The sequence below is a fragment of the Medicago sativa genome, chromosome 3, assembly GCF_051527215.1.
Source record: "Medicago sativa cultivar Bolivia chromosome 3, Bolivia_mono, whole genome shotgun sequence".
NCBI classification, from domain to species: domain Eukaryota; kingdom Viridiplantae; phylum Streptophyta; class Magnoliopsida; order Fabales; family Fabaceae; genus Medicago; species Medicago sativa.
Genome location: NC_140751.1, coordinates 79,735,213 through 79,878,742, shown reverse-complemented (window position 1 = coordinate 79,878,742; position 143,530 = coordinate 79,735,213). Strand labels below are relative to the sequence as shown.

The 143,530-nt window shown below is 32.3% G+C and overlaps 15 protein-coding genes, 1 long non-coding RNA gene and 1 pseudogene across 40 annotated transcripts; 10 read left to right on the top strand and 7 right to left on the bottom strand.

The window, feature by feature from the left end:
- The first annotated feature begins 6,773 nt into the window (after positions 1-6,773).
- On the top strand, positions 6,774-12,488 carry LOC146940659 (uncharacterized; annotated as a pseudogene).
- An 8,105-nt stretch (positions 12,489-20,593) lies between these two features.
- On the bottom strand, positions 20,594-23,405 carry LOC146940658 (uncharacterized). Of its 8 annotated transcripts, XR_015032116.1 has the most exons (4): positions 22,743-23,405; positions 22,576-22,651; positions 22,262-22,437; positions 20,594-21,761 (listed from the first exon to the last, which is right to left on the bottom strand). It is a non-coding gene; the product is annotated as an uncharacterized LOC146940658 (long non-coding RNA). The 8 variants fall into 8 exon arrangements; XR_015032110.1 differs by having other exon boundaries at positions 20,594-21,010; positions 21,217-21,761; positions 22,262-23,405; XR_015032113.1 differs by having other exon boundaries at positions 20,594-21,260; positions 21,343-21,761; positions 22,262-23,405.
- A 7,100-nt stretch (positions 23,406-30,505) lies between these two features.
- Positions 30,506-36,420, bottom strand: LOC146940657 (kinetochore protein). Of its 9 annotated transcripts, none has more exons than XR_015032103.1 (15): positions 36,304-36,420; positions 36,185-36,215; positions 36,053-36,108; positions 35,908-35,965; positions 35,781-35,818; positions 35,381-35,497; positions 34,819-34,935; positions 34,278-34,434; positions 33,031-33,314; positions 32,805-32,942; positions 32,598-32,725; positions 32,402-32,499; positions 32,104-32,228; positions 31,105-31,238; positions 30,506-30,940 (listed from the first exon to the last, which is right to left on the bottom strand). XR_015032103.1 is itself a non-coding variant. In XM_085754372.1 (15 exons), the coding sequence occupies exons 1-15, from the start codon at positions 36,313-36,315 to the stop codon at positions 30,868-30,870; spliced, it is 1,533 nt and encodes a 510-aa protein (XP_085610498.1). In that variant the 5' UTR covers positions 36,316-36,420; the 3' UTR covers positions 30,506-30,867. The 9 variants fall into 9 exon arrangements, 5 of the variants coding, with proteins under 5 accessions (XP_085610498.1, XP_085610499.1, XP_085610500.1 ...); XM_085754372.1 differs by having other exon boundaries at positions 32,104-32,195; XM_085754373.1 differs by having other exon boundaries at positions 32,104-32,195; positions 34,819-34,932.
- Positions 36,421-38,178: 1,758 nt separating this feature from the next.
- On the bottom strand, positions 38,179-43,213 carry LOC146940656 (heavy metal-associated isoprenylated plant protein 16-like). The gene is made up of 3 exons (XM_085754371.1): positions 43,089-43,213; positions 38,714-38,792; positions 38,179-38,619 (listed from the first exon to the last, which is right to left on the bottom strand). Exons 1-3 carry the CDS (start codon positions 43,095-43,097, stop codon positions 38,354-38,356), a joined length of 354 nt encoding a protein of 117 aa, XP_085610497.1. The 5' UTR covers positions 43,098-43,213; the 3' UTR covers positions 38,179-38,353.
- A 155-nt stretch (positions 43,214-43,368) lies between these two features.
- LOC146940655 (uncharacterized) lies at positions 43,369-47,633 on the top strand. 4 transcript variants are annotated; one of them, XR_015032102.1, is made up of 5 exons: positions 43,369-43,963; positions 44,563-44,701; positions 45,431-45,596; positions 47,030-47,186; positions 47,323-47,633. XR_015032102.1 is itself a non-coding variant. In XM_085754369.1 (5 exons), exons 3-5 carry the CDS (start codon positions 45,475-45,477, stop codon positions 47,433-47,435), a joined length of 462 nt encoding a protein of 153 aa, XP_085610495.1. In that variant the 5' UTR covers positions 43,371-43,963; positions 44,567-44,701; positions 45,431-45,474; the 3' UTR covers positions 47,436-47,633. The 4 variants fall into 4 exon arrangements, 2 of the variants coding, with proteins under 2 accessions (XP_085610495.1, XP_085610494.1); XR_015032101.1 differs by having other exon boundaries at positions 45,431-45,725; positions 46,960-47,186; XM_085754369.1 differs by having other exon boundaries at positions 43,371-43,963; positions 44,567-44,701; positions 46,960-47,186.
- Positions 47,634-55,017: 7,384 nt separating this feature from the next.
- Positions 55,018-56,234, top strand: LOC146940654 (heavy metal-associated isoprenylated plant protein 46-like). The gene is made up of 3 exons (XM_085754367.1): positions 55,018-55,133; positions 55,584-55,662; positions 55,732-56,234. The coding sequence occupies exons 1-3, from the start codon at positions 55,125-55,127 to the stop codon at positions 56,010-56,012; spliced, it is 369 nt and encodes a 122-aa protein (XP_085610493.1). The 5' UTR covers positions 55,018-55,124; the 3' UTR covers positions 56,013-56,234.
- Positions 56,235-61,138: 4,904 nt separating this feature from the next.
- On the top strand, positions 61,139-62,448 carry LOC146940653 (heavy metal-associated isoprenylated plant protein 47-like). Its single transcript, XM_085754366.1, has 3 exons — positions 61,139-61,278; positions 61,669-61,747; positions 61,852-62,448. The coding sequence occupies exons 1-3, from the start codon at positions 61,270-61,272 to the stop codon at positions 62,106-62,108; spliced, it is 345 nt and encodes a 114-aa protein (XP_085610492.1). The 5' UTR covers positions 61,139-61,269; the 3' UTR covers positions 62,109-62,448.
- Positions 62,449-65,532: 3,084 nt separating this feature from the next.
- Positions 65,533-74,171, top strand: LOC146940652 (subtilisin-like protease SBT5.3). 2 transcript variants are annotated; one of them, XM_085754364.1, is made up of 6 exons: positions 65,533-66,203; positions 66,380-66,466; positions 66,565-66,801; positions 66,895-67,009; positions 67,101-67,314; positions 70,961-71,408. In XM_085754364.1, exons 4-6 carry the CDS (start codon positions 66,956-66,958, stop codon positions 70,981-70,983), a joined length of 291 nt encoding a protein of 96 aa, XP_085610490.1. In that variant the 5' UTR covers positions 65,533-66,203; positions 66,380-66,466; positions 66,565-66,801; positions 66,895-66,955; the 3' UTR covers positions 70,984-71,408. The 2 variants fall into 2 exon arrangements, with proteins under 2 accessions (XP_085610490.1, XP_085610491.1); XM_085754365.1 differs by lacking the exon at positions 70,961-71,408 and adding an exon at positions 74,061-74,171 and having other exon boundaries at positions 65,533-66,466.
- On the top strand, positions 74,118-83,126 carry LOC146940651 (subtilisin-like protease SBT5.3). The gene is made up of 11 exons (XM_085754362.1): positions 74,118-74,243; positions 74,321-74,433; positions 74,542-74,639; positions 74,730-74,897; positions 77,763-77,871; positions 79,929-80,466; positions 81,088-81,182; positions 81,311-81,556; positions 81,655-81,769; positions 81,863-82,076; positions 82,380-83,126. Exons 1-11 carry the CDS (start codon positions 74,157-74,159, stop codon positions 82,913-82,915), a joined length of 2,319 nt encoding a protein of 772 aa, XP_085610488.1. The 5' UTR covers positions 74,118-74,156; the 3' UTR covers positions 82,916-83,126.
- Positions 83,127-84,662: 1,536 nt separating this feature from the next.
- Positions 84,663-87,631, top strand: LOC146940650 (chromatin-remodeling complex subunit). The gene is made up of 4 exons (XM_085754361.1): positions 84,663-84,801; positions 84,880-85,063; positions 85,708-85,775; positions 87,331-87,631. Exons 2-4 carry the CDS (start codon positions 84,889-84,891, stop codon positions 87,460-87,462), a joined length of 375 nt encoding a protein of 124 aa, XP_085610487.1. The 5' UTR covers positions 84,663-84,801; positions 84,880-84,888; the 3' UTR covers positions 87,463-87,631.
- An 8,508-nt stretch (positions 87,632-96,139) lies between these two features.
- Positions 96,140-100,531, bottom strand: LOC146940649 (vacuolar cation/proton exchanger 3-like). Its single transcript, XM_085754360.1, has 13 exons — positions 100,204-100,531; positions 99,943-100,023; positions 99,418-99,672; positions 99,271-99,338; positions 98,943-98,971; positions 98,491-98,687; positions 98,193-98,405; positions 97,938-98,072; positions 97,628-97,744; positions 97,389-97,442; positions 97,010-97,126; positions 96,633-96,729; positions 96,140-96,514 (listed from the first exon to the last, which is right to left on the bottom strand). The coding sequence occupies exons 2-13, from the start codon at positions 99,958-99,960 to the stop codon at positions 96,486-96,488; spliced, it is 1,329 nt and encodes a 442-aa protein (XP_085610486.1). The 5' UTR covers positions 99,961-100,023; positions 100,204-100,531; the 3' UTR covers positions 96,140-96,485.
- A 768-nt stretch (positions 100,532-101,299) lies between these two features.
- LOC146940648 (uncharacterized) lies at positions 101,300-101,894 on the top strand. Its single transcript, XM_085749888.1, has 2 exons — positions 101,300-101,304; positions 101,408-101,894. The coding sequence occupies exons 1-2, from the start codon at positions 101,300-101,302 to the stop codon at positions 101,892-101,894; spliced, it is 492 nt and encodes a 163-aa protein (XP_085606014.1).
- Positions 101,895-102,984: 1,090 nt separating this feature from the next.
- Positions 102,985-107,162, top strand: LOC146940647 (uncharacterized). 2 transcript variants are annotated; one of them, XM_085754359.1, is made up of 4 exons: positions 102,985-103,887; positions 104,622-104,694; positions 105,228-105,366; positions 106,876-107,162. In XM_085754359.1, exons 1-4 carry the CDS (start codon positions 103,064-103,066, stop codon positions 106,884-106,886), a joined length of 1,047 nt encoding a protein of 348 aa, XP_085610485.1. In that variant the 5' UTR covers positions 102,985-103,063; the 3' UTR covers positions 106,887-107,162. The 2 variants fall into 2 exon arrangements, 1 of the variants encoding a protein (XP_085610485.1); XR_015032100.1 differs by having other exon boundaries at positions 102,986-103,887; positions 104,622-104,905.
- Positions 107,163-108,015: 853 nt separating this feature from the next.
- Positions 108,016-111,747, bottom strand: LOC146940646 (glucose-1-phosphate adenylyltransferase small subunit 2, chloroplastic). Its single transcript, XM_085754358.1, has 9 exons — positions 111,405-111,747; positions 110,217-110,513; positions 109,837-110,106; positions 109,567-109,746; positions 109,352-109,455; positions 109,136-109,247; positions 108,886-108,984; positions 108,661-108,780; positions 108,016-108,448 (listed from the first exon to the last, which is right to left on the bottom strand). Exons 1-9 carry the CDS (start codon positions 111,645-111,647, stop codon positions 108,332-108,334), a joined length of 1,542 nt encoding a protein of 513 aa, XP_085610484.1. The 5' UTR covers positions 111,648-111,747; the 3' UTR covers positions 108,016-108,331.
- Positions 111,748-114,363: 2,616 nt separating this feature from the next.
- LOC146940645 (transmembrane 9 superfamily member 12) lies at positions 114,364-120,612 on the bottom strand. Of its 2 annotated transcripts, none has more exons than XM_085754357.1 (2): positions 120,479-120,612; positions 114,364-116,858 (listed from the first exon to the last, which is right to left on the bottom strand). In XM_085754357.1, exon 2 carries the CDS (start codon positions 116,779-116,781, stop codon positions 114,802-114,804), a length of 1,980 nt encoding a protein of 659 aa, XP_085610483.1. In that variant the 5' UTR covers positions 116,782-116,858; positions 120,479-120,612; the 3' UTR covers positions 114,364-114,801. The 2 variants fall into 2 exon arrangements, with proteins under 2 accessions (XP_085610483.1, XP_085610482.1); XM_085754356.1 differs by lacking the exon at positions 120,479-120,612 and adding an exon at positions 118,531-118,664.
- A 4,569-nt stretch (positions 120,613-125,181) lies between these two features.
- Positions 125,182-128,434, top strand: LOC146940644 (receptor-like protein EIX2). Of its 4 annotated transcripts, none has more exons than XM_085754353.1 (3): positions 125,182-127,394; positions 127,467-127,913; positions 128,198-128,434. In XM_085754353.1, exons 1-2 carry the CDS (start codon positions 125,315-125,317, stop codon positions 127,910-127,912), a joined length of 2,526 nt encoding a protein of 841 aa, XP_085610479.1. In that variant the 5' UTR covers positions 125,182-125,314; the 3' UTR covers position 127,913; positions 128,198-128,434. The 4 variants fall into 4 exon arrangements, with proteins under 4 accessions (XP_085610479.1, XP_085610480.1, XP_085610476.1 ...); XM_085754354.1 differs by having other exon boundaries at positions 127,467-127,917; XM_085754350.1 differs by having other exon boundaries at positions 125,182-127,913.
- On the bottom strand, positions 128,424-130,344 carry LOC146940643 (Leucine-rich repeat (LRR) family protein). The gene has a single exon (XM_085754355.1). It carries the CDS (start codon positions 129,836-129,838, stop codon positions 128,594-128,596), a length of 1,245 nt encoding a protein of 414 aa, XP_085610481.1. The 5' UTR covers positions 129,839-130,344; the 3' UTR covers positions 128,424-128,593.
- Positions 130,345-143,530: the final 13,186 nt, after the last annotated feature.

Here is a 143,530-nt window from a genome sequence, read left to right as displayed (position 1 = left end):
ATTAAAAACACCAAACACCCCATATCTAATATATCATTAGAGAGTAAAAGAAATAAATAGTAAAATGATAGATGAAGAGATATAGAGAAAACAAATGAAATGTTGAATGAGTTTGTGAAAAGCAAATGTGTACAAATATATAATTGCTAGTAAAAAAAAAATATAATAGATCAACAAAGGAACAACAATATTGCTATATAATATGATTCTTGCAATAAGACAAATAACACGATCATTGCGATAGGACAATAATTAATTATTACACCATCACACGCACATAAAGTGAAGACTCATGTTAAACTAACCACAATCATGTACTCGGAATAAAACCTAAACAAATAGTATATCTTAATAAAGCTCTGATATCAGTTAAGGTTAAAACCCAACAGAGGAAAAAAAAACCAGGAACTAGAGAAAAGCTCATCGAATACTCATGACTATAATATAAAAAAAAAATTATGTGAAGTTTGTTAGTTTATATGAGCATACCAAAATATGTGCATTTATTATTATTATTATCTCAACGTTGCTAACTTTTAATAGTCGTAATGCAGTATTTGTCAACTTGAAAAAAAATTTCTTTCATTTTATCTACTATAAAAGAGAAAGATTTTTAGAGTATAGGAAAGAAAGTTGAAATGTTTATAAAACGTAAAAGATGAATAATCCCACAAAGCTAAAAACCAAACATAACAATATACATCAGAGCAAAAAAGAAAGTGTACAAACAAGAAACAACCGAAAACACTGAAAACATAGTACCAAATGAAATTGAAGGAAACTCAACTCATAATATAGTTTTCAGTGTTTGACAACTGAAAACATGTTTCATGTCTCTTTACGAGAATAAACATTACAGTAAAGTTTATACCGAATAACTCGAAAGAAACTGTGGAATAGGGAAAAACTTCACACAGTGAAATACCAACAAATTATAGTAAAGTAGAGAGAGGAAACACTAAATGGGTTTTTTTTTGGGTTAATTATGTTTCTAGTCCCTATAAAATAGCGACCTTGTAAGTTTAGTCCCTACTTAATTTTAATAGCATTTTTAGTCCCTAATTTTGTTTTTCTGCACTGAGTATTAGTCCCTACTCAATTCAAATTTGTTTAATTTATGCTTAAACTCTTAAATTTTTGAACAATTTTTTGCAGACATGTTTAGAACATTACTAAAAGTTCGTCCGAATTTCTACATCCAGATTTTATTACTTTTTATCTTTAACTTTTGTCGTTTTAAAAAATTCATATTTAATTCATTTCATGTCAGAAAATTCTAAATTTTAGTAAACGAACCTTTCATAGTGTTCTAATCTTGTCTCAAAAAATTCGTTCAAAAATTTAAGAGTTTAAGGATAATTAATCAAACTTTGTTTTAGCAAGGACTAAAATTATAAGTAAATTTTTTTTTATAGGGACTAAAAATGCTATTAAAATTAAGTAGGGACTAAACTTACAAGGTCGCTATTTTATAGGGACTAGAAACATAATTAACCCTTTTTTTTTTACAAGAGAAACACTAAATGGGTTGTTACTTACTTATTTGAAAGCAGTGAATATTCCTTTCTCTTAAAAATGTTTATTTTCCAACATAATCAGCAAAAATGGAAGTGTTTATTGGAGTGTGATGTTTGTAAAAATCTAGATTTTCGGCGTTTATATGAAAATGATTGAGTTTCTTTCTTTCTTTTGAATTAAACGAATAATTCTAAATTATTGTTTTGTTTTAATGAAATCCATTGATATTTTGTTTAATTTCTCCGTCGCTTAAGAGCTTCTGCATCACTCGGTCCAAAATAGATGTCATTCTACAATTTTGGTGAAATAAGATTAAGCCACAAAGTTAATTGAGATTCAAGTCTAGTAAAGTTAAAACTCAATGTTCATATTGTCTACCATTTCACTTTCCATATACAAGCTTAACATGAGTTGTCATTCTATTTATTTTTCTATAGAGTGGTGATATTTGAACAACCATGTGTGACAACTTATGTGACAACTTATTTTTTTTTTTCTCTTTTTTCATCGGTCAAAATCAACGGAGAGAGAAAAAGGAAGAGAGAGAATAAGAGTATAATGTGAGTATGAGAGAGAAAGTTGTCAAAAAGTTGTTATAAAGTGGTCGTACAAATATCATTTGTATTTTCTATATCCCTTCTCATCCCCCCCCCCCCCCCCCCCATAACTGCATGATATTCTTCCTTTTCAAAAGCTTCTGCATCACTTGGTCCAAAATAGATGTCATTCTACAATTTTGATGAAATAAAATTAAGTCACAAAGTTAATTGAGATTCAAGTCTAGTAAATATTTTGAAATTCATTCACACTTTGAAACTACTCATCTCATCTATCCACAACATTTGTGCAATCACGGGTGCTATTCTTATCTCTATTTCCAACTTCTTTTCATTGAGTTTTTTTGTTTTTGTTTTGAAGAGGTCTAATCAAAGATCTATCATTATTGAAGTCTCAATCCTCAAATACTTCTAAAAAGATTAATGTAGAAAAAAAACTAATATACGGTGGATAACAAACATTAAAATAAATAATGTGAAAATTAGTGTATGTGACGGTCATTATATGAAGTTATGTTGGGTTTGAAACTACTCATCTCATCTATCCACAACATTTGTTCAACCACGGGTGCTATCCTTATCTCCATTTTCAACTTCTCTTCATTGAGTTTTTTGTTTTGTTTCGAAGATTTCTAATCAAAGGTCTATGATTATTGAAGTCTCAATCCTCAAATACTTCTAAAAAGATTAATGTAGAAAAAAAACTAATATACGGTGGATAACAAACATTAAAATAAATAATGTGAAAATTAGTGTACGTGACAGTCATTATATGAAGTTATGTTGGGTCATTTACATGAGTGGTGTGTTGTGTCTACTGACAAGCATCAACCGTTGGATTGGTTACTTTCTTTTCAATCATTGGATTAACATTTATAAGAAGTTATGTGTTGTATACATAATACTTTTATTCAAAACAAAATTGTACATCCATTAAAGAATAAATTTCACTTATACAGTATATTACTAACTAGTACTTGTTATTATTCCTACAAAAAAGTATTTGTTGTTACAAACTTGGTAATATGAGTCTCTATTCGTGTTTTTCTTTTTAACATAATTAGTTTTAAAATTAAAAACAGTTAATTTTTTTATTGTTGTTGAAAACATCAAACAACCATATCTAATCTATCATTAGAGAGCGAATAAAGAAAGTAGAACGATATATGTAATATATTGATAATATGATAGATGGATAGATATAGAGAAAACAAATAAAATGTTGAATGAGTTTGTGAAAAACAAATGAATACAAATGATTTAAAAAGAAAATGATTTTTATTCAAATGTACCCACTATCATTGAGTGAAAAGTTGTTGGATTGACTTACTGATAAAGGGAGAAGACAATGGTTGATGTGTAAAAACTTTTTGAGAGAGAAGAAAACACTCGTAAACAAGTTGAAATTCAACCCACATCACAACTGAAACTCACAGTAAAAGTATTTCCTTTCATTCTTTTCAAAAAATGTATTGATCTCTCTTATGACCTTGCTACTCACTTTTCTTTTCTTCTCGGTCACCATTGGTTCTTTCAATTTCTTTGAGAGTTTAATACATTACTTTATCTTTTTCTAATTTGACATTTTTTTTATAGAGACGTTCTCTTTGTTCCTATATACTTCATAACATGTACTTTATATCTTTTTTGTTTTATATGTAATATCTATATACTATATATAAAAGGAAATGTCCATTGAATTTACCAATTTGCCCCTATGAGGGGCATTTTGGTAATTCAATTATTGGAGGGTGTTTTTTTTTTTTTTAGGGTTGGCCTGTGAATTTCCATTTTTGCCCCTAACCAATTTTTTTTAATTATTTTCTAATTTTTATATTTTTAATAACTTTTAATTATTTTCCAATTTTTATATTTTTAACTATTCTTCAATTTTTCCTCCCAAATTGAATTGCTTCTACATTGCCGTTGTGGGAGATTAAGGTATCGTTTGACCCGACTTTTTTCAAACTTCTCTACATTTTTAAGGAGAAGTTAAGCCGAATACAATATCAATTAAGTGCTTACTAAAAAAAATACTTTTTTTGAACGCATAAAATTGAATGGAATGAGCTTTGACCATAAGCTGTTGAATGTTACTTTAAAAAACTATTTCTCGACAATTTATTTCACAAACACCTCTTTTCAACTCACGCTGGGAACCTTTTCTTTATTTTTTAATATTATATTTCAATATGTTTTTTTCTTCCATTTAACTTTATTTTTTTTAACCGTTCCATTAATTTTTTAAGGAGATTCCATTTAGTTTTATTACCTTTTTTTCAAAGGAATTTTATTATCTTTTTATCACTTATATATTTAATTTCAATATCGTTTAATCATCACAATCTCACAAATATTTTTATTCACGCTGTCATTTAATGATCCCAAATATTTTTACCATCTATCCTTTCAATGTAATCTTCCAGACTGAATATTACTAAGCATATGTGAAGAGACTGAATATTGCTCAGCTGATATTACTTTTTTGACGTCAAAGAGATTTTTTATTTTTTAACGGTCAAATTATTAATAACCAAGTTCCTTCACAAGACGCTAAAGAGTTTAATGTGTTTCTTTCGTTCATTTTGTGTCATGTAAATATTGGTGTTAATCCCTTTTTGGTAACTCTATGACAGTAGCGCTCACTTTTATAATTTTAACTAATATGTAATTTATGATGTTTTCCTGCTCTTGATAAAGCTTTCATAAATATTTTGATAAAGATTTATAATTTTTGTGCAATATTCATTAATTTGTTCATTTTTCCTTCGGAACAATTTTTTTACAAAATACGTTACTGAACCCCATGCCTTAGACCATGCATCACAAATATTTGGATTATGCGACCTTCATTCTCAAATTTACGAAGAATGGTAATATTCCGTAATTTGAACATCTCTCCTTTAAAACAAGTTTTTTAAAAGTGCGTATAATTCACATGAAAGGACTCGATACTAAATTGCAGTTAATATCTGTCTTTGTTGTAGATCATGTGAAATGATTTATATACGTTGAAACTGAAAGGCAAAATGATATAAATCAAGTAGAGAGGCATTCAACTATCTGTCTGATTCAGAAGTTTGTTCACCTGAATGGACTGGATACTAAATTGCAGTTAATATCTACCTTTGTTGTAGATCATGTGAAAGGATTTATATACGTGGTACTAAATTGCAGTTAATATCTGCCTTTGCTAGGGGTGACAAAAATACACATGCTCACGGGTACCCGTGGGTAAAATCCGTCACGGGTATGGAGCGGGTAGCTAAACGGGTATCCACGGGTATAATAAACGGGTATTTGACTACCCATTATTATATGCACATAGAAACGGATTGGATTGTATCCATACCCACGGGTACCCATACCCGATAATAAATTAAGTAAATTACTAATATATCCTTATATATCATATCTTATTGCTTAAAGTTGGTACCTTATTGAAGAAAATTTTACCGCCCACCTAAAAATCCTCAATAATAACCTATTTTTAATTCATCTTATTAAGTTCACCGTTTCCACTTCATTCACATCATAAAACATATAGATTATATAAGAATCATGAATTTTCTATGAATTATGTATGATTTACGAAATTTTAAGTGGATTATGTATGGATGTTTAAAAGTTGAAGTTTTTTGGGAATTAAAAAACGTTATTATTTGTACCAAAAAATAAATAAATTCAAAACTCCATGGGTACCCATGGATACCTCAATACCCACGGGTACCCGTATAGTGGGTACCCACGAGGATACGGGGCGGGCACGGGTATCATATTTATCCAACGGGGCGGGGACAAGTATCATATTATCCGTACCCATGGGTATCCATTGACATCCCTAGCCTTTGTTGTAGATCATGTGAAAAGATTTATATACATTGAAGCTAAAACACAAAATGATATAAATTAGGTAGAGAGGCTTTCAGCTATCTGTCTGATGCAGAAGTTTGTTCACCTGAAAGAACTGGATACTAAATTGCAGTTAATATCTGCCTTTGCTGTAGATCATGTGAAATGATTTATATATGTTGAAGCTGAAAGTCAAAATGATATAAATCATGTAGCTTTGGTAATAGGGTTTTCATTGGTTAGGATTTGATAAAATAGTTAAAAGTTTTTAAAAATATAAAAATTCGAAAATAGTTAAAAAAATCGGTGAGATAGCCCTCAACCAAGCAACACTAAAAAAAATTATATGCATTCGAGTAACAAAAAAACAGACAAACAGACATAAAATATTACTCTAAACGTCAATGTGTGTGTTTTTTGGCTGAATGAGATAGTATGAGCTAATAATCACGGTTTCTATATATTAAGTGTAGTTGTTGTCAGCCTGTCACCACTCACCGAGCATCTTTCTCGACAGTGATGTCTTAATAATTCTTAACCTTTTTTAAAATGATTTGCATATTCATTATGCATTTTGGTATACACATTGTATCAGACTTTTTCCTTTGAAAAAATATCATATACATATATTATCACAATAGAATTTTTATACTAGCAGTATTTTTGATCTAGCAAGTACTTAATTTTGTAATTGTAACTCTTCATTCCAAGTTTAAACACCATCGTACACTTTCTTGCATATCACTTTTTGCAAGTAAACTATAGCTCAAAATTAAAGCATGTTTTGGAATGGCCAAGCTGCTAATGAAAGACAGAAGTAGAACAAGCACAAATGTTAGAGGGACAATGGGATGTTTGGCACCAGAATGGCTCAAAAATGCACCTATCACTGCAAAAGTGGATATCTACAGCTTTGGTGTCATGTTACTTGAAATCTTATTTTGTAGAAGGCACATTGAATTGCATCAAGTTGAAGATGGAACAGAAGGTGGTGATGACATGATACTTATAGATTGGGTTCTATATTGGGCAAAAGAGGGGAAACTAATAGACATTCTTAGCCATGATGTTGAAGTTGTTAATGATTTCATTAGGTTTGAGAGAATGACTATGGTTGGACTGTGGTGCTTGTGCCCTAATCCAATTATTAGGCCATCTATTGCAAAGGTGTTGCAGATGCCGGAAGGAGATTTTGAAGTTAGTGTTCCACCATTGTTTGATGGAAAAATTTTGTAACCAATTCTTGCTCTTTATTTTGTGTTTAATACAAGACGAATATTTAATCTTATTGATATAGTTATAAGTCACCAAATATATTTTCCGGTTTTTCATGGCTAAGCCTTTTTCTCTTTCTCCTATCAGTTAATTGTAAGCTAAAACTTCTCTAATAACACAACAAACATACTTTGTGGTCCTTAAATATGTGAGAGGTTGTCACAATAGTCTCTGATCGTATGAAAACATACATATATGCATCTTTCGTCAATCGATTTGGTTATCAATGTATCTTTCATCGATTAATTTAATCCTCAAATGTAGCTTTCATTAGTGAAATTAATCCATAAAAGGGTTAAATATACCAACTTTTTATTTTAGTCCCTCTAATTTTCTTCAACTTTTTGAAATTGACTGAAAAAATTGCAACTCACACCAACATGAATTCAATGAGGAACCTCTTTATCACTGGTGTTTCCCTTTTCTAAATTCTATGGTCATTTTGTTCTTTTAATTTCAAACATATTTATTATTCTTTTCATTCATTTTCAACACTTTTAAGAGCTACATGACTTGCACTTAGGGTCCTTGATCCCTTTCCTTATACCACAAAACGATTCATTGTTTTTTTTTAAGAGATGATCATTGCTCTTGGATGCTTCTATTGTTTGGTTGTCCATTTTCCATTTTTCAACTCAAACTCAAGGTGTTCGATCAAGTGGAAACTTATCAAACACCATGGGTTTGTCTCAGATTAGTAAACTGTATTTTGATCAGCAGGGACATGATGTACTATGAGATTCCTAATTGGCTACTTTCTCTTCATCAAAGATTTAGAGCTCCATATGTTTGGTCCTAAATATGAAGCACTGCATTATGTAATAGGGATATGATACTTAGGTTGTCGCAATAAGTGATAGGAGTTTGGAAATTCACTTTTAAACTCAGTAATCAAGGACGGTATCCACAAAATTTCTGCAACACAATGTTGTTGTATTTTGACAATTTATTGTTTTAGTAGCGACTCAGGTTCAAATACTAATAAATTTTAGCAATAAACAAATTTTGGTAAATATTTCTAATGTCTGTGGAATATTCAGTAATTTGCTCATTTTTCCTTCGTAACAAATTTTTTAAAAGATATTTAAGACTATGTGGTACCGCTAACACAATTACAATATGTAAATTATTTTTCATAAATGACCCTGAAACAAATATTACCACATCTATAATCGAAAATGGATGGAAAAGATTTTGCTTATGTAATCGCAACACTCCTGGAACCAGATTGGAATTCAAGTGTGACTCAATCATGGCAAAAAAACATCATTATTATATTCAGATTAACTGGACAACAATAAAAAAATTATTAATGACAACAAAAAAAAATAGTTAGATTAACTAAATGGTTTTCTCTAATAGATAACTATTGGCAGGGAAAATGCCGAGAAACCTTTAGGTGGTGAATGTGCTTACCTTTGGGGTTGAAGATGATGAGGCCGTTTTGGAAATTTAACTTTGTAATCCATTAAACACCACTATTTTAGAATCTATGTTGTATAACTTCTACTTCGGTTTCATTTATGGCAGACCTATCTATTATTTGATATGTTATGGATCATGATTTTTTATATTTATAAGCATGTAATATCTATGTTCACAATCAATTCACTTTTAACCGTTAACAAATGTGATTGCCAACAAAATTATCCGAAAAAAAAGCAATCCACCCCGTGCGAAGCACGGGTTGACAACTAGTGTTATATTCAAATTTAATCCGACTATATTGTTTTTAATCATCACGTTTATTCTTAGATGCTCAATTTAACTATTAAACATATTTTTTTATGCAAACACAATAAATATACATTGTTTTTAATCATTTTAATGCAAACACAATAAATATATATTGATTTTAATCATTTTAATGATCACCTATGGGGTGTCTGGTGTTTTTAAAAAAAATTGTTTTTTGCTATAAAAGATTTGTTTTCAATTTTAAAATTAGTTAAATTAAAAAGAAAAACATGAATAGGAATAATAACAACAAATACTTTTTTTTTTAGGAATAATGGCTAGTACTAGTTAGTAGTATAGAATGTCATGTGTTATTTTTGTGCAAACTGAGTACATCTCCGCATAACTGTAAAAATTAATTCATCGAGTCGGATAAAATTGTAATAGATGACAAAACTCTCTCTCAAAATATTTAACATTGTTGCATTCTCATGTTTTATTCGAACACATGATCTTATAATATCATCATGTATTATTTATTTCCCAGAATAAAATTTACACACCACTCTTCTATTTTTTTTTTATGTTTAAATGGATTGAATAATTTATTCCCAAAATTTTTTTTTGGTAGTGATTGATTGATTTTTGGTAGTGATTTATTCCCAAAAATAAATGACAACAATCCATTTTCTTGAAATAATATTTATTAAAAACATTTGAGCAAATAATATTATCGGGATTATAATTTCTAAAAAAGTTAATCCCGATAATAAAGTTTGAAACAATCGAACAAACATATCCATATGTAGCAAAACATAATAGTCTTTGTAAATAGGTCATCCCCTAAGATACAAATCACTTGGTGGACCAAATACTACATTTTTTTCTCCTAGGATAGATGAGGTTTATGTTCTTTTTTAATCAATTTCTTTTAATTTATAATAAAAGTATTTGATTCTTTTTTTGCATAAAATAATAAGTATACTAATGATTTACAATCTCTTTCTTATCAAAAGCTTTACGTTACAATTAGGGATGTAAATGAATATCCATGGACATAGATAATATGATATAAAGTTGAAATGTTTATAAGGCGTAATAGATGAATAATCGTTGGTATCTCTACCGATAACTAATTAATCTTTGCTAAAAGATCATTGTTGAATATTTTTGTTGAATGTGATGAACATTTTTTTGATTTGAAATGAAATGTATTTATATTATTATGGATGGATGTATTCTAGTAAAACCAAAAATATGAATGCTATGGATTTTTGTTGTTAAATAAATCTTGGTTAATTTTTTTGTAATAGAGATTTGTATTGAAAAGAACTTGTTCAACTTTATAAACGGTAAATACATAATATTTACCTGACGATTGTTGGGAATATGTGGGGTAATACTTTGGTGACATAATGTCACCGTGACATTAAATCTGGGCCACACAAAGGGTTGTGTTGTGTGGCCCAAATGTGTTGTATGGGTGACATTAAATCTGAGCCACACAAAGGTGTGTGTTGTGTGGCCCAGATTTAATGTCACACATTATGTCACCAAAGTGCCACCAGAATATGTGTTATCGAAACTCCTCAACAACAATAACGTCAACAATGGTAATGATTGCTTAGAGACTCTATCCCTTGTATCCAAACAGTTCCTCTCCATCACAAACCATTCTGTGTACTCCTTTGCATTAATCTACAATCCATCACCAATCCATCGCCTCTTCCAAAGGTTCCCAAACCTCACCTCCCTTGATCTCTCCCGCTTCCGCGGTGACCTTAACGCACTTCTCTCTCGTTTTCCCCCTTCTTCTCCCCACCTCACATCCCTCAACCTCTCCAATCACCCCACCTTTCCTGCACTAGGGTTTCCAACTATTCTCAAAAACACCTTGACCTCTCTCACTTGTTCCAATATTGCTTCTCTCAAATTTACTGATATTACTTTCATTGCAGATTCATTCCTCTTCCTTCAACATTTGGATATTAGTTCCCCGGGTGGATTATCCTATGACCAAGCCGACGATTATAACAATGCCCTCAACCTTCTTACTCATAAGCTTTCAAAACTCCTTAAGGTTAATCTCTCTGGTCATTTCTACATTAATGATTCCTCCTTTCTTCAACTTTGTATGAACTGTGAGTTTCTCCAAGAGGTGGTTATCTTCGGATGCCCTCTCATAACACATGCTGGTATTGCTTCTGCTATCCGCCACAGACCCACTTTGAATTCTTTATCCGTTTCGGACTTTAAGGAAGCAAAAGAAATTGAAAACCTTAACTCATACTTTATTGATTCATTCGCCACTTTGAGGCGCTTAACTTGTCTTGATCTGTCCTTCTCCTGTATTACTGATTCCTTGCTTTACTCTCTAGCACGTCAACCTCCTCCTTTGACCAAACTTGTCCTCCAATGTTGTTCCCATTATACTTACACCGGCATCTCTCATCTCTTGTCAAAGTGTCCATCTCTTCAGCATCTAGATCTTCAACGTGCAAAGTTTTTGAATGATCAACTTTTCATTGACCTGTGTGCATTTCTTGGTGATTTAGTGTCTATAAATGTGAGTGGTTGTTTCGAGCTCAGCAATTCAGCCTTCTTTGCACTCCTTAAGAACTGTCCTTTGCTCACTGAGATCAGAATGGAGTCAACAAATATTGGAATTGGTCCCATACCATACCCTCCTCCATGGATTCCGTTCTATACCATCAAGTCAAGTCTCTCTATTTGGCGTTCAATTCACGTTTGCAAGACAAAGACATCAACATTTTTTCTCTCATGTTTCCTAATATGCAACTTCTTGATTTGACCTGTTGCCATTACATATCTCAAGTAGGTGTTGCTATACTTCTAAACAGATGTCGTAAAATCAGGCATTTGTACTTTGCCTTCATCCCACTAGATAAGCCATTTTCAATCAACTTTGAAGCTTCCAGTCTGAAGGTGCTGAACTTGTCACACTCAAGAATCGATGATGAAGTACTGTATGATATCTCAAAGATTTGCCCTCGGCTTCTACAACTGGACCTGGAACGTTGTTACAAAGTCATCGAGAAGGGAGTGAGGCAAGTGGTAGAAAACTGCACACATCTGAGAGAGATTAATTTGCGATGTTGTTATAAAGTGTCTGCTGATATAGTTTCTTGGATGATATTTTCAAGGCCATCTTTGAGAAAAATAATAGCACCGCCTCATTTTCGTCCCCATGACAATGATAGGAAACTCCTCTTTGGGCGATGTCTTGTAAGCTACTATCTCGAAGTGCTGGTGTAAGCTTTTTTTTTTTTTTTTTTTTTTTAATGTTTCAGATGTTACTACTTAGACCTTTTCTTTCTTGTTGAAAATGAAAACTTCCATTTGTATTATTTTGTTACTGATCCGGTTGTGCATTAATAGCTATTATTTTAATAACAATAATAATACATTTCACAGTAAAGTTCATAAAAATGCTCTGGTTTTGTTTCATGGAATGTGAACGTTTCTTTTGACGTGCAAAAATGTTGTAGGATACTCATTCATAATTGGCAGAGTTTTGAAATATATACCGTGGGAGGGATGTAACATCTGATCCCTACGGTAGAAAACCTATTCTGATTTGAAGAGTTATCATAGTGTAAGTATATATATGTCACATGAAGTCATGCTTTCCTTTGCCTTCAAGCTAACTATAATATATGCTTTGCTGTAAATAATAACAACACGTTGTTTGGTCTCAAATCTATGGATGGCAATGTCAGCATTCAAAATAATTGGCCTTGCTAGAGTCAGTGAGTTTCCCTCTGACTTGTGAGCTATTAGGTCATCCATATTTTAAATATGCCTTGCTTAAAAGAGTGCATTTGTACATGTTATATATAGATCAGTAGTATAGCTAAATCTTAATTCGATAGCCTTTACAACTTTCGCAATTATTCCGTCATGGATTGATTGTCTGTTTTCATCACTCTAAACATGTTCCTTCCCCACCCATTCATCCTATAAGCCGTAATAAATTTTCAAATTTTATGCATGTATGCGAGTCAATTTTCTTTAGAGCGTTTCAAAAAGTAAACAGAAGGAAATTTACAATTTTCGTGACTCTACACACGTGTGAAAATAATATTGTAGATATGATCCTTCTAGATATAGAGCATATATGATGCCATGATTCTCATATAAAACAAGTACTTAGTGATCAATATATGTGTTAAGTGCTAAATGTATATACTTAAATCAAATATAGGTTCCACGACTTTACCTAACTATTGCTTCAGTTTGGCAATCTTGCATAACAAATACATAAACACATTCATCCTTTGTAGCAATACCTACCACTAGCATTTTCCATCGCCACATATTGCCAGCTTTTGTTTACATTGTTATTCAAGCATTAAAATAATTGCAAGACTCAATCCCTTATGTTGGAGATTAAAAACTTTGACACTGTCGTTCAACAAGAACCTATTGGAACTGTGTTTAGTAAAAAAGAACAACCCATCTTTTAGATGAAAAGTTGTCATTTAGTAATTAGTAATTGTTTGAGTTGATTCAAAGATTGCAACAACCAGCCCTTTTTTTGTACAATTAATAAAAATGATATCTACTAATTTTCCATATTGGTAAACGTTGTTGTGTATGAATTACAAGCAAATTTAAAGTAGTAGGTTCCACGAGTTTCTTGTGTCAAGCTTCTTTGTAGCTGAAATTGAAATTTTGTTAGTGAGTTCGTAGTACTATGTTATGTTTCAATAGCCAACTCAGTCACTCAAAAGTAATTCCATTGTTATGCATCAGTCCTAATTCAATTTTGTATTGTTCCGATTATCAATCCAAAACAAACTTGCTACTGTCTATCCTTGTTCCAACTGCACCAATCCTCTTGCACGTATCATTTTCGCCTCATTGCTAGTTTGTTTATGTACTACATTCAATCGTTTTGGTTTATATACTGTGAGTACTAATTTTTTTTCCTTTTAATTCATAACTTCAGGTATTAATACTATTGCATTCTATTGTTGATATCAAACTTTGAAAATAATTTGTTATCCAACAATGATAATTTGAGCAACCAAATACCAATGCTGCTAGTGTTCACTTTTATTGTTTTTAGAAGTGTGCTGCTGCTACTGTTGAATAATTCCTTTTTATCCTTCCTTTGTCTTTTCTGCCACAAGGTCAGCAGCATGCACTGAAAAGATAATAACAGTATATAGTATTCAAATGTTTGCATTTCATGAGCTAATTCTAGCATGAATCATCCTAGTATTCAAATGATGATGGAAATTTTGTACTTCTTTTGAAGGCTTATTATACACCATTGCAGCCAGGGAATTGGCCAGGATGGTAGGGATTCTAAAGAAACCAATTGTGCATCATTTCTAGAAATCAAATGCTGGGGCTAACATAAAACGGTGTTTCATTGAAGAGAAAATATTCTTGACCTTTAATTAATGGAAGAAGGTGATCAAAATCAATTCATTAATAGCCATGCTTCCGAATCTTCAACAGTTTCTATTGAAATCAAGGCAGTAGAATATGTAAGATTAGAATCAGATTCCAATAGTTGCTTCTGGTAGAGATCTTAGATATGGTTTTATATCTTTTTATATTCTAGTAGAAAATATGTGTAAAGGGCTTCAGGTTTGGGTGTGCCATTTCATCTAATGAAGATTTGTCTTTGGAGGTGGAGGGCTGAAAACATGTGTAGAGATAACATAATTATCAGCAATTATAACAGCATATTAATGTAGACCATACGCTACAATTTTGATGTATACAATACACTACAATTTTGATTATACAATTATGGTACATACAAGAATGTTAATATATTATCTGATTTCACAAGCTAACTGAGATTTCTCTTTTCAAATTATTTCCATCTCACAATTGGTGATTGTTTCCGTAGTTTCTATACTAGTTTCATTTAAAAGTATTGATGATGTTAGACAATATTTTTGAAGGAGGCAGAACTCAATTGTTTTACACACATGAAGTATTATATATTTAATGTCATAAAGTATTTTATATTTAATGAATGATGAATGAAGTTTTAATCGTTCTGCACATTAGATTGACAGTCTTAATGCATATACACATGCTACCATTAAAACACTATTTTTAGATGTTCAAGTGAGGCATGCCTTTATAACTTTATTATTATCAACAGAAGCCGGTCCTTTAACAATGTTCTAAAGGGACTAAAACGGTCAAAATGTTCAAAAATAGTTATATGTCATTCTCTGGGATATAATAACAGGTAGCATAGAATTTGTAAGTTCAGCATCTAATTAAACTTTTATTGTTATTTTGGATGAGTATCCTAATTGAAAAAGAAAAAACCATTGGTCCACTTTCTGCACATAACCAACAAGTGAAAACCAATAAGAGAATTTGAAGAATTATTATCAACAGCAACAACCAAATTTCCAATTAAGTAGTTTCTATTCTATTCATACTACTATATACTATTATTTCTCTCCAGAAACAAAATTACAGGATTTTCTTCCATTCTTTTTTAAATAAGCAAGTTATGGGAGGAGAAAACTAGCACTAAAGAAGAAAAATTTCATTACAGCTTAAAATTATTGTAAAAGTTCCAAATTATTTTTCATATGAATTTTTTTATAAGTGGAGTATAGTGGGTTTTGAATGTGGTGGTGGTATGGAATGAAGTCACGTGGTACTTTAAAATTTAAATGTTTATAAGAGAAATTTGAAATTACTAAATAGTTTTGACTTTTAGATAAAATTACCCTCTGGTTCACTTTTTTCTTCATTTCAGTATGTGTTGTTACTATCACACTTTTAAGTCACTCAGAATGCTTAAATAATTATTTTGAGTTTTTAAGGTATGTATTTAGTTTTGTCAAAAAAAAAGGTATGTATTTAGTTTTTTTTAATGCTCAACTTTGTGCTCTATGCTTATTAAAATATATATTTTATAGTTTATTTATTTTTGAGCACCCAAACTTTGGGGTTTATATATTGGTGAACACAATGATATGTCATCTTTTTATATTTATTTATTTGAAAATAAAATCAAAATTTGAATGAATTTTGCCTACCATATCAATATCCAATTTACTTTATGCTAAAAAAGATTTTACCTTATATGCTATACTCTAACGGATTGACATAGTAGAAGTACTACTATTGTGTTCTTAATCCTATAGGGGGAAAAGAAAGTGCAGTAAGATAAGGTCAATGATCCTTCCAATCTGAATTTGAAACCGAGTGCTCCCTATGGATTCAATCTTCGATATTTATTGGTCCATTACGTGTAAGAATTTTATATCACGACATTCCTTGTATATTTTCTGCTGATATCTGTTGAGTTTAATATTTGTCACCTTTGCTTATTCAAGGTGTTGAAAAACGACATAAAAAGAAAAATAGTGATATTATTTTAACATAAAAATTTACCACTTTGTCCGACACTAAAAAAATGTCATAAATTTAAGAAAAAAATCATATCTAAACCCTTGTATAAATTCAGTGTTGTTTAAAAGGTGATGTTCACAATACATAACACTTTTAAAAAACAAACAAAAAAAGAACTCTGTTTTCTTTTACAATTAAAATGATGAAATATGGTATATATTGATTTGATTTTCCTAATCAGCATATGAGCATATCATGATGTGTGTAGAGGGAAGTTACTTGCGTAATACAGAACCATCAGCAGCATGATTACGACCAAATGAATAAATTAAAATTTCATCCTCAGTAATGAATATTATAGAACCCAACAAACGTACCGTAGAAGCTCCCATATTTTTTTCCAAATAAAATGTCTTATTTTGTTCAATAAATTGCATAAAATATGAGTTTAGTCACTAGAGCCAAAATGAACTGACAGTCTAATTCAAGTATTCAACTAAAAATACGGAGCTACTATCTCGAGGCCTAGGTTCGAATGAGAAGGGTGCCTTAATTCAGTGATCATATGAAACTCACATAACAAATCTATCTGAATTTGATTTTGCTAAAATTAGAAGACATTGGAGCAAGGACCAAGCTGGAACTTGATGCTTAATTTTTTTTGCAATTGACTTTGGAAATGAAGATTGCAATTTCTTTCACAAAAGAGTCATTCTTTTCAAGTTAGAAAAACCAGTCCGATCACCTGCACAGGTTTATATTGCTGAATTTTACACTTCATGATTTTGGATTGTTGGATAGTGTATTTCGAGTTTTGTAAACTATCTTCGCTATTTTTCAAATTATGATGATTTTCATTTTTTACATATAATATTAAGGCTTAATAGCACTTTTGGTCCCCTATGTTTGCAAAAATTGCGATTAAGGCCCCCTATCTTTGAAAACTACAAAATCGCCCCTTATGTTTCGTTTTCGTTGCAGTTTTGGCCCCCATGGTCATTTTTGACCTGGTCCACGCTGACATAGCACCCACATCACTTATGTGAAGGGCCAAAATCGCAACTTTTGCAAACATAGGGGGCCAAAAGTGCTATTAAGCCTATTTTTTATTTTTTTTTAATTCATTTTCTTTTTTTTCCATTTTTTTTTGTTTTGAAAAAATTAAAAAAAAGAGGGAAAATTAATAAAAATTGAAAATAATGAAAAAAAAACTAAAATTTTTTTAAAAAATAAGAAAAATTAATAAGAACGAAAACAAAAATGTGGAAAAAAAAAATTCGCATAATATGTGTGTATATACATACCACATCATTAAATTATTTTAATAATAAAAAAACATTAAAAACTGAAAATCTTTTAAAAATAACAAAAAATCAGATTATTTTTTTAAAAAAATAAAAGATTGATTTTTTTAAATTTTAAAAATAACAAAAAATCAGATTATTTTTTTCAAAAAATAAAAGAAAAAAGCAGAAAAGACATTTAGATTTTTTTCGAAATTTAAAAAATTAGAAAAAATTTAGGATTTTTTTCGAAATTTAGAAGATATTTAAAAATACTGGAATTTAATTTTCAAAATAAATAAAATGTTTAGATTTTTTTGCGAAATAAAAAAACTGGAAAATATTTAAAATTTTAAAAATTTGGATATATATTTTTTTTAAATCCAATTACAATCGAAAAATTAAATTTTAAAAATATATAATCTGAAGAAAAAAAATTGATTTTAGTTTAATTAAAAATTTAGGAAAAAAATCTGAGAAGCTTGAATTACATAGGAATATTTTTGTAAAAAGAATTACTAATGCGTGTAAAATTTTAAAAAGTGTCTTATTTAAGAGACATTAAAATTTAAAAAGTGAGTACCTCAAGTTGCTCTTCCAATCTCTTTTGAACTAAAATTGATTTTTTTTTCTTCAGATCATATGATTTTCAAAATTTAATTTTCATATTGTAATTGGATTTTAAAAAATATATATCCAGATTTTTAAAATTTTAAATATTTTCCAGTTTTTTATTTCGCAAGAAAATCTAAATTTTTTATTTTGAAAATTAAATTCCATTATTTTTAAATATCTTCTAAATTTCGAAAAAAATCCGAACTTTTTCTAATTTTTTAAATTTCGAAAAAAATAATCTGATTTTTTCTTTTATTTTTCGAAAAAAATAATCTGATTTTTTGTTATTTTTAAAATTTAAAAAAAATGAATCTTTTATTTTTTTAAAAAAATAATCTGATTTTTTGTTATTTTTAAAAGATTTTCAGTTTTTAATGTTTTTTTATTATTAAAATGATTTAATGATGTGGTATGTATATACACACATGTCATGCGAAATTTTTTTCTTATTAATTTTTCCAATTTTTTTAATTTTTTTCAGTATTTTATTCATTATTTTCAATTTTTATTAATTTTCCCTCTTTTTTTAATTTTTTCAAAACAAAAAAAAATGGAAAAAAAGAAAATGAATTAAAAAAATAAAAATAGACTTAATATTACTTTTGGCCCCCTATGTTTGCCAAAGTTGCGATTTTGGCCCCTCACATAAGTGATGTGGGTGCCATGTCAGCGTGGACCAGGTCAAAAATGACCATGGGGGCCAAAACTGCAACGAAAACGAAACATATAATGGATGTCAAAAGTGCTATTAAGCCTAATATTAATGGATGTCTACTTAGTTATAGTATTAGTCAAAGAGTCATAGGGTCATTGGTATTGACACATTTATATGTCACTGTTTTCTCCTATAAATATGACTCCTATGGTCACAAAAATCACACAACTGTTTTAAACCCTATGTTATAAAGTTTGTTTTCTGCTCAGGTGTTATCAAATTTTTTACATACTAGACCATTGACCCGTGCTGACGCACGGGTCATACGAAAGAACAAATATAGCGCAAATATGAAAGTAAACATTTTACTTGAATCGAAAAAATAGTATAGTTCAATTCATAAAATAAATTGCCAGAAACCTTTGTAATGTACCATATTAAACAATTTCCATGACATCGACCCTATTACGGTAACATAACACATAAATTTAATGACATAGTTTATTGAAGAAAAGAAAATCCAACGTCTGTCGACATAAAAATAGTACCAATATTGCTGATAAATAAGAGAACTGCTACAATGGGGTAAAAACAAAATTTAGCTTGTAAACCTTATCATATAGAAGAACTGCTACACATTGTGGTAAAAACAAAATTTGCTGATAAATTTGCTGATCATTGCATATTTATCAAAGCAATTTCTTTCTTATGGTCACCTGAAGAAGTATTAATCCAATTAAGCTTTTGTCTAGCCTTTTCTTTAGAAGTTTTAAAATGTTGTTATTAAATCTCTAAATTAATAGTATACTTTTTGCAATGAAGTTACCAATTCATCACAGTTTGGTTAACTGTTTACTAAAGCCAATTAACAAACGATTGGGCAGGGCATGATGATTTAGAAAACGATTTGCTTACTGATTTTCATTAAAAATAGCTTAATTTGTTATGCACATTGTGTTTACTTCCCTGCATAAAAAATAGGTCATTTTGTTTCCTAAAGATTGACATACTCATAAGCATGGAAAAATAGGACATTCTGTTAACTAAAGATTGACATATTGATAAGGATGAAACACATGACACAAATTAGTAACCACTGAACAATTTTGTTATGTATCACAGAAAATAATAGGAGATTCTGTTTACTAAGGATTGACATCTTGATAAACATGAAAGAAAATAGTAACTATTTAACAATTTCTGTTTATATCGATGAAAAAAAATGACAGCTGAATTTCTTGACAAAAAATATTTCCAATATTATAAATATTATCATTTTTACTTATGCACTTGCATATTAAAAGTTTGGAGAGCAAAAGTTGGTTATGGCTTCTATATTCTAATGCAGAAATATGGGAAGCAGATAAGGTTAAATCAGAAAATAAGCATTAGGGTTAAAATAGTAAATCTAAGCAATAGGGTTTAGGTTAAAATTAGGGGTAAAATAATCACTCGGGTTAACTTTTATATATAAGAAGATATATAAGGAAGCATATAAGGTTAAATCAGAAAATAAGCATTAGGGTTAAAATAGTAAATCTAAGCAATATGGTTTAGGTTAAAATTTGGGCTAAAATAATCACTCGGGTTAACTTTTAATATATAAGAAGATAAGAAGATATATAAGGAAGCAGATAAGGTTAAATCAGAAAATAAGCATTAGGGTTAAAATAGTAAATCTAAGCAATATGGTTTAGGTTAAAATTAGGGCTAAAATAATCACTCGGGTTAACTTTTACTAGACCATCGACCCGTGCTCCACACGGGTCTTATTACCGTAATATACACGAATAAAGTATACCAAAAAAAAACTGATTTAATAATAAATAGTACAATACAATTGTAATAATATTAACATGCTTAATCATAGATTATGAAATACTCATGCACTGGTTTGCAAATGAGGCAGCCAAATAGGTATATATGAACCATCACAAACTCTGATCCAGCTCCATGAATTTGATGTAAAATGAGGCAGTTATCATAACTCGCACTGGTTTGCAAGAAAGAATGCAAAAATGGCGCATTCACTGGTGGGTACCTTGACCTGAAATAGGTGCTTCTAGCTTTGTGATCCATGGTTTTACTTCCTTTGATTCCTTCTTCCGTTGGACTTGGAATCTGAATGATCACTCACTCTTAACAGTATCAGAAATCTCCTTTTGCGTCTCCATGTCAGCACTTCTGGCATTACTCTTCCTGCGTCTTCGATCCTGAAACATCAAACTCTTTATTTGAGAAATAGATCAACTTAAATATCTTAAAATGGAAAAAATGCTTTGTAGTAATGATCATAGATTATTCAGTGACAGTTTCTTTGGACAGGAATTTTGAAGGAAGTTGCAAGAAACCATATGGAAAACAAAAGTGAAAATACGGATATTTAATAATAAAATAAAGACCAAGATTGTATGCTTACCTATGAGTGCCTTCAATGCAAAAACCAAAAAGTCTAACCAAATTCTTGTGCCTCACATGACCAATAGCCATAATTAAAAAACAGATTATATATCATTATTGAATAGCAAATGGAGAAAGCACTTACATAGAAAAAGATGCGTTCCTTTATTACGAAATAAGCTGCTAGAGAATTTGTAAGCTCGTCTGAAGAGGGAGACTTCATTACCAGGTAGACAATTATTCTTAAGCTAAGATCTCAATACTGGAAAGGCTTGGTAAAAGAAAAAGAAAACTTCAGCATCTTCAAACTACATAAATGAAGCAACAAAAAATTATTGAAAAAGGATTCATACTCATCCTGCATAAGTACTTTTATAGTTGTTTATATCTTCTTAAATATCAAGTACCATATTGTGTTAAGTATCCAGACCAAGTATATAGAGTACCATATTGTGTTAAGTATCCATATCAAGTACCATATCGTTGGAACATTTGTTCATCAGCTGGAGTATAAGGAGCTCAAACAGTCACAGAGTTCGCTCATATTGGACTTGCTCTTGATATCTGCAATGAAAGAAAGGTCATGTGATATCTTCAGCATGGCTGCATATAATCTGCAACATTTGCAATGTATTATTATGATTATGATAGGAAACTTAATATTCTAGAGGTTCTTTACTCCAACCCTGTTTGGATAAACAACTTAATCAAGCGCTTACAACATAAGCGCTTATTATAGAAGGGCTATGTATCATATTATTTATATAACAAAAGATAAAATAAAGTCAAACTATTTTCATATAAGCTACAGGTTGTTTTCATAAGCTGAAAACAGCTGATGACACGTCATGCTGTTTCCATAAGCTCCCCCATGAGTCTCATAAATGCTTAAAATAGTAGGTAAGCTTAAATAAGCCAATACAAACAGATACTAACTTATTGTTTGGGGATCATGTTATAACAGATTGCATTGATTGAGCATGCAGTCCTAAAAAAAGGCTGTGTATTTTGAACTTTAAATTTATGAGTATATTAAACAAAGCAACGTAAATAATAAAGTGAACCTGATTCTTTGAACTTGTATCAGTAGTCCATGACCAAGGATGGTTTGAGCCAGATGCCTCGTCGACGTGGCTGATGAAAGTATATGTTCCTCCTGGTTCTTCCTGAATACTATCAATGCCTGGAGGCAGCATTTCTCTAATTATCCATAACAAATAAGCTGACGGCAGAGAAGAACCTAACAATTTAACAAAAAAGTCATTTGCCAATTGCCATGATCAGTAATCAAAATATCAAAGGAACACATTTTGATGAAGGAAATTAGCAGAAGAGATGTAAAGAATGAACTATCAATAATTAAGTAGTAATTAATTACCTATAAATTAATAAATGATCAAGTAAACAAAAGCTTTAATTCCATATATGAACTTTAAATGCAAATGGTAGAAAAGCTGTCAATAGACAGAGAATGAAAACAACATAAGTACAAAAAAACTTACCATTAGTGAAACCAGGAAAAAATAAACTGAAAGGAAACTAAACTTATAGGGATATCTGTGTTCAGAGCTACCAATGCACTTGATGAAAAAGATATGATAGAAATAATTGCTAAACTGATAACCTGCATGCGCAGCAAATCCGTCAAGTATAATCCTTTAATATCGTTTAATATTTATGGACAGGTCCAATTCCTTTAATATAGACAAAAACCATTTCTTGAAATGAACAGGTCTTTTGCTAAGTGATTTTAGAATGAGAAAGGCAAGCCTTTTGTTTCCACCACGCCTATATTTATAGTTAGATAACAGACTTTATTTGATGGTGCATGGGAATATAGATAGAGAATAATTGACAGTAGTGCTTAATTAAATGTTGTGAAGCAGGAAAAAGAAATTCAAATTTTATGGCAGCTGAAAGGTCATATTGAAAAAGGAGGCAAATGGACAGTTAGCAGCTGCATTTATTGCTGTCGTGTGGCTTGTGTGGTAAGCTTGGTAAATCACTTTAGGAGAGAAATGAGGCAAATTCAAATTTCAAAATTTGGAATAAGCATTTAATGAGATACCAAAAGCTTGCAACACACACCAACATTTAATGAGTCCCCATTAGCTTGCAAAGCACTCTTTGGTTAAGTACTTTGGAGGGAAATTAGCAAAGAATTAGGGCTAAGCCAATTGCTTGACCTAATTGGCTTTTAGAGTAAGTAAGATATATAAAAAGATATATAAGGAAGCAGATGAGGTTAAATCAGAAAATAAGCATTAAGGTTAAATCAGAAAATAAGCATTAGGGTTAAAATAGTAAATCTAAGCAATATGGTTTAGGTTAAAATTAGGGCTAAAATAATCACTCGGGTTAACTTTTATATATAAAAAGATATATAAGGAAGCAGATGAGGTTAAATCAGAAAATAAGCATTAAGGTTAAATCAGAAAATAAGCATTAGGGTTAAAATAGTAAATCTAAGCAATAGGGTTTAGGTTAAAATTAGGGCTAAAATAATCACTCGGGTTAACTTTTATATATAAGAATATAAGTTTATCTCTTCTCTCTACTTTTCTTCATCTCTATTCGTGGTTTTGTTCAATTTTTTTTTTTTTTTTTGTGTGTGTCTATTCTTGTTTTGAGGAGTTTCACAACACGTTCAAGGTTACTCCTTTCAATCACATGCCTTGTGTTTTTACGGTATACTAGCGTTGTCACTAGTACTACTTGAAATTAGTAACCAATGTCTGCAGCAGAAAACAAACTTATATAACATGAGGTGTGGTACTCCATTCATCATAAATTATAAGTCGTTTTAAAAAAATAAATTTATTATAAATTATAAGTCGTTTTACAATTAAATTTAAATGTCAATGATAATTAAATTTAAATATTTTGCTATTAAGTTTATAATTTATAGTATAAAATTAACTTTTAAATAACCATAATTTATTGTCTTTAGCAATTTTTCACATATTTTAATTTTATTTTTGGTTGTTTCATATTTTATAATAGGGTTTAAAACTATATATTAATGGAATTGTGAATAAAAAATAGCGAAAAATATGTATTCAAATTTTGATTATATTAAAATAGACCCGCAGTACTATTTTTTTGGAAGTGCGTTAGATTATTATTATTTTGGTAGATTATTGGAAAAAAAACATTGAGGGATTAAAGTGTAGAATTTAACAATAGAGGGGAGGGGAATGTAATTCAAGCATCTCTTAGGGGAGGGGAATGAAATGTTTTCTAATATGTTTTGAATAAGAGGGGAGAGGAGTGTAATTCCGGCATCTTTGAGAGAGGGGTGTGTAATTTACTCTATCTTTTTTTCATATATAATTAAGGGTCTTGCTAACCATTGCCCTCATGGCAATGGTTAAGGTAACCAAAATTAGTAGCTTTACATTGAAAACAACAATTTATAAACTTCTTACATGTTGACTTAACCACTTTTTATCACTTCCCAACACAAAATTTCTATTTTTGTTCCTTTATCCAATGCCCCAAGGGCAATGGTTAGCATTTCCCTATAATTAATTATATTTTTCAATACGTGTGAAATGTCCAAAACATCATATAATTTGGAACGGAGAGAGTATTAACAAACACTCTTTCCGACATTATATTTTTTATTGCTTGAAATTCGTGTGTGAATTCCTCTATTTTAAGAATGAGTACCATATTTAATTAGGTGGAATAAAACCAAATGAATTTAAGTTAAGTCAAATGCTAACGAGTGCTTCCGAGACACTCTTTAAGCACTTAAGTTTTTTATGAAAAGTTGTGCACTTAATGCATTGAAAATTGTAATAGTTGACTTTTTAAAAGAATAATTGTCAAATTTAAGATTCTTAAAAGGTGTCTAGGGACACTCGTTAACAAGACCCTTAAATTAATATCATATGTTGGAATGAACCAAACACTCTAACACGTTTTCTATTGTTGGTTGGTGAATTTTATGTGAGTCTTCCACTTTGAGAACGAGTGGAAGAAAGTGTCACATTATTGATAGCACTTTTGGTAAACAATAGTAATAATATATGTAAGAACTCTAAATAAAATTGATAGCATGAAAAATAAAATTTGATAGCACCATTTTTTTTTTTAAAGAAAATTTGATAACACCTGAGAAGGCATGATTCTTCTCTCACGTATTCATCAAAATGGGAAACCACAAATACAACGTAGGCAAGCCCCGTCTATATTGAGTCCTCCTAAAACAAAATATTCACTCTATAAAATATTTTAAAACTTGAATAGATAGTTAAAAGGACAATTGTGAACTTTAATGACAAGTATTGTAAGTTGATTTAGAACTTGTTTGAATCAATTATAATATGTATTATTATGGATCGATTCATAACTTGCTTGAACAAATTAACAAAGATAATCCCTCAAAAAAAAATTAACAAAGATAAACATTTTTCAGACCTATCAGACGTTGGTGAATGTATGTTTTATTAATAAAAGAAACTATAAAATACAACTAATATCATTGATTTTAATTTAAAATATATATTTAGGATATAATATCAATCACACACAATTGATTTTCTCCGAAAAAAAAAATTGATTTTCTCTCATTATCCATAAATTAAACATGATTTTTAGAATCATGTATTTCAATCACAATTAACAACACCAACTATACAAGTAAACCACCGATATATCTCGCAAAAAATACATATATTTCACATTTCACATTTTTCATGTATTAAATATTACTCTTTGAGTCATGCATATCACATGAGAATAAATATTATATATGTTAAAGTACAAAGTGATTTTAATTTTTAACTCCTGTCGCGCGCGCGCGCACACACACACACACACACACACACACACATATATATATATATATATATATATATATATATAATGTATTTATTATCTATCAAATAACTATTTAAATAATAGCATAAAATTTTCTAACATTCTAATTTTTATAGATAAATTCTAAATAACTTGTATTACCACTTTAAAATTAGACAAACAATTTCAACAAAGTTAATCATTTTTTTTATCTTTCATTTTTCTTCATATGTTATTTTGTTACCATTATAATTATTAACACTAGCGAAAAGACTGGCACTCACGTGCCCGTCTTTCCGCTCTTTTTATTGTGTTAACGTTTGAAAATTATGAACGGTGTTTTTTTTATGAAATTTTAATTTTGGTTAAAACTAAAAATATAAATGTTTGTTGTTTTTAAGTCGTAACAAACAAAACTAACCCTGATTATATATTTTAATGACACCAACAATATAACAAAAAAATATAATCTAAAGACAATCTTTATTATGCAAAAAGTTGTTTAAAAGTATAATTGGGATAGTGAAAAAGTAAATATAAGAATACTCATCTAGTTCGTTACACTTTTTAAATGATAAAGAAAAAAAAACACACACACACACACACATATATATATTCATATCGTGTTTGTAACATTTGTTTTAATATTTAAATTTATTCTTATCTATTTGTTACATGTGTTATTTGTATTGAAAATTGAGGGTATTTTTAAAAATGAAAAATTCAGCCCAAAAGTGTTGAAAGAGGTAATTTTCTTTATATATAGTATAGATATACTTCGATAATGTTTTTTTAGCATTCCTCTTAATATTTATAAATATTATAAAAATTATTAAAAAAAAATTGGTACTCCTTTAAATATGAGATCTTGAGTGAGGGTAATCGCTCATCCCAAGTGCAGTCATGGCCACCACGACTAACAAGTATTATATTATTTCGGAGTCATTAATTTCAACCACAACAGTGACAGATCCATAAATTTTGACTTGCGGGGGCAAAATTTTATATAATAAATATTTATACAAATTTTTAGCAATGCAAAAGTGATAAAATAATAATGGCTATTTACGCCTTTATAAAAAATAACTGTCATTTTTTCCATCCAATCTCTACTCGCACACCCTATTCGTATTATAAAATCTAAAAAAAATGGAGGGTTTATGAGGGTGTTTTAACGTTTTTTTTTGGAGGGTCTTATCGTTGAGGATGGTCTTATCATTGAGAAAAATATTCGAGCTTATAAACACTTTGTCAAAAAAACACTAATACTATTATATATTAAAAAGATTAAAGACTCTTTAACATCTACAAATTAAAATTGTTCTTAACATGTCTTTATATTTATAAAGTATGGTAGATTTTCTCTTTCAACACTAAATTTTCCATCTCTATGTATGTGAAAAAAAATCATTTTAAATTTCATCTCAAATATATTTTCACATTTGATTTTACAAAATTTACGAGAGAATTTTTTTTTTGTGGTATAAATTTTCATTTAACGGGGGCAATCTATTATTTTAGGAGGGAGCAATAATTAAAGAGAAACATTCATTTGGTGATAACTTTTATGATAATTTTCTCTCATACTCATATGACAACATTTTTTACTTTATCTCTCTATTGCTTTGATTTCCGTGCAAATAGTTACTTTTTCTTTGTAAATTATGGTTGTCACATAAGTTGTCAACCAAATTGATTGTTCAAATAACACTTCTCTTAATTAAAATATCAAATAATTAGCAAAATATAATAAGAATAGTGTAGGGGCAGTTGCCCCCAATATACTATGAGTAGATATGTGGTTGACTACCAACAAATGCACGAACCACTAGTATATCTTGCAAACAATATATATATGTTAATTTATTAATATAACTATTTCAGTCATGCATGTCATGTGAGAATAAATATTATATCTGTTAAAAATACAAAGAGATTGTAAATTTTAACCTTTATATTTATGTAATATGTGTCCATATGTAATATGTTTCTATTATTTATCAAATAACTGATTTTTATTTATTAAAAATATTATATATTTTACGGGAAGATTATACATTACATTATTTACCGCTTTAAAATTAGATGAGAAACATCAACGTCATTAATTATTTGTTCATCTATTATTTTCTATTTTCTTTTCTTTATTTCTTCTTTTTGCACAAATGCGTAAAATAAAAGACATTTTACAAACACATAATTATGAAAAATAATAATTAATCCTTAGATTTTAACATATGCAATTATAAAATGAGATATTCTTGCATGAACTCTTACCTAAGAGATTATTCTTACACCCAACCAATAAAAAGATGACACATGTTATTAACTTTAAAAAAAATGTGATATTAATTAAGGAAATGGAAACAAGAAATGGTGGTGGGTGGTTTTTGTTGGTTAAAGAAAGTGGAAAAAGGAGAGAGAAATATTAAAAATAATGAAAAAAATTATGATATTAATTATTTTTATTATTTTAATGAGATGTTTGATTTTAATTGGTTGGGTGTAAGAATGATCTATTAGGTAAGGGTTCATGTAAGAATTTCTCTTATAAAATTAGTGTCATATAGGGCGACCACTATTGTCAAGTCGAACAAGGAAAAGTAAGAATGAATTGAGAAGATTTCCAATTAAATTAAGTAAACTATTTAGTTTACTTGCTTTTAAGTTGAGGTATCGTCGACGTCACCGCTGACAACATTTGTCAATGGCACCGTGCGACACAAAATAATATATTGTAGAGTAATAAAGTTAGCGATAGACAAGAAGTCCTTTTTGAACAAGCCGGACAATAAGTCCTTCCGCCACTACACCTTTCCTACCGCTACTACATCTCCTCCAAGATACCAAGAACCCTGCAATGCCTTCTGCCACTGCACCTTCTCCAAAATATCAAGAATTTCTTTTGTAGGATTGTTATTGTTGAATTCGACAACTTCGTCAAGATTTTTCGTTTTCCTTGTATTAAAATTCCAATTAAAAAAATACTTATTGTTTCCTTCACAAATTTTTCATTTTCCTCATTTTTTTTCTTTTACGATTCTCTTTAATAAAAGGATTCATTTAAAGAAGCGTTGCAGTTATTATATTTCTTGAAACATTTTTCGCTTGATCTAACGTTTTTCGTGAGAAAATTGCTTGAACTAACGATGGTCCCTGTCTACACCCTATTCGTTGATCATCTATTAAAGTTTTGAGAAATCAAATTCCAAAAATTCATCACTAAATGAACAAAGTCAGGATAAGGTGAATTTTTTAATTGTAATACGGAGTTCTTCAATTATGTTTTTTGGGTTCTTAAGTGAGCCTCAACTATAGAATAAAATGCACAACAAGTTTTTTCCTAACAAAATAATTGGGTATGATATTAATTATGTTTCCTTTCACCTCAGTTGTTTTTATATGAGATATAACAATGTTCTCTTTTGTTGGAGTAATCATGTCTTGGTTCTTTTCTCATCTAATCTCGCTGATTTGATACATATTAGAAAGATATTCACATGCATATTTCTATAATATAACAAATTAATTTTACTATGCTTCGTCTAAAAGGTTCACTCTGACTCTATAGTACAACTAAAGAATGTCTTTCACTATCAAAATGATAGGCTAAATTTTAAAATAGTCTTTTTAAATTATGTCATGTCATGATGTAATTGAAGTTGAAGCAACAATTACATAGTTAAGTGAGTGTTCTCCTTCATGTTTGTTTTGATGCTATCTAACATTGTTTTTTAACTAAATATTTTATTGTATTTTTAGTACTGATATAAAACCATTTCACTTGTACACCATAAGTTTCAAGTTCCACCAATTACTTGAAATATAAAAAGAATATTGTTTTTTTATTAACGATTAAATATGTTTTTAGTCCCTAATAAATTACAAGCTTTTAAGTTTAGTCTCTACAATTTTTTTTTTCACTTTTAGTCCCTATTTACATTTTATAGGGACTGTTTTGGAAAACTAAAAATGTCCATTTTTTGTAAAAAGTTTTTAAAATATGGACTATTCTTACGAAAACCAATAAGACAATTTGTAGAATTATTATCATCAGCAACAACCAAATTTCTAGTTTCTTATTCTATTCATACTACTAATCTACTATATACTATTATTTCTTTCCAGAAACAAGATTAAAAGATTTTCTTCCATTCTTTTTTAAATAAGCAAGTTATGTGAGGAGAAAACTACCACCTTGTCCGACACTAAAACAAAAATGTCATTCATAAATGTTGATGTGACTATAAGAGAGAAAATTTAAGGAAAACAAATCATATCTAAACCTTATATTAGTTGATTCGGTGTTGTTTAAAAGGTGATGTTCACAATACATAACACTTCTAAAAAACAAACAAAAAAAGAACTCTGTTTTCTTTTACAATTAAAATGATGAAATATGGTATATATTGATTTGATTTTCCTAATCAGCATATGAGCATATCATGATGATGTGTGTAGAGGGAAGTTACTTGCGTAATACAGAACCATCAGCAGCATGATTACGACCAAATGAATAAATTAAAATTTCATCCTCAGTAACATAGAGGCTTCAAGGACAACTTTGTATACACTAACTTTACATCTTGGTAAAATTGCATTTACCTCCTCTAAGGTCCATTGAAATGCAACCCACGCCCCTTTTTTACTATCGAAATTGCATTTCTTGTTTGAGAGAAGAAAACAAGAAGCACTAAAATTTCCTTTACATCAATTCAAAGGTGTACTTAACTCGTGAGTCAAAGTAAGAAGCTACCGAATTTGCTATTCTATTCACTACAAACAGAGGCTTGCACGTCTTTCTTTGATTTGTAAGAAACAAGAATTAACATTACATGTTCATGATCTGCTCTGACCACATGAATCAAACTGGGGGTGAGATTTCAGAGAAATAAGAACACAGGATCATATCATCATTTCCCACTTGAACTTCCTTCCTGTTCAATAACCAAAACTGAAATAGATCAAGAAACAAGAACACGTGCAATTGACAGCAAGTTGAGAACCCACGACAAAGAGTAGATATTAAAATACCCAAGCTATAGAGCAATTAAACTTGACTCAATTAAATTTTATAAAAATAGTTACATAGCAATCTTACCACGGAGGGTGAATACGGATTAAGCTCCCCACTTCAAGGTCAACATTGTCGCAAACTCTTGGACTAAAGATAATGGTTCTTTGACCATCTTTGCTGCCACCAAACCCCATTCCTTTAGCTTGTACAAGAAAATTCTGCAAAAAGAACAGATCACCTTCCATCAAATCATAATCAAACATTAAATAAGGGTATATCTTAAATGTAGGTGGTTGTTCCATTTCAAGTAAAATTATCATTCTCGCTAGTACAAATCTTTATTGAATACGACAATATTTATATTAAAAATCTTGATGAAATACTATACTTTTTTTTTATCACAAATAATCTTTTAAAATCCCAATCCAATGCACCTCTCTAAATCAAATGGAATAGCAGAAAATACATGAGTTTACAAAAGACTAAGAGACCATCATGAGTCTCCATTCTCCAAGTCTACAACTAACATGTTCTCATTTGTCATAATTCAACAGACAATCATGCTGAATAACCTAACTTTCTTTACTTGCAGGCTGCAGCTTATAATGGTTATTATTATATAATAGAAAACTTAGTCTTGGTGTTATGTGCTTTCCCAACATACAAACTATTAAAAAGAAGAGTAGCTATTGAGCTTGACACTCAAATAGTCATTGAGCTGTTTGTTTTTTATAGATTAAAATTAATAAAAAATAAAGCTGAAAAAGTGTAATTTTTTTTTTTAAATGTACACATATATCTATTGAAATAAGACAAATGCTAATGAGTGCCTTCAAGATATAGTTAAGGAGATATAAAATAGAAACTTTCTATTAGAAAGTGGAGTTTTTTATATTATCAAGGCAATAAATGTTGTACTTTTCAATAAAAACTTTCTAATCATTGACTCCTTACTCAGGACCCTTGAAATCAAGGCCTTGAGGGTGCATTCTAGGATACCCAAGCACTTTCTTAAGTATAAAGCATAAACTTTCAGGGCAATAAGAAGCATTTCGTGCAACCTATGGATTTATAAAACTTCACCTCGGTATACTTGCTAAATGAGCAATGACAAACAATCAGCTTTCCATCCAGGTATCTTGAAATGATGCTTACATCAACACAGCCAAATTCACCTGAATTTTAGTTTCTTTGTAAGTCAAGCACCTCTGTCCATGTGTATTAGAAACAAATGTAAAATCTGCTATATGCAACCTCCCAACCCCAAAAAATGAAAAGAAAAAACAAACTACTAATGAATGATTTTCTGTGCAATAGAGTAAATGGTGTTTTACTTAGACAGCAATGGAAAGGGAAGACAAAGTAAAAGCAAAAGTTTTACCATCTGGTCTAGCTCCAGCTTGCAACTTTTTGGAGAAATCTATGTCTCTTTCCTTTTCTTTTTGCATCGCCTGCTGTAGTTTTTCAAATATTCCAGTTCTGCACAATTTCATAAAATAATCACACACTGAATTCAGAATTACTTCGAATTCAAGTGTTCAATTGCATAAAAATACCAGGAAACCACAATTTTATACCTCAATGAGTTATGTGCTCCAACACTTTCAGCGATAACAGAGGAAGTCCCTAAAGCATTGTGAAATCTATCTGCCATTGTCTGCATTTTCTTTCCCGGGAAAGTAATTCTCATGTGTTGATTGGTTTCCTGTACAAGTAAACAGATTTAAAGCCAGATATGACAATAGACTAATAAGTGTATAAGAGTAACCATAGAACAGTAATACCTCATTGTCACTTGATGATCCGCTATCCACAGGTTCAGGGGAGTCGTCACTGTCAACAACCGTCTCTGGCAAATGGGATATACTACTCTTCTGAAAAAGCTGCACTGTTTTTCCTTTTCTTTGATTATCACGTGGATACTGAAAAATAGAGGTGGAAGGATCATATACATGGAAAAGTAAACAGGTGTCAAAGAATAACGGTAGCATTTCTAAATTTTCCACCCACCAGATCAGTCTTATCCAGGAGGTTGTCAAAAAGATCAGCCATTAGGGGAAGATTAAACTCATGTGGACGAGCTTCAGTTTCAGAAGGCTCGGTGTCTAAATTTAATTCCACTATGTCATCATCTTCGAGATGATTTCCATCTAAACTTGCAGAAGGCCTATGATCAACAGCTTTCATAATTTCAGGCAGCCTATCAATATTAGAGATTGAAGGACCAGTGAGCCCATAGTTATGTGTCACTGATGATGACAATGAAATTCTTGCCTTAGCTTTGTTCCAGATGCCTGCAACAGTTATCAGTTCGATTTAATATTCAGATATTTCCATTCAAACATTGATATAATTATGATTACTATTAAAGTAAATCTAAAGTTTGTACCAAAAAAAAAAAAAAGTAAATCTAAAATAGATCCATCTTTTGTAAAGAAAATATGTTAGAGGGCACAACAATTATGACCAAACTGCACGTACAGCAAGATGCATCTGCAATTCTAGATACTGTGAATGAACTTCTCTTCATGTATCAAAAGGTGAGAAATTGACAATATTTGCAAAAATGGGCGTCTTATTCCATCATTAAAAATGTCACATATTCCAGATCCATAACATCCATTTACTTTTTTGAAGAAACATCCATTTACTAACACTCAAGAGCAAATGAATAAGCATAGAAATATAGTTTCCCATGTGCCTCTCTCTTTATCTAGGAAGGTCAAGTCTTTGAATTTCAAATCCACACAGGGTATATCTAAAATATACACGACAACTAGTAATGCGGAAATAAATATATACTTATTAAAAACTGTTAATCTGTTAGTTATATCCTGGGTTTAACCAATAGGGGAAATAAAAGTCATGTCCGAGATGAAAATATAAAAAATATTTTAGTTGATTCTCTATCTATATGATTGTGTTTGCACATATCCTACAGAACTTAACATCACTTACAGACTAGGAGTTAGAAGAGGCACTCATGAATTGGACTTCTAATTAATCATAGTTCTAAAAGGGAAAGACCTTACTCAATTCAGAGCATAAATTATTTTACAAATCCTGAAATGTAGCATGGAGAACACGTAAAAAAACTGCAGCCAGTATTTAGATGAGACAGACAGGACACTCGAGAAATATAGGAGACTTCAAAGTTCAACAAGAAGCCCCACTAACAAATATTTTCAGTTTCAACAGGGAATTGCAAGTAAATTGTGCTCTAACCCAGAAACTAGCATTTTTCTTGGTGCAGGTACCGGATGAATTTGCTTTTGAGAAGGTCGCATGGGATGAAGCACTTTCTTGAAAACATAGCAATGCTTCTGATTTTCTTTTTGCATCTTTAACTTCATCATTTCTGATAAATTGAGGGCCATATTTTTGGAGGAGTCTGGTCGAGAGGATAGTGCTACCCTTTAAAAATAAAGAAACGATAAAGAGTCAGTAACCAAATTAGCCACCGAAAGATACAGCGTTGGTCATATTAGTTCATAAACAATGGAAATTACGCCCTGAGGCCACTATACATGCATTGTCCTTAAACGTATTCCATCAGACAAGTTAGTCCTCGAATCACAAGGACTAATTTAACTAAACAATCTACATTTAGGACATCAGGCATAATATTTCCATTACTCATTTGCTAACATTACCGAAATTATTTCTTTCAAAAAACTAATCTGACTATTTACTCCAAACATAAAAGATAAAATCACTTAATAACAACCAAACAAAAGGGAAATACCTAAACAAACACATGGTAACAAAAAAACATTGTATGTAAACTTCAGAGAGTACCTCATCTTCAGAAACATTATCTTCGTCGTCCGAATCAGCAACCACCTCTCCCAATTCATTCCGGTTGTCACCCTCATTGAAGTCCGGCATTTCAACCTCCTCATCTTCGAGCAACTTCTGACCACAACAACAATAATAATTGTAATTGTAATTAAATGAGGGTAGCGCTACCCTTTAAGAATAAAGAAAAGATAAAGAGTCAGTAACCAAACTAGCCTCCGAAAGATACAATGTTGGTCATATTAGTTCATAAATAATGGAAATTACGCCCTGAGGCCACAAAACATGCATTGTCCTTAAACGTATTCCATCTGACAAGTTAGTCCTCAAATCACAAGGACTAATTTAACTAAACCAATCTACATTTAAGGACATCAGGCATAATATTTCCATTACTCATATGTTAACATAACCGAAATTATATCTTTCAAAGACTAATCTGACGATTCACTCCAAACATAAAAGATAAAATCATTTAATAACAACCCAAACAAAAGGAAAAAACATAAACAAACACATGGTAACAAAAAAAAAAACATTATATGTAAACTTCAGAGAGCACCTCATTGTCAGAAACAGTATCTTCGTCATCCGAATCAGCAACCACCTCTCCCAATACATCGCGGTTGTCACCCTCGTTGAAGTCCGGCATTTCAACCTCCTCATCTTCGAGTGACTTCTGACCACAACAACAATAATAATTGTAATAACAAACACTTGTGAGACTGTTTGGATTGGCTTATTAGAGCTTATCTACTGACATAAGCACTTGTGAGACTATTTGACAGAACTTACACAAAAAAATTTTATGAGACTGTTTTCAGCTTATTTTCCTAAGCTCTCCAAGATAGCTTATAAGAATAACTTATACATAAGCGCTTATGCTATAAGCTACAAATTAAGCTGTTTGTCCAAACAGTGCCTGAGTAAGAATGAATTAATAATTATGAAAACTTTAATACCTGAAATGAGGAAGACGAATTGTGATTACAGAATCTTTCTGCGAAATATTAACAAAAATTAATGAAAAGTTTATAAGTAATAACAAAGTATAAAATGTAAAACAGTAATTAATTAATATTTAGGAACCTTTTAACAAATCTAATCGCGCCGGAAGAGGTAGTTGTTGTTGTTGTTCTTGTTGTTGCTAAAATAAACAAAAGATAATATTAATTAATTAATGATGATTGCATTTACAAGATAAAGTTAAGTATAAGCTTAAGCGTGAACGAACCTTGTTGGTAGCGTGGTTTTGTAACGAAAGAAGATTAGCGTAATGGTCGTCGTCATCTGGAAATTGATTAATGAAGGTGATTAGATTAAGGAGGTGATGAAGATGTAATTGGAATGAATAAGTAGAAATTACCGGAAATGCTGTCTTCTGAGTGTGGATTAGCCTGTAATGTAAGAGTAAAATGTTTGATTAGGATTGAATTGAAGAAAGGAGATAGAAGTAAGAAAATTGGTTTCAGTAGATTTACGTACGCGGAGGAACATTTTAGTTAGATGCAGAGTTCAGAACATGGATTGAACTTCCTTCACCGGCGGTCAATACATGCCAGCTTTGTGGCACAAGTAAAGCGTGGTAAATGGAGCTGGCATACAAATTTTATTACCTTGCTACTCAATTTAAATCTATAATTAAAAATGGGTAAAATATGTCCATGATCACTCCAAATATGGCAAGTTTAGGTTTTGATCTTCGCAAACAAACAAAAAAATGAAATATACGCAACAAAAAAAAAAATATTATTTTTTAAAAAAGTCCTTAGACCTAATTTCTGAATAATTTTACATCATTTTATCTATTTGGCACTTGATGACTGTGTATGAACAAAACACGTGGCAATTTAAAATTATTATAAAATTTATAAATTAAAATGAAAAAACATAAAATAATTTCTGATTTATTTTATTCAATTAATTAAAACAACAATTAGAAAAGGGGTAAAATTAAGGTTTGTTTTCATTCTTCCACCTATTCTCCTCTTGTCATTCTTTACATTCTTCCACCTCTTCTTTCTTTCTAACACACCAATTCCAACACCGCCATCACAACGTTTTATGGGCTACGCCACAACTCCGGTTTCGACATCAATGTTTCTAGATCGCGAAACCAGAGACCACCATCACCACATTCGCCGTCACCATCAACAATGAAAAGGACCACAACCATCCTCATAACATATAGATTGATCATCATCAGTTCATCACCATTTACACAGTCAGCATCTACGCATATGTGAACTCTCATAAATATTTAGTTGAATGATGCATCTTTAATGTCAAATTTAAGGTTGGTATGACTCCTTTTAAATATTAAGGGTTGGCAATTGGTTGTAATTCTCGTAATTATCGTTTTGGAATCCTGTAGTTGATCATATAAGAGACAAATAGTCTTCTTGAAGATGTCATAATTTATCTATGAGAGGTATCTTTATTCTCTTGAAAGTCGTCTTAATCTCTTTGTCGATTTATCTTTTTTAAAACTTCTTCAGGAATCATCTTTAAAATTCGATATTTATTCACATTTTTTTATGGGGAGAGAGTGAGGAATCTCGTAAAATTCATTAGGGTTCATTGAGATAAAGTGTGTTTACCAAAAAAAAGATATGATTTGCATGTGGGGTGAGGATGGAGTTGGAGAAAAGGTTTATTTGCTTGGGAGGAATATTTAGTTGAGGGTTTGTAAGCTAATTTTTCTTTGCAAGATGATGTGGAGGTTGTTTGGCAATGGGATACTAACCCTAGTGGCTTATACTCAACCAAAGAAGGTTACGACTTAATCGCTAAACACTTTCTTTTATTGTCATGTGTTTTGTAAGTTATCAGATGTTTTGTCATTGCTAGATATTAGTTGTGCTTTGTCGAACAAAAAATCTAGCCATGTTACTCAATTTATAGGTTTGGTTTCCAATGGAAAAAAGGTGAAGGAGTGCATTCATTTGATATGAATAACTTTTTGTTAATTATTTGGAAGCGATGTAATCAAGCTTTTTTTTGGTAATTAGTACAATCTGAAAGGTCGTCTAGTTGATTTGGTGAAGCTTTTGGTTTGATCTTAGGTTGAAAGTAAAACCAAGGGTTTCTCCTACAATTTCTATCAATGGAGGACTCGACCACTTTAATGCTTAGATGTGACTATGTGACTACTCTTATGGTGTGGTTTAGTGAGACAAGAATTTCAGTTTTCGTACATTCCCTTTCCCAAATTTGTCCAATCCTGAGAACATTTTTACAATCAAATACAATACAATTGGAGTTGTCATCGCAAATCCCTCATTTTTTAGCACGTCATTAAAATTGATTTTATAGACTCAAATTTATTACTCAACTCATCATTCTACAAAATTATCAAAATATTAATCACTTGATATTTTATTTATTTTTAATCAAAACCAATCTTACAAAATCAATAAATTCAAAATAAATCTTTGTCACTACAAAATGTACCCTTTAGTATATATGCTTATTTTCCTATATATGTATTCCTCTGTTTTCATTCTTTAGTATGCATGCATATTGTAGATGACAGTCACATGATGGAACAAGAAGGCTCGTTCTTTCTCTCATACACAGGGTAATGAGGAACACTAGAATATACATAAGGCCATGCCACAGTTGCCTCTACTTTCTCTTTATCTTTCTTTTCCTCTGTCTTTCCCACTACTTCAATACTCACAAAATCTGCATAACCGAATTTCTTTCTCAGCAGAGATGCCAGTCTAACTGAGTCTATCTCGTCTCCAGTTACTTCTATTTGATCCTTGTTATCTCCTTTTATAGTTGCACCTTCCACTCCTGAATATTTTTACACATGAATAATTGGTTAATCAAGTAATGGTTTTTTTTTTTTTTTTTTAATATAGGAGAAAACTAGGGCGAATTTTATTACCTGAGACTCCAACTGAAATGGCCATGGCTTTGTTCCTTAACTTTTGGTTGTTCATAGGCACCCTGATCACTATCTTTTGCTGCAAACATTTCATAATCAAACGTATGTAACGCTAATTATTTACTTGATGAAAATACACATATAAATGGAATTTAATTATGATATATATTTAAGGCTTGTCTAATATTCGCAAAAAAAAAAAAGGACTAGCATCGTGCACAAGTGTCGTTTTTACCATTTGATCAATAAATCATATAATATCTAATTAAATTTAAAGGTGAAATTTTTTGATCAAATTGTGAAAACTAACTTATGCATGATAAAAGATTTTTCTCATTTGTGCACCATAAAATTTGTCTATATTGAGTAGCAAATGTAGCTAAATATTTTGAACCATGGAAGTCAATACTCAAAATTATTATTTGAGAAATGATATTTGTACAACCATTTTATGACAACTTTTTGACAACTTTATCTTTCATACTCATAATATATTCTCATTCTCTCTCTTCATTTTTTGCTCTCTCTATTGTTTTTTACCAATAAAAAGAGAGAAAAATAAAGTTGCCACAAAATTATTTCAAATGGTTTTTCAAATATCATTGTTCTTATTCTTTACCTTAGTCATGAAATGATGGCTATGAGAAAGTTCAATATACAAATAAATGGATTATTGTAAAAAGAAAAGGATTAGAAGAGGCTTTGATTTGATCAAGATGGTGCGGGCAGTGGTTTCTCTTGAGATTATAGTGAGAAATTGTTTGAGGAAGTTCTCATGTATGTTACATATTTATATGCATTGTTTTTTTTTTTTTAGCAAAATTTATATGCATTGTTAGCTAATAAATCAAACGTGTGGTCGTTGAAAAGTTTGATTTTGCAGCTGTACTATACTATGATTTTCTTCGTCTTATTATAGTTTTATACACAAATATATGTACAAGATTGGAATATTTTCATTGCGTCAACCGTTTGCTATTTGCTTTGTTGTGGGAAATTGTTTATCTTAATCCAGTCATTTTATATTCATTTTAATTGGAACATATCAATCTTTGAAAATAAACAGCGTCATGGAGGTTAAAATCCACCCAAAAAAAGTTAACTCATGGTTGTTATAAATAGACACATTCCAGAACCTAAACAATCTCCCATTAATTAATCATATTTTGCAAATGTAATCATCATTAATTAACGAATTAAATATGTTATTGATCTTAATAAATATTCTAACTTTTCATTTTAGTCTCTTTAAACAATTTTGTTTTGACTTTTAATCTTCAAAAGTTTTTCATCAACTTTTGGTATTTGCTTTTCAATCAACTCATATGTAACATTTGAAATTTTGAATAAATTTTTACTGAAATATTTATAATATTGTAAGAATCTCTCTAAATAAAATTAATTAATTTTTAACGAAATATGAATTAAATATAAATTTTTTTGGCGTTTAAATATTCAAATTTTAATTTTGTTTGATTAAAAAATTATTTTGTTTTGTGGAGATTCTTATCATATTTTAAACAATCCGTCTCCGTGAACTTAGCTCAGTTGTTAAGGACAATACATAATATATGTAAGGTTCAACGTTCAAACCCGGACATCACAAAAAAAAAAAAATCGAGCAGAAATTCATTTAAAAATTCAAAGGGTACGTATGACTTAACTTGAAAGCGTAGACAAAAAAACGTGGACGAAAATCTTTTAGCCGTTAAAAATTGAAGGAAAATTTTAGAAAGAATAAAACGAAAAGTTGAATCCTTCTTTGTTATTCTCTTGATTCTGTGTATTATTTACATGGATAGAGTAGTATGTAAAGCATGATTCAATCCTCGTTGATCTAGCTGTCACTGATTAAAATTTGTTACGTAATACATGAATTAAATATTTATTTGAAAATAAATATGATAAATTTGTGTCTTGGGAAATTTTGAGAAATGAGATGTTGGTCACTTGTATAGTGAGTTGATGTTCTTAACTTGATCCATATTATTGTGGTCTGACATAACATTGTACAACCAAATTTTAAGAAAATTTTTGATTAATGTGTTCTGTTGTTGTGATTGTGTGTCAATTCTGAGGAAAGAAACTTGGGAGATTAGTTGCTGTGTTTACTTTTAAATTCTTGGCAATTTTATTTGGATTTGGTTTTAAATAATTTCAATTGCAGATGTGGGTTTTTCTTCGCTTAATAAAATAAAATTCTCACGAATTTTAGTTAGAGGAGAAGAGTAATTTGTTATCCATTCAATTGAGAAATTACACCAAATGGATACCTATATATAGTAATGTATCCAAGTATCTATGCTACCTTGCTTTACAAGTAATTAAGCAAAACCAACCCCAATTCTTACTTATGAAGCTTAACAGATAAGCACTAACACCTAACAATCTCTCCCATAAACTGAGCAACATCAGAAACCAGTTTACAAGAGTATGCTAGACTAATCCATCAATAACACCAAGCTTAGTTCTCAAATTGCAGAAGGTTTCAAGCTTGAGTGGCTTTGTCATAATGTTAGCCAATTGATCTTGTGAATTGTAATGCTTCAGCTCCATAACTCCATCTTTGGTCAAATCCCTCAAAAAGTGAAACCTCACATCTATGTGCTTGCATCTTCCATGCATTACTGGATTCTTAGACAGTTTAATTGATGAACTGTTATCGCAATGTATATCACAGTTGCTTCTCTTTAGTCTTCACTCAAATGATTCTTCTTGACAAGAGCATGAAGCTGCTGCAACATACTCAACTTCGGTGGTGAAAAGAGTAACTATATGTTGTTTCTTAGATGACCAAGATATTGCACCATCTCCAATCATAAACACATAACATGAAGTGTTTTTTCTGTCATCAGTGGATGGGTTATAACTGATGTGAAAACCCTAGCGTGTATATATTTATTACAAAATTCACATCAGGTGCTTAATAACCAGATGACGAAAAGCATCTATCACACCCGATGTGAAAAGTTCTAGACATTCAACATCACCTTTAAGGACATCGGCTGGGACCCGATGTAAAAAGTCAATTTCCACCGATGTTAAATGTCATTTCTGTAGTAGTGCATGTTACTCAATTTATAGGTTTGGTTTCTAATGGAAAAAAATCTGAAGGAGTGCCTTCATTTGATATGAATAATTTGTTTGTTAATTATTTGGAAACGGTGTAATCAAGCTATTTTTGGTAATCATGCTGATTTGGTGAAGCTTTTGGTTTGATCTTGGATTGAAAGTAAAACCAAGGGTTTCTCCTACAATTTATATTAATGCTCAACCACTTTAATAATGCTTAGATGTGATTGCTCTTATGTTGTGGTTTAGTGAGACAAGAATTTCAATTTTCTTACTTTCCCCAATTTATCCAATCCTGAGAACAGTTTTACAATCAAATACAATACAATTGGAGTTGTCATGGCAAATCCCTTATTTTTTAGCAGATCAAACACGTCATTAAAATTGATTTTTATAGACTCAAATTTACTACTCAACTCATCATTATACAAAGATATCAAAATATTAATCACTTGATATTTTATTTATTTTTAATCAAAACCAATCTTACCAAATGAATAACTTCAAAATAAATCTTTGTCGATAGAAAATGTACCCTTTTAGTGTATATCCTTATTTTCCTATATATGTATTACTATTACTCCGTTTTCATTCTTTAGTATGAATATTGTAGACGACCTTCACATGATGGAACAAGAAGGTTCGTTCTTTATCTCATACACAGGGTAATGAGGAACACTAGAATATACATAAGGCCATGCCACAGTTTGGTCAATACTATTAAAAGTTTCGTTTTGGTCCCTTAACTTATTTTTTGGTTTCGTTTTGGTCCCTTAACTCTTCTTCCGTCAACCACTTTGGTCCTTTATGTTAGGATGAATGTATTAGAGTTAAGGGACCAAAACGAAACTTTTATTAGTTAAGGGACCAAAAGAAAACCCAAAAATAAGTTAAGGGACCGAAACGAAACTTTTAATAGTTAATAGACTAAAACGAAACCAAAAAATAAATTAAGGGACCAAAAGAGTAATTAAGCCATTTTATTGATCAAATAGTGAAAACTAACTTATGCATGATATAAAGATTTCTCTCATTTGTGCACCATAAAATTTGTCTATATTGAGTAGGAAATGTAGCTAGATATCTTGAACCATTGAAGTCAAAACTCAAAATTATTCTTTGAGAAATGATATTTGTACAACCACTTTATGACAATTTTTTGACAACTTCCTTTCTCATACTCGCGTTATGTTCTTATTCTCTCTCTTCATTTTTCTCTCTCTATTGTTTTTTATCAATAAACAGAGAGAAAAATGAAGTTGTCTCAAATGATTGTTCAAATATCATTGTTGTTATTCTTTACCTTAGTCATGATGGCTATGAGAAAGATCAATATATAAATAAATGGATTATTGTAAAAAGAAAAGGATTAGAAGAGGCTTTGTTTTGATAAAGATGGTGCGGTAATGGTTTCTCTTAAGATTATAGTGAGAAATTGTTTGAGGAAGTTCTCATGTATTAAACATATTTATATGCATTCTTAGCTAATAAATCAAACGTGTGGTCGTTGGAGAGTTTGATTTTGCAGCTGTACTATGCTATGGTTTTCTTCGTCTTATTATGGTTATATATGCAAATATCTTTTATATCTAATCCTAGCTGACATCCAAACCCTAATTCCACTTAACTTAACCTAATTATTTGGAGCCAAAATTTGAATCCCACATTGGAAAACCCTGACAATTATTACACACACTGCTCAATACAGAACTTAAAAACCTGAGCCTCTTTCCCTTCCCTTCTAGCCTGAACTTCCTATCCCCCCCGAACAAAACTTCTTGAATCCACTTTCTCTTCCCGTAAAAAAAAAAACCTTCACTTTCTCTCTCTCTCTGAACATAGCTTCTTCCTCTTCTCCAAACCCATAATTTATCTATCTCTCTCTCATGTGAGCTCTTGATTTCCCCTTCACCATTTTTGCATTTTTTTTACATAGGTTTAATTTGTGGTATATTGGTATGGTTTCTTGAACCCTTCTTCATCTTCCTTTCCTCACCTTCTTCCCTTACCCCCGTATCACCACCATCACCCGCCGTATCACCACCACCATCCATGGCGGCACCAACTTTGGTTGTTTTGTCTCCGCCGCAACCGTCTCTGATTCCGACCCAGCAGTTTCTTCTTGCTCAAATCAGAACTTCTTATCTTCTCTCTCATTTTTGCACGTCTCTAAATCAGGTACTCAATCTATCTCATTCAGTTGTATGTTAAGACCTGCTTCTCTTATGGTATTTAATGGTTTGTTGTGAAATTGAGAGTAGCTGAATCATTTGTTTTTGGTCGGTTTGTTGATTTTACAGTTTATGAATTTTCAAATAAGGGGTTAAGATAAGAGTAATAGTGTTTGTTTCATTTGATTTTTGGTTATTCGTAATCTGGTGAGTGTTTAAATTGTATTGCTTCACTCAATTTATGCATGACCTATATGCATCTTTGAACCACCATAATCTATTTTGTTGATATATATGGTTCAATTTTGGTTATTTTAATTGTATTCCATAATATGCTTAGCTACTGTAATTGTTTTATTTTAATATATTATCTAGCATCTAGCAAATGAAAGGTTTATTTTTCCTTTACTATGATCAAATGTCGCACACACTGAATTTCATCACGGTAGACAACAATTGAGAGGCTGAATTTGTTTTACATGTTAACTGAATGAAAATAACATTGTTCAGGATATCCAAATCTTCTATAATTGGCATATATAATTTGGAATTTCAAAAATATTGTTTAGGCTTGGCTGACATGACTTGGTTTTTTCCTATTCCAAGGCAGATATTTTTTATATGTATGTTTCAATTACAAGGAGTTGAACTTGAGCTCAATGCCAGTCACACAATCGACAGCTTGGCTGCACACCACCCACACTGCGAAAAATGGCCGAGAAAGAGATCAAGGAAGAAAATGAAGGTAGACAATTTTTTGACAAGATATGCCGACTTTATTTGTGTTTATGATACGTGATGTGTGTCAACTGATTTGCTCTGCTATTTTAATTGTACGTTGATGCAATCTTCTTAATTGATTCTTTGTTTCTGTTTTACTCTTCTCATTACCCACTTTCAATGAAGACTAGATTTCAATTATGCATCATTGTTGTGGCTTACAGGTGGAGAAAATAACAGGTGCATATATGTTGATTTGTGATATATTGGCAATTTTGTGAAAAAATTCCTTCTTTCACTTGCGTAAATATGTTCATTGATACAGATTTATGTTGTTGTCGTTGATGCCTGGACTATGATAGAATAAATGAATCAAGACAGGAATTGTAGGTGATAAATCAAATTTCACTATAGTATAATTAACATGGTCATATGCGCGTACATGTTACTGAGAATTATAAACAATTTGATTTATGGATTACCTATAAGTAATAATGTCATAATGGTGCTTGCAAACAAACAAGATTTGGTTAGTCTTTGTTTCCTTCTTAATTTATTTTCTTTCTACAGTATGATTACATGCTTCGGTAAATCATACAATAATTCTTTTGTCCGTAAGTGTGATCTTGAAAAAAAGGTTGTTTTCCATTGTATGTCTATCGACCAATTCCTTTTATTCTTTGCCTTGAATAGATTTTGTATCATCCACACAACTGCTCCTTTAATAATGAGTTTCTGCTCATTGCTCTTGCAGTAAGATACTGGATAGGGTGGTGTCTGTGGAGTATTCTCTGAGGGATGATAGTGATAGGGTCGACAATTATGGTGGCAGTCCCTGAAGAGGAGGGGGTCTTGCTAGACAGGCAGATGAGTCCTGATTATGGCAGGAACAAGAGTCCTGATTATGGCAGATACCGCAGGTATTGGATGTGAAGTCAATTTTACTTTATCTCTTGCAATTACGTTCCTTTTTTGAACTTATTCTGTTGTGTATCTACATTCGTTCATCGGTGCGAAGGTCGAAAACTTAAGTGATGTCTGGTTTGAGGGTAAGTAGCAGGGCTTCAGTGGCACTTTATCACTACTTTCTTGACGTTAGAATAGTGTGTGGTACATTGTTATGTACCACAGAGTACTTTTCAGACTTATGTGGATTGGTCTGGTTTGGTTTGCCTTATTGCTATATAGTATATATTCATTATGCTGTTATAGAAACTGAATTCACGACTATTTAGAGTTGGAATTATTGATTAAAGCTTATTGGATAGACATCATGTTATGTAGATCAAAAGATCCAGTACTGAATTTGCATCATGTTCGTTAAATCTGCATCTCTGTTTGATGATTCCAAAACATCACGTATGCTCCTATGCACAATAAAAATTTCACTAATTGAATTTGCTAGATAATTATCAATTAACTCATGTAGTTTTGCATTTAAAAGGGAAATGTTTTCTCATGGTTTTTTATTTTGTTTTTAGTTTTAATAGTACTATTTATGATTTTTTTTTTGAAGTACCATTTATGATTGATGACAATTGACTATTGTAATGGTCATATATTTTGCTTCATGCTTACATTGAGCAAAGTTCAAAAGTAACTTGGAAACCCATGAAGTATAAGTTCTAAATAATATGCTTTGTGTGTATAATGCAATTTCTGTTAATACTTAATGTCACAACATCTACATACAATTTCATAAAATTACAAACCTATTCTGCTATTGACCTATTATTACAACAGATGTATTGGCATTATGTGTTGGAATTGTATTGAGTTAGTTACCTTGATATTAGTATTGCTATTTTTTTTTTATCTCAATCCAGATGTTTATGGTTTAAAAAAGGTGTAGTTATTCGAATAAAGGCCACTGCACACTTGAAAATCTAACTTCCTACCTGTGATGTTGATCCAAAATTTGATTTTGCATTGTATTGAAAATACGGTTAAACTATGCGGTTTCTTCTTGATTCATATTGTAGCTGCGAATTTTAAGGTGGGGAGATGGTCCATATTCGATATAGAATTCTTTGTTTGGTGTTATATTCCATATAGAACTAACATTGGATGTTTTTTTTTTTTTAAAAAAAAAAAATAATATCATAAAGCATCAACTGGAGAAACTTATTCATTGAGTATTTTTCAGCAAATTAGAGGCAGTTTTTGAACGCTAAAACACACATGGGCTTTATATGGTGCATTGTTTGACTTTAACATCAATCATTATGGTATTATAATTATAGAAGCATTTTGCTGTTTTTATATATATAATGTTTACATCAGTTATAAGGAGGCTTGCTTTGCCTTGGGATTGCTCGACGATGATAAAGAGTTTATCAATGCAATTACTCAGGCATCCCAATGGGGAACTTCAGAGTATCTTCGAAAGTTATTCGTTGCGTTGTTGGTCTCGAATAAATTTTCTAGACCAGAACATGTTTGGACCAAGACATGGGAGCACCTAAGTGATGATATATTGTACCGTCAAAGGCAACTTCTTCGTGTGCAAGGTAGAGTCCTACTTAGACTTCAATTCCATATTTATCTCAAAATCATCCATATTTGTACGTGTATTCATACATTTTAAGCGTCATGTGTTCATATTTATACTTTATCTTACACTATGGAGTTATATTAAAATTGCAGAATTGATGTTAGATAATAATCAATTGAGGAGCTATGCACTGACTGAGATTGAGAAGTTGCTACAACATCATGGTAAAATTATGAAGGACGATTTTCCTGCTATTAAACCTTGAAATTATATGTATGTTAGTATTTGGACAATTAATTGGCATCTTTCTAATCTTACCATGTTGACACAACACTGGTGTTAAAATTCTCATTCCAAGCATGTATTAATTGGCAGCTTTATAATCCAATCATGTTGACACAGACACTGGTGTAATCCTTTATATTCCAAGTATCTATCTATTATATCCGAAATTGCAATCTAACTTACAGAGTCATATATACTCATTTAAAAGCTTATTTATATTAAACAAATTATCATATATATACACACACGTATAACATGAGTTTTTACAGAGCTTATGATATTTCGCAACTATATTTTTTAATACAACTATATTTTTTAATAAAAAGTGCAAGTAATGTTTTGAACTATATATGACCCGTGCGGCAGCACGGGTGAAAAGTCTAGTATGTACAAGAACGGAATGTTCTCTTTTGGTCAATCCAGTCATTTTATATTGAATTTAGTTGGAAAATATCAATCTTTGAAAAGAAACAGTGTCATGGAGGTTAAATCCACCCAAAAAGTTAACTCATGGTTGTTAGAAATAGAAACGTTTCCAGATGAACAATCGCTCATTAATTAATGGGTCAAATATATAATTGATCTTTATATAAATATTACAACTTTTCCTTTTAATCTCTCTAAAAATATTTGCTTTGACTTTTAATCCTCAAAAATTTTTCATCAACTTTTTTGATATTTGCTTTTCCGTCAACTCATGTGTAACATTTGAAATTTTGAATGAATTTTTGCAGAAATATTTATCATATTACAAGAATCTCTCTAACAAAATTATTATTATTTAACAAAACATAATTTGATATGATTTTTCTTTAATATTTTTGACGTTTAAAAATTCATATTTAACCCTTGTTTGTTTAAAAAATTCTAAGTCTTATTTTTTTTTTGTGTGTGTGATTCTTATAACATTTTAAACATTCGAGCAAAAACTCATTTAAAAATTCAATGGTACATATGACTTGACTTAAAGGCATAGACAAAAAATGTGGGCGGAAAACATTTAGGGACTAAAAATCGAAAGAAAATTTTAGGGAGAATAAAATAAATTTAACTCCTTCGTCTGGTGTTGTTAGATATGTTAAAAGGTGCCGAATTTAAACTATAACTATCTCATTCAGTCATTCTGATCTTTGATTTTGTTGATCTTAAAAAGTGTGTGGGGCATTTGTTAACATTTCTCTTATTTAACTAATGTTTTGCATTTTGCAGCTAGTCATTAGTTATAAGCTATAACCTTCTATATTAACTTCTGCTAATACTACCCAGGAAGATCCGGTAATCACAATTCGAACTTTTGAACCTCTATTGGAATTGCACATCATATTCAATTTGCAGTCATGAGATTTAATGGGTTTGAACGCGGATCATATATGGTTTGTTTAATCACTCTATTTCAATTTTTTATTGCTTGGTCAACAAATTTAAAACTATAATTGGTTTGTTCTCCTTTATTGCATTGAAAGGAAAAAGATATGTTTCAGAAATTGAGTCTCGAGTACAAATTGTATTGAACAATATTATTGTTGGAAAAAGGGGGTCTATATCAGCATCATGGTTGCTGGCTGGCTACCATGACTTTTTGTGTGTGTGGATGGACTCTTCCAACCATGACAATATGTTCCTTTTCAAGTATGATATTAGATTGAATATTAAATGACGGGATTGTGCTATGCAATTTCCTGCAAATAAAACAAATAGCAAACTGTTGACCCAAAGAAAATATTACGTTCTGTATTGTACATATATTTGAATAAATAACTATAGTAAGAAGACTTGTGATCAATGAAAAAATAACTATAATAAGTGTGTGTTTGGTATGGCGGTGACGAGAATTGATTCTAATAGAATTGAGTTTGAGAGAATTGATTTTGGTTAAAAGTGAGTTTGAGGTGAATTGATTTATGTTTGGATAAACTTATTTAAAAGTGATTCTTATGAGTTAATGTTGTTTGGATAATTTGAATCAAAATTGATTTTGAATGTAAAATGACCAAATTATCCTTTTAATTATATTTTTCTAAAGCATCCTTTTAATTTTATTTAAAACTAAATATCTCATTTTTATTGCTTCAAAAATTATTTTTAAAATCCCATAAAAAAAGAAGTTATAATTAATATATTTTCAGCACCAATTAAAATAACATTAATATATTTTCAAAAAATTTGACAAAAACAATTATCAACAAAAGATACATTTCAGTTTCTTTTCTAATCAACCCCATTCCACGGCTGCCACTCCATAGCTCACAGCTCCTTCCATCTCTCTAAAAAAACAAGATCTCCATTTTATAGATCCTTCAATTTCTTGTATGTATCTTTAATTTCTACCAAATCGATTTCCTTCCCCATATCTCTCAATATTCTTTTCCCATCTCAATATTCTGTGACAGTCTCAAGGTTACCAAGGGGAAGATAGATTTGCATCGCTGTGAATTCCAGAGAGAAAGGGCAACATGCAAATGGAAATTTGGGTGAAGTGAAGAATAATTTTATGTGAACATGGGTAATTAGGTAAATTACACTTTCGGAGAAAAACGTGATTGTTGAATCTGCCGCAGAAGCTCCGAATCTCAGCTTCAGGAAAACTGCGTTTTGGAGCAAAAACCACGTTTCCCAAACTTGCTTTTTCATTCATCCAAACAACATGAAAATGGGCGAAATGGCTTTTGGCAAAAGTAAACCACGTTTGGAGCCTAAAAACATGTTGCCAAACACACACTAAGACGAAGATGGAAGCCATAGGTACACACGCCTAATCAAACTCTTAAAAAACCACGTGTTTGATTTATTAACAAAGAATTACTATAAATGTTAAGGGTAGTTTTAACTTGTGCCCTTAGGGCACATGTTAAGATATCCAAAAAAAGAAATATTCTCTTAAACTTTGTGCATTCAATTCATTAAAACATTAAAATTCAATTTAATGCACGCATTCCAATACATTATTTCCACATTAGGCTTCTAAACTTGTGCCTTAAGAGCACAATTTAACATTTCCCATATGTTAAATACATGAGTACTTCCTCAAACACTTTCCTACTCTATCTACTCTCATCGAGATAAACCAATCCAACACCATCTTTATCCAAACAAAGCCTCTTCTAATCCTTTTCTTTTTACAGTACCCCATTTATTGATCTTTCTCATAGCCAGCACGACTAAGGTAAGGAATAATTTTGACTTTATTGATTCAAAATATCTAGTTACCTTTGCTACTCATGTATACACTTAGTAAGGGGAGGAAAAGGGGATTAGTGCTTATATATGGTTGATATTTTTGTTTTGAATTATTATCAATAGAGAAAAATGGTTTAAGATAATTTAAGATCATCCCCAATGGGGGATGTCTTACCCATTAAGCATTGCTGCCTAATAGATACTTCATTGGAGAGAAAATTTAGTTGATGCTTATATAGCAAGAGTACTCAATTAAGCACTCTCTCTTTCCATGGGTCCCACATCATTTTAATATTCAAATATTGATATATAACAATATAAAGTTATTGATAAATGATATAAAGTTATATATGAATCTCATTTAGAGCTGTTTTTAGAAATGCTAGATTGGAGTGATTTTTTTTTTTGAAACGGTTGGATTGAAGTGATTGAATGCTTATTAAATATTATTATATAGTATTAAAAAAATATAAATAAGTGATATGTGGAGTGACTCGCTTAAGTACCAAAAATTAACAAATCCACCAAATTACTTGTATACAATGATCTTTATGTACTTCTCTTTCATTCGTTATTAAAAAAAAAGAATTTTGCTCTCTACCCAGCACGTTTTGCTCCCACCCTGCAGCCGTTCCATATTTACCCTTGCGCATGTTAACTAACGCAAGTGTAAATGTATGCGTTAGTTAACATGCGTTGCGCAACTTAAGTAAGGCAAGTGTTAAACACTGCGTGAGTTAACTTGCGTACACATTAAGCACTACGTGAGTTAACTCACGCACAGTCTGTGCATACAACCAGCAGAGTTGGAAACCTCTTTTCTCCCTGTTTTTCCAATCACTCTTTCATACATTCATTCAAGAACAGAATTTTCATCATTCATTCAATAATACATTCAATCAACATCAACTCATAATTATATTACGAAAAATAACGGGATAAAATAAGCGAATAACATAACGGATAATGTCATAAAAACGCTAAAAAACGTAAGTGTAATCGGAGCACAACGAAATCCAACAAAATGTCAAACAAAAAATAAAACTACACAAGTCATAAAACATAAAAGCCAAGTCATGCTGGTCCATCCCGTGGACTCCTACTCCTCATCCGCGGTGTCGGCATCTGCTCCAGCATGCTCCACTCAGACTGTATGCCCTGTATGATGCGAAGAACCTCTGGATTACCAAACACATCTGGATGCCCAAGTGCACTGTCCACTCTAGCCCTGATGTTACTGATGATCTGGTATGGGTCCGGAGGATGTCTGGCCCACTGCTGCTCAACAAGAACCTCCTCGTAAGCAGGGACAGGACAAGGAGGGGCATCAGCTGTGTAGTCAGGAATGGCCGCAGGGGGGTTCACAATAGGATGTGATACTCTAACGAACCATTTCATGTACCCCATAGTATGAGCCCATGGCTGGTTATCCGGAACCGGATGACCCCTCTGTTGATGGCTGAGGACATGTAGAGCAAACTCAGTGAAGGCATGGGCCACATCATCCGCCGCAAGATCCTCTATGTCTGTAGGAGGCCTGGGAATTCTCTGGACATACCCGTACTGCCTAAGAACCCGCTCTGGCAAGTGACAGACCATCCTGTCTTTGCCGGCCATGATCCATCCTAAGTACCAGCATATATCCTGAAAGGGCGTGAGGTGTCGTCGTCTCTGGTACGGCATCCAGGTGACATGAGAAAGGTCCATCGAATCAATGGCAGCTCGGTAGTGTCCCGGATCAATAAAGCCCCTGGGAGGTTTCCATTTACTCACAAGCGGGGAAACAGTAGGGTCGTAGGCATCATCATCAATCCTCGGAATGATGTTCGAGAAATGCGCCAAAGTCCATCCCTGCAAACACAAAGAAACAAATATTTATATTACCGCAAGAATTATACAAACAACTAAACATTTACGATCCAATAAGTAAAAAGAAGAAAAACAATTATTACCACAAACAATGTCATGTAACCGCCAATGGAGGCCACAGATGAGTCGGAGGTAAGAGATAACTGGTCATATAGGAAAGCAAGTCCCATCCCACCCCATGACCGGTTGTCCAACTCGTCCATATCTTGCAGCGCAAGCAGCCAAAGCAGATTAATGTTTTTGCTGTTCTTGGCGGAAAAAATGGTCCAGCCAAGCAAGAGCAACAGAAACGCCTTAACGCAAGCTAATCTAACTACAGCTCGCTCGTTCTCCTCCTCCACTGTGTCAACCTCAAGAAGCTGATTACACCTATTCAAGAGCTCCTCATATCGCCTCTTCAGTACACCAAAACTGATGTGAGAACCACCCTGTTTTATCAGCTCCTTAGCGGCATCCTCCTCTGTAAACAGTAGGTCTGTATGCATCATCTCTAACCCCTCCTCACGGGTTAACTCTCTATCAGGAAGGAGTCTCCCAGTGATGGGAATGCCTAGGAGACACACCACATCATCTAGTGTGATGGTCATCTCTCCAACAGGTAGATGGAAGCTGCTGGTCTCCTCATGCCATCTCTCTGTCATCGCACAGACAAACCCGTGAGATATGTTCTCATACCCACTTGTCAGGAGGGGAGTCAGACCGGACATATTCACTTCACTCCAAAACCACTCATTTTGTTCCCCCGGAATAGGCAATGCCAAATTTTTAATGCTCAGCTTCTTCCCGTGGGAGATACCTTTCACCCTATGTTTTCTTCGAAACTGAAATACAAAAACAAAACACAACAAACAATAAGTCGTTAAATAAATAATAAGTAAAACAAACATTAAATATATGCTAACATAAATGTTAATTCTAACATTAAATAAGTAAAATAATAATTAGAATAAGTTGTATAAATAGTAAAAGAAGTAAAATAAACACTAAGAAGTAAAATAAACAACATTAATTATTTTAATTGAATTTTAAAACAAAAAATAAGTAAAATAAACATTAAATTATACTTACATCGGCATCAACCCATATCTTACATGCCACATGTCCACCAAAGTTAGGTAAAAGCGAGAGTTAACATATGGGAATGTTAATGAAATACCTTGTGTAAAATTTCTAATCCAACGGTTTATCAAGAATTTTTCACATCTTGAGTGATATAGAGAGATTGGATTTGAAATATGGTTTTTGAAATATAAATATGAGATGACGTTTTTGGCATTTAATTTTTTTTAATTAGTGTTGGAGGGTGTAACCAGAAATAAAGGATGTAAATAGCACAAATGAGAATATATTTTATGTTCAGACTTCAGACGGTTTCATGTATCCTTAAAAAAAAAATTAAAATTGCTTTTCTCCCATACAAAATTGTTCAAGTTCTGAATACCAACCTAAGTCACGTTGGTAAGAAGTGACAATTCAAAACAGATTTGGCAAGCATCTTGGGTGCAGGGTCAGAGGAAATGAAGAGAGAGGGGTCCATGTTCTTATCAATTTGTTATGATTGTAGTGATTGTGTTTTATCTCTCGTGTCTATCTACAATTTGGTATGCCAATTGTAAATAGAGGCTATATGTGATTGTGAAATGACTACTGTTCAAAAAACACAAGCGTGAAGAGCAATTTTAACAAATGATTGAGACTATATTTTATTCCTTCTTTCTTGTACATGATTGAGACTATAACCTTAATTTGCACAAATAATTAAAAAAAAACGTTAACGAGTGCATTTAAACACCTAAAGTGACAAAATTTTATGAAAATTTATGCATTTATTTTATTGAAAAATGAAGTTTTTATCCTTTATGAGGAATAATATTTTCAATAGAAATGCTTAAAAAGTAGTTTAGGAACACTAGTTAACCGGACCCATAAATAAACTTCAATTCCCCTTCATCTTTTTCAAGCCACCGTGTAATTTCTTTGAAAAAAAATGTTATTTTCTTCAAGACAATGATTCGGCTTGAATAAATGACGGTATTGAGCTAAGCAATTTCCCGCAACTAATTAAACAAACTGCAATCATTGACTAAAATAAACATTAACTTCTTGTGCATAAATTTTCACATACATATCCGTCCCTAATTATAAGACCCTTTTGAGAATTTTTTTTGTCCCTTTTTATAAGATCCCTTTGCTATTTCCAACTACATTAATTATTTCTTTACATACATGCCCCTATTTATTATACATATTTTTCTTCAATCAACAATAAATAACATGTTGAAAACATAAACCAACCCTCTCTCTTAAGGGATAAAATTGTAAAAACAATAGTAATTACAAACATATTTAATACAAATATCCACTATTTTAATTCCCGTTATTTTTTCAAAAGGGCCCTATAATTAGGGACGGAGGTAGTACAAAATACAAGAGGAAGAATTCAGACTCGTCTACCACGCGTTTGATTTTTTCCACAAAGAACTAATGCTATAAATACGTAAAATGCATGAGTACTTACTCAAACATTTTCCCCCTTTTTTTTTTTTTTTGAGCAACTCAAGCATTTTCCTACAACAAAGCTTCTTCTAATCCATTTATTTATATCTCATAAGTATTAAGTATTATGGCTAAGGTAATGAATAATTTTAACTCCTGCTAACAAAAAAAGTAGTGTGATCTCCTTTATTCAAATTAAAATATATAGTTAGTACATTTGTTACTCATATATAATATAAATTCAACTGACGTTCTTTCAATTATATATCCTTTGCTTGGAAATTGAGAGGGAAAATGTAGGGAAAGAGGGAGAAGAATGCTTATGATTGATATTTTGGTTTTTGTTTGAATCATTATAATAATTAAGTGAAGAATGATTTGAAAAACTTAACAAAGTCCACCAAAAATTTCAAAAAAGGATTTTAGTATATTAATTTTTTTATTAGTTCACATGATATGTTAGTTTCTATGACTATTAGCTAGAGAGTTGGTGATGATTTTCAAAACTATATATATTATAAGTGAATATGTGTATTTTCATAAAAAAATATATTAATTATATATCTTGATTGTGAAATGCTTGCAGCAAAAGATAGTGATCAAGGTGACAATGAACAACCAAAAATTAAGGTCCAAAGCTATGACGATTGCAGTTGGAGTTTCAGGTAATTAATTATTTTCAATTCAAAACCATAGCTTAATTATCCAAACTAATCATGTACAAAAATATTAAGGAGTGGAAAGTGCAGCTATAAAAGGAGACAGCAAGGATCAAATAGAGGTAACTGGAGAACAAATAGACGCAGCTAGACTCACATGTCTGCTAAGAAAGAAATTCTGTCATGCAGAATTGGTGAGTGTTGGTGAAGTGAAAAAGAAAGAGGAAAAGAAAGAAGAAAAGAAAGAAGAGCCAATTATGGCATGGCCTTGCGTAGCTAGTTTTCCTCATTACCCTGTCCCTGTGTGTGAGATAAGGAACCTGTGTCAATGTGACGAACCTTGTTCCATAATGTAAATGTCATCATGAATTAAAGGTTTCAAAAGAAGAAAACATAAAGTATATGGACTTTTTTTCTTCAAAGTCAAAGTCATAAGATAAATTAATGGGAAAAAGTAGTTATTATTTTGAGCATGTATGGTGTGAGACAAAGTTTGATGTTTTTTTGGTTTCATGTACTACCACCAACACTTTTTTCATTCAAATCAAAACAATATATATGAGTATTTTTTTTGTTCATTTAGACGTTTCTAACAAGCTAGTCATTTAAGTTTCTTTTTTTGTTATAAATTGATTTTTAAATCATAAAATATATGCACCATTATTATATTTTCATCAAACTCAGTTAAAAAGTGTTTACATGGACATTTAATCTTAAGTTGGTATGCCCAAATTCATCGCTATTAAAACTAGATAGAGTTCAAAGATGCAATATGAGTTTTGATTTGAAACAAAATTGACCGATTACTTAATTTATAATATTATTGATGAAATAATTAAATGTAAAATTAGACTTGAATTCAAAATCTACAAGAATAAAATACTATATGTAAGTAATGATGTTTGATAAAATTGGAAAATGATTGGTAGACCACTTATATTTTCATACCATCCATACACCCCAGCTGACATTTGTTTTTAATTTTATATTTTATTTCATCCAAAAAAACCAAAAAAACTCAGTACTCTCTTCTCTCTCCACGACCCTTCTTCTCTCTTTCATATTCTCCTCTTCTCTCCACCCTCCTTCTGCCCTTCATAATCTTCTCCACCCTTTCCTTCCTGTTCTCTCTCTGTCACCTATGTAATATTTTTCTCTTCTCCGACAACGCCCTTGCCGGTAAGATCTCGGGTGGAACACGCTGGATCTAAACCACCACCACCACTACGCCGGATCTCCAGCGGAACAGTTACAAAAAATTTGGACGGGAAGGTCGTGGTTAGAGAATATGAGGTGGGGTGGTGAGGATGGAAGGATTTGAGTAGATCCGGTGGTGGGGTGAACGGCGGTGGTGAAGAGGAGGATGGGTGATGGTGGTGTTAGATCCGGTGGTGGTGTGACCGAAGAGGAGACATGGTGGCCGGAGAAGAGGGCAACGGTGGGGTGGGGAGATTTGAGGGTGAGGTTGGTGGTGGAGGCCAGAGATGGGGAAGGAAGAGGGGGAAAAGATGAGAGGAGGGAGACGGAGGAGAGATGGATGAGAGGGAAGAGAGACAAAGTGTTTGTGGGGTCTAGGCCACATGTCACATATTTGTGTGAAAGTTTAAATGTGTATGCCACCTATGGGTGTGCATGTATCACCACTCGATAAAATTAGACCAACGACCTTAATGTTAAATGATTCATAAACAATTTTTAATGAAGTTGGTTAAAAAAAATTGGTAACAATGAATTTTTTTATGACTTAAAAAGGACTAATTTGTAACGACAAAACTTAAACATCATATTGTAACCAAAAAAACTTAAGATTTAATTTGTGATAAACGTTTAACTTAAATGACCGTCGAAGGCATTTGAACTATTTTTTTTCCCATCAAATAGTGTGCGGTAGCAACGTGAATAAATGTGGATACTTTTTAGATTTCACAAATTTTTGAATCATGTCTCTTGAATTCTTTCAATAGCCAAAATTTTCTCATACCCAGATTTTTTCACAAAATTTTCACATACGCTCTCTCTCTCTCTCTTTCTCTCTCTCTTGATGACTTGCTGTTTTTCTAGTACAGTTTTAGTCTTTTAGAAGTTAAGTTACAACTTTGCAATTGATTCTAGTTAGAGATGGCCAATAGTATAAATAGTTGAGTCAACGCATAAATAGTAGAGGCAATGTACTGTACTCCCTCCAGTCACTATTATAAGCAAAATTTCACTTTTTAGATACATTGAATAATAAATGTATCTAGTCTATAATAAAGACTAGATACATTAATTACTCAATGTATCTAAAAAGTGAAATTTTGCTTATAACAGTGACCGGAGGGAGTAAGTCTTAGATTTACAAAATCATTTTTTAATTCTTTGATTGCAATATATATGAAAAGCTTCTCTACTCTCTCTTATGGAGTTCAACTTATGCTAATGATAGACGTGTAATAAAAACTTTAGTATTGTTATTTTCAATAAATAGTACACTATGTAGCATAAATAGTACACTATATAACGACAAAAATATTGAAAGATTTTCTCATTTTCAATATAAAAACCATGTAGAGAATATTTATTCATAGTGAAGAAGACTATGTCATGGGATGTCATTATAGTCTTTTTGAATGTATTAAAACTACAAACACATCTCTTATGTGTTTTTTGTTAATTATTTTATGGACTAAATTGACAAACAAAAACCTTGTTTGAAAACTAAATTAGCTAACTAAAAACACATTTAAAATCCAATACCACTAACAAAAGATACTTTAAATAAATTTTGTAGATTTAATACAGGTTTAAATGTGTCATTGGTCCCTGCACATTCATCAGATTTTGGCATTGGTCCCTGCACTTTTTTTTGTCTGGCATTGGTCCTTGCACTTTGTAAAAATATTGGTATTGGTCCCTCTGTTAACTTTCTGTTAAAAAAAAACACAAAACTAACAGAGTGTCACGTGGCCCAATCATTTCAAGCCACGTGGCACCAATACCAATATTTTTGCAAAGTGCAGGGACCAATACCAATATTTTTACAAAGTGCAGGGACCAATACCAATAGTTTTGTGCTTTTTTTAACAGAAAGTTAACAGAGGGACCAATACCAATATTTTTACAAAGTGCAGGGACCAATTCCAAACAAAAAAAAGTGCAGGGGCCAATGCCAAAATCTGATGAAAGTGCAGGGACTAAAGACATATTTAAGCCTTTAATACATTTACCGCATCGTGGCATCTCCTCAAACATTTATAGGAAAAATTAATATAAAAAATATGGTAGGGCACTTGGCTACACACCCTATAAAGTCTATATGTCCATGTCTGTGGCAGTGCAACATCATTATTAAAAGAAGGTTGGGCATTTGAGATGAAAACTTTCATTTTCGCTCACGTACAAAAGTGAAAAACAAGAAAGGAACCCTTTATTAGGGAGGGTTCCTTGCTTCTTTTTGAACGGAAACCCTTTATTAGTGTCGTACACTCCATTCACAGGCCAATTAACCTCCCAAGCCCATGGTTGGAACAGTGACCAATCTAAATCAACCCATCACAGTGGAACGGTTGTTGATGGTGCTAAATCGTATTACCTCCGTCTTGGTTGCAGAGCTAATGTTTTTTCTAAACTTGATGAATCAACCCATCGTGTTTAAGAGGTTCACTGTGTTGACGATGGTGAGAAATGCACTCCGCATAGGTGGACACAAGAGAAAGGGAGAAGTTTGAGAATGAGGTTTTCAATTTAACAAGAAAGAGAAATTGTCCCTTATTATTGTTTTGTGTTGTGGAGTTAATGTGGAAAACATTAGGGAAGGTAAATTTGCACCATTGATATGATCAGATGGTTATGTTGTTTAACCGTGTGATTGCTTCATTTTTCTTACTGTAGTGAATCACAATCCATTGCAAACAAGGAATTTGATGAGCGATTTGAGATGGGCACCAGGTGGTTGCAACATAGATCAGAGAAGACATACTTTTGTTGAAGAGGGAGAAAAAGATTGTGTTTCACTTTGAGGACATGTGGCAAAATATAATAGAATATTGGATAAACCAAATGGTTGTTATTTCTTTGACTACCGTGGCCATATGAAATTTCAACTGCAATGAATCTAAATATGATTTTCACCAATTACGTGAATGAGTAATGATAAGTAAACACAAAATATTTGACACAAATACAACACCATGGGTGGTTTGGGTATTTCAACCATTAAAAAGGAGGCAATTTTGTCAAATCTCCATAAACCCATCTTCTTCCCAATCCCACGTTCTCTGCATTCTCTCTATTCCTCACCACACTGCCATTCTCCTAACCACCGCCACCTCGCCATCGTCAGCCTCACCACTGCACTAGTCTCACAACCATCATCTTCCTCATCAGTGGCAACCACCATCGCCCTCGCCAATATCAATCCGTTCAGATCTGGACACGCCGACTTCTCCCTCTCTTCGCCGGAGTCCGGTTCAGATCACCACCGTCATCACCACCACATTCGACATCAGATCTGTTTTGTTGAAGACAGTGACGACCGTGGTCGCCGGTGATTGAGAGAAACCGCGTGAGGGAGAGAGAGAACAACAAGCACCCAAGGAACAACACACAGAGCACATGAGAGTGGTGGAGGTTGCGGCGGCGGTCAAGAGAAGAGAGCAAGCCGAGAAAAACACTCCAGGTGCAAGAAAGAGAGAAATGCAGCAAAGCAAAGAGAGAGACGGTTGCAGACAAGACAAGAGGGAATGGAATAGTAAAAAAAAATATGGTATAAGTGAACAGTTGTATATGGTGTTGTATTTGTGTCTAAAATTTTGTGTTTGTTTATCATTTCTGATTCACATATGCATAAAACTACACTAAAAATCAGTCAACAATTCACTTACCTATGAAATGGAATGTTAATGAAAAACCTTGTGCAAAATTCCTAATTCAACGATTTTTCAAGATTTTTTCACATCTTGAGAGGTAGAGAGAGATATTGAATTACAAAAATGGTTTTTGAAAAATAAATATGAGATGGGGTTTTTGGTATTTATATTGGAGGGTGTAACCAGAAATAAAGGATATACATAGCACAAATGAGAATATATTTTGCATTCAGACGGTTTCATGTACAATAAATCCTTCCTTCAAAAAAGTACAATAAATCCTTAAAAAAAATGATTGAGACTATCTTTCTTTTTTCTTCCTTGTCACATGATTGAGACTAACCTTAATTTGCATAAATAAATAAATATATTCCAATTCCCCTTTTTCTTTTTCTAACCACCAGTATAATTTCTTTAAAAAAATGTTATTTTCTTCAAGACAATGGCTTGATTTGAATAAATGACGGTATTGAATATTGAGTGACAGTATTGAGCTAACCAATTTCCTACAACTAATTAAACAACTTGCAACCATGCATTGACTCAAAGAAACATTAACTTCTTCTTGTTCATAAATTTACGTACAAAATACAAGAGGAAGAAGTCACACTCGTCTAACACGCATTTGATTTATTCCACAAAGAACTAATGCCTATAAATACGTAAAATGCATGAGTGTACTCAAGCATTTTCCTACAACTTTAATAATACACCATTCCGGAAACAAAGCTTCTTCTAATCCATTTATTTATATCTCATAAGTATTATGGCTAAGGTAATGAATAATTTAACTCCTGCTAAAAAAAAGTAGTGTGACCTGACCTCCTTTATTCAATATATATACTATAGTTAGTACATTTGTTACATATATAATATAAATTCATTTCACGTACTTTCAATTATATATCCTTTGCTTGAAATTGAGAGGGAAAGAGGGAGAAGAATGCTTATGAGTTATGATTTGATATTTTTGTTTTTGTTTGTATCATTATTATAAGTGAAGAATGATTTGAAAAACTTAACAAAGTCCACCAAAAATTTCAAAAAAGGATTAGTATATTAATTTTTTTTTATTAGTTCACATGATATATGTTAGTTTCTATGAATGTGTGTATTTCATTAAAAAAGTGTTAATTATATATGTTTGATTGTGAAATGTTTGCAGCAAAAGATAGTGATCAAGGTGTCAATGCACAGCCAAAAATCAAGGTCCAAAGCCATGAAGATTGCAGTTGGAGTTTCAGGTAATAAAATTCACTGATTTTGTCACCATTAATCATTTTTAATTCAAAATTTGTTCATAACCATAGCTTAATTATCCAAACTAATCATGTCCAAAAATATTCAGGAGTGGAAAGTGCAGCAATACAAGGAGATAGCAAGGATCAACTAGAAGTAATCGGCGAACAAATAGACTCCGTTAGACTCACAAAACTGCTAAGAAAGAAATTCTGTCATGCAGAATTGGTGAGTGTTGGTGAAGTGAAAAAGAAAGAGGAAAAGAAAGAAGAACCAATTATGGCATGGCCTTGTGTAACTGGTTATCCTCATTACCCTGTCCCTGTGTGTGAGATAAGGGACGACTCTTCTTGTTCCATCATGTGAATGTCATCAATAATTTAAGGTTTCTTTGAGCATGTATGGTGTGAGCATGAGTGAGTCAAAGTTTGATGTTTGCATTTTTTCTCCTTATGTTATTAGCAAGTAGGTAGTACTTCAAAAAAGGCAGTACACATGAGTACAAAATTGAGAAAGGCAATTCTTTGCTTTTTGAAACCGTTGGTGGTTGGTTATGTTAGATTTCAGTTCTGAAATCTTAATTATTGTAAGAGTGTTTGCTATATCCGGTGAAAGGTTTTATCACGAAGGTGTAACGAAACATTTGTTACCGTTGGATCTCATGCTTAGTGAAAAACATGGGTGAGGTAGAAGTAAATATAATAATGGTTCGCTAGTTATCACATGTCATTCGCGAACCAAAAAGCGACCAAATGAAAACGGATGAATCCATACATGGAAAATAAACATATTAAAAAGTAGATTTTGTGTTCACAAAAGTTTATTTCACTTTCGTAGAATCTATTTTGATTTAAAAAATAAACTAAATATAAAGTGATTTATATTTAGATCATTTAAATAAAAATAAGTTGAACGATAAATTAATGTTAAAATATTAATTCTAGATGCAAAAACTTCTAATCATATTTTAGTTAAACAATCTTATCGACAAAATCAATTACCCACAAACCCAAAACGTCAAAGCCAATCTAAAATTTATAATCACTTTTGTTTGTTCCAAAATTAAATCTAAGCACGCACTTAGTGTATGGTTGTTATTATGGTATGCATACATCAAACAAAAGACTATATAAAAAGAGAAATGATTTTCAAATAGCATTGCATACCTACACGACCTGTGGAGAAACGTACGAGTCTAGATTTTTCCAATATATAAACAACTATGATGTTTCGTCAACCCTAATTTTTTAGTGAGAGAAACTTCGACTTCTCTCTAAGTTCTCTTTATCTTTCACTTATCGAGGAGAGGTGGTTTTAGCCTTTTTAGGTTATTTTTTGACCTAGAATCACCTCTCTGCATCTTTTTTTCCCCTTTCTTTTGATCTAAATAAGTGATTTAATTCCTACATATACTAAGTTTTTTATTATGTTTTTTCGTGATTTCTTCGTCTGAGTGCGGCATTGCACTGTTCGTCGTCTTGTGCGTCGTTGTTTAATTTCGCGTCTTGTTCTGGTGTTCGTTTGGTTCATATTGAAATATCAGCTTTCGTCAATCACATATTAACTTGGACATTGTGAATTTGTTCGCAGATTCACCCTTTACATTTTTATCGATTTTGATTATGTTATTATATCTGATGTATTATATCAATATGAATGAACGAATATTGCTTTCTTTTCGATACCTTTACACAAAAAATCTGCATATTATTATAAATAACCAATCAAAAGTCTTTTTAGATAATCCCTCAGAAAGAAAAAGAAAAAAAAACTTTGTTAGATAAAGCGTGGGTGGATAGAATTAGAAATCATCGCACGTTTTCTACTACTACTATTTTGTTTGCTTTGAAAGCTTTAACCCATCCTACAGGTTTGTTAATTCTTGTCAATTAATTGTCTTTAGCTCCCCTACAGGTTTGTTAATTCTTGTCAACTAATTGTCTTTAGCTCCCCTATTAATCAATTAGATTTGTGGTTTGGTAGAACATTCCATGCATCGATCACAACAAGTTACCTAGCTAACTAGAACACATATGTGGAGGAAGACTACTAGACTAGTATACTAATTTCCAAAACTTAATTTGAAAATTATTCGACGACTTGACTTGACCCCTTGTTAAACAAAGACCTTTCACTTTCATCCATTGCCTCAGTTTCCGGTCATCTTAATCTTCTTACTAGTAAGCAGTGGTTCGTTGTTGCTATTTGTAAAGAACTTTCCCTTTACGCAACATATTAAGCATGAGAAAAATAATATTCTTACAACAATTATAACAACTATTTCTATCTCTCACACACTTATACCACGTTCTTACCCTCTCTATTTTCATCTTCCTCTTTCTATTGTTTTTATCCTAAGGGTGTGTTTGGTTTGGAAGAGAAGTTGTGAAGAGAGAAATAGGTGAGAGAGAGATTGAGATGAGAGACATATGTGAGAAATAGAGTAGATTTGAGGGGTTGTTTGGTAGAAGAGAAAGATAAGAGAGATAGAAGAGAGAGAATAATATAATTGCTTTTAAAAGACAATAATACCCTTAAACAAAATAAAAAGAAACTATATAATTGTTTGGAGTAGAAAAACATAATTTATGTTCCCTTTTGCCAAATAAATAATTTATGTTACCTGCGATACATTTTTTTATCAACGTTAATTAAAAATGAATAATTTTGATTAATTAACTATGTTAATTAATAAACAGTTCAATTATAGTACCTAAGAAACTAGGTTAATTTTTTATAGGGAAGTGTGGTTCATATTATTTTTATTGCTAAGTTAATTTTTTTTTTAGGAAACTTTATTATGAAATTAATTAAAAGTGCAATAACATTCACATACAATCTAGCATAACCATTTATATTTACGTTTTTGTCTTTTTTTAAGTAATGGAGGGGCATAAATGGAAAATAACAAATACAACAACTCTCTCCCGTGATGAGAAGACTAAAAAAACAGTAGGTCCCACATGTTTTAACTCTCTCTTCTCTCTTTCTCACCACAACCAAACAGGAAAAGGGTAGGACTTCTCTCCTATTTCTCTCTCTTCAACTTCTCTCTCTCCTTTTTCTCCTCTACCAAACACAGCGTAAAAGAAGAGGGATGGAATAATTATCCTAAAAGTTGTTTAAAAATATCATTTATCAAATTTTAAATGAGTCTCGACTTGGCCACACGTTTTTTCCAGCCAAACCTGCGTTTACTTTCTCAAACGTGGTTTCAACATTTTTTGTCTTGTTTGGATGAATGAAAACTGATTCCAGGAAACGCAGTTTAGGACTCAAAACTCCAGTTCCGTTGAAGCTGGTATTCCTAGCTTCTGCGGCAAAGAAAACGTGGTTTTGGCTTTAATTTCTCAAGTGGCAGGTGCTTTACCAAAATACCCATATTATCTTCCCCATTTTCCTACATAAGGATTGCAGATCTGTTTCAGATTTGCAGGAGAAATAGAGAGAAGAGGGGAACAACATGATAAATTAAACTCGAAACAAAGAAAATAAATCAAAAGTTTTGATTTTGTTTGATTTATGTTCTTACTCGGTGCTTTTATGGCCGTTCAAAAAAAAAAAAACTTGGTGCTTTTATGGAGTTGTTTGTATTATACAATGAGTAAGCTTTTCCCTTGGTTTGAGAAGGCAAAGGATAACGAGTAATGGATAAACGGAAATTTTACCCTATACCCCAACATATATACATTGACCCCTACAAAACATCAAAAATTCCAATTTTACCCTCTTTATCATATGACTCCCACCCCCACCACAAAATAAAAATTTTCCGGGAAAAATTAAAATTGAGATACCTACCAAATGGATAACATAAAAATTCAAGTGAGCATGTCTCCTCAATTCCTCAATCCCACAAATCTCATTCTTGATCAATTTTTTTAATTCAATCTTCTATTATTTTTTTCAACCCAGAAAAGCTCAGTTCATGGCAAAATTTGATAATTTTGGATATAGAAGGAAAAAGGGGTTAGTTTTTCAATTAAAAATTGGACCTTTTAGTTTTCAATTAAAAATGGATTAGGTAATGTTTTCATCTTCTTTTTTAACACCCCAATTGGCTTTCTGTTCTTCCTTTTTTCTCTTACATATTGTTATTCCCAATCACATTGGTTGATAGAAACCAAATTTTTTAGTAATGAATAAAAAAATTGTTGGTTATTTGGAAATTGGTTTTGGAATTGGTTGTTGGAGATGAAGGAGAATTCGAAAAGAGAAGAATGAAAAGGTTTCTCATATGAGTTTTAGAAATGCATTTTGTTAGAATTTCTGGAAATCATTTCATAAATATTCCGGTTTACAAATATTGTTGTTGTTGTTGTTGCTTGCTCTGCTGGCAATGATGGACCAAATGAGGCTACTGCATCAAATCTAGCTCCTTGGTATATCACAGTTGGTGCCAGCACAATGGATAGAGAGTTCACTAGTTATGTTCTTCTTGGCAACGGTTTAAGCTTCAAGGTTTGTCTCTTTATCTAGTTATGTCCAACTTCTTTTGATGATATATTAAATATATACAAGTTACTGTAATTTCTATCAATAGGATGAAATTAAGATATTTTCAATTTTTGTTTCTTGCAATTACATGAATATAATGACTCTCAATTATCTTGTTTGGTTCAATCAACGGGGGAAAGCTTATCGACTGCAAGATTCCCACAAAAATTCTACCCAATTATTAAAGCAACAGATGCTAAATTGGCAAGTGCAACAAATGAAAATGCGTATGTACCAAAAAATATAATATCATTAGTCATTATAGTTTAATAGTGAATAAAATTTATGTCAAGCCAATGTAACTTGATCTAATTGAACAATGCAGCGAGCTTTGCCAGAATGGGACTCTGGATCACAAGAAGGTGAAGGGTAAAATAGTAGTGTGCCTGAATGGAGGAGTGGATAAGGGAGAACAGGCTCTTATAGCTGGTGCTGTAGGAGTGGTCCTTGCCAATGATAACAATAGTGGAAATGACATTGAAGCTGAACCTCATGTTCTTCCTGCTTCTAACATAAATTTCTCTGATGGTGTAGAAGTCTTTCATTATATCAACTCTTCAAAGTAAGAAATCTAGCAGTCTAGTTTGGTGTGGTCTTTAATTAGAGCAAAAAATATATAACACTTAAAACTTGATCGTTTGGACTTAACTTTTAGGTCTCCAGTGGCTTATATTACACATCCAACAACAAAATTGCATACTAAACCAGCCCCCATCATGGCAATATTTTCATCCAAAGGGCCAAATACCATTGTACCCGAGATTCTAAAGGTGTTAATCATTACATACACAAACTGTGTTTTTCCTCTTGTAATCTATTGTTATGTGTCTGATATCTAACAACTATTGTTTACATTTTCAGCCTGATATCACAGCACCAGGTGTGTCGGTTATAGCAGCCTTCACTGAAGCTGAAGAGCCAACTAATGAAGAGATCGACAATCGCCGAATTCAATTTGTCTTACTCACCGGCACATCCATGTCAAGCCCTCACATTTCGGGAATTGCAGGCCTTTTGAGAACCTTGTATCCTTCTTGGAGTCCGGCTGCTATTAAATCTGCTATCATGACCACAGGTAAGAAGAAACTCTTGAAGTTTCTCATACTTCATGTCATTTCTTGAATCCCAAGAAATCTCAACTTCAGACTCAAAGAGAAGTTGATCAAATGGAGTCTTACCTTCCACTTTTCAAACTATTCTAATTTACGATTATAAAAGTTGCTTGTTAACATAAACTAATGCATAAACTGTAATGGAACTTTCAGATTAAAAAACTGAGTCAACCAGATATCTTTCACATAATCAACAAACATGTTACAATAAAACATGTTTGCTGAAACTTTTGCACTCTCAACAATATGATCATCGGCTCTTGTATATCCTTCACGTATTGAAATGGTGCGGCCCTAAAAGGGTCAACCCAATTACCCTTTGGATCGTCCAACAACAAATCCCATTAAAAATTTGGCATGAAAGACGAATAAGCGAGCTAGTACACAGTTTACTAACGTGACCACCTCGTCTCATAGCATGGTGCACATTGTTGTCAAAATCCCGACTTAAATCCTAAAATCCAGGATTTTGTGACTTTCTTCACCTTCAACGACTTAAATCCATAGTAGAATCCCAAAATAAGCAAAATCTATCGCTTTTGATTGCGATTCTACGATTTCTTATAAACTAAGTCATTTATGACTATATACCATTTATAACATATATTTAGTATTATTATTTTTTTGGTAAAATCCATCGATTTTGATTACGATTTTACAATTTCTTATATCGATTCTACAAAAGTCCTTGAGTAAAATCCTTCGATTTTGATTGCGATTTTACGAGTCCCGATTTTGCTATTCCCTTTCGACCTGAAGTAAAGTCCCGATTTTAACAACCTTGATGGTGCAACACAAGATCGTACCTTTTACTCCACCTCAAGAGACATCACATTCAGATCGACGTGCAACTCAAGGCAACAACCTTCTACGACATCTTAGGAATCACCTCATCCCTACCTTAGAAATAAATAAAGCATCAACGCGCTCCACCACCTTAAATATAATCAATTTATGAATAACTATCAGGTTGTTTCTATTTTTCATGGACCTTATACTTGAATCGGATAGAATCCTGCTCTTTACCCAAATGATTTCGCTCATTCCCAAAGTAAAAGACCAAATTACCCCTACGCAACTTAACATGCACAGCGTGACTTAAGTCACGTAGCGTGAGTTAAGTCACGCAAAGTGGCGTTTTTAGTTCAAAACTCAGCATGCAAGCCCAAAACACCATTTTTCTTTCCCTCCACCTCCAAAAACCCTAAAAGTGCGAATTTTTGGGTCATAATCTCAACTCCAAATCATTGCAAATCGTCAGGAAACAAGTTTCTACGCTCATCAAACATCAAAAAACAGGTAATGTATCCCCAAAACTCATCCTATTTTCCTGGTTTTTGTGCCTGTCACGTCATGTTTTTCAGTAGGGGGTAGGGCTCAGCGTGAGTTAACTCACGCTAGTTGTAAGTGTTGCGCAAGTTAACTTGCGTGGGAAGATAACACTAGCGTGAGTTAACTCACGCTAATGTGTTGCCCAGATTTTGAAATTTTTCACCTCTTAATTTTTCTTGCTTTGCTTGCCGCACAAGTCATTTATTTATTTTTTCTTTGTTTTTTTTTTATTGAGTGGCATGGTTGAAAATGTGGCGGAGGATGGCGTTGAGCCAGAACCGGGCAAAAACAAAGCTTCCGGTGAAGGTTCCGGCGTAGGCAAACCAACCAATGAAGTGAAGTTTAAAGTGAAAATTCCTTTTCAAGTTGAAGCTCACATACTTCACAATCAAGCAACACCGGTACCTACCGGAAACTTTGAAGAGAAGCCTAAACCGGTACCTACCGGTATTCGTGTTATTCAAGAAAACACCGGTTCATTTTTTACAACAAACGAGAGATGGAAAGATCGAGAAGAATTGCTTGGTTGGGTTCGTCGACAAGCGGCTAAGGCGGGATTTACTATTTCTATAGATAAATCTAGTACAATAGCGCCATACATGACGATGCAATGTGAGAGGAGTGGTGAATACAAGCCACCTAAGACGAGGAAGAAACCGAAGCTTGAAGGCACGAGATCAAGGAAGTGCAATTGTCCGTTTAGGTTGAAATGCTTCTTTGAAAAAAAAAACACAAGAATGGTGGATTGCAATGCTTTGTGGAGTTCACAACCATGAGTTGGTGCCAAAGTTATCCGGCCACCTTCTTGCGGGTCGACTAAAAGGGGAGGAGAAGCAAAGAGTTATCGACATGACAAAGAGCTTGGCAAAGCCTAGGAATATTCTCACGGATTTGAAGGAAAGAAACAAAGAAAGTTTGACAGTCATCAAGCAAGTGTATAATGCACGAACTAGATGGCGCAAGGGGCAAAGAGAGGACAAGACCGAGTTGCAATACTTGATTACAAAGTTGGAGAAGCATCGGGATGTCTATTTCACAAGAGCAAATAGCGAGGAAACCACTCTTGAAGATTTATTCTTTGTTCATCCGTATTCAATTGATATGCTCAACACTTTTCCCACCGTTTTGGTCATGGACTCCACCTACAAAACCAATACATACTGAATGCCATTATTTGAGATTGTTGGTGTCACCTCTACCAAAATGACCTATTCGGTTGCGTTTCCCTTTCTTTCCTTTGAAAGAGAGAATAACTTCATATGGACACTTGAGATGTTGGTTGGTCTTTTGACCTCAAAACACAACATGCCTAAGGTGATTGTAACCGATAGGGACCCCGCTTTGATCAAAGTCGTTGCCGAATTTATGAAATTTGGACCGTTTGTATGTGATTACGTGATTGTGATAAAAACGATGTTTTTAAGTAATTTTGATCAATTATGTCGTATTATCCAATAAACTTCTTAAACTGACATAATTTGGTTAAGTTATGAATGTGGCGTGATTACGGGTCTTTCTAGACTTATCACAAGTCTGTTCTGTTACTGCATGCATTTAATGCAGTTTCTGTTTCTGCTATGAACGTGAGTTAACTCACGCCAGTGCAAATGGCAACGTGAGTTAACTCTCGCACTGCATTACACTAACGCATGTTAACATGCGTGTTTTTTTTTACAAATAACTCAAACGCATGTTAACATGCGCAATGTCTTTCAACAAATAACATTAACGCATGTTAACATGTGCAATGTCTTTCAACAAATAACACTAACGCATGTTAACATACGTAACGTAACTTAACATACGTTAATAATTGTACTAGCGTAACTTAACATGCATAGGGGTAGTTTGATATTTTACTTTGGGAGTGAGCAAACCTGTTTGGGTAAAGAGCAGGATTCAATCGGATAGGCGCCATATGTTAGCACCTTTATGTATTGGGATAGACTTTGATTTGGAAAAAAGAAGGGGGCAACTATTAGCACCCTGAGTTTTTCATCTAACAAGCTCTCAACTTTTTGAAAATTTCATATAAGTTTTTTGTTTGGTTAAACTACTTTCGGTCTTTTCTTTATTTTTAAATGATATTGGTCTCTTATTTTATAAAAGGTATACTATCTCGACTCTTTTCGTATAAGTTGTGTTAATAGTTGTTACTTTATCTATGAAAGTTATATTTTTATTTTTCACTGACACATGTTATTATGTTAGTAATTGTTATGTTAATACTTTTTTCCTTTATATTATATCAAGGATTTTTATTTTTTTTTGAAACAGCAAATATTATTCTCGTCGAGTAAATGCAAGAAGCATAAACACTCGCGGATAAAACATATCAAGGATTTCTTAAGTTCAGGACTTTCTCATTGACCATGTCATGAAATGATCCCTAATCTGTATGTTGTCCATTGGTGGATGATTGTCTAGTTATTTTTATTTGTTTTAATTTGGGTACAAATTATAAGAGTAAATTATGTTTTAATCATGTTAGGCTATATACTTTGCGGAAAAATGCATATATCATGTACAAAAGACATACTAGTGTCTTGAATGAAAGTTTTCACCATATACCTGATATAGAGCCATAGAGAGCTAGGATCTTATTGGAATATTTTGTTTATATGTTATTCCAATGGCATCTGGTATCATGGTCCAGTCCAGAGCACTTCTCTAGTTTCCTTTGTTGTGAAGCAATAGTAAGTAATAATAATGCATTTAGACTATATATGAACATCTTTACAATTTATTGAACTTAATTCTATTTGTGTTTTTAGACTTTTAGATGAGCCACGCTTGTAGTCTTCTGGGGACGGTTGTTGTCCCTTGTCAATTTTGTTTGTGTCCACAAAGGATACCAAAAGAAATGCTATCCACTTTTTAATATATCCTTTATATTACAATAATATTCTTTGTTAATAAATTGATAATGTCCTTTACGTCATATACTTTTAGAAATTATACCGTATATATTAAATTATTAAAAGTTTATATGAAATTATTTTATCTCATGTCTCTCCTTCATGAATCTGAGGACCACAGTACCATATGCTTAAAATGCATCAAATTTTTCAAGATAAGAAAAACAACATATATTTTCCTCGAAAAATACCAAGCAGATTTATAATATTTTGTTTTTTGATAGAAAAGGGAAGAAAAAAACAACAACAAATTGTATAACCAATCGGGACAGACAACTGGCCATAGCATCTTGTCTTGTAACAAAACAAAAGTAAGGAGAATCTTTGTTGACTTTGGTCCAAGATCAGAAATTTATTTCTGACAAAAATTATTCTGCACTTTGTATTTGGTTCTGAATATGTATGGGTTACAATGATTCTCCGATTGGATGAAGCTAAATAATATCATGCAAATGCAGTTGAAAGAAACACGTCTTATATTTATGTTGAATGAACTTGCATCTCATTTTTAAAAATTAGTCCATAAGACGAAGTTGTCCAACAGCGTAAATATAATCAAATAGTTTAGAAATCTTAGTTACGTGGAAAACTCAAAGAGACGACTCAACTTGAAGACCTGTCTTATTATGGCTCTGTCATTTAAAATATGATCTGATATCAAAATAACTTATGAGTTTGAATTAGAAGAATCTTAGAGTAATAAAAAATAAAAGGGATTTAATATCTGAGAGAAAAGTCATTTGTTTTCTTTGACTTTCGATAGAAAAAGTGAGAGAAACGAGAGCATGTAGATCAAGAAATAATTTTACAGAATTATAATATTGATAGAAGAGAATTTCAATATTATAAAATAATTTGATAGAATTGACTTATCAAGAGGACTTTTTTTTTTTTTTTTTTTTTAGGATTATCAAGAGGACTTATGTCATATGTTGTTAATTGATAGAGTATAATATTAAATTCAAATTATAGTAGTTATGTTATCTTCTTTATTAAAATAATATGTTAAATTAATTTATCAAAACACAATAATTTAATATTGTGTTCATATATTGTTGATGAATAATTTGCAAGTATCTCTTTCAACACTATGAGCACTAAAATCTGTTGGATCCTTGTGCGCCCCGACTCAACAAGTAATGAGCATACATACTGTTATTAATAAAAGAAGGAAAATGATAACATATGTCTTCGGATCACTTGTTTAGAAGTCAAAATAAAGATTATTTTTTTTGTAATTGTGTATTTAACACATTGAAACTTTAAAAAAGAATTTTTTTCTACATAAAATTTGTAAATCATTTTCTCTTTTAAATTCTTAACAAGTTCCTTGGAGCACTTATTAACATAATCCATAAAAGAATAATCGGCCAGGTTTAACAAAAAAATGACCTGTAACTAACTTGGAGATTTTAGGCAGTAGGGGCCTTTGCCAGAAATATAGCATTGTATTATTGTGTTAGAGTAGTCCTAACAGTGACAATATGCTTTCATTTTTGTTGGTTGGTTAAAATTGGTGTTCAAACAAAATTGCAGCACATATCCAATATTTACACGATGTTGTGTTAATGAAAAATAATTGATTTTAACTTGACATCTCAACTTGATTAATAAGGTTGAGATACCTATTGCCAACCCTCTACATCCAAACAAACACGAACTTTGTATCTTTCACAAGCACGTAACAATTGTCCAAAAATGGAATTTCCAAATTCAAGTGTGTGGTCGGCTTAACAAAGCTACTAGATGAAAGTTTGAAATAGAATGAGGCCAACCTATAAAGAGAATGAGTAATGACATTTGTACAACTATTTAATGATAATTTTATTTTTCTCTCTTCCTATTAGTCAATAACAATAGAAAGAGAAAAGGGAAGAAAAAGAGTAAACACATGATATGAGTATGAGAGAGAGATAATTATTCAAAAGTTATTATAAAATGGTTGTACAAATATCATTTCTCAAACATAAACTATGTTAGTATAATTATTTTTAATTGGAATAACTATTTAATACTCACACTATTCTTATTCTTTCTCTCTCTCTCTCTTTTTTTTCTCTATTGTTTTCGTCCAAAAAAAATGTTTCAAAAGTTGTTTAAAAAATAGTTGTACAAATATCATTACATACAATCAAGTATCTATAGATTGTTTACTACACTCTGTTTATAATTTTTATATTTGAAGTTTTGAACTATGTTAGTATCATTTTAAAATTATTAAATAGTGTTCACCTTATTATTTTTATATTTTAAAATTATTAGCGGCTAGGTTGGCAAGCTTCACCAATCAATAGAAAATAAATCATATCTAAACATGTATTAATAATTATTTAAAACACTTTAATATCGATTTTGATACTTTTACTACTTGTTTTAATATGTTTTAAACGATTCTATCCGGTATACACTATCTAATTCATACCAAAAAAAATCTTTAATACAAAAATCGTTCTTTTCAGAAGCAGGGTAATATTCATACTGTTCCTTTATAAAACCCAAGGTTTTGCTTCTATTGCATTGGAAAACAAAGCAAAAGAGTTGAATTTCTCAAAGCAATGGGGTTACCAACTCCTACCCTTCATTTTCTCCTTCAAATTCTTCTTGTCTCTCTGCTTCACACGCCAACCTTTGCAGAGATAAAGGTGAGACATTACTTCAATTTTCTATTTGCACCAGTCTTGGAAAATCTCTACTAATCTCTAGTCCATTTTTGTTGTAGTCATATGTGGTATACTTAGGAAGCCATTCACATGATTCAGAAGAATTGTCTTCACTTGACTTCAATCGTGTAACGGATTCTCACTATGAGTTTCTAGGATCTTTCTTGGGAAGGTATTCTAATTCAAAACCATATGTTATATATATATAATTAAGTAACACATGATCAACTCAAAATCCAAATTATTATTTTTTATTATGATTGAATTTTCTTTCATGTAGTTCTAAAACAGCAAAAGAATCAATATTTTACTCGTACACAAGGCACATAAATGGTTTTGCAGCAACATTGGAAGAAGAAGTAGCAGCTGAGATATCAAGTTAGAGCTCAGAACATAACATTCTATTCTATTTTCTCTGTCTGGTTGTTTTTTTCTCTGATACTCTTTTGTGAAAATTACTTGTTGTAGAACATCCAAAAGTATTGTCAGTGTTTGAGAACAAAGGAAGGAAACTACACACGACTCATTCATGGGGGTTCATGGGGTTGGAAGATAGTTATGGAGTGATACCGTCCAGCTCAATATGGAACAAAGCCAGATTTGGTGAAGGTGTCATTATAGCAAATCTTGATACAGGTCACTTTCCTTATTTGTTTCTTAGCTTTGAAATTTAATAAATTTTTTATATGTTCAAAATTAACGGCAATAACATATTTTTTATAATAATAATAATGTTATTGATGTAAATTATCCACCAATTTTGTCTACAATTAACCTCTAACAAAAACCCCAAACAATTTTTAATTTACAAAACTCGAATTCGAGACCTTACTAATATTATTATTATTATTTCTAGATCGTTGACTCACACACACATGTGACATGCATGGATTGGTGAGGATAGACAAAGTTATCATTATATATATATCTGTATGTATCCCCCTGCCCCACGCATAAATAACGACCGATCAGAGTTTGAATATTATTTTATTTGGTTGAAAAGGTTGATTTCATAAGATTAGTATATTATTTGTTTGAATCTGGCCGTCATTGGGTTATAAAGTGTCGAGACAAATGATTTTCTACTCACAACGTATGGTTTATGAACTTTCACGTCTGATCTTTAGAAAAATTGAAATACCTTTTTGTGGTTGGAAGAAAATTCATAGAATAAGGTTTTGTGACACACGATGGTGTGGCTGAAATTCAGTTGTTTGACCTCAATAAGTCATAAACACCTTTGAAAATGTGAAAATGTGATAATGACCATTCAATCAACGTATGATTTTGGAGGAACACGTTTCTCATGTTCCAAGACAATGAGAAACACTTGTGTAGACCAAAAGACCAAGAATTTTGGTTTGGTCACACACACAAGATTTTCTCCTTCTCTCTCTTCTCTTCTCTCTTCTACATTTTCTCTCTCTTCTCTCTTCTCTCTTCTCTCTTCTCTCTTTGTGTGTGACCAAACCAAAATTCTTGATCCTGGTCCACACAAGATTTTCTCCTAAGGCAATATCATCGGACCAACCTAAATGAATTTTCAAAAAGAAAAAAATTACAACATGCCAACTTGCAAGTACATGATAGTTTATTCAAAACAATTAAAATGTAAGATTGTATATACCCGGATTATAAAATTTAGCCCCATTCCCTCAAAAAAAAAAAATTTAGCCCCATGACTTGTTCAAAAAAAAAAAAAATTAGCCCCATGACTATATAATATAATATTGGGTTAATACCCCTTTTAGTCCCTGTAATATGAGCGAATTCCGGTTTTAGTCCCTGTAAAAAAAAAGTTTAGATTCTGTCCCTAACATTTGAGATTCTTCCACTTTTAGTCCCTCACCTGAACCAGTCAGCAGAATCTACTGACGTGTCATGCTGACTGTGTAATTATTTTTATTTTTTATTTTTTTTATTGTGCACACGTGGCATTTGTGATTTTTTTAATAAAAAATTCTTAAAAAAATAAAAAAACGAAAAAAAATAAAAAAAAATCTAGAAAAATTTATAAAAATTAAAAATTATGAAAAAAATCTTAAAATATTGGAAAATTAATTTTCAGAAATAAAAAAATTCTAAAAAATTGGAAAATTAATTTTCAAAAATAAAAAAAAATTCTAAAAAATTTGAAAAAAATTCAGGATTTTTTTTTAAAATCTGGAAATGTTTTTTACGGATTTAGCCAAATTTTTTAAACAGGAATTTTTTTAAAATCCAAAAAATCCCAAAAAAATAAAATCCTAATCTTTAATAATTAATTCTAATCTTTAATCACCAAACAACCTCCCTCTAAAACCCAACTGCTACCAGCGTGAGCTCACAGGAGGGAAAAAAATTGCAACTTAAAACAAAAAGCTGAAGCATCATCCTCTAGAACCCACATCAGCAGCATAGCCCTTTCTTCTTTCCTTCATTTCTTTCTTTTCTCTTCTCTCTCCTCACTTCTCCTTCTCTCTCTCGTTCTTCATCTTTTTCTTTTCTTTCTTTTCTTTTTTTTTTTTTCAAACAAAAATTACAATTCCCCTTCTTCTTTCTCTCTCCCGTTAATTCTTCTTCTTCTCCATTTCTTTCTTTTTTTTCTTTTTTTTCTTTTCTCTTCTTCTCTTTTTTTGTTTTTTCCCTTTTTTATATATACAAACAACAACAAAAATAAAAAATAGCTGTTGATTGGTGGCTTTTTTATATATACAATTTACTTTTCTAGTTGATTGGTGGCTTATTTTTTTAAGATTTTTTTAATAATTTTTAATTTTTATAAATTTTTCTAGATTTTTTTTTTAATATTTTTTCGTTTTTTTATTTTTTTAAGAATTTTTTATTAAAAAAATCACAAATGCCACGTGTGCACAATAAAAAAAATTGCACAGTCAACTGACACGTCAGTAGATTCTGCTGACTGGTTCAGGTGAGGGACTAAAAGTGGAAGAATCTCAAATGTTAGGGACAGAATCTAAACTTTTTTTTTTTACAGGGACTAAAACCGGAATTTGCTCATATTACAGGGACTAAAAGGGGTATTAACCCTATAATATTGTAACGTATATGGATCTGATTAATAATTAAATTCTTGATTCAAACCAAAGTAAATATTTATTATAATAACTTCGAGTTCATGATTATAACATAACATGAACATACAAAATTGGGTGTTTTGATATCCTGAGAGAGGTGGGATTGTGAGTATGCCAAGGTGGGGTTAGTCCTATCCAATCAAGACAAGAAAATTGTTATGTTTCAATTGTTCATACATCAGCTTAATAAAAAAAAAAATATTACATATTCAAAATTCTCCCCAAGTGGTGTAACCGTGAAATTAAAGTGAGTGGGCAATGAGGCTGAAATAGGACCATATAGGTAGCTTTTAGCCAATGGTAATGTGGATATGAGAATAGGGTGAGTAGAATTTTCCAATTTTGCTATATGCTTCCTAGTGGTTATCTTACTTTGTCCACACTGCTACTTACTTTTGTCCCACTGATCCATCTGATCCTCTAGGCGTTTGGCCTGAATCAAAGAGCTTTAGTGATGAAGGGTTTGGACCAATTCCATCAAAGTGGAGAGGAATATGTGATAAGGGGAGTGATCCTAGTTTTCACTGCAACAGGTACTATGCATATTCTATTAATTCATTTATTTATTTATTCATTTTCTCCTTATCAATTCCAAAGAAGGTATAAATATGTTTTTGATACATGTAAATGTACTACTTTATATATTTAGTTCCTATAGAAATATGTTTGTTTTGTACTAGAAAAGAAATATTTTGTTTTAAGTTTTTATAAATACGCCACTTTTTGCTTAAATGAGTTTGCCTTAGATTTTATTTAGACAAATTCACTCATGAAAACTAATGAATGTACACAATTTTTAAGTAATCAAATCATGGTTATTAAGTTGTTTAACAGAATTATGGGGTAGTGTCCAATTATTTCTATTGCTATGCATTTTTCATTATCATTTCATGGAATACATAGGTTTTTTTTAGAGGATGGAACACACAGGATTGTTAGCATTGAAAATATGGAATAAACTGCCTTCATCAATTTATTCAAAAAAAAAAAAAATGCAAAGTGAGTAGGAAGACAGTTACCAAAACCTTCTCGAACTAAGAGAATCTAAATGATGGATGACCTAACATATTACGAGTAAAGTCTTCTCAAATCTCTAAAAGAAACAAATCCTACCAAACATTGAAATTATTCAACCCTAACTGGCAAGTTTGTATGCACATCAATTATATTCGCTATAAATATGAGAAACTACGAAGTTCTTATTCTTAGTTAGACACAAACAATTAAACCATCTATTCTTCAATTGTGGACAAAGAAAGGTGACTTGACAGAGTAAGCATATTAGACTAAGAAGTTCATATAATCATTAATCATATATTCTTAAAAGAGTGAGAATATGTTTTTAACCGATCATTGCTGCAAAATATTTATGATGTTGTCGATGATTAATCTTGGTAAAAAAATCTAGTTAACTATTTTTAGTATGGTCTCTTATCCTAACCAAATTTTTAATCTACAATGTTCGAATCAAAGATACAAATAAAGAGTGTGCGCATCTTCTTGTTGAAAAACGGATGCTTATTGACAAAAAAAAAAATTGTGTTTTTTTATTCAAAATAAAACATTGTTGACTTATTTTGTTCAAAAAACACATAGTTGACTTATAAATTATAATTGCAATATGTTTTCTCTTCTTTTGGGACAAAAACAATAGTTAGAGTGTATATAAATTAGAGTATAAGAGAGAATTGTCCCATAAATTGTCTCAAAATGGTTTTATAAATATCTTTTCTCTTTTCTTATTACGAAAATGATGTTTTTCACCTTTATATTCCGTTCATATTACTTTATAAAGTTTTTTTTAGGGAGGTGTTTATGCTATTTTTCTTATACCAAAAAAAAATAGTTTATGTTTTTCTTTTTATGACATGATCATATCTTAAAGGAAGATCCAAGTCCTTGTCAATTTTATTGCCATATTTTTTTATAATTAATTTTATTGCCATATTAGAAACACGAATGCTAAAAGTGATAAGTGTTCCAAAGTATATTAATATAAATTTAAAAAGTATTCAAAAGATAAACTTTCAAAAGAGAAATGTTTTCAACAAAACGCTAGTTTAATCAACCACGTGATTGGTCTGAAATGGTATGAGCTTCACAAATATTTTGATAGAACCGGAGTTCAATTCATTGGCTGAACTCTAAAGGACTAGGGTTCTTTTCCCTAAGAATTAGAAGGTTAACAAAAAAACTAATTTAGTCGGTAAGAATTCAACATTTGCTTTATAGAAACACAAGTTCATATTCTGCCACTAATACAATGTAAGAATTTCTTTGGTGGATAAGCATTTTTTAAGCCTTATAGTAACTTTTTCTTTAGTACATAATGTATCTACTATGAATCACAATAATCAGAATGCAATATAGATGGTCAAAATAATTGTAGGGGTTGGTCTAGTGCCGATGATCTTCAATTCTTTAAAGAATGTTCCGAGTTAGAGTATTGTGTTAAATTGAAAGGAAATAAAAAATGGATTTAAGTCATAGAAAAATCAAATAAAAGATGCATACAAAATTATATCACTTACTCTTAGGTTTTGAACAGAAGTTTGTGTAAATCTAACTAATATATGTATGGAAAAAACAGGAAACTGATTGGAGCAAGGTATTTCAACAAAGGCTATGCTTCTAGACTAACTGTTCCACTAAATTCATCCTCTGAGACACCTCGTGACAATGAAGGCCATGGATCTCATACTTTATCAACGGCCGGTGGAAACATGGTACCTGGAGTTAGTGTCTTCGGTCAAGGCTATGGAACAGCAAAGGGTGGTTCACCAAAAGCAAGAGTTGCATCATACAAAGTTTGTTGGCCTCCAATTAATGGTGACGAGTGCTTTGATGCAGATATACTTGCAGCATTTGACGCGGCTATCCATGATGGTGTTGATGTCTTGTCTGTGTCACTTGGTGGCTCTGCTTCTAACCTTTTCAATGATAGTGTTGCTATTGGATCTTTCCATGCTGCTAAGAAGGGTATTGTTGTTGCTTGCTCTGCTGGCAATAGTGGACCAAATGAGGCTACTGCATCAAATCTAGCTCCTTGGTATATCACAGTTGGTGCCAGCACAATGGATAGAGAGTTCCCTAGTTATGTTGTTCTTGGTAACAATTTAACCTTCAAGGTTTGTCTCTTTTTCTAAACAAGAAGGCAATAATATTATATGTGCAATTTTGGTGACATTTTTGTATGTGACATTAATCTTGGTTTTGGATTACCTCTAGTCACCAATCCCACACATTCAGGCAGTTAAGACATTAGTGGTCGTTGGATTGAGACCGGATGGTCCATGTTTCATGTTTGGTATTTTAGATTTAAGAGGAAAAAAAATCAAAATCGGTATTGTAACCTGGACCATATGATCTCAATCCAACGACCATCAATGTATTGACTACGTGAATGTGTGAGATTCTTTGTGCATGAGCCAATGTTATAAGCTCTAAATTTGAAGTTAAAGGGAAAAGTGTTTTAGTCCTTTTAGCCAAGAACTTGTGGCAACAACAATGCAAATTCATCTTACTTGCAATACAAGTTTTTTTTACCACAAATAACACAAGACAAAAAAAAGTAAAAATAGGCCTGGGGACCCTATGATTACATAATTGTGCCTGATCGTGATATTAAACATCACACAAGTTAATGCAATTTTCTAGCTGTAGGGTGGCATTAACATATTTTGAACTTTTGCTTATTGAAATTACAAGAATACCTAGACTCACAATTATCTTGTTTGCTTCAACTGAAGGGAGAAAGCTTATCAGCTGCCAGATTAGCAGACAAGTTTTACCCAATTATTAAAGCAACAGATGCTAAATTGGCAAGTGCAACAAATGAAGATGCGTAAGTATCAAACAACTGAATATCATTGCTGAATCAATATTTACATTTGGCATAAACACAACACTATAATAGTGAGTATAGTTTATGTGAATCTAATGTAATATTAACGAATTCAATAATTAATGCAGCGTGCTTTGCCAGAATGGAACTTTGGATCCCAAAAAGGTGAAGGGTAAGATAGTATTATGTCTGAGAGGAATAAATGCTAGAGTAGATAAGGGAGAGCAAGCTCTTCTAGCTGGTGCTGTAGGAATGGTCCTTGCCAACGATAAGACTACTGGAAATGAAATTATAGCTGATCCTCATGTTCTTCCTGCTTCTCACATCAATTTCTCTGATGGTGTAGAAGTCTTTAATTACGTCAACTCGTCCAAGTAAGAAATCCAGCATTCTATTTCTAGTATGGTTTAGTCTTTAATTAAAGCAAATAAAATCTTAAACTTAAACTTGATTGTTTGGTCTTAATACTTAGGTCTCCAGTGGCTTACATTACATATCCAACAACAAAATTGCATTCTAAGCCAGCCCCTTTCATGGCAGCATTCTCATCCAAAGGACCAAATACTATTATACCTGAGATTCTAAAGGTGTTAATCATTATCAGACACCAAAAGAATGCTTTTCCTGTTGTAACCTATTGCCACGTGTTTGATATATAACAAATCTTTGTTAATTTTCAGCCGGATATCACTGCACCAGGAGTGTCGGTTATAGCAGCCTACACTGAAGCTGAAGGGCCAACCAATCAAGAGTTTGACAATCGCCGAATTCAATTTAACTCAGTCTCCGGCACGTCCATGTCGTGCCCTCACATTTCAGGAATTGTAGGCCTTTTGAGATCCTTGTATCCTTCTTGGACTCCTGCTGCTATTAAATCAGCTATCATGACCACAGGTAAGAAATTCAAGTTTCTAACCGTTTCTTGTATCCCAAGAAATGATAACTTGAGCATAACATCTAATGAACTTTACTGTAAAATTCAAATTTATAGGCAGTAATGATGAATGTTAAATTTGGTATACTTACGCCTTTAACTTCGTACAATCTGAATTTAACCAATTTAATTGTCAAATTGAAATTTTTCATGAAGCAGATCGAAGTTACAAAATTTTGGTATGATTCAGTGCTAAAAAAATATTGTCATTACCATATAACATTCATTTCAGCTTTGCCATAATTGTCCTCTATTACTTTCAGCTACAACATTAGACAATAAGGAGGAACCAATTCTGAATGCTACTAAAAGCCAATCTACGCCGTTTAGCTACGGAGCAGGACATGTTCAGCCAAACGATGCAATGGATCCTGGTCTTGTTTATGATATAACAACGAATGATTACTTCAACTTCTTATGTGCATTAGGCTATAATGAAACACAAATGTCAATATTTTCAAAAGGTCCTTACAAATGCCATAAGAATTTTAGCATCCTCAACCTAAACTATCCTTCAATCACAGTTCCAAATATCTCTGGATCAGTGACAGTTACAAGGACATTGAAAAATGTTGGTGCTCCAGGAACGTACATCGTTCATGTTCAAAATCCAAGTGGAATAACTGTTTCTGTGAAGCCAAATATATTGAAGTTTAAAAATGTTGGTGAAGAGAAGAGGTTTGAAGTAAAATTGAAGGTGAAGAAAGGAAAAGCAACAAAGAGTTATGTGTTTGGAAAGATGATTTGGTCAGATGGGAAGCATTATGTTAAGAGTCCATTAGTTGTGAAAGCTGTTTAGGTAGCTAGAAATTGAAGTGATTTATTCTAAATTTAATTAGTGGCTAATTTGCATTTCTAGTTGATTGGTGGCTTTAATCTAAATTGTATCATATATAGCCACTAATTAAATTTTCGCTTATGGAAATTTTCTCTTGCTATGATTGATAGTAATGACTGTGTAAGAGAAAATAGAATAATTAAATAATATTAACGTAGTTGGTTTTCTTTTACATTTGAATTGGTCAATATCATGTGACATTATATCACACAAGTGCAATCCGTATCCGATTAGGCCAATGAAGGTCGGTTTCTTTGGCCAAGAAGATACATATATGATTAAGAATTAAGAATTTAAATTTGAACTATTACCAAAAATACTCTCCATGACAACTAAAATTTTCTTTAATCTTCTTTGGAAAATCTTTGCAACCAGAGTAGACATGGCAAGAGGACTTAAATATATAAGTGCCTTCTTGAGCTCAACCTGATTTCTCATGGGTCCAGGAGTAATTGAGGAGACAAAATTCATCATAGACCTTTCTATTCGATGTTTTGAAAATCGAATTTGACTACAGGTGTTGTTGTGGTGCTTGTTAAATGAGGAAGTCTTATTTGGTCACAAATATTTGTACACGTTATTTGGACACAATCATACATATTTCATTCTACCTTTTTTCTGATCATGTATGTGTGCATGATATCCTTCATGATAAAAACACAGAGGTTACACAAGTATGTTGCTTTGTTGCTTTGATCCAGGACATCGAAGATTTTCTTCATCAAGATTGGCATGTTTGCATCATTCACATACTCCGAGAGGGAAAAAGTTGTGCAGACTTTTTAACTAAGCTTAAAACTTCTTCTAGCACTGATCTCATGGTCCACCACTCTCTTCATGTTGACATATTGGACCTTCTTTCCACGAACTCCACAGTAACTTGGTTTCATAGAGCTTAGTTTTTCTTTCATTTTGCTTTGTTTTTTCTTCTTTCTCTTTAGCTTTGTAACCAAAAATATTTGTGTATGTGTGCTTGATTAAAAAAAATAATTTGCGGATTTATTCAAATAAATTATTCAAATGTTTGTGATCAACTAAATATTTGTACCCTTAAAAAATAGAGTATTGCTAATAAGAACCAGACATTGTTTAAGAATTTTATTAAAGGAAATTTCATCTTGGAAATATAATTTATTATTTTTGTCAATACAATAATTACACAACTTTTTAATATAAACTTATGGGAAATGGAGTCTCCCTGTGCAGTTAAAGACTGGTCGGGGTTTGAACACAGATATTGCATACTCCCTCCGTTTCAAAATGAGTGTCGTTTTAGCAAAAAAAAAAATTGTTTCAAAATGAATGTTGCTTTCAGTTTCCAATGCAATAATAACTTTTTCTTTTCAATTGTACCCTTCAATTAATACTATGTTACACTACTTCCAAAGTATTATTTTTTCTCAAATGAAAAACAAATCAATAGTTGATTAGGATAATTTGGTAAAATTGCTATGACATTTGAATACTTTATTATATTCCTTAATCTGTGTGCAATTGGCTAAAGCGACACTCATTTTAAAACGGATGAGGTATATTATACATTATCCCTACCAACTGAGTTAAGAGGGCAGTTAACCAATGTCTTAAACCACTCATTAGCATTGTATTTTCCGTTGCTTGTGTCTCGGTCAAAGTTGAAAACAAACTGCCAAAACCGCTTTAAACCGGACCAAACAAAGTAAACCATACAACCGGTCCGGGTTTCTGTAAACCGTCGGATCCAGAAAATAACAAAATCTGAAAACTCACTTCTTTTTCCCCAAAAAACGTATGAGAAAGTGAGAAATTAGAAGAACACCTAAATTCCTTTCTGCGAAACCTAATCGGCCACCGTTTTGCACGAACAGGTTAGTCAATTGAATCTCCTGCTTTGCGATTCTATTTCTTCTCGTTCTGTTAATTTATTTGATCTGATTTTGTTGAAGGTTAAGAAGATGGAAGCAGAGGTGGTGGATGCAGAGTTAGTGTTACCAAACTATCTCAGTTTTAAGAGAATTCAAATGTATGACAAATACCCTAAAGGCCAATCCAGAGGCAGACACTGGAAACATCTTAAGCAGATTATTCAAGCTGAAAATTACCAAAATTACCCTCCTGATGAACCCAATTGTGAGTAAAATCATTTATTATTACGATTTATGAAATTTGTGTTTCTCGGCTTAGGTTGTTTCGACATGTAGAGAGAAGACTTGTAGATTATGTTGTAAAAAAGAGTAGATAAGATGGAGCGTGGTCAAATCAGTAGAAGCTAGCTATTAAGAAAGATCTAGAGATTAATGAATTGAATAGATGTATGATAGAACATTATAGCTTCGTTACTTGTTTGATCAATGCAGTCGACCAAACTTAGTGGGATAAGGCTTGGTTGTTGTTATTGTTACTTTGCTTCTATACTTTTACTTTCTTAGTTTTGTTATTTGTATTTTCCCTTTTCGTATGTGGTCTATGTCATAGAGCGTTATGGCGTAATTTGATCCATGTAGCCTACCCCACTTGGTGAGATAAGGTTTGGTTGTTGTTGTTGTTGTTGTTGTTTTTGCTTTTGGTGGATGTGTTCTCTTCACTCTAATTGTGCTTTTTTCACTCTAATGATATTTATTCTTTCATTTGGAATACTAAAGCAACAATTGTAAGAATCTGATGTTTAACCTCAATGTCGGATACTCCTATGTCCCAGTTTTTGTTGTTGTTATATGTGTGTCTTCCATGGAAAAGAATCTTAATTGTTTTTTTTTTATTGGATTGTCTTGCAGATGTCAATATTGAGTCACCCCCTTCTATGCATCCATGCAAGAGAATTTGCGATATTACAGGCTATGAGGTATGTAGTGATCTTTATTGCTCTTGTTTGTGATGTTTCCCTGCAAGAGGAAGTGCTTTTCATTTTGTGGAAAATGTTTGCAAAATATCTATTTGAAAGGCTATTTTCACATATTGTTATTTTACAAAAATTATGAAATTAACTATGTTCTATTTATCTATTCTATCCTTTTTCTTGTCACTAGTAATACTTTAACATTTTACTGAATCTGTTGATGGCATTTGAAATTGAAACTTATGACACATGCACATTGCTTTTGTGCTAGCATTCAAATTTTGTGATTTTATCTTCTAATTACTTGTGGTGATAAAAAAAATATTCTACTTACATGCGTTGAAATTTTTGCATGCTATGCCTTCTCAAAGAATTATATTTTACTTTCACCTTAGGATGCGCAGTAGAGTGCTCAATCTACTGTTCCTTTGATATTCAACAGTTACAGCTTTTTGCCAGCAAAATTCTTGTTTATTTTTCTCATCTTCATACCCAGAACTTTTAGTACAACACCCCCCTTGTACACTTTCATCTCACCTAGCTCAAGATATGAAATGAACAACAGGAGATAATGTGTTTGAATGTCTATGACATTTACTTTAATGTCCATGGCACTTTTATCTTCCACTTACACATCACTTAACACTGCTAAATTGTTTGAGTGGATATTAGTTTGTTTTCATGTAACCTGATGTTTATCTTTCTTGCATGAGTGCCTGTTTTATTTGGGTATTCTTAGACATGGGAAAGTACAGGGTAAGTTTAGACATGGTTCATTGTATCTGTCCTGTCAATATTTGGAGCTGAAATGTTTTCAGCTTGACCTAATTTAAAAGTACAAGTTTGGTTGAGGTTTAGATCTAGCATCTTAGTTGATAAATGTCTGAAATTAAGAATCATTATAGTTGGAATTGGGTGGAGTAGTGTGAAGTATTTGTATACCGCATTATTTATCTCCTCTTTATACTTCCCTTTTTCCTTACTTGAAAGACAGTGCTGCAAATGAATTGTGCAACAAATACTAGATTGATTTAGGATAATGTAACAACCTGAATAATATCTTATTTAGTCCCACTAGTTGAACTTGATTTCTTTGTAATCGTTGAACTTCACACTGGTTTTTTTGGATGCCATAGTGATGCTGACCTTTTAAGCACCTTGACTTAAATATACCTTAACATTTTCCATTGAATTAACTTTTTTTTAATAGAAAATGTTAGTAGTTAGATTAATATTCACTCCTTCGTCTTTAATAGAAAATGTTAGTAGTTAGATTAATATTCACTCTTTCGTCCGGATTTGAACCCAGGTCCTCCAACTCCTTATCTCTTGGCTCAAACTAGTTGAGCTACCCCCACAATTCCATTGAATTAACTTCATGCTAAAAGCCTAAAACAACACACGACTAAAGTTTGTTTATGGGTATTATATTACTTGGTGTGAAGTATGTTTGTTTAATTAATTATTTAACTAATTGAGAAAATGTTAACGGTGATGATAATTATACCATGGCATACCAAGCATTTGCGATAGAGAATTAACTAATCGGTTTACTTTGCAGGCACCTTACTATGATCCTAAGACTAATCTCCGGTATGCAAATACTGATGTTTTCAAGATGATCAGATCGCTTCCAAACGAGTCTGTGCAAAGATACCTAGGTCTGAGGAATGCAGCTGTCGTTCTTAAGTAGTCATGTCACTTACTCTGACATCTGAGACGATGTTTTCTTTTATCAATCGCTGTATTAACTCTTAATATTTTAAATAGATTTATGGGGTGTTTGCAACAGCTTATGGATGATTAGCAGAATTTTTGTAAATTTCCAATATGATTTAATACAATGATTATCAGTGGCCTAATCATATTATTACATATATGCCCACCAACTGACTTAGGATCAGTATGTTCAAAGTCACTAGCAGAAACTATCAGTAGTAAAGAATGAGCATATATCCAGGTAGTTCCATTCTACTGCTTCCGTCCTAAATTTTATGTCGTTTTCACAATTTCTTTGTTTTTTTTTTTTTTTTTTTTGAGTAAAACGTTTTCACAATTTCATATAAATTAGGAAGTGGAATTCATGTTAAGGGTATATAAAAGATAAATTAAAGAATTGAAAGAAGATAGAGTAATAAATAGTTGAGGGTATAGTAGAAAAAATAACATTAATGCTTAATTGGTATTGTGAAACGACTTATAATTTGAGACAAATATTTCTTTAAAACGACTTATAATTTAGGACGGACTAAGTATGAAATCAATTCAAATAAATATGACCAATATTAATTTTTGTTATTTCGTTTGAATAATTTAATTTTTTTGTTAATATTTTTATTTATTTTCCAAAACACTTTATATTTAATTTAGTTAATGCTTTTGTGTATTATATTATGATGTTGATATTTTAAAATCTGAAAGTTAGATAGAAATCTAACGTATGGTCTTATCCCTCAAATTTTTAAGGAAAAAAGGTCTTGGTAATATGAAATTCAATTAGCTAAGTAAAATACTTGTTCAAATTAGAAATAAAAATTGGATACTGATCGAGAATCTTAATTTTAATTTAAAAATTTAAGTGTTACAAATTTTAAATAGATAAATGATAAAAATAAATATAATATATCATGAAATTTAAATAAATAAATTTAAATTTTGAGTATTAGATAAATTATACATTATTAATTTTCTATCGTTCTTATGTATTAAACATGACTCTTCAAATCATGCATATCAAAATGTAACCAATAAAAAGATCATGCATATCAATCACCAATGACACCACCAACCAACTACATGCACGACACCATCAATATATATTTAAAGAGGCTAGAAGAATATAAAATTGAAATTTTGTTCGAATATTTTTACTTTCAATTCATTCATATGACCAATATTAATTTTTGTTATTTTGTTTGATTAATTTTTTTTTTGTTAATATTTTTATTTATTTTCCTAAACACTTTTTATATTTAGTTTTGTTAATTCTTTTGTGTATTATATTATGATGTTGATATTTTAAAATTTGAATACTGGGTAAAAAATTAAGGTATGGTCTTATTCCTCAAATTTTCAAAGGAAACAGGTTCTGTAATACGAAATTCGATTAGGTAAGTAAAACACATCTTGTTTAAATTAGAAATAAAAATTGGGTACTTCTGATCGAGAATTTTAACTTTAATTTTAATTTTCAAATTTAAGTGTTACAAATTTTAATTAGATAAATGATAAAAATAAATATAATATATCATGAAATTTAAATAAATAAATCTAAATTTTGAATATTAGATAAATTATACATTATTGTTTTTCTTCCTTTCTCATTCATTAAACATTAGGGGTGTTCAAAACCGAATCAATCCAATAGAAAAACCGCAAACTGAACCAATCCAAAACGAAGCTGCGAAAAACCGCATTTGGTTTGAATGTATTCAGATCACTTTTTTATTCAACTGCATGGTTTGGTTCGGTTTGTGGTTTTTATTTTATCAATCGAACCAAACCAAACCAAACCAAACCGCAACATAAGAAAAACATTAACTAAATCTATGTCACCTAAACCAATACTCATAGAAACATAATGCAAACTTTTATGCAATGACATACTTTTCTCTTATTAAGTTTCTACTTTGCTTTTTATTTCAAAAATATATTTATATGATACTTAAAATTTTAGAGAATGATAAAATCTCAGTCTTTTACATTTCTTACCTAATATAAATACTTGTTGTCCACATTTTTAATTTGGTATATGTTTTTTTGTGAAAATAAAATTGTAATGTTGGATGAAATTAAAAACATTGTCGAAAACATGTTGTGTTTTAGCTTTTTAACTCGATTTTAAAGTTGGAAACAAAAAATTGTATTGTTTTGAAAAAAAAACCGCACCGACCGATCCAACCCAAACCGCATTGGTTTGGTTTGGTTCAGATTTTATTTTAAAAGTCAACCGAACCAAACCAAAACGCACCGCGAACACCCCCATTAATCATGACTATTGAGGTCATACATATCAATCATGACTATTGTTGGCGGTGTTCACCTCTGCATTCACCGGATCAGGCGATCGGCCTCGCTGATCGGGGTTTCTCATGCGCGCATGGAGAATGGGCACGGAGTGCTCCACTGCGGCCAAAGTAGTGGCCAATTGTCAGGTTTGTTGCGGCGGCTGTCTGGAATACCGTCTAAACCATTGATCAAAATTCGATTTCTTGGAAATATTTTCTTGATCCATTTTATATAGTTATAATGTAAAGAATGAACTCAACAATAACTTTTGATTGTACACACAATAATATTTGATCATGCACTTTATTAATAAATTAATCTTTCATATTAAAATCATATCATTTGTTGATATAAATACCATGATAAAAGAGTTATCATCAACATTGAATTAAAGTTACAATCTTAGTAGGTTCAATCTAGATTCCTTTGGTGTTCAGCAGTTACTGCTGTTTGCCAGCAAAATCTTGTTTATTTTTCTCATGTTCATGCCCATAACTTTTAGTACAACACCCACACTTTCATCCTACCCAGCTCAAGATATCAAATTAACAACACGATCCAGCTCAAGATATCAAATGAACAACACGATGTAATGTGCTTGAATGTCTATGACATCTACTTTAATGTCCATGGCGCTTTTATCTTCCACTTACATATCACTAACACCGCTAAATTGTTTGAGTGGATATTAGTTTGTTTTCCGGTAACCTGATGTTTATCTTTCATGCATTAGTGCCTGTTTAATTTGGGTATTCTTAGACATAGGAAATGTTTTGGAGTTGAAATGTTTTCAACTTGACCTAATTTAAAAGTACAAGTTATGTTGAGGTTTAGATCTAGCATCTTAGTTGATAAATATCTGAAATTAAGAATCATTATAGTTGGAAATGGGTGGGATAGTGTAAAGTATTTGTATACCACATTATTTATCTCCTCTTTATAATTCCCTTTTTCCTTACTCCAAAGACAGTGCTGCAAATGAATTGTGCAACAAGTACTAGATTGATTTAGGATAATGTGAAAGACCTGAATAATATCTTATTTAGTCACACTGATTGAACTTGATTTCTTTGTAATTGTTGAACTTCACACTGGTTTTTTGCATGCTATTGTGATGCTGACCTTTCAAGCACCTTGTTATGCAGGCTTGACTTAAATATACCTTAGCATTTTCCATTGAATTAACTTTTTTTAAATAGCAAATATTAGTAGTTAGATTAATATTACTCATTCGTCTGGGTTTGAACCAAGACCTCCAACTCCTTATCTGTTAGTTCAAACCAGTTGAGCTACCCAACCCCACATTCTATTGAATTAACTTCATGCTAAAACAACATACAACTAAAATTTGTTTATGGTTATTATATCACTTGGTGTGAAGTATGTTGGTTTAATTAATTATTTAACTAATTAAGAAAATGTTAACGGTGATGATAATTATACCATGGCATACCAAGCATTTGCACTAGAGAATTAACTAATCGGTTTACTTTGCAGACACCTTACTATGATCCTAAGACTAATCTCCGGTATGCAAATACTGATGTTTTCAAGATGATCAGATTGCTTCCAAACGAGTCTGTGCAAAGATACCTCGGTCTGAGGAATGCAGCTGTTGTTCTTAAGTAGTCATGCCACTTACTCTGACATCTGAGACGATGTTTTCTTTTATCAATCGCTGTATTAACTCTTAATATTTTAAATAGATTTATGGGGTGTTTGCAACAGCTTACGATTTTAAATAGATTTAGGGGTCTTTGCAAGAGCTTGCAGATGATTAGCAGAATTTTTGTAAATTTCTTATATGATTTAATACAATGATTATCAGTTGCCTAATCATCTTATTCCATATATGCATGAATAGTGACCAATTACTTTGTTGTTGTGCAAACGTTTATAACTTCACTAAGGGTGCATTGCATAAACTTTCAATGTGAGGGAAATTAAATTAAACCTTAACTATAACACTTAACATATGAATTATTTTATCCAACCATAAGAACAGTTTAGTCTGGTTGCAAAGTAATGACCAACAGTTCTGAATATTGATTTCCGGTATTGGAAGTGTTACATAGAATGGACCCGGAGAATTGCAAGGTACTTAGTCAGAACTTAACTCAATGGTGTAAAATAACCTTACGTGGGACCAAGTCAATAAGTCTACCAATATTTAAAATGAGTAAGCTGTAGCAGTGTATCAGTATACATGAGCTTCTTAATTTGTGATATCAATTCCTCTGTTTTTTTTTTTTTTGAATAAATATCAATTCCTCTGTTAGATATACATATCCTATTCTATTCCCCATTTTAGCTTGGTGCACGTTTGAATTTACACCGTGATTTTGTGAAATTCACTATGATTTCAGACATACTTTTGGTTTCTTACCATTAAGTCGGACATACTTTGTGTTTGATGACGTTGATGATTTTGTCTTTATCTCTTTTTTAATCAATATTCTCTCTTATTAAAATAATTTATTTTAATCATTCATCTATCACCTTCTCTTGTCTAAAATGCATTAAAGTCACCAATGTCATTAAATCTCAAAGTCACTCAAATATTCTCCTTGTCAGCTGACTCTTACGGATCAACAGTTGAAAATTGAGATTATATTCTTGAAGAAGAAAACAAAAAAGGAGTGAATAATGGAACACTTTATTTATTTATTTATTTATTTATTTATTGAAACAGGTGAATAATAGACCCCTTAGTTAACATGTATATTTAAAATGAAAGGTTTCATAACTCACTAACTGACATTGAATCAACTCACGTAGGATCAGTATGTTCAAAAACTATCAGTAGCAATTCCATTATACTCCCCCGTTTCAAATTTTACGATTTTTTTCTACTTCACACAAATTAAGAAGGTAATGAATTCAAATACAAAATTAAAATTACTATAATTGAACGAAAATGAGACCAACTAATTTGTATAATGAATTTTTTTTAATTGATGATCCAACACACATAACACACAGAGATTAAAGAGGCCAAAAGATTTTTTTTTTTTTTAGGGGAAAGAGGCAAAAGACTATAAGATTGAAATTTTGTTCGAGTATTTTTACTTTCAATTCATTCATATGACCGACATTAGTTTTTGTCATTTCGTTTGAATTATTTATTTATTTTTTGATATTATTTTTATTTATTTTCCTAAGCACTTTATATTTAATTTTGTTAATTTTTTGTGTATTATATTATGTTGTTGATATTTTAAAACTTGAATGTTGGATAGAAATTTAAAGTATGGTCTTATTCCTCAATTTTTCAAGGAAAAAAGGTGATAATCTGAAATTCGATTAGGTAAGTAAAACACATCTTGTTCAAATTAGAAAGAAAAAATTGGATACTCCTGATCAAGAATTTTAATTTTAATTTTAATATTTAAGTGTTACAAATTTTAATTGGATAAATGATACAAATAAATATAATATATATCATGATATTTTTTTGAGCAAATATCATGATTTTTTATCAACATATATCATGAAATTTAAATAAATAAATCTAAATTTTAAATATTAGATAAATCATACATTATTGATTTTCTCTCATTCTCATGTATTAGACATGACTCTATTTAAAAAAAAATGTATTAAACATGACTCTTGACATCATGCATATCAACAGGGGCGAAGCTAAGTAACAACTATGGGGTAGCATTGGCTACCCCAATTTTTTTTGTTTTATTTGAAAAAATATGTATAATTTACATTTAGCTACCCCATTAATATATATTTAGCTACCTCAAATAAATTTAATTGTCAAAAGTTAGCTTGATAGATTTGTTTCATCTAATTTCTTTTATAGTTTAGGTCCTTTTAGCAACTACAAAGAGAGTTTTGTTGGCAATGAAAATTGTCAATACAAGATTCAAACATAAAATAGAGAATAAATTTCTTGCAAATTACTTAGCTGCTTACAATAAAAGAAATAAAAATATTTTTTTTACATTTGGCCCCATCGTAAAAAAGTTGCTAGCTTCGCCGCTGCATATCAATCACAAACAACAACACCAACAAACTGCGCAACACCATCAATATATATTTTAATAAGAATTCATTCTCTCTAACTAGTAACTATTCATGTATTAATTATGACATTTGGAGTCATACATATCACGTAGTAATAATAAAAAATATTAGCATGTGTGTGAAATATAAAATGATAGACAAGAAAATTGGTTCAATTGTTAAGCCGTTGGCTATTTCCCTCAATGGTTGAGTTCAACTTCCACTTTCCTTGGTCAGCTCCCTTAACCCCCCTGTTACGTTTAAGTATTGTGTACGTCTATCAAGTATCAACTATCAACTAATTTTTCTTGAATGTTCTATTATTATTTTTTTAGAAAAATTATAAAATTATGCAACTACCACTTTGAACTTAGGTGAATAATATCAAAAACATTAATTATTTATTTTATCTATTTTCCCTCAAAAAAAATTATTTATTTTATCTATTTAGCAATGTTACCTCATAATAATCTGCCCCCATTAGCAACATGTCCTCAGTAATTGCACCTTCTGATATGCAAGATCGCAGTCCAACCACATAATGATCAATTTTGCAGTTCTGTGGAACAAAGTATTAAAAATAAAATTTATTTTTCAACAAATTAACTAGTCTTATTCATTTAGATATCTTTGCCAAGAAACGTACAAGTTTGTGCCATGTTAGTAACGATGGTAGGGGAAAATATGAAAGATTTAGAAAAGCTTGCCTTAATTACACATCCTTCCCCAATAACACTGTCGGTGATATCAGCATCAAGCATCTTTGATGGAGGCAAATATCGAAGTTGGTGTAGATTGGAGATGAACGATCATAGAAACTGCAACCAATGTGTCCCAACAAACATTAAGTAGATAAATAAGCTTGCACCTAATCAGATTCACAAATATGTCAATGATACAGTTGCTTTTTGGATTTTGAGGAGCAATATTTGAAGAGCACAATGGATAAATAAGCAACTGTATGACTTATTTGAATATAGCTATAGCAAATAAGCCATACAGTTGCTTTTTGAATTTTGAGGAGCAATATTTGAGGAGCACAATGTTTTGGATTATGAGACCTGACATAAATATTGAAAAAGCCATTTGCTATAGCTTTTCTCCATTGTGCTCCTCAAAAAGCCATAAATATTGTCCCGACATCCGTAATAGGGAAAGCATTCAACATAGATAGGGTTACTTATTACCTGGAAACAATTTGATTCTCAGAACCTTTATTTTTGTAATCAAAACGTAAATGAAACTTTCATTTTTGTAATCACGTTGCTTGCATATGCATCTTAAAAAAAACTAATTTTTCTTTTTAATGTTTTATTTTATTTTTAGACAAATTATAAAAGGTGTACAAAAACATGGTAATTGATTACCAAGTGTTGATTTCAAATTTTGGAACGTTGGAAACTTGGTAACCGATTACCAAAACATGATAATCGATTATCACATGTCAGAAAGCAATTTTTCACAAACATGTGTTATTCAAATGATTAGTAATTGTTCATGGAACCCCTTAGAACTGATGTCTTGCTTCATGGATGTTTTCTAAATCCTCTTTAAATATATTTCATATCAATACAACATCAAGCAATTTTCATATTCAAATATTCAAAGATCAAATATCACTTTTCCACTTAACTTTTAAAATTTCATTTTTGGGAAACCTTGATTATATTTTCATATCAAAAAATGTTTATGAGCATTAAGTTATATTCATTTGAAAAGTGATATTGATATGATACATTCATACAATATTTTCTGAGATTTTCATCGGTGTTTGGTGGAAATTCTTGTTAAAGATAGTGGAGTGCTATCTTGTTCGTTTGTGAGAATTTCATCATAGAGTTTTGTGAAGATTCTTGTTGTAAGGACAATGGGGTGTTATCTTTAATTTTTAGAAAGATTGTCGGCCTTGGGGTAAGGCTTGCTTTGTAACAAAGATTATGACTTAGTGAAAATCCTTCACGTGGTGTGTGAGGGGACTGGACTACCTTTAGGTTAGAGGGGGAACCAATATATATCGTGTCCTTTTTCTCTTCTATGCTCTCATTTTTTTCCAGTTACTACAGTTTTTCAACAGTTGCCACTTGCCTATCATTTTTTTTTTATACAAGTACAGTTGCCTATCATCTTGTTTCAGTATTGGAAGTAGTACATAAAAAGAATAGAGTATTAAAGACTTAGTGAAAATCCTTCACGTGGTGTGTGAGGGGACTGGACTACCTTTAGGTTAGAAGCGGAACCAATATATATCGTGTCCTTTTTCTCTTCTATGCTCTCATTTTTTTTCCAGTTACTACGGTTTTTCAACAGTTGCCACTTGCCTATCATTTTTTTTTATACAAGTACAGTTGCATATCATCTTGTTTCAGTATTGGAAGTAGTACATAAAAAGAATAGAGTATTGAATGTACATAACCAACAACTCAATAGTGCAAAATAAACCTTAAGCGGGGACAAGTCGAAAAATCTACCAAATATTTAACATCAGTAAGCTGGAACAATATTCATGAATCATGAGCTTCATAATTTGTGATATAATTTCCTCTGTTAGATATACAGATCTTATTCTCCACCTTAGCCTATGGTCTTGAAGATTCTTTAACTTGATATTTTACCACGAAGTCGCAAAACCAATCCTTGGTTTCAGAAAGGGGAGAAAAAGAAAACAAGAGAGACCTTAAAGGCAACTGATTCTTATGGACCGGCAGTTGAGGGATTATCTTCTGAAAAAATAAAATTTGGAGCTTTTAATGAAACACTGGGAGCTTATACTTTATAAAGACCATATATAATTGAATTCAAATATTCTATTTAAGATGAAAGAAGGGTTTCATAACTCACCAACTAACATAGGATCGATGTGTTCAAAAAAACTTGCAGAAACTATCAAATAGCAGAGAATGAGCACCATCCCTTTGAAGTAGTTTGAAGTTCCATTCTACATTTTGAAACAAAGTTCAAGTTGTAAGGTTTAAAATGTGATTATCCATTTGTTATTGATACTATCATGGCATACTTGCAACATGGGATTTGATAGTCTATGTTCTTACTTGCATTACAAGTAACATGCCAAGTAAATTAACACAAGTAAAGATCAAATCCATGAAGATATAGGTAGTTCATGTAAGACATTACCGAAGACAAAAACTTAGTACAATATCATTTGTAGTATACTCAACAAATTATGGAGAAGGAATTTAGCTCATTGATTGACTTACTTGCAACATGAAGGCAACAATGATAACTGACATGAAAAGTGAAGTTGTCTCGAAAGGCTTAAAATTCAAGTCCATAGGACATTCAATCATCCATCCAACGACCACACAAAATGGAATCTGCAGTGAATGCAGTAACCATTCATATGGAATAAGATGATTAGTAAAGTGTTACCTAGAATCTGTATCTCAATTCAGTTCTATTCAATTTCATTTTGTAAGAGTTCTATAACCTGAATCAAATTTGTGTTTTGTTTTGCTTCATTAAACTTGATTCATACCAAAATAGAGTAAACACCGCGGTTAAGGAACTATGAAAAACTATAACAAGCCATGGAAAAACCAAAAAAACATTTAACGAATTTCATTGATAAAATCTTACCACAAACATTGATATTTGAATTGAAGATCCTACAGCCACGCCCAACGATATGTCCTACAGAGCCAGTAAATTATAGAGGAAAATCACACTCTTACTTTTACTCATCTTCATTTATATTTCAGATTATTTTTTTCATCACATAAATTAAATGTCACATTTTAATGTATCCATTTTTAAGGAAAATAACAAAAAATAACTTACCCTTAAATTTATAACAAAACCTTTCATATAATACTTACAAGTTTGTCTTTGACAGCAAACATAACAGATCCAACATGCTCAGCAGCATTCCCTACTACTGGAAGAAGAATAACACTAAGAAATGAAACAGGTATTTGAAACTGTTTTGATGCCCCCTGAAAATATTTTATTATATGTTATATTAATAACTTATCCCATAAAAACACAAATATTAGGAAGGAAAAAGTAAACAAAGAATGTGAATTATTATTTTTTTACTAAAAAGAATATGCTAACCAAGTATTAATTTTAGGACAAAAATATTAGAAATGGAAATAAACAAAGTGAGCATGAAAGATTTTAATTTACCTCTATGGTGTTAACCAAGTATTCTGACAGGATAGATATACCTCCTGTTAAGATTGAAATCCATATCATTGATTCCCACATTGAAATCTCAGGAGTTTCTGCATCATTTGAAGTATCTTCATTGAAATTCTTAACCTAAAAATCATTAATTACAATTATAGATCAAAAATAATATTAGTACAATTCTCGCAGTAACCTGGATCATTATTTGCATTAATACCTAACAATTAAGAAAAAAAACTATTAAGGCTTAACCTCATGAACTGGAAGTTCTAAATTCTTCTGAATCTTCAATTGAAACACTATATAGGAAGCATATGCCACAAGCATAATGCAACTAGTAAATCTTGAAAGAGATAACTGAGATGTCCCATATTCTGATTCTGTTTGTGTAGCATGGAGAACCGCTGGAAATAACAATCCCATTACCGCCATCAATAATAATCCGAAATCCACAGTTGCATCTGCCTGATGATCAGTTAAGGTCAATTTCTGCTATACAAGAAAATAAACTCAGAGAAAGGGAAAATGTTTTAATTGAACAAAACCATACATGGTTAAATAGTTGTTCTTTCTTATGAAATACTAATCCACCAGCAAATAATGCAGATCCAAGCACTAACAATAGGTTAGATAAAATTGAACCGAGTAGCGATTGTTGAACAAGACGAACCAATCCACTTTTGAGGGCGTGAATTGATATAATTAATTCTGTTGCATTTCCAAATGTGGCATATAAAAGACCACCAACTGCAACACAAAGTCATATTGGAAATGAACTAATTAAAATAGGCTGCTAACGATTATGTTACCGAGTTTTGGCAAAAAACTTAAATTCCTCACAGAGATTCTCGTTTGTTCAAATTGACATCCCTAAATATATATAGCAGTGGGAGAACTGAAAGAAGAAAAAAAAACTATGTGCTACTTTGGAAGAATTTCAATGAACAGAACTGCACAAAGTTAAACAAATTACGATGTAATTGAAGGGAAAGCTAAAATTACCTGCAGGTCCAGTAAAGAAAGCTAGTTGCCTGCATCAAAGGCAGACCAAAATTTCCATTATAATCAAATTCTTAAACTAAGTTTCTATCAAATTCCATTTGAGCATGTTGTATTAAACATTACATATGATTGATCTTATTAGAACATGCATACCAAAAGAACAGTGACAAAACAGAATATATATCACATTGTTTTCATCTTCTTCACTAAAAGAGAGGTAAGAATTTTGAGGTTTTATGCATAATGATTATAGCATCCTGGGGCCGAATCCAACCCTACGAATGCAGCAACATTAAAACTCTTGAGCGAGAAATTTTGAATTACTTACTCAGTTGTATATCCCAAACGCTCAGCCAAGGGTATAATGCCTAATAAGCTAAAAAGAAAGACCCAACCCTGAAACACATTTGAAGAAATCAAATGTAGCATGATTTACAATTGAATATTTAGCAGTCAAATGAACAAAGAAACTTACATGACTATGAAACAATTTATCTACCAAAATTGCCATGGGACCAAAAGGCAGGAGTAAGTTTATCTTGGTTGAAAGGATTACAAGTTTTATGCTACTAAGCATCTTAATTTTTATTACATCCTGTGAGAAATTCCTACACTCATGATCAATTGGTGAATCTTCTCCAGATGATGCATCTTTTTTAGGAAATGAAGACGGATTAAGTAAGCTCGCGTTTTCGAGTTCTATCACACCTCTTCCCTCTAAAGATCCCACCTGCATAACCATATATTTCTTAACACAATGATATTACTAACTATATAAAGAAAGTAGAAAATGCATTGATATAATTTTGTGTATAAAAACACATTTCTTGAATTAGTGACATACATTAAGTTTTTATATACACAATTATAGTCACCGGCAGAGTCTTCGATTTCTTTTGAGAAATAAAGATAATGTGTATCTATACCGTACTTTCAATTAGACATCAACATAGAATGCATGTAAATGTAAATAAGCAATCAAGGAATTGTTGCGACATACCGAGATAGCCCTCTTCATATTGTTTTCAAAATTTCACGCCTTCCTTATAGTAATGTTACCAAATGAAAAAAAAATTAACACCTGCATGAAAACAATCAAGGAGACATCGCGGATTTGATAAACTATGGAAATGCAAATACTTTAATTAAATTACTTACTAAAACTAAATTAACTGTTACTTTTTTATCACAAGTTTTTACATTGAATAGTTGAGGAAAGTTACAAGAAATATGAAATTAAAACAAAAAAGAATAAGCTGACCTTTCACAATTTCATTGTCCAAACCAACTTATATGTGGATATTCAGAAGGGAAGTTAACTCAGACGGAAGTTTTATTAAGAGAAGCTTAACTAACAAATTATATTTTCTTGTTCTTTGGTCATATAATCTGCCTTTTGTTTTAGATCTAAGTTCGAAGAAGAGGTTAAGAATTGAATTGAATTCATCAAAATTCATTATCTACGTGGCTCTGATGGCGCAAACATAGCCTAGTTCTCTCGTTTTTTTTTTTGAAGGAGCCTAGTTCTCTCTTACTTTCTAAACAATGCACCTTTTTTTTCTTTTTCGTTTTAAAAATAAAAACAAAGCACCTAATCAACTAAACAATTTCATTACATACTATACTATTAAGATTTGGATTATTATTACCGTAAAGAAAAAGATTTGGACTATTAATTAATTGCTAATAACTATAACTAATGAGTTTAATGGTGATGTTTTGTGAGAAATTCTAATATGGTCACATGACCAAAGAAATAGTGTTTGGTCACACACACATAAGGAAATTAATTTTACCTTACAAGGAAATTAATTTTACCTTATATCTTTTTTTAAAGAAGTTAAATTGAAATATATTAAATCAAGAGGAGATCCTAACATGCAGGGGCGGTTTCACCGCCCGGCGACCCCGGGCGGTCGCCCGGGCTCGATCCGTAATTTCCTCACATTAGGCCCAACCTATAGGTCCATTTACACACTTCAAAAAAAAATTGGGCAAATTGTGCACATACATCACACGCGTACTCACTACTCACTTCTCTGGCTCTCTCGCGGTACTCACTACTCACTACGGACTTCTCTCGACTCTCATCAGTTCTCTTCTCTCATCTCTCTTGGTTGCTAATCTCTTCTTCTCGTTCATTTTAATTCTCTAAAGGTAATCTCTTATTCTCCTTCCTTTCTTTCCTTGTTTTAGGGTTTTAGAAAAATTGTAAAATTGGTTGTGCAATTGAAAAATTGATCATTTGAAGGACAAATTTAAACGATATTCTTAGTAGAAGTTGTTATGTGAATTGAAAAATTAGTAGAAGTTGTTATGTGAATTGAAAAATATGTGAAGTTTGAATGGGAAAAGCTATGAAGTTCGAATGGGAAATTGGGAATGATTATTTGCAATTGAAGTTTGAATGAACTTAGAATGACTACTACAGTAAAAGATTAGTAGTAGTTGTTATGTGAATTGAGATTAGTAGTTTCATGTCTTGACCCCAAGAACTCTTTCTCCAAGTTTGATGTTGATAAGCTTGCTCGTCTTGCCGATATTTATCATGCTGACTTTTCTGATGATGACCGTGGAACAATAAGGGAGCAACTTGACACTTATGTACTTCAAGTGAAAAGGCATGCTTCCTTTTCTTCTTGTGAATATGTTCAAAGTTTGGCTATGAAGATGGTTCAAACTGAGAAACATTTGGTATTTCCATTGGTTTACAAACTCATTGAGTTGGCATTGATATTGCCGGTGTCGACATCATCCGTTGAAAGAGCTTTTTCAGCAATGAATATTATCAAGACTAAATTGCGCAACAAGATAAACAATAAGTGGTTAAATGACTTGATGATATGTTACACCGAGCGGGAGATATTCAAATCACTTGATGACATTGATATTATTCGAACATTCACCGCAAAGAAATCTCGGAAAGGCCATTTACCTCCTAATTTTATCTAGCTTGGGCAGGTAATATTCCATCTCTCCTAATTCAAATTGTAATTTTGTTCAAAAAAAGACAAACCTCTCTTTTAAATTTTTTTGCATATATTTTTCGCTCAGGCTCTATGAAATTCCTGGCTCCGCCACTGCTAACATGCACAAAGAGTACAAGGCTAAGACTCAAAAGAATATCAGGTTATGTTACAAACCAAACACCTACAAGAAATAAACAATGAAACGTTAGCTAGGAAGCAAAACATGGTTATAGCAAGGTAACAAGGTTCAAACATCGGAGGGGATTTGTCCTTCAGTGAAGAAAATCAAAAGCTAAGTGTTTGTGTTTGGATTTCAACCACCACAAAATAGAAGTTTCACTTTATCACATAGATGATGTAAGGCCAAATGATTTTGCTGAAAAATTCTACATTTCCTTTCTTTCTAGAGAACACATACACAAGCCAACCAAATCAAATGTATCAAAGGCTGAATTTTTCTAGAATCGCCTCATAAGCCCATTGGCGAATCAAAGACCATATGCTACCGTAAAAACCATATCCCACAAACACATGGTCAACGCTCTCCTCCTTCACATAGCCACTCGAACAAATGATAGTCATATGGTTTATTTCCACGCCGAATCAAATTATCTTTCATTGATAAGCCGTATCGAAACAACTACCAATAAAAAAAACAATCAAATGATAGGTTTTGTTGCAAACTATGATAGACGCTGCGCACAATATAACATTTGCTCGGATCTAAATTTTAATTGATATCTAATGTGACAATTTATTTTGGAACCCAAAGTATCACACTAGACTACTTTGTAAAAACTACATTTTCAAAATAACTACCAATTACACATTGAGAATTTATTCAATGAATCCACTTGTTAGATTCATCAACTTTTTATGATACATTGATAAATTATTTTAACAACTCGTTACGCTCCTTCAAAAAAAAAAAAAAAAACTCGTTACACATTTATTGGACCGTCAATTCTTGAGCTTCTTTGACAGGTTTCATGTGATTTGTAAATAAAAAAGCAATTAAAATTTATCAAAAATAATAATTCATATTTTAATCCTTCAAAAAAATAATTCATATTTTAAAATATTTTTGGGTGTTTTTCTGGGTTTTAGAATCAATCGTCTTTTTCCCTCTGAAAAGGCACTGAACCGTGATCGATGAGAATAAAATCCGTCGTCACCGGTGTTCGCCGCCGTAGTATAACACCTTCCGCCGCCTCTCCAATTCCTCTCCTCTCCACCACCAACGACGACCACAATGCAGCCGTCTACAACAGCAACAGCGACGGCGGCGACAACCACCACACTCACACTCCACTTCCCGATTCCGTTCCCGAAACCGTACCCGTTGATTCCTTAGAGGATAACATTTGCATTACCTGCAACAAACTCGGAGGTGAATTGCTCGTATGTTCCCAAACCGATTGTCCCGTTTCTGTCCACGTCACTTGCATCGGTTCCGAACCTAAATTCGATGATTCTGGAAACTTCTTTTGTCCTTATTGTGCTTACAAACGCGCGTTGAAGAAAACTAGAGAATTAAGAGAAAAAGCGATTCTGGCGAAGAAAGCTCTTTCTAGCTTTTTAGACAAACACCAAACAGTGCATAAGGATACGGAAAAGCAACCGGTTGAACCTGAACCGGAACTGGTTCAGGATCATGTAAACCGGAATGAACCGGAAGTGGATGAACCGAAAGTTTCTGGTTCTGAAGAGGAAAGTAGTAATGATAATGGAAATGATGAAGATGAAGATGGAGGAAAGGTTTCTGTATCAGGTAGTTCAGTGAGTGAAACTAAAGATTCTGATTTCGAGGTTTCTGTGGCGGAGAAGAAAGGTCGTGCCAATGTTAAACGTAAGGCTGCTCCTGTGAAAAAAGCATTGCTCAGGGAACGGAAAACTGGTGGTGGTAGTGGTGGTGGTGGTGACGTAGACGAGGAGGAAGTTACTAGCTCCAGAACTTCAAGAGTACGAAAGCGAGTGTGAGTCATTCATCAACCTGAAGTTCAATGAATGTGAAATTTGATTATTCATGTTTTTGTTGATTTATTCTAGTTTAATTTCTCATGTAAACACCAATTAAGTAGTAGTAGTAGTAGTAATTATATCTTATGCAGCACTGACACTTTAGATTGAAGGCGTGATAAGGCTCTGATTGGTAAAAAATAGTGAATAGTTTGATAAGCTAGCTTATAGTGGATAGCTGATAAGCTAGATGATTGAATTTTAGTGTTTGATAGCATTAGTGGTTGAACTAGTTTATAAGTATGAAATGACATAAATAAGATATATTTAATTAATGTTTAATTATTTTTCAATTAAGGCTACAAGGGTAAAATTGTGATTAAAAAAAATGATAAGCTATAAGCTACTTGAATTAGCTTATTAAAAATTGCTATAAGCTAGTAAAAATAAGCTATAAGCTCGTGAGAAAGTGACAGTTACCAAACGTGTCTTTTTTAATCAAATGAGCTTATAAGACATAAGCTAGAAGCTATAAGCTCATATATGTGGCTTACCAAACAGACCCCAAATGTGGTTATATTCGATCAGTTCTATTTTATCAGCTTATTACTCGTGTCTACGTGTCAGTGTTGTATTTGATCTCCGTTTTTTCTGTCAGTGTTTTGTAGAATAGAGCTGATATTTTGATGGAGAGTTGATTTGTCTTTAGGTATTGTTGGTTGTGTAAATGAGTTAATGTTTTTTACTGCAGCACGAAGCAGAATATGCTGACTGGAAAACGTAAGAGATTGAATTGGACAGCTGAAGAAGAAAAAGTTCTCAAGGTTTTCATTGCAATGCCTTATTGATATCACGCTCTAATTTAATTCCTTTACTTCTGACTTGATTTTGGATGGCTTACTGGTTTAATCACGGCAAGAACAATGCAAGATCCATCTCTTTTATGATAGAACATTATGGCGTAATTTGGTCCATGTAGCTGACCCCACTTAGTGGGATAAGGCTTGGTTGTTGTTGTTAGTTCACAACTTCCTGGTAAACATTTTAAGTTTCTCAGAAATTGTTATGAACGTTAAAGTTGTAAAACAGATATAATCAATTATGGGATGCTTACATTTGATCAAGGTATAGAGTATTCGTCTTAGCTTTATTTTCTATAGGCAAATTCTTGGCGGTTAATTTGTTAGGGGGAGGGGGATTTGTAAGTAGCATGGATCAAATCTTAAATCTCCATACCACTCTTTTTGTGTCCCAAACTCATACCACTGAGCATGATCTACACTCATTTTAGTTATTATTACTGCTCAAGGTCTTCATTTCTCAATTAATAGCGTTACTTTTGTTTTTTGCATTGCAGGAAGGAGTGTTGAAGTTCGCAACAGAAGATCAGAATATCCCTTGGAGGAAAATTTTAGAATTCGGTTGTCGCGTGTTTGACAAGACTCGCACTCCTGTTGATCTCAAGGATAAATGGAGGAGCATTACCTCCAGGCAAGGTAAAATTACCGAGCTATAATCGATATTTATAATAATTGAATTTCTAGGTTATATTTCATTATTTCTTGTTCTATATTGTATTGTATGCCCTGGAAACTTTGGGTTTTTTGCTAAGTAGCTTTATTGCAAATTTCATGGATAAACAAGCATAAGAAAGAATTCTTTTTGGGGAAAATGTTTTCATCTCTTCTTAATAGGTGTTCTTCCAACTTTATTTCAGATGCATTATTTATAATTTATCTTTTTCCTATGTATCCACTCACCTACCTCGATATTTCATTACCCTTTTGCTCTCGTATGCACATACTGTCTGCCACACACTTTCATAGGGTATTGTCAGTCTTGTTAATAGAATTAACACTGAAGACTTTTAGTTACTACATATTTAAAGTATGACAAGGCCCGCTAGCCTGATATGATGTTTGCTTTACACACAAAATTAACTCCGAAAGAGCAAGGCATTTTTTCATGCATTGTAAAATAATCACTTTTCTAATTTCTTTGGAACAATCATTTTAGGATTCTTGAGTACCTTTTTGATGATTCTATATTATGGATTTTGCAAAAATGAGAATATTATTTAATGACATTCATTTATGCAATCATTTTGTGCATTTTGTTGGAGAGGAAGTTCGCAAATTGTCAGCTTGCGAACTTGTTTTGACATTTGTTTGGGGATTTGTTATGAGGAGATCTTAGTATGTAGCTTCTTGATACAAGACCATTGGTAAAGAGGCTGTATGATATGAAGAATAGGATGAGAAACTGGGGATGATACTACCTACTTGTACCCTTGCATCTTCTAAAAGTTGGTTTGGTAGTTGGGAGAAATAGTTGTAGGCTGTTGTGACCTAACGGTATAACAGTTAGGACTTAGGAGGGGGGGAGGAGTATAAGAGAGGGCTAGAGAAATGGTAGGGGGGTGAAAAACTGGTGGAGAGAAAGTGGGAGAGTAAGGAACAGCTCTCTAATTTTCCATTCGGATCCTTTTCACCCTTCTCTTTCTCACATTGAGCAGAGACCGAATAAAGAATTCATTTGCTTATGTACCAGTTGAAGGCATCATTCTTACTGAAGTTCAACTCATGTTTCAAATGGGTTAGTCCCTCTAGCATGCAGACGTGATGTCAAAGACTTTCAAAATGCTCTTTTGTTTCATCTAATTATTTTTTCTTTGTTCCAACTGTATTTGTCTGTCTCTGTCCTCCATTCCCTAGCTAAATTCTGTTATCCCTATAAAAAAATTGATAGTGACTGAAGGTTTCCTTTCATCTTTATTGTCTGAAAGAACCACTTAAACTGTTATTAGTATTTGAACATACTTTCTCCTTTTTTCTTTTTATGACACTCACCCTCAGTTACATTGCCTGAAATAATAGAAGTTAGTATTATATTCAAAATGCATGTTTCGACTAATATTGGCAGAAATGTAGCCATAAGATTGCGATTTAGATGACTATGAACTTCTTTTAGACTATTTGAAATAATAACTGTTTTGCTACACACAGGATGCAAGTAGAACTTGTACTTACCGGTAACGACCAACAGGGGAGTTTTGATTACATTACAGCAAAAAGTGGAGGAAGGATAGGAGCTGCTAATGAAATTTGATGACCTAGTCATGTTTTTTATTGAGTTCTATGAATATAACTGATTGCATCCAATAACTGTGTACAAAGTCATTTCAAGTTCTTAATTATATCAAATGTACGAAGAATTGTAAAAATGGGATATTTTATTAACTAAATATTCTAGTCCAGAAAATTTAATCACCAACTTTTAGTCTTTGAAGTCATATGATGTGGTGAATATTCGAACAAAGGCATTTGAGATACACTTGGTTTAAAAATAGTTCAATACAGAGGTAAAAATTGAACTTAAATGATAGTCTTAATAGTTGGCACAACACATGATGTTATAAATTGGCTATAATTCTCTCAACTAGTAATCTTTATAGAAGCAAAGCAATCTTGTGTAGTTACACATTGATAATGTAATTTTTTTGGATTAAATATGTTTTTTGGGTCTTAAAATTTTGTGTTATTGTCTCTGATTTTAAAATGTCATTTGTGTTCCTTTATTTTATTTTTTATGGAATATGTATTTCATGGTCCTTGAAGCAAAAATATCAAAGGGAAATTCTAACGAAATATTCAGAGATCATCAAAATCAGCATATTTAAAAAATGTGAAAATATAAACACTGCCATTTTGAATATGGGACTACAACTGAATTTTGAAACGTGAACACTAACGAAAATCAAGCATCAACTTATCAGTCTCCCTTTAACAAAAAAGTCATTTTCTCAATAGTTTTCTTTCTTTGACCTAAACAAAATTATATCAACTGGGTTCATAAAATTCAATTTATACTCCATCCGTCGTTTAAGAGCCTTCCGATAATCAAGAATAAAGACATATCAAATATGCTACACCATGGTGAAAAAAACAATTTCATATGAGCAACAAATCCATTCTCTGGCTCAATTATATTTTCTATCCTGCCCTCACTCCACTCAGCAAAAGGTATGCATGACAAATTAACTGGCCAAGTGTCTTTGAAAGTTGCAAAAGGTGAATTAAAATCTATTAGTTGCGTTGAAATAGAAAAGAAAAAGGTCTTGAGAGACCTAGAAGAAGCAAATCACATTAGCAGAAGCTAGTGTCTGACGCTTTTATTGTATTTCTTTTCCTTGTTTTTAGTGAATATTATTCCACCCTTTTGATAATAAACTACAAAAGAACATGCATTGCAGACACTGCAGACAAAGAAGCTTTTATTTGACCGGATAATTAAATTTACATCATGATTACCGAAAGAGTCTTCTACTCTATATACTTCCGAGCCAAATATAACGTGCACCAGAAAACCAACGCGGAAGCAGAGTTGTTCTTGTAACACCTTCCAGCAGTGAAAATGGGGTGTTGCACAGCAGCAAGAGGAAATAGTATACTAGAGAGGACTTTAGATGACAGTTCCACTCGGAATCAATGCATCCTTGATTACTGTGACAATCCCACTTTTTATGAAATAACCTTCAGTTTCCCTTGCAGCTTCTTGCACATTGTCACTGTTAATGATCTGAGAATTGAAACGAGATGTAAGTTATGAGTGAATGATTTTCCATGTAAACTTTGATTAAATATCAAAAAGTTAGTTTTGTAAACCCCCATTTCCCTCACTCTTCCAGCATGAATGTGGAGCAAGATATGGAAGAATGAGAGAACAATGCACTTAGACAGGAGAGAAAGAATATGATTGCGAAAAAAAATTCTGATGAGACTGTATATAACCTTCACATCGTCTCCAATTCTAGCATTCTTGTCAATAATTGCCCTTTTGATATGAGAATTCTTGCCAATACCAATCGGAACACTGCCTTTAGCAGCCAAAAACCTCCTATCAGCATCTGTCTGCAGCACGCCAATCAGAAAACCAATATTGAAGTTAGTACTTCCAGTCAAACTAAAGTCAATTCCTATTAACTTCACAATATGACAGCTATTTAGCAATGTTACCTCATAATAATCTGCCCCCATTAACAATGTGTCCTCAATAATTGCACCTTCTGATATGCAAGATCGCAGTCCAACGACAGAATGATGAATTTTGCAGTTCTGTGGAACAAAATATTGAAAACAAGGTTATTTTTCAACAAATTAACTAGTCTCATTCATTTAGATATCTTTGCCAAGAAATATGTACAAATTTGTGCCATACTAGTAACGATGGAGTAGGGAAAAATATGAATTTTTTGGAAAAGCTTGCCTTAATTACACATCCTTCACCAATAACACTGTCAGTGATATCAGCATCAAGCATCTTAGATGGAGGCAAATACCGAGGTTGGGTGTAGATTGGAGATGAACGATCATAGAAACTGCAACCAATGTCCCAACAAACATTAAACATAAGCTGGCTGTTATTATGGTTAAAATAAAACAGACAGTAGGATGAATAAATAAAAGGCCAACATTAAGTTACCTAAAATCTGGTACTGGCTTTTTGGTGATTCCCAGATTTGCATTATAGAAAGCCTCAATTGTACCGATGTCTTCCCAGTATCCATCGTATAAATAAGCTTGCACCTAAGCAGATTCGCAAATACGTCAATGATACAGTTGCTAAAGATCTGAAAAACTTTTCTAGCAAAACTATACACATTTTCTTTGTATTGAACAGATAGAAGGAATTCTTACTCTCATCCCAAGTTCGGTTGCACCAGGAATAACTTCACTCCCGAAGTCGTTTGCACCAGGAAACTTGTCGCGGAGCAGATCTAGCATCACATGTTTGCTTACAACATATATACCCATACTAGCAATATAAGGCATTTCCTTTGCTCTCTCGTCATCGAGACCCAAAATAGTAGTATCAACCTAATACAAAAAAGTCATAACATAACTCTTTAAGCAGTTATAACTAAAGAACAAATAACAACAAAAAAAGAACATATTATATGGCCTCACTTTCATAGCTTTCAACTGTTCTCCTTTTGGCTTCTCGGCAAATTCAATTATACGCCCCTCTTCATCAATCTTCATTAGACCGAATGCAGTGGCACGTGCTTCATCCATTGGCAATGCAGCAACGGTGATATCAGCATCACTTTCCCTATGTGCTTGTATAAATCTCTCATAATCCATTCGATACAAATGGTCACCAGCAAGAACTAAATATTCCAAAACATTGTGCTCCTCGAAAAGCCATAAATATTGCCTCACCGCATCTGCAGTTCCCTGTAATAGTGAAAGCATTCAAAATCATAAGATAGTTCGTTCTAGACTACCACAAGTGATCATAGCAATAAACAGTAACAACAGAAAACATATATAAGGTTGCTTATTACCTGGAACCAGTTTGGATTCTCAGGACTCTGCTGTGCAGCAAGAACCTCAACGAAACCTTCATTTTTGTAACCACCCATGTTGCTCGCATATGCACGGGACAAGTGCCTGTTCAAGGATGCTGAATTGAATTGTGTGAGGACGTAGATCTTTGATATGTTACTGTTTAGGCAGTTGCTAACAGGGATATCAATCAGCCTATAGTTTGCTCCAAGAGGAACAGCTGGTTTTGCCCGCTTCTTGGTCAATGGATAAAGACGCGTCCCGGCACCCCCTCCAAGTATAATACCAAGCACACTCTGAAAACCATCATAAAATCATTACATTACATTCACGACTGCCCCTACCAAATTCAAATATAGTTCCTAACAAACATGCCTAACACAAAAAATGCAGGGTTAACATTTTATATGTAATAGTTCTTGCTTTGTATTGGTCTAGCATCAATTTTCACCAATCTAACAGCCACAGCCCACATGATAATATTGTGTGAATCAAGTATCAACAAAACTTCTACACAATCATTACTCAATTGCACAAACAATGAGGAAACAAGCAAGTTTGCATTTTGAGTATGAAGCAAGGACATTCCTTGGATTAGGTGTGTCCCTGTGTCGGACACGCGTCAGTGTCCGACACCTTCACGACATTGACATATATGATTCTGTTGAATTATGTGATTTTCTCAAATTATTATCGGTGTCGGCGTGTTAATGTCTTAGTCTTTATCCGTGCTTCATAGATTTTGACCATTTCAAATTAGTGTGATAGTGCAAATAATGTCATGATTGGACTTGACATTATCAATCATATGAGGTAAACTCAACAAAACATATTTAAAAAAGCATACAAGTTGAGACAGAACCAACCACATACAAAAACTCAAATAAAGAAACCCAATCCATCAAACACATAACATCTTACTCAATTAAAATTTCCATTTTATGTCAAAAACTCATAATTTTTCCAGTCTGATCTACCTTAAGAATCCCAAAAACACACTACAATATCAAGAAAACCCATTATCAACAAACTCAAATTATGCATACCCAATTGCTAAAACATTGAGAAAACAAACAAAAGATTGAATTTTTCTCATTTCAAACACACCCCATTTTCTCTATCTCTCACTACACTCAAACAAAAAACAGTCAAAGTCACAAAACAAAAGTAAAGACAAGTCAACTAACTCTGCTAGCATCTGGATCAAGACAAGTCTGTGAGTTTTTGGAATCAGAAACAGCCTTGGGAGAAACAATGAAGGGCTTGCATCCATAGTTTTCTCTTCTTCTTGCTGAAACTGTGGTAATCTTATCACCACAGAGCTGTGATGAAGTGAATGAGAGGTTACGTGCAATGGCTTTAGATGATGAAGAAGATGAGGAAGAAGAAGAAGGTACTTTGAGAACACCGATCGAAGCCATTGAAGCCATATAGATGGCTTTTCGAGGTCTGTACTGAGTGTGTGTGTGTGTGTGAATTCTCTCACTCACTCTGTTCTGTTGCAATGCAAAGACAAACAAAGAAATCAATGTGTGGCTTTACATTCATCTCTTACTTATGTTATTTTTGGTACAATTTTATCTATTTATTATTATTTATTTTTAATATATTCATGATCAATGATCATATCATGATTCGATATCTTTAGCCCATATATACCACTTTATTTATGTTGTTTTAGAAAAAGAAGAAGAAAAAAACATAAGTTATTAGTTGGTTAAAAACTTAGTTACTATGTGTCAAAAAAAAAAAACTTAGTTACTAATAAATATAAAATGATGTAAAAAAGGATAGATTTAATTAATATTTAATTTCTTTTGATTAACAAAGATGGTAATGGTAAATTTGAGAACGAAATTGATAAGCTTTTTGAGAGAAAGAACAAAATTGATAAGCTATAAACTTAACGCATTTGTTATTTTTATGGATTTAAAAATAAAAATAATTGACATTTTACGTAGAAAAAAATACTTTTTATTATTTCAATGTCTTGAAAGCACAAGTATTTTCTTAAACTTAAATACTACTTGAAGTAGTTTATCAAAAAATTATATAAGTTGGTAGGTAGGATGTGTTTGATATGTTAAAAACTAAAGGATAGAACAACTCTAATTGTACTGAGTTTGATTGTAAAAATGTTTGAGTGACGAGACAAACCGAAGGGGCAAGAGACATGACAAGAATTGAAATTCTTGTCTCTCACTAAACCACAACACAATTTTTTGTCTTACGTATAAGTTGTCCAAAATAAGAAAATAGTATTTTGTCCACCAAATATTGTATAAGACAACAAAAATTGTTCAATATTATAAAAATTTGTTTCATGCTGTTTTGCCTAATATTGTGTTTTGTTCAATACTTACATTTTAGCAAATCAAATCAATTCAATCACATTCGTAAACTACAAACTATCGATCATCATAGTTACATTACAACCTAGTTCTTTGGATGTGATGATATTTTATGTAGGATTTCAGGTTCAATCCGGGTTCACCACATTCCCTCCTTTCATGTATGTTTATTTGAGTATGTTTGCCTACTAAACCAATAATAAAATAAAATAAAAGCTATAAGATATCGACTATAACTAAATTTTCTGCAATATTTTTCCTGTCACTTCCCCCTTGCAGAAAAATGAATCTTTTTTGTGTTTAAAATTGTAGAGATTTGTGTATTATTTAGTTTATCTGTAGAAATACAAATTTCGCCGGGGGAAAGTGACAGGAAAGATATACTACTAATTAAGTGGATATTCTTTAAGGCTAGAGGAAATGGCACTGCAAATTGCAATGGGATCACGTGAAAGTATCAAGCAATATTTGTCCACTAGAGAGTAGAGGTATGTTTGGTTTATGATTTGCAATTTGGACCGTTCTTTTTTCTTTTTTTTCCTTTAAAATTATATCGATTAGATTAGAAAACCAGAATGGATGAAGGAGGGTCGTTGAATATGCCTTTACAAAACAATGAGACAGTACATGCATATCTCATTTCAATGCACACATAAATCTTATTTTTAAAAGATTAATATTATTATTCTGTAAAAAAAAGATTAATATTATTACCATATAAAGTCATATTTAAAAAAAATATATTGACATTTCATGATGAATCAATAAATAAAGAGTATTAATTGTGTCTAAAAAAAATAGAGTATTAAGAAGAATATTCTTATTTTAACATTTGGATTCTATGTACTGTCAAATAATAATTCCATTATGTGAATGTTTTTTCTATATAAATTATTGTTTGTTTTCATGACCTTAACTTCTTACTAAGAGTTAATTATTATACATTTTTGGTAACATTGGATCTTTCAAAATAACATCAGATTCCATTCAGCTCATAACAAACTTTTGGGTGTTTTTGTTTTTTCTTTTTTGTAAATAGAGGTTTGGCATTGGAAACATATATATGCTCTTATCAGAAATTTTTAGTGCATATTTGGGTTTAAAATTTGCAAACGTCAATTTGATTCAACTTTATTTTATAAACTTAAGTTTACTGTGACAACAAAGTATTGACTACTGAGGTTCGGAAGAAACTGCCCTGCGTCATACCATAATTGTCTGAGAAATGCTAACAACACGCATTCTCACACATAAAAATGTCACAAAAAAGACCAAATTGCTCTACCACTGAGTGTAGCCTTTGGGAGGGACACAAGGTAAACTCAAGTTTGACAGATGTCTCTGGTATAGACAAATATTTGCTTAATTGCTTGAGAAATCCTTCAGCATAATCAATTAATTAAACAATATCTACAGCTTGATATTAGAAACTGCATCACTAATGCAACTAATTATATGAAAACTATTAAAAAAAAACACAAACTCGCATATATGCACTAAATAGATTATGCTATATTAAAACACACACACACACACACAAGATGTGATACTATATTCTTCTAGAATTTAATATTTTCCCATATAAAGTGCAACATACAAAGCTTCCACCATAGTAGGCATCAAGGGAAATGTGAATCTATTGTAGCAGGTACCCTTGCATTAACCCGTGAGTGTGACCTCAGAGGCATCCAAATATTGTGCCAAGGCTCCCCTATTCAATATTTTCATTTTTCCATATCCAGAGCATTATCAACTAAAAAAATACAAGCATCAAGTTATTTGTGGACAATAGGTATAGATAAAATAAATCCTCATAAGTATAATACTTGGTCTTCCTCCCTATCCTTGAACGAACAGAAGATATAAAAATTAAACACCCACAAACATAATGAACAAACATCACAATGAAAGCTGATTATCCATCTAACAATTTTCTATATATTGAAACGAAATGTAAGACAGACTGAGAAATTACAACTTCCTAAAGAAACTTAGATAAACTAGAGTACTTGAAACATGATGAGCTCAAACACCAGTCCTTGAATGACTATGTTCAGAGACGAACTGCAGACCGCATTGCATTATAAAATTGATGGATGATTGTTTAAGGCAATCACTAAAGCATCAGTCTCCACACTATTATGCAATGCAATCAAGCTACAAAAAGAACTCGGTAGAAGTTATATCAATTGATTGATCTTTTACATGGGTAATAAGAGATACAGCCAGAACCTCAATCTATCTTCACTGATGAGAACAAGTAATGCACAAAGTAGAATGACATAAGGAAGCCAATGGTGCCAGTTGACAACATGATTGCAATTGCCATGAGTAGTGAATAGCCAAGGTAAAGGGTAGCTGACACAGGTCCACTCAAACTCTGCAGGTCGAAAACCAAGTAGTTAATGGAGTACAAGAATACATAAAGAGCAACAGAACCTGAAGCATAGAATGCCTTCCACCACCACCGCCAATCTTCCACACACAGATGCATATATGTGAGCACCACCGACACCTCAGCACAAACAACAATCAGCAATAGAAGAACAACCAACAGGAAACCAAACACGTAATAGAACCTCCCGAGCCAGATGCTAGAGAGGATAAAGAAAAGCTCAATGAAGAGGGTTCCAAATGGAAGAGTTCCAGCACCAAGAACAAGAAGCCAAGATGGATATTTCCTTGCAGGAATTTCCCTTGGAATCTGATTGGTCCTTACAGGATATTCGATTGGCTCTCCTTTTGTCCCCATAAATCCTCCAATGAGGGTCAGAGGTACTGAAATACAGAACCAAAGGAAGAACAGCTCAAAATACAAGGAAATAGGTATAGCACCAGTACTGTTGCTGTTCCATAGAATAAAATTGAGTACTGTAAGGATAATGAAAGCAATGCCAGGAAAAAAACATGCAGCAGACCAAGAAACTGATCTCCACCCTTCTGATGTTCCCTTAATGATCCTCCATAGACGTACGCTGACATAGCCAGCGGCAATTCCAAGGATAAGATATAAAATGATCATCCCTGTTAGTAGCATCCCTCGGGATGCTGGAGACATGAAACCAAGTGCTGCAAAAACAATAGTAACACCTGCCATTCCAAGAATTTGAACCCCGTCTCCAACCATTACACACAGAAGCTTTGAGCATTCAGGCTCCCTAAATACATCACCTACAACAAGTTTCCACCCAGAAAGCTCCTCATTCATCTGAGCTTGTGCCTCTTTGTCCAATTCCTCATACCTTGTCAAATCCCTTCTTACAGTTCTTAAGAAAATGACAAAAACAATGCCAGCTAGGAAAATAATAACCATCAGTGAATTTAGGATTGAGAACCAATGAACTCGAGAACCCTCCATCTTCAAATAAGCATCCCAACGTGATGGCCATCTTATATCACTTTTCACAAATTCAACATCATATGTGAATGATATCCTTTCTTGCTCTTTTATTACCTGATATTTGTCAAGCTCATTTGGGCAGCTTACAGAAGAGATACTATCATACATTTTGTGCTTTGCCATGGCTTCGGGGTCATATTTAATACTACAGGGGACAACATGAAAACCAACTATTTCATACCCAGATGCCTTCTTCTTGTCAGCTTCAGAAATAATGCCCAAACCTTCCTCCCCAGTCCCAATAATTTCAACCCCTCTCCCTTCATATTCATGAACCAATACAGTGAATTTCAGGTGGTTAATGATGTAATCTGCACCGCCATCAGATGGAGTGTACCCAACAGGGTACCCCGTCCACTGGATTTTAACCCCATTTTGGCTAGTATACCTCATAACTGGCAAGTTGTCAAGGATCATATTCACTTGATACAGATCACGGGTTCTTTGTTTGAGTAGTTTTACCTCGTGCTCATTTAATGGCGCTGTTGTACAGAGATAGAGAGTCTCATTTTTGTTCATTCGAAATCGATAGGGTGAATTATCAATCTGATCACCCATAAGAAGTTCTCCAAGATTCTCAGCACTTTTCTTTATCCCACCAGGGGGCTGGCAGTAAGGGAGGCTGTAGTAACTGAAGGGAAGCTCGGTTTCAATAGAAGTCAACGAATTGACTTTGGCATTAATATATTCTCCATTGGAATAAGTGTGCATGTAGCTTCCCGGAAGATAAAAACCATTGCTAACTTGAGCAAAGACAGTGAAAGAAAGGAAAACCCAGTAGATGAAAGGTTTTCTCAGAGTTGGTAACTCCATTTCCTTGAACGCAAGACAACTACAGATGCTGAGAAGTTTTCCGTGAATCAAAGCTAATTCCAACAGTGATTTCAAATCTACATAGGAGCGAAAATTTTAACATCAGATGCCATAGCAGTTTTTAAACAATATTAAACTAAGATGAGTAAATAATCAAATTAGCCCTTGAAATATATATACTGTTGGTCATATTAGTCCACAAAGTTCCTTATTGTATATTATTTCAGTCAAGTCAATCTTCACATTTGATATCATGAGAACTTAATACACAGCCAAAATTTCATTCAGGGAAATTTAGCATATTTTGTGTTATTCGTGGGCTAATATTATGAACCAATATGAACAATGTTGTAGCGTCTAGAGTTTTAAGGATTAACACGACTGTCTAACGGAAGAAACAACACACATGCATATAACACGAACAACAACAAATACAATAACAAATCTCCATAAGAGTAAAAGTTGACAATAAATGCCAAAGATAATTTTTATTAAAATAAATAAATAATGAAATTAGTTTCTAAAAATACGGATCAATGGTCATAAACTCGGAGATGCCGTCTACTTTTTGTTAGGATACTATACTTCGTAAATGGGTCATTGGTCAAACCGGTGGCTCACTAGTTAAATTGCAAGACTCGGTATATATTTACTTTGGTGAAACATGACTCGGTATATATAAGATAATTTTATAAATATAATATATGATAGAATATATTATCAAAATTAAAGTGGCCAAGGGAATATTTTCTCGAAATTAAAATGTAGTAAAGTAGAGCGGTCAAGTACGCAAGCCCACATAAACATAACCGTATAATATTTGTCGTCTTCTGCATACAATAGCAGCCGCACACATCAAACAAACCACTCCTACTATAGCCTCGACACACATCAAACATACCACTCCTACTATATTTTTAACAAGTGTCTTTCTCCCTATCTTTTTTTCCTTCTGCATCTCCTTCCTGCTACCAAACTTTCTCCTTCTCCTAAGTATGTGTACGACTAGGCTTTCGTGTGTTACATTGTTTGACTACCGATGAGCTTTTGTACAAGGTGCTCCGCAAGACAAAACCACAATGAATGTTCGTATTTTCACTCAGCCGGATCTTTGGAGCCAGTTCTAACAGGTTTTACGGGTTTAACCACAAGGGATGACGTGATAACGTAAAAAATTGAAACACGTGACCAAACTAAGACCGGATCTCGGTTCACAGTCAAACGGGTTCAAACAAACGGAATGCATCGGTTTTAATCGGTTTTAATGACAATATATGGAATCATTCCTAACAACTGAATCTAAGCTTAAAGTCTAATTTTGTCGATACCGCAGGCACTAACTCAACCATTAAATGCACATTCAAAAACTAAATCCAAAAACCTTTATCATAATTTTCATTTCTAACAAAAGACATTGCAATTTTAAGAACTAATTTGACTAATTGCATGCAAACAAAACCATCACAGTATAAAACCAAAGGTTTTAAATCAGATCCATTAATCATAAATCATAACTAAAATAAGAACAAAACAAATCAGCTAAGAAAAAATAAATTGAACACTAGGTAAACCAAATTACGGTGTATTAATCACATCAGTAAAGTAATAACAAAAAAATTAAAGTAAAACAAAAATTGGCAAGAAAAATAGATCAACAAAAAAAAAAACATGAGATCCAGCTACGGCGTCGTTTAACCTCTAACATAGCAACATGAGTAATTTGAGAGAGAGAGAGAGAGAGATATTTACCGTAGGGTTTTGGCAATGAATTGAAATGGATGGAAGGAGCAGAGAGATAGATAGATCGAAATTGAACTGAACTCAACGCAAAGCGAATGATGATTTTGTAGCTTTGGGTGAGATAGAACAAGAAGGAACAAAGTAAGAGAATCTGAAATGCGTTTGGTCTGAAATGAGATTTGGATTGGGTTTGGGCTGATTTGATATGGGCCAAGCGGCCCAAGAAAAGAGGTTTTGTAATTTCAACATTTCTTTTTAGCCCCTCTCAATACTTTTAATCTCCCTAAAATTCCATTTATACCCTATATTCTATACATCCTGTATATATCTCCTAGAAGGTGTGAGATAAAGTTCGCTTTGTTCCGGGAGATAACTCCCGTATGTGGAAAGACATGTGGTATGCATTGTGTTGATGGAGGTGTTTTTTAGGAATTATGACAGATGTCTTCTCATACTTAATACTTGTGAGGTTCAATCTCCATTATTAATCGGGAAAATTATACAAACCTCTCATAAAATTTCATTAAAAGATACTCACACCCCGTCTAATTTAGAAAATGTACTCAACTCCCCTTGAGCTAAGGTTGTTAACTTTATGGTTTATATTCAACTTGTTGACATGCTTCATTCTCCTACTTGCCTCTGAAATTGAAAGTCTACAACTTTCTTTCAAACAAAACCAAACCCATAAATATGAAACGTCGCACATTTCTTCCATTGGTTGGTTTAATTTGTCCCGTTTGTTACTAATTTATTCGTCCCACTAATTATTGGGTTTAATTGGTTGCTATTATTATTACGGATGCTGCCATGTGTGAAAATCATGAGTTAAACCTTCTTCTGTCTATAATATATTATGAATTATTGGTAAAAAAAAGGTGTTGAATTCTGTCCATTTATATTATGTGTTTTTAAGTTTTGTCATTTTTATTTATGCCATTTTAATAATTTGTCATTATAACACGGTTCTGATTTTATAATTTGAAAATCATCAAATACATTTAGATTATAAAAGCCAAACTGGAGTAAAATGATCAATTACAAAACGTGTGAGAAGTTAGTAAGATGGAAAAAAATTCTCATGAACATTTTCTAACAAGACAAGATGATGTAATATGGAAAATGCTGCATATCCCGACATATTTCACCCAACTTCCAAAGGAATTGAAGCAGTCAACGTGGAATAAGGAGTTGATTCAATGACAATGTTATATCACTTTGCATGGACAAGATCTGCCTTCATACTTCATAGAAATTTTGTAAGGGTGGTGCCCAACTATAATAAAACGTGTCTTCTAAGTTAGGGGGACTATTAAGTGTAGAAATTAATTCTTTGATAGACATACCGAAATCATGTCACTTGCACAGCGAATCAAAGTAGTCAAGCAATTTTCAAAGTTCGAAAAAGTCATTGGAAAATTATTAAATACTTCATTAGACTTTTTATGACAAGTTGGTTAAACTTAAACCATGTTCTCATTAAAGCTTTCTTTAAAAATTCTTTGTTAAAAAATTTATAGAAAAAAATTATACACTTTTAAAATTCTTTTTTAAATCTTAAAAAAAAAAAACTTTTTTTTAAAAAAAGTTAAAATAAGCAGACCCTTTTAAAAGACATTTATTAGGCGTGGTATCCAAACTTAAAATTTGTTAGAGCATTCACGATTGAGCTTTTAATTGAGTGCTTATGTACTTCATGTTTTTTTTTTTAAGGCAGGTACTTTATATATGTACGAGCCACTCATTTTTTAACTTTTTTTTACTAAAAAATGCATTCATGCACTAATTTTTTTAAGGGAAAGGTTAACTAGTACCCCAGCGACGAAGCTAGCAAAAAATTTACGCAGAGGTCAACTAAAAAAAATAAAATAATTTTTTTTACCTCTAACATAGCAACATGAGTAATTTGAGAGAGAGAGAGAGAGAGAGAGAGAGAGAGAGAGAGAGAGAGATTTACCGTAGGGTTTTGGCAATGAATTGAAATGGATAGAAGGAGCAGAGAGATAGATAGATCGAAATTGAACTCAACGCAAAGCGAATGATGATTTTGTAGCTTTGGGTGAGATAGAACAAGAAGGAACAAAGTGAGAATCTGAAATGCGTTTGGTCTGAAATAGGATTTCGATTGGGTTTGGGTTGATTTCATATGGGCCAAGCGGCCCAAGAAAAGAGGTTTTGTAATTTAAACATTTCTTTTAGCCCCTCTCAATACTTTTAATCTCCTTAAAATTCCATTTATACCCTTTTAATCTCCCTAAAATTCCATTTATACCCTATATTCTATACATCCTGTATATATCTCCTAGAAGGTGTGAGAGATATATAAAGTTCGCTTTGTTCCGGGAGATAACTCCCGTATGTGGAAAGATATCTGAATCTTGTTTATGCGGTATGCATTGTGTTGATGGAGGTGTTTTTTAGGAATTATGACAGATGTCTTCTCATACTTAATACTTGTGAGGTTCAATCTCCATTATTAATCGGGAAAATTATACAAACCTCCCCTAAAGTTTCATTAAAAGACGCTCACATCCCGTCTAATTTAGAAAATGCACTCAACTCCCCTTGAGCTAAGGTTGTTAACTTTATGGTTTATTTTCAACTTGTTGAAATGCTTCTATCTCCTACTTATCTTGAAAATTGGAAGTCTACCACTTTCTTTCAAACAAAACCAAGCCCATAAATATGAAACGTCGCATATTTCTTCCATTGGCTTGTTTAATTTGTCCCGTTTGATACTAATTTATTCGTCCCACTAATTATTGGGTTTAATTGGTTGCTATTATTATTATTATGGGAATTATGGGATAACAAATCGGTCCATATTGCTATTACGGATTACGGATGCTGCCATGTGTGAAAATCGTGAGTTGAATTTTCTTTTGTATTATGAATTATTGGTAAAAAAAAATGTGTTGAATTTTGTCCATAAATTTATATTATGTGTTTTTAAGTTTTATCATTTTTATTTATGTACGCTTTAATAATTTTTGTCATTATAATGAAAAAACTGGTTAAACACGTTTCTGATTTTATAATCCAGAAACCATCAAATACATTTAGATTATAAAACTCAAACTAGAGTAAAATGATCAACTAAAGCTGGTGCTGTTTTGGAGGGGCAGTCCAGCTTTGCCTTGTGGTGTGGGTCCTGTGTAGTCTTATGTTTTGGGGTGGCAGGAGTGCTGTTTGAGTGGAGGTTGTTCTTTAACAGGTTTGGTTGTCTAGGTGTTGACGCAGGGGTATGTCTGTGGTTTTGTCATAGGTATATGCTTGCGTCATTACTCATTCAGGTTGTTTCATTTGTTTATGGGTGATTTTTAAGGGGTTTTTGTTCGAGCCGGTGTTTATATGGCAACCGATTTTCCCTTGTTTGTATTTTTTTTTCCATCCGAACTTATTAATGCTTCTTGTACGGGCTTGTTGGTTAATAATATTTGCCGATTAAAAAAAAGTAGGATGAGGAAAAAAATTCTCTTGAACATAAATGTTTCTACAAGACAAGATGATGTAATATTTCACCCAACTTCCAAAGGAATTGAAGCAGTCAACGTGGAATAAGGAGTTAATTCAATGACAATGTTTTCACTTTGCATGGACAAGATCTGCCTTCTTACTTCATAGAAATTTTTAGAGGGGGGTGCCCAACTATAATAAAACGTGTCTTCTAAGTTAGGGGGACTAGTAAGTGTAGAAATTAACGAGTAAATAGACAATTTCCCACCCCCCCCCCCCCCCCTGAAATTGTAAGTTTCGTCAATTACTCCTCTGTAGTTAACGAAACATCAATTACCCCCCTGAAATTGCATAACGTTAATCAATTTACCCCCTCTGTCAATATTTCTGTTAACTGTTTACGGTTATGATCAAATACCCCACTGAACTTTTGCACTTATGTGCAAAATGCCCCCTAAACTTAAAAGTTATCTCTTATAACTACTTTTCCATCGAACTTTCATAACTAACCTCTAACACTCTTCCTTAATTCATGTTTGTTTCCACTAATCACATCATGCTTCTTAGTTTTCAAATGTTTGTCATGGCATCTCCAACTTGAACTTTTGTCATGCAATGCTCCAAAACCAGCTTTCCTTTAGTTACTTCATCTCTAAGAAAGTGAAATCTTGTTTCAATGTCTTTGTTTCTCCTATGTTCTATAAGATGCTTGGTTAAATTAATGGAAGATTTGTTGTTAACCATCAATATCACGACTTCTTCTTCTTTGATTCTCAGTTCCAGCATTAGGGAATCAAGTCAAGTAGCTTGACAAGCACTCATTGAAACAAACAACAATGTATTCTGACTCACAGGTAGATAGAGCCACTACTGATTCTTTTTTAAACCACCAGAAAATTGGTGCCTTGCCTAAAAAGAAACAATATGCATCTCGGTAATCAATCATCCTTTCATTCTTTGAAAGCCCATCTTAGATTTATAGCTTTGTTGTTTGGTTGTAATGGTACTAACTCCCAAATGTGATTCTTCTCAATTGATTGCAATTATTCTTTCATAGCTTATATCCACTTTGAATTCTTTAATGTTTCATCAAGTGTAACAAGTTCAACTTTTGCAAACAATGCTAAATAAAACGAATAAAGTGTCTCATTTATCTGATAACCTGATATCACATCATATATTATCTTTTGACCTCTGATTCATTCGACGTAAATTCTAATATTTGAATCAAGTTCAAATATCAGTCCAGAGTTCTTCCTTAAGGAAGATTCAATGCTTCAATTCTTCATATTATCAAATATAACATCTCTACCAATTTTTACTTTTAGTCATAAAGATTTATATGATCAATAATTGTTAATTGTTTGCCTTTAATATCTTTTGAGTCAATGATAAAAAAAAAATATATAAATTTTCAAGTTGAGAGGGCATTTTGCACATAAGTGCAAAAGTTCAGGGGGGTATTTGATCATAACCGTAAACAGTTAACATAAAAATTGACGGAGGGGGTAAATTGATTAACGTTATGCAATTTCAGGGGGGGTAATTGATGTTTCGTTAACTACAGGGGTAATTGACGAAACTTACAATTTCGGAGGGAAAATTGCCTATTTACCCAGAAATTAACTCTTTGATTATACCGACATTATGTCACTTGCACAGCGAATCAAAGCAGTCAAGCAACTTTCAAAGTTCGAAAAAGTCATTGGAAAATTATCAAATACTTCAATGGACTTTTTATGACAAGTTGGTTAAACTCAAACCATTTTCTCATTTAAAGCTTTCTTTAAAAATTCTTTGTTAAAAAAATTATAGAAAAAAAATGATACTCTCTCCGGTCCTTAATATAAGAAAATTTTCAAAAAAAGTTTTGGTCCTATTTATAAGCAAATGTCACAACTTTTAAGGATAGTTATTGCTTAAAAGACTTTTTTTACCCCTCATTTAATGTTTGTCTTTTTAATATTAGTTGATGTATTTAATGTTTCACAATATTCTATAAGGGTATATTTGTAAAAATGTTTAAAAAGTTACAACAATTAATGCTGACATTGGTTTTGATGTTTTTTGGTTTTTCTTCTTATATTAAGGACCGGAGGGAGTACACTATTAAAATTCTTTTTTAAAAAAAAGTTAAAATAAGCAGACCCTTAATTTAAAAGACATTTATTAGGAGTGAGAATAAGAGGGTGAGTATTAGAGATAATATTTAAAATTGAGTGTTGTTAGCATTCCTCCTTTATGTATGTATTAGCCAGTATCCACTCATTTTTTAATTTTTTTTTTACTAAAAAATGCATTCATGCAATAATTTTTTTAATAGAAAATACAACAAACAACATTAAAATATGAGATAAATACGCGAAAAACTCACAACATACATGTTAATACTTAATACTCCCTCCGGTTCTATTTACAAGAAACAATTTACTTTTTAGATACATTAAATAATTTATGTATTTGGTTTAGGTTCTTGACTAGATACATACATTATTCAATGTATCTAAAAAGTCAACTTTTTCTTGTAAATAGGACCGGAGGGAGTACTAGTTTACAACATTAAAATATCTACAATTATAGAAAAACTACAATTATGAAGAACTTAAATTGTTTGAAATACCCATTTATCAAGATTTGCAGCATTGAAGACGTCAAAATCATTGATTGAAGTTGCATTGATTCATAATTAATATATACTATATCGTTTTGAATTGAACAAACACCGCAGAGAGAAGGAAAAGTAAACCAATGCCGCACCAAAACGACAAACAAATCAAATACACATTAATTAAAACAACGAAATCAAAAACGAAAAAAAAATATATACATAATAATCACTTCTTTAAACAAAAAAAATAGAAAAAGGTGATCCGAGTGATTTTGGACCAAAAAATTAACCTCTTATTTTTAAAAGTTAATGGTTAATATACACTCAATCTCTCCGACCCGAATAAATTGAAGCACTGATCCTCTCCCATGAGAAATTCATTGGCTGCTGATCCTTACCCTTCATTTTTTTTAAATAATTTAAATTACATATTGCAAAAAAAAAAAAATGAGTGGAGGAGATTTCATTGGATGAAACTTTCATAGGAGACAATCCCCTCCCAATGAATTGACCTATCTTTTATAGGAGAAGAATCAACGCACGAGCCAATGTTGAATATTTCTTATTTTTAATTAGTGCTACTACCTAAGTTGAACACGTCCACATGGTTGTGGAAATAGGAAATAGATAGAGTTGTAATAGTGAACACCACCAACAAACTTAACCCTTTAAAGCCCATCACCACCACCCACACCAATTTGTAACGCTTCAAACTAATTAATATCAACCATGTTAGGCTTCACTTCACAAATTCCCATTGTTTCGCTACTACTATTATTGATGTCTACAACAATATTTGAAAGGTGCAATAGTAGCAATACGCAGCTTGGTAGTAACTGCAATGAGAAGGATCGTTCTGCATTGCTTCTCTTCAAACTTGGTGTGGAGAATCATTCCTCCAGCATGCTTTCCTCTTGGTCCATTAATGAAAAAAATTGTTGTTCATGGAAAGGAGTTCAATGTGACAACATCACAGGTAGAGTTACAACACTTGATCTACACCAACAATACTTGGAAGGTGAAATCAACTTGCAGTCTTTGTTTCAAATTGAATTTTTGACCTACTTAGACTTAAGCTTGAATGGTTTTACAGCTCTAAGTAGTTTCAACCAATCACATGATCATAATAATAATACTAATAATTTGTCTAGTATTCAGTACCTAGACTTATCCTTTAATGATGATCTTCACTTGGATAATCTTCATTGGCTTTCCAAATTTTCATCACTCAAATCTCTAAACCTCAGTCAAATTAACCTTCAAAACCAAACAAACTGGCTTCATTCCATAGATATGTTACATGCATCATTGTTAGAACTGAGATTGTCAAGTTGTAATTTGACCGATATCTTTGCATCCGTTAAGCATGTGAGTTTTACTAATTCACTTGCAACTCTTGACCTCTCAGCAAACCATTTTGATTCCGAATTACCTGCTTGGTTGTTTGAACACGGCAACGATATGAATATCTCCCATATTGACCTTAGCTTCAATTTTTTAAAAGGCCAAATACCAAAGAGTTTGTTAAGTCTTCGAAAACTTGAATCTTTAAGGTTGAGTAACAATGAACTAAATGAATCTATTCCTGGTTGGTTAGGGCAACATGAAAATTTAAAATATCTTGGTCTAGCCGAGAACATGTTTCGCGGTTCTATCCCTTCATCTCTTGGAAAACTCTCTTCCTTGGTTGACTTAAGTGTTAGCTCCGATTTTCTGACCGGGAATATTCCAACCAGCATTGGAAAACTCTTTAATTTGAAGAGTTTGGTCATTGGAGGAAATTCCTTGTCAGGTGTTCTATCTGAAAAACATTTTTCCAATCTCTCTAGTTTAGAAACATTGGTCTTGAGTGCACCGATTTCATTTGATATGGATTCTAAATGGATTCCTCCATTTCAATTGAACGGGATAAGTTTAAGCAATACAATTCTAGGTCCTAAGTTTCCAACATGGATATATACACAAAGGTCACTAGAATATCTTGAGATTCCTAACTCTAGAGTTTCATCCATAGATGGAGACATATTTTGGAGATTTGTAACTAACATTACACAGCTTAACTTGTCAAACAACAACATGAGTGCAGACTTATCTAATGTCACGCTAAACTCAGAACTTCTATTTATGGACCACAATAATTTCAGAGGAGGGCTCCCACATATATCAGCAAATGTCATCTATTTGGATTTGTCACACAATTCTTTATTTGGAACCATTTCCCCTATGTTCTGCCACAAATTAGGTAGGGAAAATAGTTTGGATTATTTGGCTATTTCATTCAATCTTTTAACTGGAGAAATTCCTGATTGTTGGGAGTATTGGAAAGGCTTATCTTTCCTTTTCATGGAGAATAATATGCTAACTGGTGAAGTTCCTCCATCGATGGACTCGTTTATCGATCTCATAGCATTGGATTTGCATAACAACAGCTTGTCTGGTAATTTTTCATTGGACCTATCAAACATAACAAATTTGCAATTCATTCATATTGGAGAAAACAATTTCTCTGGAACCATACCAGTGAAGATGCCACATAGTATGGAAGTGATGATATTGAGATCAAACCAGTTTGAAGGTAACATTCCAACACAGCTGTGCAATATCTCATCACTGATACAATTGGATCTTTCCCACAATAAACTTTCAGGGTCTATTCCCAAATGCATAAGTAACATCACTGGCATGGGAGGAGCAAAGAAAACGAGTCATTATCCATTCCATTTCGAATTGTATACAAAAGGGCAAGACTTAGAGTATTATGACAATGGACTGTTGAGAACTCTTGACCTTTCAGCTAACAACTTATCAGGTGAAATCCCCGCACAAGTTTTCAATCTAGTTCAACTCCAGTCATTGAACTTGACTCGAAATCATTTCACAGGAAAGATATCAAGAGACATCGGAGACATGAAAAACTTGGAATCTCTTGATCTATCCGACAATAAACTTGTTGGAGAAATTCCTGTTACCACGTCAACTTTGTCCTTCTTGAGTTTCTTGAATCTGTCGAACAATTACCTAGTTGGACAAATCCCGGTTGGGACTCAACTTCAAAGTTTTGATGCTTCCTGCTATGTTGGGAATCCTGGACTTTGTGGAGCTCCTCTACCAATATGTGATCATGAGTCATACCTAGATGGAGGAGGACGCAATGATATTGATGATGATGAGAATTCTTTTTCACAGTCACTCTACTTTGGGTTGGGTGTTGGATTTGCAGTGGGTTTCTGGTGTATTTGTGGTTCTCTATTCCTCAACAGGGCTTGGAGGCACACTTATTCTCGGTTCCTTAATCACGTGTTTGTGGTTTTGGGATTTTCCAATTGACGTAAGTGAAAGTTGAGCTCTTTCTTTGTCAATACTTTTATTAAAACCTTATTTTCTTTATCACATTTAAGTTTTTTTGTTCAGTGAAGTTTTTTGTATGATTGGTACCACGGCCGTGGGTTTGACAAAATTACAACGAGGCACCGTAATTTTGTAAAAGCCACACTGTTATTCTGTCAACTTCATCGCAGATTCAAATATGCATTTAAAACACTGTTTACATGAATAGAAAGAACGTCTGCTAAATTTGTAGAGCTAACACATAACGACTTTTGTGATTGTCAGGTCCAAGACAGAATGCAGCTGGAAAAATAGAAGAAAGTTTAATGGCACTAAAACTTGGGGTAGACCGGAATCAAAATAGAAGAAGCAGATTGAATAGGACCTTCCTCAAGTGGTTGCGGCATTTATTTACGTTATCTATTGCTATATTATGTAATCAATATGATTATGATGATGATATATGTATTTTAACACCAAAGTCTAAAAATGTTATGCGACAGTAGCAAGATTAACACATAACTGAAGTGTTTCATTTCATCTCATCACAATATTACTTCATACATTTCATCACATAACGTTTCTCTGTACTAATTAAAATACACCTTACATTATCAAAACTAAAAATAAAAAATTGAACTATACTCAAACCTTCATAATAATACCCCCAGTCCAATCTAGTTAACCACTATCATCATTGTTAAACACAGAACACTGTGCCGCCGGCCTCGACAATTCTTCGCCGGCATTCGTCGGACAAGTCATTAGCTTCGCCGGCGGCTCCATGCAGTTATATGATAAACACAGTGACACCGTATCAGGCAGCACGGTTCCTTCATCCAACGGTATCCCCGTGAAGTAGTTATGCTGAAGATACAACGTTCGAGTGCTACCACTACACACGCTCTTAACATACTCATCAGGAACTTTTCCCATCAAACGGTTATTATTTAAAAATAAACTCTCAACTCCATCAAACACCGTTGATAACTCTCCGCTGATTAAGTTATGACTTAGATCAACTATCGTACCTTGACCGTTTGATCCAATCAACGGTTCTCCATCTTTGGGCTTTGACGGAAGCCCACCAGAAAGACTGTTTCGTTGTAAGAAGAGTGATGAAAGCATGGGCCTGAAGAAGAGCTGGGCTGGAATAGGCCCAGTAAATTTATTCATGCTCAGGTCAAGAAACTCTAAATCTGAAAGCGACTCTAATGTTCCGTTGGTAAGCGGACCCCACATTTGATTCTGTGATAACGAAAGATAACGAAGAGATAACGGAAATGACGTTGGTAACGTTCCTGTTAGTTCGTTGTTTTTCAAATCCAAATGAAGTAGCGGTGAAAAAACGTTTTCCGGTAACGTTCCGGTGAGGGAGTTCGAAGCGAGGATTAGGATTCTGAGTTGTGGTAACTCGGTGAGAGACGGTGGGATTGTTCCGGCGAGTTGGTTGTTACTGAGATCGAGTGTGTGGAGATTTGTGAGTGACGAGAATGTGGCGGGAATGGTGCCGGTGAAGCGGTTGTTGGGGAGGGAGATGACACGGAGGTTGGTGAGTTGAGCGAGTTCAGGCGGGATGGAACCAGTGACGATTCCGGGGGAGAGGATGAGCTGGGTTAACTCGGTGAGGGAGGAGATGGAGGGGGGGAGTGAGCCGGCGAGGGGGTGTCTGTCAGTGCCCAGTGAGAGAATGGTGACTCGGTTGAAGGTGCAGGTGATGCCGGAGAAGGTTGTGCAGGGATTTGGGGAGGTGAGGTTCCATGTGGAGAAGAAGGAGTTTGTGGGTGAGATTGAAGTGAGAGTGTTTTTTATGGAAAGAAGAGCTTTGAGATCTATGGGGTTCATTTTTTGAGAATGAGCATAAGGGGGTGTGAAAAGTAGAACTTGTAAAAGAAGAAGAAGAAGAACGACCACAAGGGTTGCCATTCGTGTAAGTGAGTGTGTTTGGAAGTAGAAGTGATGAGAAAACTTTTGGTGAATAAGGTGCAGATCTTTTTGGAAAAATGACAGTACAGATGTTTTGGGATTAGTTTTGGTTTGGTTGGTTTTTGGACTTTTGTAGTATTATTTGTTGAATGAGGGGACACAAAATTGAAAAGTTTCCGGTGATATAATTAGCTGTGTTAATAAAAAGTTAACTCATCTATAAAATCGGAGATATTAGGTTTAATTAATCTCCTTAATGAATGAATAGTTAACACTGGTTGAGTCTTAACACCTGCATTGACTCTTGTGATCTCAGTTCTCAGAGTTCAACTCACTTAATTAAGAGAAGAAATGAAGGGTTTATTGATGGTGTGTGTCGGTTATGAAATGAATGAAAGCAATTGCAAGGGAGCTCATTGCTCATGCATTGTGACTGACAGAGTAGCGTGAGGATGGTGGGTCCCATTCTCGAGATTTTTGCAGAGAAATTTAACATGATGGATTTGCATTAATGAACAATACAAATGCTAGCTACAGGTTTACATCCTTTTAGTTACTACATGGACAACATGGTTTCAGATCTTGTAGGGCAACTTCAATTACTTTGTTCACTAAAAGAGAAAACCTGATTTAAGTAATGTTGATCATTTGTACGAATAAATCGTACAATTTAATCCATTTACAACGGTGCAATCAAATTAGCATAGTGTCTCATGGTAAATGTTGTGTTAGATTCTATAAAGTATGGACGCTGACACGTATACCGGACACGAACATATATACACGCAGACATGAATAATAACTTGAGAAAATGACATAATTCGGTGTAATTGTAGATGTTATGTCCTGCTAGTGTTGGACACTGACGCCGCAACGACAACGAAATACACCTAATTTAAAGAGTGTCTGTGCTTCATAGGAACTTAGATTAAAAAATTATATCAACAATGTAAGTACTGTAGACGAATTCCAACCGCAAAAGAGAGAGAATTGAGAAATTGTGTCCAAGTTAGGCGGTACGTACAGATGATGAGACTCAACTTCGGGTTAGATTTTTCTACGATTACTCCCAATCGATCGTTACACCAACTCTTCCTATGGATGGTTCAACGTTTTTGTATTAAATGCATTGGAACCTGGAGGTAGGATCTAAAGACAGTGAAATCATAACTGGTTCCACTCAAGGTTTTAAATAGATGGGTCACATTGGAGTAACAATTAAACATTTTGATAAATTGAATGAGTCAAACTGACCCGTTGGATTTAATTTTTCTTTGAAAACTAATCCTAAAATAAGGAGGTTTTGCAGCATGTTCTATTCCTCAGTGATGGTAACAAAAAGAAAAAAAGAAGCTCAAGATCATTAGCAATATACTTTCTAATACACTTTTTTTATTGGTTAAAATTTGTATGGACCTACATAATTTGCAGAAACCTAAATGAATTCAACCAATAAAATAGAGTGAGTTTAGAATATGTGTTAAGGATTGTCTTAGATGAGAAAATGAACGAAACAATGACATAAAAAAAGATGGAATATGGATATAGGACCGGTGAACTTTTGTTATGTGGGAAATTGTTCTTCTCCCTTTCAAAATTGTCCATTTCCTTAACTATGCTCGGTATGAGTTAACTCACATAGACTCTTTTAAGATCGGTGGCAAGAACAAAAAAGAGAAGAACAATTTCCTTTTCTGTGTGCACTTTACTGGCGCATGAGATGAGAATAAGCCGTAGGCCCAAAAGCCGAAAACATGTGCAATATATATATATATGGTCCGTAAAATGAAGTTCTTGTGGTCCTTTGACGTGAGAAGTTCAAAGACATCAAGTTAGTTGTTGCTTGACGCTAATGCTACGCATCTCTCGAGATTCTTCTCTATGCAGGAGTCTTTGAGGTACCCCCACACATCGTTGAGTAAAATTTGTATGCATACTACTTATACATGAGGTTCAGTACAACTACAATGATATGAAATATAAGCTACTTTCAATGTTTCAGTGACACGTTAAATAGAATTTGATATAACATATGTCCCTCTTAAGCACATCAGCTATCAGAAAATAGGCAATTCTACAATTGATTTAAATAGGCGATTATTAGGAAGTCCTTGACTGAGAATGGAGTGCTTTGCATTAGATCTTGCTTTGGGAAACATATTAAACATCTTGAAGAGTTAAAAAAAATTTAGTCTCTTGTTTAAGAGAAGAGATTGGAAAAATGATAGAAATTAAGGTTTATTTTTTATTTTATTTTTTTGAGGAAAAAAATTAAGGTTTATTGTTGAAGGTTAATTTTTTGTATCCATTCTATCTCTTTATAATAGACGCATCGATAGTGGATGGAAGAGTTGATCTCTCCCAAAGACGTAGGTCAATTTGGACCGAACATGTAATATAATCCATGTAACCAACTCCGGTTAGTGGAAAAAAGCTTGATTGTTGTTGTTATATTCTCATTGATGTACTTGTAAGTGTGTCTGCATTTCGAGATCTAAAGTGAATCATAGAGCATCCTCCTCAATGGAGAAGTTCTTTTTTAAAGATTTAAATAGGAATTATATGTATACACGATTCATTTGTGTGTGTGTGTGTGTGTGTGTGTATATATATATATATAACACTAATAATCATCCAATCACTTCAACCGAGTAAATCATAACGAATTTCACTAATAATTATATATTATTTTTGTTTTGTTTTATCAAAATTCTATATCTTTTATTAATAACTACATATCACCAGGGCTACCCCAACACATTATGATGTCCAAGACAGATTTAAAGATGAGGCCTTTCTTAAGTCCTCAATTTTATTTTTTGTCTTAATATTTTTTTACATTATTTTTTGATATAAAGTTATTTATCAAATCAATGTATTTGATTTTATTTATTTTTATTTTCTAATAGATAATAAAATCAATTGATTTAATCTTAATTTATTGAATATAATTTTAGAAAAAATTGAATTAAATTTAGTTTTGAAAAAGTATAATGTAGACCTTTTTACTTCAACAAAAGAAAGGTCTTTTTATCAAGTAAAATTTTAATATATTTTTGGGAGGCCTAAGGTGATAGATAGCCTTGATGGCCTTACTTTAGGTTGACCCTATATAATTACATTTTAATATTAAAAACGTGTAAGATTCACAAAAAGTGATGCTAAGTATTATTTATTTTTTTACCAAATTTATTTCTAAGTCTTATTAAAATAAGAGCATCTCCGATAGAAGCTTCTTTGCCAATTAGCGAGTGATGTTTAATAGCTACCAGCATTGAAGAATGATCACAAAGCATGTGCTATAGGAATTAAGTGAGAGAAAATGCTCGTACAAGCATACTCTCTCTCCTTCAATGTGTGAGTCCCACAAATAACTTTTTGTTAAAACAAGTTATAATTATTGTTGAAATGTAATGACGGATAGTAATTGATAAGATTCAATTAATAAATTTGTAGAAGCGTTGCATTGGAAGGGTTTGATGCTTTTTAGAAATTGATATTTAAAAATTACAAATGTGTGATGTACACGTAAATCTCACTTAAAAACTCATTTTCAGAGTTATTTATTGGAGATGCTCTAAGATTCCTCATTGATTTAAAAAGGAAAAAAGTAAAAAAAAAAAAACAAGACTCCTCGTTTAAAGATGGTCTTAAATACTAACGCAGTAACGCTTATTTATAACATAAAAAAAACTTAATCAAAACAATGTAGAATCTTGCTTATTTTCACTATGTCAATTCTTACTTATTTTTCACAATATCGACTCATTTTACATTGTACTGAAGCTCTGCAAACTAGCAAATTGTTTCTAGGCAACAACTCATTATTATTTGAAGGACTCATGTATGCTAGAAGGTTGCAATTTCGATTTATTGAGTTGCTTGTTGACTCCTTAATTGTTGTGAAAGTTATCACTTCACATGGGTATGGTAGCTGAAGAGGGAAGTCGCTAGTTGAGAAGATTCATCGTTTCCTTGCACTTGATTGAGAAGTTGTTGCTCACCACTCTTACCTAAGGGTGGCAAAAATACCCATGTCCACGGGTACCCGTGGGTAAAACCGTCACGGGCACGGGGCGGATAGCTAAACGGGTATCCACAGGTATAATAAACGGATATTTGACGACCCATTATTATATGGAATTTGATTGTACCCATACCCACGAGTACACATACCCGATAATAAATTAAGTAAATTACTAAAATATCCTTATATATTTTATCTTATTACTTAAAGTTGTTACCTTATTGAAGAAAATTTACCGTCCACCTAAGATTCCTCATTAATAACCTATTTTTAATTTTAATTTTTTTAATTCATCTTATTAAGTTCACCATTTCCACTTCATTATTCACATCATAAAACATATCCTATGGATTATGTAAGAATGATGAATTTTATATGGATTATTTATGAAATTTTAAATGAATGATGTATGGATGTGTAAAAATTGAAGTTTTTTGGTAGTTAAAAAAAGTTATTATTTGTAAAAAAAAAAAAATTCAAAAATCTATGGGTATCCATGGATACCTCAATACCCGCGCGTACCCGCATAGTGGGTACCCACGCGGGTATAAGGCAGGCACGAGAAGGGCAGGCACTAAGCATAGGCCGGGCGTGCGACGGGCGACGGCCTAGGGCCCTTGCCGGTAGGGGGCCCTAAATTTTTTTTACGATAGGGGGTGTATATAGAAATATTTGGTTTTTGGGGGGTGTATATAGTAAAGTTTACTGAAAGGCCCAAGCATGTTGAAAGGCTGTGCTGAAGCTTGTTAATGTTTATGGCCCTTTTGTCTCAATTTGCTATATATACCCCCTAATATACAAAGATTTCTATATACACCCTCCCTATAAATTTTTTAGTTTTTCTTAATAATGTGCCAACAAAATTATTATCGAATAAATTTGTGATTTTTTTTGGGCCCTTTGTTTCTAATAATGTGCCTCACTAATATTAAATATATTGGTCATATTTATTATCCAATAAATTGGGAATTTTATAACAAAACAAATTATATTTTAGTTGAAAATAAGCCTACTAGAGAATTTAATCTTAATGTTGTCTTTCAAATGTTCCAAAAAATTAAATTATATCATTATGCTAAATCATGTGAGACGAATTTAGGTTCATGTAGCCCACTCATCTTTCTTTGTTTTTTTGTTATTTTTTGGTAGTAAAAAGCGGGAAAAAACGAAAAGAAGACGCGATAAAATCACGACAATGAGCTAAAAAAGATTATGATGTATTATGTAAGGTGCCCTTTTATCATATTATGCCTAAGGATTGTAAAACTCTAGGAACGGCCCTGAGCACAGGTATCATATTTATCCAACGGGCGGGGATGGGTATCATACCATCCGTATCCATGGGTACCCATTGACATCCCTATTCTTACCGTGAAGCAAACCAATACGTATATGCTTTAGCTAACTATGCTTGTTTGATGGATTGGAAGACCTGTTTCTTTGATGTTTGTCCTAACAATATTAGTTTTTTTATTGTTTTTTGATTTGATAGGGAATTCTAGTCATGTATAATCTCGTTGTAATCTCTCTCTTTTTTATCTTAGGCCCTCATTGTTATATATATAAAAAAAATATTATTACTACCTTTTTTAAAAATAAACATTATTTTAAATTATCATTACTACTACTACGTCGGTGTTTAAAGAAACATTATTGCATCATGGTCAAGTATCCCATACTTGTTAGATTAATCAGAGCCAACCGCGCGAACATAAAAGATAGTATGATGTCTAGATCGTTTCTTGTTCTTTATAATCTTTTTATTTGCTACTGACGCAGTGACACTATATTCCATGCTTGAGACACATGCTTGAGTCATTTCCCCGTAGCTTACACATAAATTCTGCTCTTTACCCAAATGGTTTTGCTCATTCCCAAAGTAAATGTCCAAAATACTCCTACGCATGTTAACTCACGTTAGTGTAAATGAAAACGTGAGTTAACACACGTTGCATGAGTTAACTCACGCTACGTGACTTAAGTCACACAAAAAAAAAACACACTAAAACCCAGCGTGGGTTAGCTCACGCTGGTTTTGTTTCATCCATATTCCAATTAAAACAAAATTTGTGCACATGCATTCATTTGTGATGAGGGCTAACTCTAACCCCACTCATTCACTATCTTTCTCTCATCACTAACCAAATAAAAAATTAAAATAATATTTGTGCACATTCATTCATTTGTGATAAGGGCTGATTCTAAATTTGACTGACTTTATTTTGTTTGCCACTTGCCAACACACTGGAATGTTGTTGTGTTGTGCTGTGCTGGTGACTTGGTAGTAGTTGGAGTATCAAATTCCAAAGACTTGGTAGTAGTTTGCCACGATGCCATGCCATGCAATCATGCACTGCTATATTAAATAAAAATCAAGAGGAGAAGCATATCAATTGAGAATCACTTAGTATATTAAATGGTGGATTTGTTTTTGTAAATGCATGATACTTATCTACCCTCCTCTTCTCTTCTCTTTTTGTTTATGGATGAAACAAAACCAGCGTGAGTTAACTCACGCTGGGTTTTAGTGTGTTTTTTTTTTGCGTGACTTAAGTCACGCAGCGTGAGTTAACTCACGCAAATTTAATACTAGCGTGAGTTAACTTATGCTGCGTGAGTTAACATGCGTAGGGGTATTTTGGACATTTACTTTGGGAATGAGTAAAACCATTTGGGTAAAGAGCAGAATTCCTTACACATTATATTATCCATATGCTTGAGACACATGTGTGAACATAATAAAAGATAGTATTACTAGCGTTTTTTCTTTTTGTAATGATGTCCGATGAGAAGAATTAAGTGTATAATACCTAAACCTAAAGTTAAGAAACCTGAATGTTTTTTTTCTCAATTTAGACTCAAAGCTTTATGTAATGTTATTTACAATTTATAAAGTTGTTTCTAAAGTTTATGTTAATTGAATTAAACTTTTACTTGATGAGATAGTTTATCTATATCAGTTTATTTTTATTGCTAGAAGAAGTATCCATCATAACATCATTGTAGTCGGGAGATGGTACACTCTATGTCTAGAATGAAAGTTAATAAGATGTTTATGTCTATTAAAATTGATCTGAAAAAAGCCTATGACTGTCTAAACTAGAATTTTGTGGAAAAATGCTTAAAGAGGTGCATTCCCTTCTAAGCTCATTCAGGTATTCATCATTGTATTTCTTCTCTCTCTCTCTCTCTCTCTCTCTCTCTCACATAAAATATTGTCAAACAGAGAGAATACCGACACTTTCGTTCCCATGAGAGGTATTAGGCATGGCGACCCTCTATCCCCTTATTTTTTTTGTCATATGCATGGAGAAACTTTCTCATATCATTGCAGATCAGATGGGTGCATGTTACTGGTAACCTATGAGAGCAGGCATGTATGGCCCTTAAATCTCTCATTTGCTTTTTGTTGATGATAATCTTTTTGCAAAGGCTTCTATTGAGCAAGCTTACAATGTTTTATATTGTTTGAATATGTTTTGTCAAACATTGGACAACATATACGTAACCAAAAGACCAAAATTGCCTTTTATCGAAATCCTCTTATTGAAGACTCTCCATGCAAAAAACAACACTTTAAGAGGCATTGCATTGTTTTAAATAATCTATGTAAAAGGTGCATGGACCAGTCCTTCTTGAGTCAAAGTATGATCGACTCATTTAACTAAGTAGTTTGAGTTTCTGGAGCATGTTTCCAAATCTAACTATCAAGGATGTTATCAATGTGTAGTTCAAAAGATCAAATCCTTAATCAATTACTTTTTATTTTGATACAAAATTCTTCATTAATTAGGCAACACTTACACTTTTTTTTTTTTGAAAGAAGGCAACACTTACACTTATTCTGTAGTATTATTTTCTTAAAAATATATTCAGAGCCCGTTTGTTATAGCCTTTTTAAGAAAAAAATCACTTATTTTAAAAAATAATCACTTTTAAGAGTATTGTATCCGTTTGTTACAGATTTTAAAAAAAAATCAGAATCTAAAAATAATCTAAAAACAGCTTCAAATGAGAAGCTGTTAGGAGCAGCTTAAAATAAAATAGATTTTTTTTAGAGGAGAGAGAAAATATAATTTAAAAGATTGAACTAATTTTGTAACAAAAAATCCCTTTTATATAGTTGTATCCAAACAAACTAAATTATTTGTTTAAAAAAAGATATTTTTATTACAGTAAACAAACGCAAATTAGATTCTGATTTTTCATATAATCTCTAAAATATAATCTCTAAATTATTTTATATCAAAATCACTTTTATTTTAATCCGTAACAAACGGGCCCTCAATTATATAAATTTAGCGAGCAAAATTATAGGTTTAATTGCATATTTGACCTTTAATTATCACTATTGTGCGATTTCATGACCTTCCATTCTTTCCTCGAGCGATTTCAGCATCTTAGGGCGTGTTTGTTTCAAGGGTTGTAATATGATTCCTGGGAATGTGAGATTGGAAATGTAACATACCAATGTTTGTTTCAAGTTTTGAAAATTTGTTCTCAGGAATGTTATTTACACGTGATTTCTTCTATTGTTATTCCCATGTTTAAAGGATAGGAATTTAACATTCCCATGTGAATAAAACTCAACTTACTATAAATTCTCACTACCACTAACATTTATTTCCATCTTTATTATTAATTAATTTCTAAAACATCCAAGGAAATCTAAATTTTCACCAAACACATGGGTAGGAATGTTATTCCTTGGAATATTATTCATAGGAATGTCATTCCAAAGAATGTAATTTCTTGCCTTGAAATAAACATACCCTTATGTTTTCATCTATTCTTTTATTTGGTAGCCTTCCTCCCCGATTTTCTCCAAAATTTACATCAAACGAACATCATTTATTGACGTGACACTCAATTTCGTAACTTGCACAACTTTTCTTGAAAATTAATGTTAAAAACACCTAAAGTCAGCATGAAATCTATGGGATCAAATTATCCGGTTGCCAAAAGTATCTCATAGTCGAAAGCTTTAAAGTATGAAGATTCAATTAAATGACTGTTCTCTTTCAACAAATATTTTTTCATATATATGTATAGATCAATTTCATCATTAAATTTAGTGGTCGAAATTGGTACATGATTAATTTTTTTTCAGACTGTAATTTTAGTAATTTTAATATTGCAGTAGTGGAGTAAGTACGCTTAGTTAATGTGTCATGTCAATTATTCCATACGCATTATAAACAATGGAAAATGCTACTTCTCAAGAAAAATAGCTTCAAGAATTTTTCAAGACACAGTTGGCAAATTTTAATTGGATGATTAATTTGTCCACTTCCTATTTTTCAGCCACACCTCCTTGAATTGTGGCAAATAGTGCATTGTGATTGGCTATTCTTTATTCTTGAAGAATTCTTGATGTTATTTTTCTAGAGATATAGCATTGCTCATAAACAATAGTCTGTGAAGGGTCAATTTTTTTTTTTTTTTTATCAAGGAAAGGGTCAAATTCTTTTTGATCAAGGAAAGGGTCAAATACTGAAAGAGAAATTATTAATTTTTAAAATAGTTAGAGACATTGTTTAGGAAAAAAAAAGTAGTTAGACTTTAATAAAAATACGGGTAGTGTTAACTTGTGCCCTTAGGGCATATGTTAAGAAATCCAAAAAAAGAAATATTTCCTTAAACTTAGTGCATTCATTTCATTAAAACATTAAAGATTAAATTAAATGCACGCATTCCAATATATTATTTCTACATTTGCCTTCTAAACTTGTGCCTTAAGGGCACAAGTTAACATTTCCCTAAAAATAATAGTTAGACATTAAGAATTAATTTATATGCACACGAATGCAAAATAGAGATTTATGCTTTGAGAAATCATATTATATATGAATTTCATTTGTTCGTCGTACACACTAAGTGATTTGAAGTAGATGTGTTCACGTTAAGGTTTGAATCAGTTATGAAACAAAAAAGGGAAATGTTAGTGTCTTGTATGCATGACAATGAGACGGAGTGGAGACCAGTTTTATATTCCTCATCTCCATACTCAATTCTCATATACTTATCCGTTATTTTAGCCATGTCCAACACGGGATGAGAAATTGAACTTCATCCCCCAACGGGTTCGGGTATCCCTGCCTCATCTCCGTCCCCGCATTGAATAATTTTTTTTAATAAAAAATAGAAGTTTTTTTGCAACCCCTAGAGAAATGTTGTAATGCATTATCCAACAATATGTTCACTTTAACATTTGTTAGACTGATTGATTTAGTTGCTCCTTTAATGATAGTTTTTATAACACGAAAATTATCAAACAAAATAACATGGCATCCATATCAACATAAAGTAATTTTCTGCATTCGAGACAGATTTGGGTATGGGCTTGGGGTGGGTACCTATATACCCGTTACCCGTCCCATACCCATGTTTCGAACTTGGGAAAAATCCAAATCCATACTCAAACCTAGTCAAAATGGGAAAACCCGTCAAATTGGGTTTGGTTGGGGCGGGTAACCACGGATATGAGTTTTGTTGTCATGCCTAATGTCTTGGGACACTAGTTAAGAAAACCAATATAGTTAGTATGATCCAACAAAAAATCATTCAATCAAAAAATTAAAATACTCATTGTTCGATTTAGATGATTTAAAAAAAAAAAAGACCAGATTCGTTTCAATTTAGTGCTATTTAGTTTGGATTGGTTTTTGGATATTTAAATTACAGTTTTGTGAAAAATCTATTAATGCTATAAAGATACGGTTAAAATAATAGGTTTGATGCAAAATATAACATATAATATATTAAAAGTTAACAATCATGAATGATAATAATCGATTATGTTTGAAAGATATGAAATAGGGTTAATAGTGTTTTACCCCCTGTAATATAAGTCATTTCCGGGTTACCCCTGTATTTATTTATTTATTTTTTAGATTTTGTCCTTGTAATTTGAATATTATTTGGTTTTGGACCTTCATGGCATCAATTGTAAAATTTATGGTACGTACCCCCCCCCCCTGTAATCACGAAGATCTCAAACCAAAAATCTTCAAATTACAAGGATGGAATCTAAAAAAAAATTGCATGGGATAACCGGAAATGACTTATACTACATGGGGTAAAACACTATTAACCCTATGAAATAATAAAAGCAAACAGATTAAATTTCACTCATAAGTATTATTAAGGGTGCGTTTGATTTGCTAGAAAATGAAGGACATGACAAAACAACTTCAGTTGTCCAGTGTTTGATTTGTAAAACTGTTTCAGGTACAGGACAAACTGGATGCAAGGGACAGGACAAAAACTCATATTTTTGTCCTTCACTAAACCACAACACAACTTTTTGTCCCACGTACAAGTTGTCTAAAAATCCAAAATAGCATTTCGTCCCCCAAAAATCATATAAAACAAAAAATTATTCAATGCCATAAAAATTTGTCTTGTGCTGTTCTGCCTTATGTTGTGCTGTTCTGTCTTGTACTGTTTTGCAAACCAAACACACATCTACAAATAATAGATTAATGCAATATATTATACTAATTAAAAATAAATAAGTATTAATATTTATGTATGTGGTCAGTTTTTCAAAATGAGTTCAACATTCAATCTGATCAAAACGGTTGTTACAAAAGTACATCCTAAGACATCCAATAAAATTTGGTTTTGCACCGTTTTTTGTTTTTTTAATTGATTTGTGGTTTTATTTTGGATTTGTTTGGATGTAGATACCTCTAATTTAAAGTGTGAATTCGTGGGTTCAATTCCACGTCAAATGTGTTTACAATATATAGGGAGACATATTTACATGACATATTATATATGAATTTAATTTATAGATACCTCTAATTTAAAGTGTGAATTCGTGGGTTCAATTCCACGTCAAATGTGTTTACAATATATAGGTAGACATATTTACATGACATATTATATATGAATTTAATTTAGAAAAATAATAATGAATATTTAATTTAGAAAAATAATAATGAATATCTTAAGAGCAATATACATTTTTTTTAGTGATGGCCGAATATTTATGTATGTGGTCAGTTTTTCAAAATGAGTTCAACATTCAATCTGATCAAAACGGTTGTTACAAAAGTACATCCTAAGACATCCAATAAAATTTGGTTTTGCACCGTTTTTTGTTTTTTTAATTGATTTGTGGTTTTATTTTGGATTTGTTTGGATGTAGATACCTCTAATTTAAAGTGTGAATTCGTGGGTTCAATTCCACGTCAAATGTGTTTACAATATATAGGGAGACATATTTACATGACATATTATGGGTTCAATTCCACGTCAAATGTGTTTACAATATATAGGTAGACATATTTACATGACATATTATATATGAATTTAATTTAGAAAAATAATAATGAATATCTTAAGAGCAATATACAATTTTTTTTAGTGATGGCCGGGATTCGAACCCCGGACCTTGCATATATTATGCATTGTCCTTACCAACCGAGCTAAGCTCACGGGGACAGTAATATTTAACAATTAAAACAGAAGTTTTGTGAAATTTATATATCCCATTTTTTGAAAATTCAAATTGAATGCATAGTGTTTTGAATAAACAATTTCTTCATTGTAAGACAACACATGAACCTAATATCTTCCTTTGTGTACGCTTTGCACACTAATATAGACCAATTTTTTATGAGGGGGAAATTTAGGTATAGTACTCTATAATGTACTGTTGCTACTGTTTTAGACTGAAAAATTACCACAACTGTATAAATAACTTTCTCCTATTTTTAAGGAAATAGTTTTGGCGATATGTGTAATTAGCAAGAATATTAAAAAACATGCACGTACGTCTGGCGCAAATTAGGGAAAATCGGCGAAAACTAGCAGATATGCTTTCCAAACAAAATCATTAAAGACAAGTTTTATCTCTAATTCACAATACTAAAACAACATACCCATCTTTGAGCAAGAGCAAGAAGTTATGTGAAGCTGAGTCTCTAATTTATGAGGACATCAAATATTTATAGAAGTATGAGTATAATTGCTGGAGATATATAGTAAAATTTTCTTTTATTATAATAGTAGAAAGGTTAAACCATACATATATATATATATATATATATATATATATATATATTTTTTAAAAAAACTCATTAATATTTTTTTTTTAAACCAAAGGAAACTTGCCAAAGAAGCAAGCCCCGAAAATATATATATATATATATAAAAAGGAAAAAAGATACAAAAAGAGGGGGGACAAAAACCAAAACCCTCAACACTTAAGAGCAAAACCTATAATAAGGGAGACCCAACCTGTTTCTAGTGAAATCATAACGAATCTGAGGAGGAAGGGAATCCCACCAAAAATGAGAATTGAGATCCAGGCCAATGCCAGCAAGCTTATCAGCACAGTGATTCCCCTCTCTATAGATGTGGGAAACAATGGAAGACATAGATGAAACTAAGTTTAAACAATTATCCCATCTGTTCCTTAGGTTCCAAGGAACAATGTTTTTAGACTTAAAAGCTAATGTAACTAGCATTGAATCTGTTTCCATCCATAAGTGATTCCAACCTTTTTGAGAAGCCATCTCAATTGCTATCATAGCTCCACTGAGCTCAGCAATGAGGGAGTTACCTATGCCAAGATTGAAAGAGAATGCACCCAAGAAAGCTGCATTAGAGTCTCTAAAAACTCCACCACAAGATGAGAGACCAGGATTACCTTT

Bases quoted from the DNA above. Each gene is read 5' to 3' on its own strand.
- LOC146940652 (XM_085754364.1), top strand. From the start codon at position 66,956: ATGGCAATATTTTCATCCAAAGGGCCAAATACCATTGTACCCGAGATT. The intron at 67,010-67,100 runs GTGTTAATCATT...TTACATTTTCAG, and splicing joins TTGTACCCGAGATTCTAAAG to CCTGATATCACAGCACCAGG. The intron at 67,315-70,960 runs GTAAGAAGAAAC...TTTTTGAAACAG, and splicing joins ATCTGCTATCATGACCACAG to CAAATATTATTCTCGTCGAG.
- LOC146940653 (XM_085754366.1), top strand. The intron at 61,748-61,851 runs GTAATAAAATTC...AAAAATATTCAG, and splicing joins GATTGCAGTTGGAGTTTCAG to GAGTGGAAAGTGCAGCAATA.
- LOC146940657 (XM_085754372.1), bottom strand. The intron at 35,966-36,052 runs GTTCGTTCACGC...TGTTTATTTTAG, and splicing joins AAAACCACGCTACCAACAAG to CAACAACAAGAACAACAACA. The intron at 32,196-32,401 runs GTAAAACTTTTG...ACTAAAATTCAG, and splicing joins AGCTGGAGCTAGACCAGATG to GTGAATTTGGCTGTGTTGAT.
- LOC146940646 (XM_085754358.1), bottom strand. From the start codon at position 111,647: ATGGCTTCAATGGCTTCGATCGGTGTTCTCAAAGTACCTTCTTCTTCT. The intron at 110,107-110,216 runs GTAATAAGCAAC...TCACTATTACAG, and splicing joins AGAATCCAAACTGGTTCCAG to GGAACTGCAGATGCGGTGAG. The intron at 108,449-108,660 runs GTTATATACAGT...TTCAATTCTCAG, and splicing joins GAATTGGAGACGATGTGAAG to ATCATTAACAGTGACAATGT.
- LOC146940654 (XM_085754367.1), top strand. The intron at 55,663-55,731 runs GTAATTAATTAT...AAAAATATTAAG, and splicing joins GATTGCAGTTGGAGTTTCAG to GAGTGGAAAGTGCAGCTATA.
- LOC146940643 (XM_085754355.1), bottom strand. From the start codon at position 129,838: ATGGCAACCCTTGTGGTCGTTCTTCTTCTTCTTCTTTTACAAGTTCTA.
- LOC146940655 (XM_085754369.1), top strand. From the start codon at position 45,475: ATGATAGTGATAGGGTCGACAATTATGGTGGCAGTCCCTGAAGAGGAG. The intron at 45,597-46,959 runs GTATTGGATGTG...TGTTTACATCAG, and splicing joins GATTATGGCAGATACCGCAG to TTATAAGGAGGCTTGCTTTG. The intron at 47,187-47,322 runs GTAGAGTCCTAC...TTAAAATTGCAG, and splicing joins GCAACTTCTTCGTGTGCAAG to AATTGATGTTAGATAATAAT.
- LOC146940650 (XM_085754361.1), top strand. From the start codon at position 84,889: ATGGAAGCAGAGGTGGTGGATGCAGAGTTAGTGTTACCAAACTATCTC. The intron at 85,064-85,707 runs GTGAGTAAAATC...ATTGTCTTGCAG, and splicing joins CCCTCCTGATGAACCCAATT to ATGTCAATATTGAGTCACCC. The intron at 85,776-87,330 runs GTATGTAGTGAT...TTTACTTTGCAG, and splicing joins GCGATATTACAGGCTATGAG to GCACCTTACTATGATCCTAA.
- LOC146940647 (XM_085754359.1), top strand. From the start codon at position 103,064: ATGAGAATAAAATCCGTCGTCACCGGTGTTCGCCGCCGTAGTATAACA. The intron at 103,888-104,621 runs GTGAGTCATTCA...TTTTTACTGCAG, and splicing joins TCAAGAGTACGAAAGCGAGT to CACGAAGCAGAATATGCTGA. The intron at 104,695-105,227 runs GTTTTCATTGCA...TTTGCATTGCAG, and splicing joins AAGAAGAAAAAGTTCTCAAG to GAAGGAGTGTTGAAGTTCGC.
- LOC146940644 (XM_085754350.1), top strand. From the start codon at position 125,315: ATGTTAGGCTTCACTTCACAAATTCCCATTGTTTCGCTACTACTATTA.
- LOC146940656 (XM_085754371.1), bottom strand. The intron at 38,620-38,713 runs GTAATAAAATTC...AAAAATATTCAG, and splicing joins CATTTCAGTTGGAGTCTCAG to GAGTGGAAGGTGCAACTATA.
- LOC146940651 (XM_085754362.1), top strand. From the start codon at position 74,157: ATGGGGTTACCAACTCCTACCCTTCATTTTCTCCTTCAAATTCTTCTT. The intron at 74,244-74,320 runs GTGAGACATTAC...TTTTTGTTGTAG, and splicing joins CAACCTTTGCAGAGATAAAG to TCATATGTGGTATACTTAGG. The intron at 81,770-81,862 runs GTGTTAATCATT...GTTAATTTTCAG, and splicing joins TTATACCTGAGATTCTAAAG to CCGGATATCACTGCACCAGG.
- LOC146940649 (XM_085754360.1), bottom strand. The intron at 99,339-99,417 runs GTAAGTTTCTTT...AATGTGTTTCAG, and splicing joins ATAAATTGTTTCATAGTCAT to GGTTGGGTCTTTCTTTTTAG. The intron at 98,406-98,490 runs GTATGGTTTTGT...ACTGATCATCAG, and splicing joins AAGAACAACTATTTAACCAT to GCAGATGCAACTGTGGATTT.
- LOC146940645 (XM_085754357.1), bottom strand. From the start codon at position 116,781: ATGGAGTTACCAACTCTGAGAAAACCTTTCATCTACTGGGTTTTCCTT.